This window comes from Lonchura striata, chromosome 3, assembly GCF_050655825.1.
Source record: "Lonchura striata isolate lonStrDom1 chromosome 3, ASM5065582v1, whole genome shotgun sequence".
Taxonomy (NCBI): Eukaryota; Metazoa; Chordata; class Aves; order Passeriformes; family Estrildidae; genus Lonchura; species Lonchura striata.
Window position 1 is genome coordinate 40,796,921 of NC_140705.1, and position 121,896 is coordinate 40,918,816.

The 121,896-nt window shown below is 36.4% G+C and overlaps 1 long non-coding RNA gene across 2 annotated transcripts; it reads left to right on the forward strand.

Annotated features, from left to right (window-relative positions):
• Positions 1–16,348: 16,348 nt before the first annotated feature.
• LOC146767872 (uncharacterized) lies at positions 16,349–112,309 on the forward strand. 2 transcript variants are annotated; one of them, XR_014953698.1, is made up of 4 exons: positions 16,349–22,219; positions 22,502–22,681; positions 97,343–97,423; positions 97,815–112,309. It is a non-coding gene; the product is annotated as an uncharacterized LOC146767872 (long non-coding RNA). The 2 variants fall into 2 exon arrangements; XR_014953697.1 differs by lacking the exons at positions 97,343–97,423; positions 97,815–112,309 and having other exon boundaries at positions 22,502–31,705.
• The last annotated feature ends 9,587 nt before the right edge of the window (positions 112,310–121,896 follow it).

A 121,896-nucleotide genomic window follows, 5' to 3' on the forward strand; every position in this document is an offset into this window, starting at 1 on the left:
AAATGGAGAAGGAGGGGTGCAGGTTTAGTGGAAGAGATTGTGCAGACTGCTTTGATGGTGGGCAGGCTCTCCAGCCAGCACAGACCTGAATCTCCCTTTCACAGGCCAGATGCAGACAGATTACTTTTCACCTATTTTCCTTGATGCTTTACTGTGTAAGCACCTCAGCTCACAGCGCCAGGATGTTTCACCCTTTGAAAAATGGCATTAATAAACCTTTGTCCTGGGTTCTGGGCTTATCTGAAGCTTAGTAGGTATGTGCCCACACTACCAGGAAATTGTGCAGGTGATCATTGTGCAGATATGTGGAGTGACTGGTGAGCTGGTGCTGCTGTTCAAGTTCAGTCACTGTGTCACCAGTAGAGGAGAATCGTGGTGGAGGAATGTGGGAAAGGGGACACCTAATCCTTGCCTTTTCTCTAGGGCTCTTGGACAAGGGAGGAGAGATGTACAGTTTGCCATAGTCCTAGCCCTAGTGAATTTTTCAGATTTTATCTTATGAATATTTAGGTGAATGGACTTTCCAATAAAAGCTGTAAACACCCAGTAAATAAGGCTCTATCATTTGTTTACACCAAATGCAGTGATCAGCTTCAAAAGATGGTGGCCAAAACAGTTGAGAATCTGAAACAGAACCAGAGCACAGGGATTGCTCCTAGCAGAATGCCACAGGTATTCAAGATATAGGGGACATTGGTTTTACTTCATTACCCACAGGTAGAGCTCCTGCAACTAAGGTCTACACTTCTGAAGTAAGTCTTCTAAGTGCAAAGCTATTGAGGAAGTCATCAGCTGCATCACCATCTTCTATTACTAAAATAATTAACCATGTTTTGAATTAAACTATAGATATTGTTTTAGAATATGTCTGTACCAGTGGCAACTACAGCCACTTTAGTCTTTCCTGTAGAATTCATATACTGCCAATAATGTAGCTGGATACCTATATTAAGTGGCCTGGATCATATTTCACAGATTTTGGACTTTCCTAAGTGCTTTGTCTAAGGAAATCCACCTTAGATTGCATCTTCTCTGATGAATGAAAGGTATAATCAAAACCTCCCTCATCTCTCAAATGAATGCATAAAAGGTAGTGAACTGTATCACTTCCTTTTACCCAAGGGTTTTGCATCTGAAATGGAGATTCATTCCCACTGAAGAATAAGTGCTGTGTGTGGTAAGTATTTTGAATAGACTGATTTTTCTACTGTTGGGTCAAAAGGAAAGAGACTGTAAAAAAGAATAAGATTTATAATGTGGTTATTTGACAGCTCAGTCCAAAGACTACTAAAGCTCTTGAGAGTTTTTCCATCAACATATTTGGAATTGGGCCACTAATTACTAGAAGGAAGAGAATTTGGAACTTCAGCTTGTTTAGTCAAATTTTATTTGAATCTAAGTAATGTTAGATGCAGATTAGTACTCACTAATATGTCTGGCTTCTGCAATAAGTCTTTGTGCCAGGGGAATTTTTTCCATCAAATGACCAGAGTTCTATAAGAATGGAGTAGACAGAATATAGCTACCAGTACCTGGTGGGTTACAGAGAGAGAGAGAGAGATGTAAAAAATGTGTCTGTGGAGAATATATGTTCAGAAAACATTGTGAAATGTGTTTTTAGCACTTGTATAATTTTGACCAAACTAAAAAAAAAAAAAAAAAAGAAATCTCATCTCCACATTTTATCTTCATTAGGAAAATGGTCTATGCTGTTTAAAAGAAGCTAAACAGACCTGTTTGCATGAGGGAGTGTATGTTAAGGGACTCTGTATGCACTCCTTTTTTGCTAATCATGAAGGGTTCTTAGAAAAACTGTCATGGTGACTATACTTAAGAAATCAATTTTGACTGAACCTTTTAAAAAACTACTTTCTAATTAATATGATTAAGTGTCTGTTGTTCTCCTGAAGAGTGTGACAATTTTTAACAATGACTTGGAATATATTGTATTACACATATAATTATTATAAAAATGTAAACCAATATCTTAATATTTAAGGTTTGAATTTTGTGTCCAACCAATGGACTCTGTGCACCAGATATTCCAATGGTATAAGTAAGGGATTTCTGAAAAAACAAAAATAAACATGATGATGTAATGCTCTTACATTATTTTCTTTTTCTATGCTTACTCTTTTTTCCTATCAAATTAAGATGTTGATTTGTTTGTTTTATTGTTTGCTTGCTTTTCTCATAAGCATAACTGACTAAATGAACAGTTTGTTATCTTAGATTTTAACAATATGGGGAATAATGCCTTGATAGACTCTATGGAAGAAGCATTAAATTGTGGAGACAAAATTTTCTGAGTGCAAAAGGTAGGAAAAAAAAAAGTCAGCATCAAAGGTGTGCTCTAAGGCACACGAAAATTTTTCTGTCTTCCCTGGGTTTTCAATTATCCTCCACAGAAAAAGAGAGTAGCAGCCTAGCCCAGGGACAAGCACATACTGTTGTTCCATCAGATATGTGCTCAAGATAAAGTATTTTTTGGCCTGAGGAAGAGGAAAGGTATGCAAACTGTCTGTGACAATCTGGCCACTGGAGTTCAGAGCATGACAGTATACCCAGATTTACTGCTACTACACATAATTCATCTTTATACCCATCAGCTGATGAACATCTTGCCTACATTTCTGTAAATTTGGATGGCTTACAGGAAACTCCAGGTGATTTTAAAAGGTAATGTTCTCTCTAGTCACCTGAAAAAAAATAGATTCCAGATTTTCTACTTAATAATTTTACTGCTTGGCAGTAAATGCTATTTTTGCGTGCAGGCTATTTCAGAAACACATAATTGATTCACCAACATCAGTGTGTTACATCATACTCAGCAATAAACAGCTTGATTCCAATCCAAACCAGCTTTTGTAGCCAATATACCAGAAAAACTTCTGTGAAACCATCTGTGACTGTCAAATCTAATGGGTTAGAGGCATGCACTGCTAAAGTGAGCAAGAATCAGAAACTAAGGCTATGAAACTGCACAGTTAAATGCCAGAATGGATAAATTCTTTCAATTCCATTAGCCCAGCAGGTGACTTTATTCAATGTCTTTCTCATTCTCTATACCTTTGCAGTGAACTTTGCATACAGGGACCACTATTAATTTAGACCAATATTGATTTGTTAATATTGAATGAAAATGATAGTAGATTTTCTCTGTTGTGTCCATTACTAATCTCTGTCATTAGAGTTTCAAAAACATGCACATGTAAACCAGAATTTGCAGCCCTGAAATTTGTGAATTATTGCTGATATTATCTGTGCTCAAATATATAGTCAAATTTTATGATGTCCTTCTGATAACACCAATATGGCTCCAGTTCGGGATAAGACTACTCCAATATAATGAAGTTGTTTGCCTAAATCAACTAATATTACACATTTATTTTAGGGTTTTTTGGTGACCAAGCCTGAAATTGCTTTGAAAATATTCCTTTAAAAGGAATTACTATTGCACAGTACCACATTAGACAACTTCAATACTTTTGCATAGTCACATTTTCAAAGGTGGGAGGAAGTGCCAGAACAGATTGTGCCCATACACCATGATGAATGTTGCATGTGTAATGAGGATTCCAATTATTGAATAAACATTATGAGCACTTATTTAGTGAAAAAATAATTATGAATATGTATGCTGTATTTTTTTCAGATCTGTGTTGTCAATAATAATTTCAGGAGTCACTGAATTTTTCTACTTGACTCTAGAAACAAAATTGAGAACAGAGAGCTCAGGAGATGTTCTCATAGGTGAGAAAATGAATGCAGTGAGATGATGTCATGAATAAAATTTCAGTTTCCTGTACGTGTAGTAATATTGAGTTGACCTGGGGTATATTCTGCCGCATGGGAAAGGGGAAAAGCAACTTTGTGCTATCTACTAATCTAGTGACTAATGCTTTAAACTAGGAGAAGAAAGTAGCAGCTTGAACATCAAAAACAAGAGGACATTTATCCTCTGTCCAATTTTCTAATGACTTTTCCCACTGTCTTATCATTATTAAATTTATCCATCAAATTTAAGTGACTTGACAGAAAGGCAAGAAGTGTGAAAAATAAGTGAGTTGCTCGAATGTTTCATGCACAACCAAAACTATGATTGAATTGGCATCACCCAAAGGTGGTGGTGTAACTCTGCTGACTGACAGTTTCCTAGAAAAAGTATAACTTGTTCAAAATGATGGGGAGATAGAAGAAAACATGAAGGGTTCAAACACTTAATCTGAGGTACACTGTATTAATAGACCTACAGTTGTTGAAGAGCAGAGTTGGAAGGAAGTGCTTGAGACTCCAAAAGAAGGAGAACTTTGGACAATAGTGATGATGTATATGGTAAGAATTTGTGATTCACAGAAGCCAGCGACAGTAAGAACTGCATTTCAAGAATAAAGAATTAAGCAAACTCATAAAATTAGTAAAACAAGATCTGCTGAAATTTCAGTCACTCATAGCTTGATGTGCCACAACACTAATCAGAAAAGCAGCAGTGCACCAACTGGAGCTTCTGTTCTGAGAGCAGGCATATGGACTAACACTTTTCCTTAAGGTTGTTCCTCACTTTTTTTTTTAGGTGCACTGTCTTTATGAACCCTACTACTAATGCATTTTGCAAGCTAGCCTCCTTTTTATACATCCCAGTGTGATCTTTGGATTCAATTTATTTATTTTTTTTTTTTTGCAGCATCAGCAGCAAAACACTGCAAACATATGTCAGCTTGTGAACCACTAAAATCTGCATATTTTTTCTTACGTAATGTCTTGGCAACCTCCTCCCTCTCCCCCATATATATTTAGGTTATTATTATTGCCCATATGTTATACATGATGGAGCACAGGACAAAAAATATATACTGAAAAAGGAGGAAAACTGCTTTCTTAGTAGAAAGTTCATGTAGAGATAGAACTTTTTTGCAAGCTTTTCTTCACGCTGTTACTGAAAAATGGAGGTGAACTCACCCAAGAACGTGTACTGGGTAAGCTGAGATGGGTTGGCTGGTGAGAATGGCAATCATCCTCATGGAGATGTATATGTACAAGCAGCCCATACATGGGATGAAGAAGCAGTTTCTGAATTTCTGAGGGAAAAATCTAGCCTTTTTTGAGTGAAAATGGGATGTCCTTCAGGAAAATACATGACAGCAGTTGAATTGAGCAGAACAGAATATGTGACGATCAGAAGCTGACAAATGCTTTTGAGGACTTGCTGTGCTTGTCTTCCAAGGACCATGGTCATCATGCAGCCACGGGCCTACCAAACCTGCCTAGACACAAGATAATGTGCCTGTTATTTAAAATGCTTAGTGTTGGCCAGTAATAAGGAATTAATTCCAGTGCATAACTTCTGGCATTTCTTTTGGCTGCTCTCAGACAACCAAGTGCTTTCTGACACTTCTTTTGGATGCTTTTGGTTATCCAAGGGTGTCCTTAGCTCTCCTTCCTACCTTAGGGATCAAATTTTAATGAATAGAAATGATAGTGATTAGTAGCAGTAAAACTGCATCAACAAAAAGTCTTGGCAAGATGAAGTGGACTGAGAAAATGTAGATGCATGGCCTCAAAAACTTCTTGTGGCCTGTCTTCAGCTTACTGATCCTCTGAAGATCCCTTGTGATCCATTCACTGCCTATAGAATCCCATTATAAATGGCTGCAATGGTTGTAGGTTAAAACAGATGAGATGGATTGAGACATGTATTTGAGATGAATGGTCACTTGAGGCAATGTGCTCTTTCATACCAGACTGTGCCTCCTTTGTGCAAAACCCAACATATTACGGCCAGTCAGAACTGAGGTCAGTCAGCACTGAGGTAATACCTACTTTCTTCCTGCATGGTTTTGCCCCAAATAAATGATGATGTTGTGGAGGGTTAAATTTCACAGTATGATTTATCTGTCTCTCTTTTCTTCTACCAGTAGAGGAAAATTGATCATGAATCTTTTCATATTTTACATGGAATTAGTTTTAATTTTCAATTCAGAGGAGTGCTTAATGGAAAAAATTTCTATTTGCAATGTGTAGTTTTTTGGCTAAAAGAGAAGTTTCAGCTGGGGTCACTGGACAGTCCTCAAATAATTAATCATGATTCTGGACTACAAGTAAGTAGGAATAGAGAATAAGTCTCCTTAGCTCACAGTAGAACATGCCTGGAAATGATTTTCAAAACAGTGAGCAAAATGGTCAAGTTATCTTTGTTGTAAGGACAATTACGCCCCTTCTAATTGAATTATATAATGTTTTCCTTTTATTTAATATCTATTTTAATTAAGATACACAGTCTTAATTAAGATAAACAATTTCTCTACTAGAGAAGGGACTGAAACTCAAATCTTCCTCCTTTCCAGTGGAACATTGTAATGATTTAACCCTAGCTGGCAGCTCAACCTCACAAAGCTAAGAAGAACCAAAATTATCCTGGCCACATCTCATTGAATGTCATCCTACAGGTACAGTATATATAAAATAATAGAAAAAGACAAAGTTAGAATAATTAAACTACTTCATATAATTGCCAAAAAGATTTATATCAACAATTTATAGGTAATTATATTTTGCTCACATTTACAGTTATTAGATAAATTGATATAAATTAACTAATTCCTCTATTTCACAGTAATGGGGGAAAAATGATATTTTATAATGATGGACATCCCAGCAATTATTTAAATCTCTAAAGAATATTCACAGAGTGCACTCTTAAAAATGTGAGCATTATTAAATGAATTCCCAGCTCCACCATTATGGAGATTAGCTAAGTGTTGTATCACTACTGACAATTCTATTGTATTTCACTCCAAAGATGTTATGAGCAAAGCTCCACTCTTGCCATGGTCTCATGCAGAGCAATTCCGCTGTAGCACCACAGCTGCAACTCTTATCTTCATCTGTTTAGATGTTTAAAAAAGTTTTGTTTATGTGAGAAATGCAGGAAATCAGATATATATCAGCTGCCTCAAAAAGAGTTCTATTTTATTTTCTATCATTCTACAGGGCTTGATTGATGATCAAAAATCTTGGAATTCCAGCTACCTGGGGAAAACCAGGACTCAGTAGAGGATATATAATAAAGAACAGCTAAAAAGTAAAGTGACAGCAATCACTGTAAACTCTGATAACTGGATCTCTAGTGTCCAACATAAATACTGGGTTTAGGTGCTTTTTATTCATTTTACAGCAAGAGCCAGATGCTCGATATCTTGTACGTGAGTTTATATAAATTAGTTCCTTACTTGGCCAACTTTATGACATCAGTTCATCTAGAATTTATACTTTGCTGTAAAAGGTCACAATTACAAAAAAACTCCTGCAAACAAAATATTGAGACCTACCCTTCCTGTCCCTGGCAGTTTTAAATGTATGTTCTGTAAATAGTTTGAACTACATACTTGCAGAGTCTATGAAATGCTGCAATCTTACTGCTGGATATTAATGCAAACCTAGAGAGCACCCCAATGTGACAACGAGTAGCTAAATATTTCCATCTGTGCATATAGGTTCATCCCAGTATGTTGTTTTTGTCTCTCCAAATAATTCCTTAGTAATGTGCATAAATATAGGGACCCGTTTACTTAATTCTGATGACAATGCATTCTTCAAGCACTTACAATTTGTGACAAAACAAAACTCAAATCACATACAACAGATAGGAGCTGAAGCAGCACTAGAAGGATCTAGGCTTGTGTTTTGCTAAAGGGGAAAAGATAGTGCCCTTTGGCCAAGGTCACCACAATGTGCATTTAATTAGGTGGTAAGAATGCAAAGAACAGCTAGGTATGCCATGGATTAGCTGTGCTCCCTTCGCTGCTGACAACCTCTGTCTTTTTCTGCCTTTCATTTATACCTCCTGAGTATGGGTGTGTGGGGGATACCAGTAAAAGAAAAAAAAAGAGTAAAATAACTAATGGGTAAGGGTTTTAAAGCCAGCAAAGGCAGTCTTTAATCCTAAAAATGGTATGTGGTTTGGGACTGCATGAAGGACGATGCCTTACAGCATTTAGAGTAATAAGAGCTACCACATTGACAAGGAAATGCATCAGTGAAATCCCTGCTGAAGTCAGTGGGATTTCTGTCACTGACTTTAGTGAGGCAGAGATGTCACTCCACAAATTTGATTCTTTCTGCCACTGAGTTCTAGGACACATCTACAAGGAGAGCAGTGCTTCAGTCATGTGAGAATTTACTGTTCTGCCCCTGCATTTAGGTCATAATGCCCTAAGAGTGGAGAGATCAGGATTTATTTCTCCTGGTAAAATATCAGTTTAGAATTGCTGAAACCAATAAGTACACTGGCTGAATAGACACCACACTTAAAATTAATGGCCTTCTGCAATATATTATATATGCTTTATTTTTGATGGTTGCTTGAAAAATAAAGTGTTACTGAAATCTGGCATTGCTATGAAACTTTGGGAGCTGGTAATTGCCAGAGGCTATAAATTAGCTTGATGTGCTGTACTGACCCTGTCATGCACTTAATGTAATGGTATCAGTTTAAATTACAAAAAAAGGCTGAACATTAAAATACTCACATTGCATTAGGAAAGGGGAGAGAAACAACTGGACTGTCATCGCTCATTAGTGTTCCATGAAGTTGAAGGAAAATACAGCCATTAATAACAACATAAAGTTTTGTACTTGCTGTATATTCATCTATCCAACTTTGCCCAATACTACAATTTTTAAAATAAGACATAGTTGGAACTATTTTACAGTTGCAAATATTTTTATACAGAATATTTAATTACTATTGACATGTTAATAAACACACTTTAGAATCCCATCACAGCACTTCACTGACAAATGTTCAGAGAGGGCTACAATATCTCTGTATCAATGAAATAAACTTTTGTTTCTATCAGCTAGAAAATTTAATGAGAAAGAATTTGAAGACTTCTGGACAACTATTGAGGTTTCTGGCTTTGTGGTGCTTGTAGTGGTGTCTGTAAGTCTGTAATTACCAAGCCCAAATGTGTTCCCTACATTGGTGAAGTTCATTAGCCAGTAACAGTGGTGCAGGATGGCAGATGCAGCACTTTCCAGCTGCACAACAGAGGAAACAGAAACTATTTAACCATGGATTCTTACAGACACTGGATGCTGTATGAAAGTCCATTTTTTCCCAAACTGCTTTGGCCTAGCTTATGCATGTCCCTTGCAAATCTAACACTAATTATTAATATAAATTTTTAATACCTCACTGGAAGAGCAAGGACTGATTGACCACCTTCCAGGTTTCTGGTGTAAATGACATTTTAGTGATTAATTATATCTTAGCAGCTTAGAAATCTGTTTTCCATATCTCCAAGAATCTTGAGTGTTATTTGAGTTTGCAGAAACAGCTGAATTCTCAGCCTACTCAAATCACTTCAGACTTTGTTTATCTAGGATAACCATTTATGAAAGTGTCTCAAAAACACCAGGTGCTGTTCTCATTTCTAAAGTATTATTTTCCCTTTAAATAGAGCATCAGTCCCAATCAGGCTAACGAAAAGCTGTGGAAATTTATTTCACCTGGGTCAGTATCAGATGGAATGCTGATGCAATTACATGTCTGACTGCAAGATACAGACATACACCTCAAGAATTTAACGATTGCAAATAAAATGGATGTGATGGATTACAGATTTCAGCACCCCATAGCTAAAGTAAATTACACTGAAAGCTTGTACAGGTAGACTGGCTATCACCTTGTCTTATTCTCAACAGGTGAAAATTAGATATATGTTTGAAGCTGGTTATCCACATGAAATTTCTCTGCAAGTATCTATTTTAGATACTGTTGCTATTTTTATATTACTTATCTTCAGAGATGCTCTTCTCATCTCTCTTTTTCTCTGATAATAGGAAAATTTATAATGGGTAATAGGATAATAGGACCTACTTAGACAAGATAACTGACTTTGCAGTGGTTTGAGTCCTGATATTGCCTTCTCTGCCATCTCCTTTTGACTGGCATAGTGGCACAATCTAGATAATGGCCAATTTAATAATGTCTGGCATGCTAAGGTCACAGCTCCTAACCACAGACTAGAGTCAGCAATCTCATACCTACCTTCCTTTGAGAAGAGGATGTTTGTTGCTTTTTATTTATGGAATTACCATAAAATAAGCAGCAGTTTTGCTAGCATTTACAAAGACAGATACCATGTGGTTCCTTCAACATCCAATATTTCCAGAAGTATAATTCAGCATCTAAAAATCATGACCTTGCATTAAAAAACCCTTTTTTTTCTTTTTTTCTTTTTTTGTTTTTTCTTGGTTTTGATCAGCTACTGTTTCAGTTGGTATAAACCAATAACAACACCAACAAAAAGCAAACTGGGAATTCTTTTGTATAACTCCATAAGCATAAATTTCATAAAATGACATGCATCCCACATATCTTTCATAAGAATTGGTGGAAACTTATATGTTACTGCAACACCACTCAGGAAAAATAATACTATGTATATGGATTAAATTTCACAGACTTATTGTTTAGTTTTGTAACCATTTCTTCTTTAAGCATAGCAAAATAATTTCTTTCACTCTCCTCAGTTTGGATAAGCAATTCCCTCATTTTTTCAGCTGACTTCTCGTGCTGTGTGAACTCCTCCTCATATTTCTACTTCATCCATCATGATGTATTTGGCATTTTTTGGACAGATGACAGCACTTCATTTCATTGCGGGGAGAAATACAAAAGACAGAAGAACAAGAAAAAGCTGAAAAACACTTTGTCTTAGTGTAAATGAATAGACTTTTAACAACTATTCTCACAAGCACACGCTCCAAATCTTTGGACTGACAATAAGCAATGGAAACTTCATCCATATGGTATTTTTCATCTGATAGCATTAAGCTTCTGAAAATGGGGTTTTACAACATAGCCTCTCAGTCATACCTCTTTCTTCTGAAAAGTTTTGAATCTGAGTTGAAATTGTTTGATGGCTTTGCATTATGTGTTGTCTGAATAAAACATACTTGATTCCTTTTGCACATTGGATGTCCAGGTAAGCTGCACATTGTCTATTTGGTCCCTTCAGAATTACTTTGCTTTTGCAGCTCAAAGTGAGTGACAGCAAGTGAGATAAGTGTTCCAGAAAAGCAGAGACTGCATTTATAAATTGCTGACTACTGCAACAGTAGGAAAAGCCTCCTACTGAAGCAACAATTACTCTGAAAGAGTATTCCAAATCTTTGATATTGAAGACAAAAAATAGGCAGTATGGAAAATGTTTCAATAGACTGAATGCCTCCACACACATTTTCACATTAATCCTTGTGTGCTTATGGATGTGTCTTATAAGTAGACCTTTTCCTAAATTTGTTTTATTGTATTGTTCAAAATTTTTTTTTCATGTTATTCTGCATCAGGGAATCCACTCAGAAAACAATTAGCAGACAAAAGTAGCACATCTAATTCTTGATAAAGTGGTTAAATGATACCACTTCCAAAAAACTGGTGTCTTTTCTTGCTTTTTGCTTGAAGGATGCTAATCACATTTTCTGTGCTTAAATTAAGAAACTATCTTTTTGTATCACAACTTTAGAAATAATGTTTTTATTCAGAAAGAAAAAATTGCTTTAAATGACTGATTTGAGTCTGACATTCCATTATCTAGAATTTTCCCTTAGCAGTTCAGATTCATGCTTTTAAGGTATTCTGTAATTGATCACAGTTCTGTATATTTAACTACAGGCAAGAGTTTTCTGAAAATTAATTTTTAATATAAAGACACCATTTAAGTAGTAAGCCAAATTAGATTCCATTCAAACAAAAATATTTCCATCAAAACCAAAAATTAAGATGCAAAACATTTCATTAGCAGATACTAAACTGAAACTAGCAAAATTCACATTTCCAGAGAGAAATTACTTTTTCTACATAACATCAAAGCAAATGGAAGAAAACTTTTAACTGCCTTTTTCTCCTAAAATACCAGTTAAAGTTAAGACCATCCAAACAGAAATAAAGAATGTGAAGTGCACTCACATTAGCTAATGGTCTCCTGGAAGAAGAGACTTGTTCTGTCAAGATGAAATACTACAACTCTAAAAGCAGACAGAATTTAGCTGGATTCAGGAATAGGCCCTAGAGTTTTCAAGATCATAATTAGGGCTAAGGAACTACTTTTTTCTTGGATCTTACTTTATTTTCCTAGAGGAGTTTTTGGAAATGGTCATAACATTTCAGTACCTTTACATGCATGTGAGAAATTAGCACATGGAATCAATGTATGCAACTTGAATTCTAAAGCAAATACATTTTCATCTATGGAATTGTAATTGTAATTGTAATTGTAATTGTAATTGTAATTATTATTCAGTCAGGCAGAGGCCTGACTGAATGGGAATTTATACATTTCAATCTCTTAAGGAGACAAACCATAATCAATAGGCATGTCCTTTCTTCTTCTCCTGTAAGCTCATGTATGACAAGAGATTTGTTGTCTTTTGTCATGACTTAAAAATTTCATGTGCTTATAGTTCCTTTTTATTCGTTGGCACACCTAAATTTTCTTAGTTATTTTATTTTTCCTTTTACATTACAGTAGTATTAGCAGACCAGAGTCAGATCACAGTTCTGACATAAGAAACACAATATGCAGATATAGTGAGAACTATATTCTAAAGTATAAAATCCAAGAAGCAGAGGAAGGAAGCACAGGTTTCACAGAGATGTGAATTAATGGCTCAAATTCAGACTGAAATAGTTCTAAAGTTTATAATAGATCCTTTGTCTCCCAGTTCACAATTCAGTGTCACTGGGACGTTCATATCTTGCCATGTTTTTTCATGTATTTCTGTCAATTCAATTAAATTCAATTCAGTTCAATTCAATTCAATTCAATTCAATTCAATTCAATTCAATTCAAGGTGTCTACAATATAACACGAAAATAGTGCTTTTAACCCATGGAGTTATCCCTGAAATCATGACATAACAAAAACCAAGTACATTAAGTTTTCTTAAATGACAAGTGAAATTTGTGTATTACAACTGTGGTAGGTTCTAAATAATCACAACTGCCTGTGGCACTGAATTACAAGCCATGTTCATTGATCATTTTTACTTTACTCCAGATTTTTAGACTAAAAGTTCTGCTTAATGAATTTTTGATGCCGGGCATTTCAGAGATGAGTTGTGTTGATCCAAGACATTCACTTTCTACTTTCTGCTCCTCCAGCATCATGCACCAATGCTTCAGCAATTGGAACGACTCCTGCTTCCAACATGCAAGCTTGGTAGATGTCCTGACATGAAAATTTGTCATTTTGCCCCCAAAAATAAGGCAATAATAAGGCTTGGTAACATTTTCTTTTTTGGCTTTTGAGTAATCTTTGCCATGTGTATGTTTTATTTTTTTCTTTTGGTTTACATACTTCTGGTATGTTGGAACACTGCTTTTCAGGAGATTTTGTGCAGCATGAGTGATTCAGAATTTGCAAGATAAAACCTTTGTTTTGAGCACTCTGTCTTCCTGCTTTAAGAAGAACATATTTCCTATATTCCTGTCTTGGAGCAAAGTAGATTTTAGCTAGACAGATAGGTACTTTGAAAGAGAATTGATTTTATTTTTATGTTGCATTGATTATTCCCACGTATACCACCGTCATACCCAGGAATTTCCTTGCTGGGAAATGGCAGGACAGCTTGGTTTAAAACTGGTCTGCAGCTGTTCTAAATTACACCAGGGTAAGGCTGTGAACCCTTCCAGTTTTAGATGTCTGAAACTAGCCTCAGCTCCCTGATGAAATTGTTACTCTTTTGTGGATGTAAGAATTAGTAACTTACAAGGAAAATTACCATAAAAAACAAATCCCTGAAAACAGCAAGAGGAAACAAAGCAGCATAAAAACATTTAGGCTGGCAGGAAACCTCAAAAAATGATATGAAATGGTATCAAAACAAAAGATCAACAGATGTCTTCAGCATGAAGACTAACAGTGTTTTCCAGCCTTTATTTGTTTCGGGGCTCACTACCCAGAGGTGCAACTATCCATCTGGTAATAGAATTCCACAAATAATTTAAGATGAAAGGCATAATTTGTATTTAATGATACCTTCACATTGCTGATCAAAGCATTTTTTGAACATTTTTTTGTTATGGTATTACTTTTCTTCCCTTACCCATTTTTTTTTCAGTTCTTCTACCCTTTCCCATCTAACATGTCACATAACTTCAATAACAATTTTTCTATACCATCACAAAGAAAGTATGTGGCTGCTGAAGACAGTGATTCTTCAATGATTCCGTCCTTCAGGTTGTTTTCATTTTCCTGTCCTCTCCTCCCCTTGTGCCCCACATATTTTAAAACTGGAAAGAAGATAGATATCCCCTATTTGGTGTATATGTTCAGTGTTTATTGTTCTTCTCCTAGTTCTCTTCAAATTAGTTATTATTTTATGGATGAACATGTACAGAGTGAGTATGGTCCTTACCTAAAATAAGTATGCCACTTCTCACCTTGACAGCATGGCACAGAGAAGAGCTGTGGCAAAATGTTATCTAGGAACATTTCTGCAGTCTGTGAGGGAACCACAGAGTGCAAAAAGATATATGCTAGACAAGAAAAAATTACAAAGTTTAGAGGACCTTGATAAGACCCTTTACTCTTCCATGTCTCCATTTTCCCTCTCAAAAACTTCTTTGTTTATCTAAAATTCCAAGCAGTTATCCCACAGGGCTTTAAGCTCTACTATCATGCTAATATACCAATTATTTAACAGCAGTACTAAGAAATTTAATAGAAAAGTTCACAGAATTTTGGAAAATGTTTCATCATTGTCTCGGTACAAAGCACCATGTTAATCTCTGCCTGGCAAATCATCAATTCTTATGATATTATGTCCACTGTAGAAAGTTATAAACCCACTGAATTTCCTAAGACTTTTGTCAGGTGTATTAATCTGAATTGGGGTAGTATGCGCCCACTGTAATACTTCCTGACTTCATAGTCCAGTGCTGTCTTGCCTGTAAACACAGCGGGAGTGGAAAATTGGTTTTGTGTTCTGCTATATGTGCACTCAGTTTCTGCTTTTTTCTCCTTTATCATCTTCCAATTCATAAGTGAATTTAGAATGGCTTAGCAATGCTATTGGCAAATGCTTCAGCTCCAGTAGCTTTTACATTCAGTGTTGAAAACGTCAATCTTTTGACATTCCTTGTACCAAAATGTGGTCTCTGGCACAAGCTAATATCCTGGGGTTGCACAACTCACTACTCTGATACTATGACTGTTTCTTCTATTTTTATCCATATTTGTGATTCAATGTGAAAGAGGTTAAATTCCATTCTTTTGCATGCTATTTGATGTTATGTCCTTTCCCTTGTGTACATGGGTTTTGTGTGAATTAGTATGGCTGCTAATTTCTCTGCACAGATAGCTGCAGCAGAAGAAACTAAATTAGTAGTCTGTAGGAGTAGTCCCTCTGCCATATACCTTGGAGACCCCACAGGGGTGACAAGATAATGGTCTCCTGTTGCTGGATAATGGTCTCCTGTTGCTTCGTAAATACAAAGTCAAAACAAAGGTGAATCATGACATTTTGAAAGCAAACATAGAACTGAGCCTACCTCTGGTAAATGTTTCACTTAAAAGCATTTCTGTTTCCTAAACCAAGGAAATGAACACTTTCTAAGGCAACATAATGTGGGTGAGAACAGAAATACCGCTTTAATATTGAACATGCCTAGTGAGATGTTAGTTGTTACCTTTTATAGAGCTTATATGACAAACAACTCATTTCACCCTTTGATTTCAAGACCAGCCACTCTCTAGTAATTAGTGCTCCTTACAGCTCAGCTATTACCTCTTTTTCAGTCTTGCTTTTGATGTCTTGTCATGTTCCTGTACAATTCTCCCTCATTGTGCAACAAACAACTTTCTAGTTAGTGTTGGTTGTTTAGTGTGTTATCCTTCTTACCTATTTTTGAACTACATTTTGTCTTTTTGAAAAATCCATTTATGCCCTTGAACTAGAGCCTATTTTTCATCTTGCTTACTCTGAGAATAGAAGGGTTGTAAGGAAAAAAAAAACAACAAAACAAAACACCAACAAAAAAAAGAGGCTTTCAGAAAACTGGTTGTGGCATCTTGATCTTGTCTATTTCCAGCTGAAGTAGGTGGCCTCACCAGAGCAACTGACTTCTCTAAGCTTCACTGTGCCCTTGCTGAATCTTGATTATCTTAGTGCAAAGCAGCTGGAGGAAATCTGTGCCTCATCTCAACCCTTCTCATGCCAATCTCAGCTGCCAAAAAGGTGCTTCAACTTCAGACTGTGTCTTGTTCCTTTGAACTGCATTTATTAAACTGATGCCTGATGTAGGCAGGGAGAGGGGAGGTTGTCAAGGGTTTGGAGAAAAAGTGCTCCAAACCCTGTGGATTTTAGAAAACATACAGAATAAGACTGATTTTAAATCAAGGGAGATGCAATTAAAAAAAAAATCTTTCTGCATAAAACAACATGCATCATTTAGTATGAAACAATGCTGTATGACCCCCAATTAGAAAGAAATCAAAGAAAGGACTTAGATAGACAGCTCTTTCTAAACATTAATCATATTTGCTCTTTTATTTTGCTTAGTACTACAATCTTTTGAAGATCAAGGCCAAAACAGAAAAGATTTTAGCATACCGAGCAAGTTAGGACTAACTAGATGACTACATTTTCAGTCTGAACAAGGTATCACAGCCCATTCTTTGCCAAGATTTCTCTCTTTGGTAGAAGAAAATGAATCCAGCATGTTTGCTACTTGCAGCTGGTTCAGGAATAAGACAAAAGCAGGCTAAACTCTTGAGTATGCAATTATTTAGAGCTTAAAAGGTCAAAATATTCAAGTGGCTACTGGTAGCCAATGGAGATCATATGGCAAAAGTGCAGTGAACTTCACAAAGGCACAATACTTTCTTAGAAGAGCAGCCAGGTTTGAGGCAGCCAGATTTTGCACTAGCTTCATTTTCCAGATGGACTTAAATCATGCAGAGATTGTGATTAATCTAATCTTGTGAAGGCAAAGTCTATGGCCAGAGGATGGGTACAATCACATGGATGCATGAATTTGTAAATTATGTGGGTGATATTAAAATGAATCAGTACTATTTTCAGCATACAGTTGCAACCTGGATATCAAAAAAACTCTCTCCATTTAAACCATAACAGGAAAAGGCAAACACACATCTGTTCCTTGAACTGAAAATTATTTACTTGCTTGATTCATTGACTAATTTCCCTTCCAGCCATTTTTGTATCCTTCCTTTGTGAACTAAGGCTCAGTCACAAGTTTCAATCTATGCACTGATCTCTCCCAGTCACTTGACTTTTATTTTGTGAATGCAGAAGAGGAACAAAATAAGAAGGAAAAGTAGGTTGGGTACCTGACATAAAGACATAATCAAGAATTCAGGCAAGCAGATGAACTATAGCACTCTGTTCTCAAATTCTACAGTCTCCATGTAAGGTCCAGCTCTGAAGATCAGTTTTACAGCATCTCCATTTCTCCTGTTTACTCTGTAGATTCACTAACAACACACATTACGAAAGACATATGTGGCACCTGGGGAGGGTTAAAGTAAAACACTGATAACCAGTGGTCAAAAGCAAGGTTAGGGTAAACAGAGATGTCTTATTTGTCTGAAACACTCCTGATTACTTTAAGTTTCTCCCTTTGAAGCAATATTCAAATATTTCCTTGGCTACCACTACTGTGAACAATTTCAGTAAATACTGGCCTCAAAACTTATTTGGTGAGCATGAGAATTGCTGGAACCCACAACTGTTGTGGGTAAATATAATTTCATGGAAAGGGTCAGTTGTCAAATTCAAGCACTCTCTTTCAAAATCTCACTGCTTTCCACCAGATATCAGGATATACTTTTAGAGTCATTTATAGCCTTTAAATTATTTTTTTCACTAAAGTTAAAGGAAAGATAACTTAAAATCCATATATAGCTATTTTGTACCAAAAAACATGCAGAAAGATAATAAAATTCTGTCAGCAGGATATACCTGGTTGAGTCACTACCTTGTATCTTCAGGATGGCACAAACTAAAAAGAATTTACTTAAAATGAAAAAGAGGTTATTTATACAGAAAGTTGTAACTTAACTGTGTTCACTCTCGAAATGCTTAGCATGGGTATCAAATAACAGAACCAAAACAGCTGCAAGCAAAACAAGTTTTACAAAGACCATTAACTCTTAATTCCCATCAGTCCTTTAAATAACAATATAACCAGAAAGACAATAAAATACAAAATCTTTTTCTGTTGTTCTTTGTAATGTTGACCTGTAGTATTTCCCAAACATTAATTGGAATATAATCTTATTAAAACACGAATTTATATTACATCAATCTGTACATTTGGCAATATACAATAAACTTTAATCTTTCTTGCTTGTTAATTGGAACTCCATTAAAGAGCTTCTTTTTATAGCAAATATGTCACAGAAAAAAACCCAAAGAAACGGTGTTAGAAAAATCCCTCTAGGGAATAACTCCTGATACTCATGTTCAGCCTCTTCTTGTAAGACTTCCAAAGTCAAAAGCAAAGACACGTACTCCAAATGTCCAGGGGGTCAGATATCATCCTTCCATTAGAGTGTTTCCAATATATAGCCTGAGTTTTCTTATTTTAATTTAAGCCAAATGTTTCTGCCTTCTCTATCCGTGTATGACATGGTTCAAGTTATTATTTTCTTTTCCTTGTATTCTTCCCCAAGACTACTTAGTATTTCCTCAATATTTATGTGACCAAGTCTACTGTGATTATCACTGCTGTATGGCAGACGGGCCCTCTTGGCTCACATCCTTTTGAGGATTACTGTCACAAAGTGGAAGTAATACTTCAGCTAAGTGGAGTGCAAAGATTACCTAACATTTCTCAGCATTATCTTTGCTTTTTGTCCTAGTACCTCCGCTTAATTTTTTTTTAAAATCAAGAGTCACTTTCAACTCAGAGTCCCCCACAATATCCCAATATTCCAATCATCTTATGGGTAACTGGTGTTTTTTTTCCTCAGAGAACATTTTTCCTACTGCTTTTTTTTTTTTTTTTTTTTTTTTTTTTTTTTTGTCTAGCCATGTTATTTTCTGCTTGTTTTTATTGAAACACATCCTAATTTTTCAGATCATTCCTCCAACTTGTCAGGATATTTTTAAAATGTCTTATCCTGACCTCTAATGTATTTGCCACAATTTGTGCATCATCTCCAAATTAGGCATTTTGGCACCACCTCCAGACCAGAATACCCATCAGGCTCAGGACAGGTCTTGGGTCCCTTGCAAACTTCATTCTGTTCACTCTTCCACTTTGATAATGAATAGGCATTACTTTCTGCAATATGTTAATTCATTCACATTTTAATTAATTCATTTTTCATTCATTCACTTAGAGTTTAAAAACCCCTCTATACTAAGTGTTGTAACTTATTAGCTTACCTCTTTTAGATATGCTGATTCTCAGGTCTCCTTTGAGGGAAATAAAAAAAATTGGGTAATATGAGAGTAGAGATGCTCAGTAATCACATAAAGGCCAGAGAAAACTGAAAGACAGAATGCTAAGCAGTGCTCCAGCAGGACTTGAGAAAGATCTTATGGTAGGAAATGGAGTAAAATTGGTAAATTTTAACATAAAGTTAAGAGAGTCCATAATTGTTATCAGTAAAGGGATTTAAATGCTAGGTCTCTGTGCATGCAACAAAATTTCCTTTTACCTACTAGATGGGAAGAAAAATAATTTACAACCACTTTAATTTTACATATTTATAATATGTATTTACATAAATTTGTAATATTATATAGTACATAAAAATATTTAAATATTTAGATGTAACAACTCTTCAATAGAAGTAGACATCATGCTTAGAAACAAAAGACCCAATGTCTTAAACAGCTCTTTACTTTTGTGCATACTTCAGTCAATTGAACAAATTGACTGTAGAGGGTTTCTTTTCCTCATCATGAAATGCCTAAGGAGCACAGAGCAGGATGACAAACAAAAGCCCCTTTGCTACAAAGGAAGTGGACTGATCTTCATTACTCTGTAGTACAGAAAAGAAGTTTAAAACTCTTTGGAAATATGTAAACTGTTGGACCAAATAGAACTCAATTGCTCTTTAGGTAAACACAATGGGATCCCAGAACACAAAATTATTTTTTGGTTTCAAACAACCACTATTAAAATGTAATATTTGTGATCATAATTCTATTTGAATGGCCTTGAGATAAATGGCTTGTCATAAATTCTGCAGGAAATTCTCCTGAAAAGGAGATCAATCTTGTAGGGTAATTAGTAGCTAACATTGCTGCTGCCAGATCCATGAGCTCGTAACACTGGAAACCAGAAACACACGTGTTGCTTAAAATACAGTGTTATGTCTTAGCATGCTCAACACAGGAGCCCAGTTTTGAACCTGGCAGAAATCTCCCTGAAATCAGTAGACACACACACAGGTTACTGTTGAACATATGTTGAGGTGTTTTGTCATAGTGGTCACAAACCACTAAATATCACAGAACAATAGGAAAAATAGATGGAAATGAGGTTTAAATCTGAAAAATTAACTGTGAATACTTAATTAAATGCCACCACTTATACTGCTTCTTTTATCACTACTGCTCCTGAGAGCCTGCTCTAAATTAGACTGAAGAAACATATTTTAGGAGAGCGTTACCAGTCAGCAACCTGTTCTTATCCAAGGTTTGTTTTGCACTGGTTTCATTTTTAGCAAGGATTTATACTTTTTTTTTTTTTCACATATATCTGCAGCCTTATTGGTATCATGCACTGCAGTGAGAGTGCACAAATAGATGCAGGCAAAAAATTTGGCAAAAATACAATCTGTCTAGAGTGGATAGAGCTGTGCACAATATTTGAGTGGGTTGTGGCAGCCATATAGCCATTAGTTAATTATGACAGGGCATCATGTTGATGTGGTGACTGTGCTGCTTCCAGTTTTGGACGTAGTTCAGAGGCCTCTACATCTGTGTCTGCATCTGCAAGATCATGTAGCTTGTTGCTGATATAGCTTTGATTTGCTGAAAAAAACAAAATAGGGAAACTTCTGGTCATTCATCTTCAAAATTAATTTTCAAGGCTCTTCATTTCGTCCTTGTGTTTGGAGTCCGTGAAGAAAGCAAGATGGCGTAAGATGAAGGAAAATATTGCTTGCATATTGTAATTCCTTTGAGAGGCAAGATGCATTCAAAATTTCTTCTTGGTTGTGTATCAACAAAATTTTACTCATCAAAAGATAGAAAAAATTAAGAAGATATAGGAGGGAGAACTAAAGCAAGCTATCCACATGGATTCACCACACGTTTTTCTGCTTTGAGAATATATTCAGCAGACAGGATATGCTCAAAGATTTTATGAATATCTCTCATTTATTTAGCAATAGAGATACAGTTAGAAATATATTTTTTTAAAATTTATTACAGGTGATACATAAGCTCAGTTTCTAGATTACTATAGACTTTGTAAAACCTCAGAGCAGTTCTCAAAAGCAGATACTAGGCTTCTCAAACCTCTGCTAATGAAAAGAGTTCCTAGCTAGAAATTAAATTCACTGAATATGCAGTTTCTTTTTCTTTCTGAAATTCTGATAAATTTTCTTCTTTGAAGGCTTTTAACCTTATAATCTTTTCAGTAAATACTGTGTTTAAAGGTTAATTTTAAAGGTTACAGTCTAGGAGAAGTAATACTAATTAACAGAACTGTTTCTATGTTTTGTTTAGCTACATATGAACCCCACAAACACTGGAAAAAATCTTCTAAAAATCAATGATGTCAGAAAAAACCTCTAAGAGGCAAGTAAATGAAATATTCAGAAGTCTCACATCATGGTAATCTGTAATCCTAATCATTAATTAAAAATTAAAATAACAACCTGCTGGTAACACTCCAGTTACTGGATGACTAAATCAATATTTTGCCAAAGCTCTAAATGCTGGCAATACCCTTCTTTCTTTTAAATATTTGTGGATTTTCCTCATGAGCCATAGAAGTTTTCAGGCTAGGCAGCTCTTTTCCAACATGCACAGAAACGCATTTCTTTCACTATAATCTTAAGGCCTCAAAACCATACGGGCAAACCTTCTCATATCCTGCCATTATCAGGAGGAAGCAGCACATTTCACATGCTGTCTCTGAACTGATATTCTTTTTTTTAAAGAGAGGGCAGCAAGATATGCCTTTTGCATTCACCATTTTCCTGTATTCCCTGACACCTAATGGGTACTGTAGTCTTTCCTAGGATGAAGGTTGTATGCATTTAATTTCTTCTAGGAAGAAAACTGGAAGCCTCCTCTACCTACCTAGCACAAGAAGGGCAGTTCTGAGTCAAGCAAACTTGCCAGCTATGCTGTTTATAAATGCTTTCTCCTTCTCCCAGATGTTCATATCTTTATGAGAAAGGTTATGGAACATAAAAGCAGTTGTCAGGGAAGTTTAAACTTTTCTGCAGCAGGAATTGTGTGATTCTTTTTTTTTTTTTCTTTCTCTCTCCCTCTTTATCAGCTTAGCTGTGAATTAAGCTGTAAAGGACTACTTTCTATGGAGTTGCACTGGAAACTTGTGAGATTTGCTGATGTATGGCCTCATTTGACCAGCCTGGCTCTGCCTCCAGAGAGTGGAAAGTATGAGAGGAAAACCCAAGGAGCTGTGGACTTCCCCTCTTACAGAAAGGACATTTTTCAGGTAAGATAAATTTTCCTATATTGCCCAATAAATAATAAGAAATGAAACTCAGTGGTTTTATTCCAGAAACTATTTGTAAATCAGTTATTTTAACTATTCAACCAGCTCTGCTGACTATTTAGTTTCCTGATACTACCATACCCTTAGGAAATTACAGGATACTGACCCAGTTTACACAGATGAAGTTAATTAATTCAAATACAACTCAAACAGGATAGTTGTACATGTCTGCCAAATAAATCTTAACCAACTACCTTTCCAGCCCCTCCCTCACTAACCCCTACTCTTCATCCCTCTTTACTTAAGCCTGGAAAATAAGTTTTCCTGTCCATTATTTATTTTCTGTGGCTCAGCAGGCCTACATTTGGTATCCCACCCCAAACAGAAATCCATTCAAACATTAACAATAGATCACACCAGTTCTCATTCTGCAGCAAGGGCAGGACTGAAAGTAGAGAAGCTGGGGATTACAATGTCCCCTAGAGTTTAAAAGAAAAGAAAAGAAAAAATAAGGAAAAAAATAGAAGAAAGTCATATTCCTCTTTGATTAAAACACACTGAAACTGCCTTGGACCAAGCTCCAAAAAATTTTGTCTTGTCTTTCCCAATTTGCTAGGGCCCCCATCATTCCCCCCAGTGCAAGCTAACTCACTGCAGTTCTCAGCTTCAACAGAGCCCCTCTTGCTAAGGCAGAGCAACTGGCCTCTTCTTGGTGTTCCTGTTTTCCAAGGCTTTGTCCTTCCCTGTATGATCAGGGACATCTTTTCTCACCCTCTTTGAACCCACCCGGGCAGATCACTGGCTCCATTCAAAAAAACACACCTGAAATACAGAATTTACCTGTGCGCTGTGAGTGTTTTTGTTTAAGACCAGATTCAGATGCATTCTCCAGTTTATTACAAATGAGTTTCTATTGCTTTTGGCTGGGGTAAAGTTATTTTCCTTCATAGTGATAACACACTCAAAGAATTAGGCTCTCTTGGCTGAAAACAATAGTGTTTTGGGGTTGCTTTATACTGAAAATTATTTATACTGACAGCTTCTTAAAGCTGTCCTGTTGTAAAGTTCTAGTACAAATGCTTAGGTTTCACAGCTACCCAGCTAATCCAGATGACCTAAGAAGGGGAATAAGGCTAGCTCTAAATAGTAGGATGAGAACAACCTGTGCACAATCCACAGTCAGGTTTCACATTAAAAGAAATAAGACCAACTAGCTATCTTGAAATAAAACCACACATTTATTTTTGTCACAAGTGATATCATAATTTTAGTATTGGTATGGGCAGAATTTGTCTTCCTCATTAAAGAGTAAGATTTGATAAATTCCACAGCAGCATATAGAGAAATCAAAAGAAAATGAATTTTTTTTTAAGCCAGGCTTTTATATGGTAAATATAACACTCTTTTACAAAGTAGAAGGCTGTTAGAATATTCACCTTAAGGTCTCTGTTCTAGGAATATGCTTGAACAAGGTGAGGCTAATCAAGCTAATTACAGTGACCTGTAATAATTTTCTCCTTGTTTTAGGGCAAGTGAAACAAAAAAAATAGCCTATGTGGATTTCACAGCAGAGATTTGTTATTAAAGAGGTTGTTTTGAAGTGATTAATTTGTATTTGTAAATAAATATTTTAATTCACAAATTATTTTATCAACAAATTTGATAAATAAAGTTGTTTAAAGGGCACCTGAATGTACAAAGACTGGACAAAGGACTTCTAAAAGTTTTTGGATTTACTTTTTTCTTATTTTTAATAGTTGGTATCACAAGCAAACTAAATATATCCTTTTTAAGAAAACAACTTGTTTTAAAAATAAAAACACTCTAAAAAATATAGACTGGTGAAAGTTTATGTATCCATTTATTCTCTGTGCCATAAACCCAGGTAACTTGATGATTATCCTGACAGAGAAAACTGCTTAGGTTTGACCATCAGTAATAAAATGGTAGTGGGAGCCAAAACGCATGCTTATGCAGGAACCAATATTAGGAATCCTAAATTTTGCAAGTGCAAGGTGCTGCACCTTGCAAAGAGTCAGTATCTACACAGATGGGAGGATGAAGAGGTTGAGAGCAGCCCCGCTGAAAAGTACTGGGATGCTCTAGTGGTGACAAGCTGGGTGGGAGCCAGGAATGGGCACTTGTAGCTCACAGTGCCAGTTGTGTCCTGGGCTTCACCACAGAGGGGTGGCCAGCAGATCAAAGTGATTCTGCTCCTCTACTCTGACCTCCAGAGAACCCACTTGGAGAGCTGCATCTAGCTCTGGGGTCCGCAGCACAGGAAAGACATGGACCCATTGGAGTGAGTCCAGGAGGGCTGGAGCACCTCTCCTGGGAAGGCTGAGAGAGCTGAGGCTGCTCAGCCTGGAGAAGAAAAGGCTCTGAGAAGACCTTACAGCAGCCTCCCAGCAGCTAAAAGGGGCTACAAGAAAGGTGGGGGTAAGCTTTTTAGTAGGGCCTGTAGCAATAGGACAAGGAGTAATAGTTTTAAACTAACAGAGGTAGATTCACACTAGGTTTAAGTAAGAATTTTTTTACAATGAGGAGGGTGAAACACAAGAATGGATTGCCCAGAGAGGCAGTAGATGCCGCATCCCTAAATACATTCAAGGACACATTGGACAGGGCCCTGAGAAATCTGGTCTGGTGGAAGGTGTCCCTGCTCATGGCAGAGGGGTTGGACTAAATAACCTTTAATGGTTCTTCCCAGCCCAAATTATTCCATGATTCTATGAAACTTTTTCTAGTGATGTATATGAACATTATATATATATTTTAATATATGCGCATTTTAATATATGTATTTCTGCTCCTAAATTATCTCTTACTTTTATTACAAGGGGATGTAAATTCCAGATGTTGATTTCCCTGTTTTTTAAGTACCATCCCAAAAGTGGCCATTGGGCTTACACAAGGTCAGCAACATTAGGCAGGGGGATGCTCTGAGTTCAGTTGTGTCTCATAGTGCCTCTGCCCTGCCATCTGTCTGGGTCCATCTGCTGCCTCTGAATTGCAAACTTGTTAGAATGGGAATGCGACCCTTATTCTGTGGTTGCAAATTCCTCTTCCTCAGCCTTGCTTGGACTGCAAGCACAAAAGTAATATTAATGAAAATAATAAAAAGTGAAATGTTGCTCTCTCTTCCTAAGGGGAGAGAGAGCACATATTTTAGCAAGTAAAGTTCTACTAAACTTCTGTTTTTACAGAACAGTTATTTTTCTTTTGATGCACCTGGAAACTAGACCATGGCTCCCACTGATGAGGGGAACCATTTAGCTAATTCCCCAGTGAAATGGGTTGCTGGAGAGCTTCATGCTTTATCAAAACCACAGATTTTAACTTCAGTGTCCCATCCATAACAAACACTGGCTGTCTGCTGGGAAAGGTGCTGGCCTTCCTGTTCCAGTGGGCAGTGACTAGTCAGGGAGCAGGAGATGGAGAGAGGAGGTGAACTCCAGTGTGAGTGGTGGACATGGCAGACACTCTAAAAATTATAGCTGCAAATTGATTTCACTCAAGGCAATAAAATGATGACAGTTGATATCCACAGGGATTTCTCTTTTTGGCTTCATTTTGGTCTCAAATAAAGGATAATGCAGAACAATGATGAAATTGCAATGTGTGTAACTAAGGAAGAATTTTCTTTCCCTGCAATATCTGTGCAGTGTCAGAGACTTTGCATCATTTTACAGTTATTCCCTTAATACCTCTAGACTTTAGTATAAATTTATTTGTATATATTTTATGCTATACATACATAAACATAATTGTCATAATTGTGTCTGTAAAAATGCAAAAATGAAGGTTTTGATACACATGCTTTGATAATTAGAAACCTTTTAGTCTAATTTTGCCTTTGCTTTTCATAATTGATCAATGTGCGTAGCAAAGACAGGTCACTAGAGAGGGGAAGATCACATTGCAAATCAACAAGCCTTTTCCTCCCTTCACTCTGTAGTTTTCCTCAGTAATAATACTTTCAATCCCATCAAGACATATACAATTCTTGGCAGGTTTGTGCCTGTTTCCTAAATACAGTTGGGAGGAGACTTTACCATGAGACATGAACACCACGTTAGGAAGAAATCAAGGCCTGAGTTTCTCTTTGATTTTCAAATGTATTTTACACCAGGAGAAACATCAGTTACTCTCCAATCTGAGAGAGGGAAGACTGCAATGCATTTCCTTACCTGAGAAACGATCATGCCAATCCATTTAGAGCAAACGATTATACAGTCTATATATCTTAAAATTAACTGCCATGATTTCAGTTTTTGACTGTGTATATTTTCAAGGTGTTTACAAGGTTATGGAGAAATTTGTTGATAAAAGCTGGTAAATAATTCCAAGTAATGCTGGGTGAAAGAAGCTGTCAGGTACCACCAGCAAAAAGAAAAGATTGAGATTAGTTAAATTAATTTCTAGTGCAGATGATATGTCAGGTACATTTCTCCAAGTGTAAAACTATTCTGTTTGTAACTCTGCCAAATATAGACAGATAAGTAAAAATCATATATACTGTTTATATATTATATATAAAACAGAGATATTCTGTTTTACAGAAAATTTCACAGAGCACGAAACACAGATTTAGTCTTGGCAGAAGAGAAACACCTCTATTCTTTCATAACTTGTATTTTTTTTAAAGAACAAGTAATTTTTTTTTATACTGATTTTACTGTTCTCAAATGTGCTGACATGCACAACTTGAAGCTAAACTGAAGGAGAATGACTATGTAACAAAAAATAGAAGCCCACCTATTAACTCATCCCTGCTGGGCTGCTAGATTGGGAATGAAATCTCCACAGCAAGAGCTGTCTCATTAAATCCAACTGGCCACAGGAGAGATTGCTGAATCCCTTTCCCTCCACATAAATCCATCTTTGCCTTAAATGCTGATGTTTAACTGAAATCCATGCATCCCCTGTTGCAAGTCCAGGTTTGTCTGGCTCCCTGGGGAAGTTCCTAGATTATTTCCAGCTCCTGAAGAAAAATGATTTACCTACTGCAGAACAGGAGCTTGAGAGCCCTGAAGCTGAGACCAGGAGAGGGATTTGAGGTGGTGTGTGCTGTGTGAGCCAGAGTGGAGGTGTAGAATGCCATCAGTAGCTGGTGTTGCCCAGGGCTGCAGCAGCTCTGTGGGTAATGAGTAGCACTGGGTCACCCCAGTGACTCGCGAGCTGGAGGTGTGGAAACCTTTTGTCAGAGGTTCTGCAAGCTGGACAGTGCAGGTACAAAGAGAAATAAGAAGAAAAACCGTCCATAGAAGAAAAAAAAAAAAAGAAAAAAGAGGGTGGTACTATTCCTAGAGTCTTCTGGTTATTGATCTGCTAAAAAAAATTTGTTTAAATAAACTCCTATATAATTTTAATTACGTTTTTTTGAATCTTTACCAGCAGAGAAAATTAAATTCCATAAGTGAATGCACCTTCAGGCTGAGAGGCTTCCCTTCATTTGCAGCCTAGTTCATAGAACCTTGGAAAAGAATGTTGACTTCCTCAATTAAACTTTTTCCCCCCCAATATTTTTGGCAATAAATATTTTATTTTTCTTAGGGATGGGAGAAATAATGATAAGTGACATTCCTCATCCTTAAGATATATATCTTTAGGGCTGGTATGCTCCATATCATTCTAGAAAAGCTACCAGGTACTCCTGGCTTCTAAATACACAAAATAGGCGTAGGAGGCAGAAAAGAAAGGGCTGCTACTAACAAGATCTTATAGATGTAAAGTAGTTTTTAAAAGCATATGCTAATTTTATTCCAACTGTAATTGGTTTCAGAGTTCTAGAGCAAATTCATTGTACTTATTTCAATGTTACCAAAAAATTTTCTTATGAACATTCATACATTCCAGAACAATAGCTACTGTAAAATGTCTCAAGGTTACATGTTAAGACTTTGCACCTCTACTCAGTATGTATTTAAATTCATATCTTATTTTACAATTTTATGAGGCACAAATCTATTTTCTACACTGGACGTGGTGTCAAACATGGAAGTAAAAATTTACAGCCACTGGATGTCATTGTTGTTCCTTTAAACTAGAAAAAAATTTAAAAATGTTGAAGTTAAAAGTTTAAAGATTTGGACTTGAGAATCAATATTTTCTGACCATTTCCATATTTCCATATTTTTATTTTAAATGGCATTAAAAATATATTCACCTAAAATGCATTTAATGAGGCCAAATGAACTACATGGACACTTCATCACAGCAGCTTAACTTCTGTTCTCTTCAGAAGTTCAATCAGTCACTGCAAATTTCAATGTAGCTAGTTAACAGAAAGTGATGATCTGGACTATATAATGAAAATGTAAAAGTACGTGTAGTCTTAATTCTTCAATATTTTCTACATGACTGATACTAAATCTCACTTGTGAAACTTTATGTATTGACTGCCAACAACCAAATGCGGATTTCAGATAGCTCTTTTCCTACCATTGTCTGAAAATGAAGTACTAATAAAAGTCGGCAACAGCTACCAGGAGCCAAATGTATCCCCTTGCTGCTTCTGAGAGTCGTTCTGCAAAGAAGCGTCAGAGCCTGACACAGAGGAAGAGATACACTTGTAGTGGGTAGTTCTGTGCATGAGAACAAAGGAGCAGTGGAATGAGCACTGGATGGAGATGGGCGTGGAAAGGCTGAGTCCTCTGCTGAGCAGAAGTCTCCCATCCCCATTTTCTCTTGTGGGCTCCCAGGTAAGGCACAGGTCTCAGCAAGACTTCTCTGCAGGGGCTCTGCAGCTTCACGGTGGTCTATGAGAAAAGATTTCATTTCAGTGCTTCCCTACAATCCCTTCACCCCCTCGCTGTACATCTGCCCAGCACCTGGCCCGGAACTTGGAAGGGTTCTTAATTTCATTCTATGCGCACACTTATTGCCCTCATAAGAAAGTAAGGCTGAACTAGACTCTGTGTACAGTGGGTGGGTTTGAACACAGCTGTGCAGCAGACCGCTTGTTCTCTTTTTGCTTTGTGAGAACGATGCTGTTTAAAATATCCATCATCTTTCAGCATCAAGGCATTTGGGAGCGAAATGATATCAAACAAAAAAGGAGGGCAAACACATTTCTCTTTACTTCTCCGGAAGTCTCCCCTTTTACCTGCAGCATCAGCATTGCTCTGAACCACGGCCCGAGGCCAGCGCCCTCTGCTGCAGCGATGCCTTGAGCGCGACTTGGTAGCAGAAATCCAGGACGTGAAACAGTGATGTCACCGGAAAAGAAGCAGCAGGGATCGAGTTTATCAACTGCACTCAGGCTTGCTATTAATGGATGGGCTGCCTTCCTCAGCTCGGCACTGGAAGGGCTGAAGTTGCAGGCTCCGATGCGGGGAGGACAGAGTAAAGACTGCTAATCTCTTTTAATACAGCTCCAGAGTAACATTTGGGTTTGAATATTGAGGTGCTGTAGCTGGAAGCTTCATTGTGCAGTTATAGCAGCTCTATTGCCAGAGGGTTTCCTTGTTGTGCTTATTCTGTTTTGGAACCTGCAGAGTTAGTGGAGGAATTGCATGTGCTCCTCTCTGCACTATGGATGCTTAGGTTGCAGTACAAGTTTGGAATTAGCCTTTAGTAGAAAGAAATACATTGGTGTCACTCTTTTGAAATATTAACAGGAGTTGCAGATATGCAGCATGGACAGACTTGGGCTAGCTGGTGTCATCCAGTACTGTAGTACAGCACAGATAACCCTTCTGAAGCTGCAAGAAGCTCTCAAATGGTTCTTCAGGACAGGATGGTTTCCCATCATCCCCTGAATATGACTGATTTCTGACAACACAAGCCCCAAAATCAGTCCACTGTACACCTATTCTCCAGACACTGAGGGAGAAATAGTCCATCTGGATTCTATTGCAGGTCCCATATGTCTGCAAGCTTGCAGTGGCAATACCCAAATTACACTTTTTTTGGGTCTGGTCTTTGTCTCTCTGTGGGAGTTAGGTGCAAATATGCTTTTAAGGATCTGTGGCCAAGATCCTACCTCTATGTATGGGCAGCCACTAGAACACCAACAGAAAATTTTGCATCCTCTGGTGTGGACAATGGGAATAAAATTATGTCTTTAAGAACTGAAAAAGGGCAGTTTTCCCCCAGAATTTAAAATCTCTCTGCTGAAAGGAGCAGTTTACCACTAAAATTTGGTGGGCAGAAAAAGATATCTGCAGCAAAATAATTGACACTCTAGTAACTGATTGTGCTGCCAACCCAATATGCAGTTGACATGACCTGAACATCCTGAGTCACGCATGAGGAGGTTCAGGGCACAAGCTGGGATCAGAACAGAAGCCTAACCTTGGTGCTCCTTCTCCTGGGAAGTGCCCTACCCCACCAGCCACTTGAATAAGGAGGCTGTGGGCTTCTCTTATCTTCAGTAGGTCTTCGGTTAATTCTGAGGCATAATGGGAGAAACGAGATCTCGAAAACTTTCGCGGGACAGGAAAACCACTTCCTACCCAGTTCTATTTCTGCTTCCAAAATTCTGTTTGGCAGTAGTTTCAGTGAACTCATTCTTCCTTTGAGTGCCATATGATCCACAGTTGTTTTCTAAATCACCAAAAGCCATTGACAGGCTGTGTGGTTTTGATTTAGGACAAAGATGTTATTTTTAAAAAATCATTAACTCAAAATATAGGGGGAAAAAATCCATGTTTACCTTAGTCTTTGCTTACAAAAATTTTATGAGAATGAAACCCAATTATATCTGCACTATTTATAGATGTAAAAGAAGACTAAATGGAATTGTATTTATCTCAAATTAGAAAGCCAGCATGGAAATGAAACGAGATGCATAATATACATATATATTAATGTAAAAATAATACGCACATCTGAATCACATAGAAATATTTCAGCAGTGTTCATACATAATCAGACCTGCAGGTATGTGTGGAAAAGAAATACAAATATATATATATATATAACTTTCTAATTAAAATAAATTCTTAGTTCAAATGTTCTTTGAAAAGAACATGCAACTCCACTATTGTGTTTTGCAATAATAAATAATAAACTTTCCAAGATTTGCCTCCTCTTTCATTATATAACCAATTATTTTTCCCCCAGATGTTAGATTACATTTTTTTCCTTAAGGACTCAAGATACTATAATGCTGAAATACCCACAAATTTACAGGGCAAAATAAGGAGGAAGATGAAATGCTACGAGCACTTACTAAAAGAATAGTATTTACCCCTGGATCAAATGACATTACCCAAACGCACGAGGCAAGCAAAAATACAGATCACATCTTCAAACTGATCTCTGCTTTCTTCTGGTAGGAAAAAAAAAAGGCAATTTTGCAGTTGTCTCAAGTGATGATTGGAATTTAGGCAACCTCTAGATGCTGTGTGTTCTCTGACTTGAAAGCTCATTCATAAATATCCCAGTGTGAATTCCTGGATATTGAAATGCCACTAGTAGCTAAAGGGAAATTCACCATTTGTCACTGTCTCTTTAGACAGTAACTTGGGGACAGATTGGAAAGATTGCTGTCTACTTCATCAAGAAAGCAAAGACAAAGAGAGAAACATGGCAGGAGATGGGCTAAATCTTTTAGCCTGCTGTGCTCTGATCACCTGCTGGCAATTGCTCCTGTGGCATTAGGGGCAGTTCCTGACCATGAACACTTGGGGGAATTTTTGGTTGCCATAGTAGTAACCACTGTACTCTATTATAGTTTGGACTCTCCTCGTCTAGAAAATTTAGACTGTTGCTGCATTTTCAAATAATGTAATAGGAAAATAGATTAGGGAAAGATACCATCTATCAAATGGAAAGACATTTATACATCCTGACAGACATTTGTTCAAATTGTTCTTTGAAACTCCAGTGGAGTAAGTGCCTCAGCTCCCTTGGGGCTTTCTTCAGTGGTCATGTGGTTGATACAGGCACAGGGAACAGCTGATCTTTGTCCTCTTTGTACCTAGATTTTATGTTTCTACGTATCCAGCTTAAGTATCCCAAGACTTTCAGTAAATTTATCTGAGTCTTTGTTTTCTAAACACTCTGACTTCACCAGGACCAGTTTCTCACAGGCTGTAGTTTTCATCTCTGACTTGTCCTGTCCCTCAACATTTTCATCAACTGTTCTACACATATAGAGAAGACCCTTCAGGTGGACGAGACATTAGGTACAGATGGGACCCTTACTGATATAGAAGCAGCCAAAGAGGACAAAGCAGTAGTACCAGAAATTGTGCTGCTTCTTGCGAATGACACTGTACTCATAAATATGATACTTATCTTTTTCTCAGCATCACAAGTTTGGTGACTTGGGTTTGCCTGGTTATCTGCTATAACCACAAGGTGCTTTTCAGCAGAGCTGTTGTACAGCCAGTCATTCTTCTGTTAGTTTATGGAGTTATTATTTCTACATAATATTTCTGCATATGTGAAAAAGTTTGCATTCAAGTTGAAACTGGTTTTTTCCAAATAATTTCCTCAGTTTGCTATAGTTGAGTTTAAATTCATTTTGTTTAACTCACCCTGCATAAAACTGTAATAAGCTTTTTTTATTTTATCATCCACAATGTTGGCCAATATACCTCTATAATATCCTTCTAGTCTGATAGTAAAATGCTGATAAATAAACTTCTAATATAATTTTCCAATTTATTCAATGAATTTGTAGTGCCTTCCATGTTTCCAGAGCATTCGCACATGAAATCAATGAGGTAGCTGAGTTGTCAGAAAAATGAAAATGTGTGAGGATGTTGGTGGTGAGTATATTAATGTATTCTGATTTTAACTTAATCAAAGTGGTTCAATTATGAGCTTGGGTTTTGAAACAGGAGATTTTATTAACATCTCTCATTTTGCTATAAATTTGGGACATGTTCCTACTAAGCCCTTTTTGGATCAATACACCAGATTTTATTGGAATCTTCCCTTCCTCCCCTCATATCCTCTGGCAGAAGAAAGTTATATGAGAACTGTCAGTCTCAAACTTGGCCAGTTTTCAGTAGAGGACTCTACTTTCTTGTGATAGACCTTTCAAACCACTTCAAATATTACATGACTATATAAATATAAACAAAAACCAACCAACCAAATATATATATATGATTACCTGAATGCTCAAAGCACTGAATTCAAAATTTTTGTCTTTACATTTAAGAATGAGAAATAAGAAACTATCTTGCAGTTGTTTATGTAGAGCTATTAAAATAATTTTTTCCAGTTTTGAGAGGTTTCAAACAGAGATCTTTGATTCTGCAAGTTTTGTGTGACTTCATGAGAGATTTTTAGTTACTCATTCAATCCAGGAATTCTTTCTGTCCTTCAGCTCTGTCAAATGACCACATTATATATAGGCAAAGAATCAGCTTCAAGCAAAGTCAGCTTAAAAATTATATATGGAATATATCTGTGCACACAAGACTCAACTAGTTTTCCCTGTAGATACACCAATACAAAATGCTGCAATATAATTCTACATTCCTCACCACATTATAGCCAGTTATTTTGAAGTGAGAAAGCGATACAAATATAAACAATTTGCCTCCATACATGTGGAAAAGAAACCAGACTGCCCAGGAAGACATTATTTCCTGGTAAAATACTCTGTGTGGTTTGGTAACATATTGGAAAAAAACTTCAAAAAGCCAGATGGTTGTCCCTGCTATTTTAATGTTGTTGTTTAATGAGTGGCCCAAGAAATGCATTTAAGTAAGTGAATAAAATCCAGTTGTTTCATCATTGTGTTATCTCAAGCAAAAACAAATAAATAAAAGCATGCCAGTAATGAAATGTTTTCCCTTAAGAACTTGGTAGAGTAGTAGTGCCAAATTCTGCTGTGATGTAAAATGGATGGATGCAAAGCAGATGTAACTTCATCTGCTGATTGCAATTGAAAGCTTTTAAAATTTGCTTGGAACATATTTATTCCTTGGGATGCATAGAGAAATGAAGTTCAACTGGAGTTTAAGAGGTATTATCATTTCCCTCCACAAAATCTTTTTCTGTGTCACTGATCTCCTCAGACAAAGGTAGGGGTTTAGTGCCAGGTTTCTTTAGAGCTCTATTCTCTTTTTCAGACACAAAGCCTGTATGCAGTATAACCAGGTAATTAATCCCTTTAACTATCAGTAAATCATTCAAAATCCCTCACAGAATTAATAATCTGAAAGGGAAGCATTTATCTACTCACTGCCTTATCAGCAACGTTCCATTTTTGATAAACATCCTGTAGATCTGTTGCTGTAGGTAATGATGAACTCCTTTTTGAGCCAAGTTAAAAATAAATTTAAACTCATTATTGTGTCTATTAATGAAATGTCTGTCTAGGGTGATGAACTTCATCATCCTTGAGAACAAGAAATATGAAATCATTATACATAGTTGATCTTATTAAGGGGTTTAGACATAAAAGTGGGACTAGGTGATAATTTGAACACTGATGTTGAAGTCTGATGTTCCAGTTCCACCAAATCTCTTCAGCTTCAGGGAGACTGTAGATGCTAACTTTCTATCTGAATTTTTCACATCTCTTAAAATTTTCTTCTGCAAGTGTTCCAATCTACTGCCCTTGAGGCCAGAGCAGCTCCCTGCCTACTGGTATCTGAGACAGCTATCTCCAGGCATAAACCTTCCCTTCACCTTCTTCTCTCTTCGCCTTTTCCTCAATCTGGCTTTATCAATTTTTCTTAAACTGTGCCAGGCCTAAGCATTGAAATGATGGCAAAACATGGCAACTATTCAATCTCACTTATTCACTGCAATAAGTGCTCTAACAAAAGAGCATTCTCTCTGAAGCATTCCCTCATTTCTCTATTCAATTTCAAATTTTTGTCTTTCAGTAATGCAATTAAACATAGGGAGGGAAGGGCCACTCTTCATCTTTGCTGTTGAAACAAACAGGTAAGATTTCTCATTTAATAATGCCAGAAAAAAAGAGGTGCAAGAGGAACCATTCTCTATCACACACTCAGGGAAAAGTCCCAGTAGTAAGGTGCAAGATGGCTGCGAAATAGGAAACACTGCATTGTTGTAAATCAAGATGAGGAGGGACTAAAGGTCTTACTTTCTGTTTCCTGAGTGACTGTGGTCGACACTGGGCAACATTATGAAGAGGTAGTGTCAGCAGCATCTCCTTTATCCAAAAAGACCAGATCTATCTTTTGTTCTATAAATGGCAGATGCAGATGCCAAACACAAAAAGTTCCAGGCTGTGAATTTAGGTCTCTCAGAGTAGACTCGGCTCTCAAGAAGGACAATATTCCTGATGCCTTCCTTTTTCTTTTCTTTTATTTTCTTTTTTTTTTTTTTAATAATTACATGTATTTATTTCTTTCATCAGTACTTCGTGTTATGGATTCCATCCCAAACTTTCTCTTTCCATAGGCATTTAATATCAAACTGATCTCTGCATAATATACATATATACTAATGTAAAAATAATATGCATATCTGAATCACGTAGAAATATTTCTGCAGTGTCCATACATAAACTGACCTGCAGGTATGAATTTTTACTCCTGGACAAAGCAAAAAATCAGATGTGGTGAAAATCAGCATTATAGTTACAAAGTTCTGGGAAAAAAACACCCTAAACCCTGCAGTTAGATCTACCTTGATAAATCTCACACAAGTGTGGATTTACATCAGTGACTAATGTTGTTTTCTGATGCAGGGCTATAGTCTGGGGGATCCCCTTGCAGAATATAGTTCCTATCTCAGCCAGGCACAAAAAAACCATCTTAGACTGAATATTCTAAACCACAGACATTTCATAATTAGAGTGAATTTACTTAATCCCAGGTTATATAAATGAGTTTAGTCTTGTAACCATGCCAAGTTTCCTTTGAACTCATAAGTCCATCTGTATTTCACATACAGATCGGTTGCTTCTATGTGCCAGTGGTACCTAGAATTGCCAAGAAAAGCATTCCCACCTTGATTGCTGGATAATGAGAAATTAAGTTAGTTTTAAATCTGTATATAAAAAAGCTCATCTCTAAATTTTCTAAGCTTAACTTTATAGATGTTCATCACAGAATTATTATATTTTCTGGGGAATTTTCTATTAAATAAATATTTTCAATATGCTATTGTTACTTAGTCTGTCTTATACATATACAAGTGAGAACACAAACTGTACCACTAGTGCAATTATTTTTCTCTTCTGCTGAGGGACACTCTTCAAGAAAATCCTCGAGGTGGCAGCACTGACTCAGTGTTTAAGTTCACACACCAGGCTCAAACTAGCGGAAGAAAAGCCCCCCCAAAACCCCAAGAAACTGAAAACAATGCATTGGTGAGGTGGACCTTATTTCAAAATACTTTTTACCCAGTGGTGTACACATGCCTTATTAATCAACCCACAGGTCTTTCCTTTTTGCCTAAAAAATGTCAGCTTTAAAGTGTAGGTGTATTCAGTCATTCTTAAAAACACCAAAAAATATGATGGTGTAACTAAAACAAAACTGGTGCTTGCTCTTCTACACAGACATGAGACAAATGGGATTTATGGAATTTTAGCTGGGAACATGCACCTAAGCTTGTCTTTCAAACCCTTGGAAATATGTTTTGCTTTACTTAATCCTGCACTTTTGCTGTTATTCTCAGTTGCTGCTACTTCTCATATCTCAGAAAAATGGTCTGGTTAGCAAAGTGCAGCAGAAAAACCATTGCACTAAACTGCACCACACTCCATGTTATTTTATAAACCCACTTTATGCAGTAGCTCTTCATTAATCTAAATTGTCTGCTACAGTTAATATTGTTTAAATATAATCCTAGCTAATTCAGTTTCAGCCATAATGAATACAGGGACTGAAAGTGTGCAGTATCCTGCACTCTTTTATATAGAACTAATCCTACAAATTGCTTTGAGTGTTTCAAGTGAGCACTTTTTCATGAATGGTTTTTATTATCACTAACATGACTTCATTTGTAAATAAGAAAAGCTTCCTACAGTACCTGCAGGCACCAACAATGATGAAAACAGCTGGAATCTTTGTTTTACTTTTAACAATGTATCCTTTTATATTCAAATAACCAAAATTCTAACTAAATGGTTCTAAAGTTCATCTGGCTAACTATAAATGTGGAAATGATATGTATGCTAAAAATAATAATATTATTTATATTCTTCTGGATGTTCTACTTTCACTAGAAACAACTAGGTTACACATTTGGTTACTTTTATGCTAGTAGTAAAAATGGTTATTAAATTTAATTATTTTAAACACTGAACAGGTATAACATTTAGTAGATACTAGTTTTTCATTACCACATGTGAATAATCCATCTGAAAATTTGTTTGGCCCAACAATTTTTGGGAAAGCATCATCCATATTTCTTATCTCCATATGCCTTTAAGAAAATGAAGATGGAAGCACTTTTCAATTAATCATTTTATCAGAGGATTTAATTTCAAAAAGGCTTGAAAGTAGCAGATAACACTAATACTAAAAGTTTCAGTTGGAAACCCATCACTGTGGTATGATAGTCATAAAATTTTTATATTTTCTAGTCTTGGCATTCATGAGGGTTGTCTTGGGCAAAGTAGCCACAAATGCAAATTCAGAGCCAGCCTCATTCACTATCTTAGAGTTTGTATTTTAACAGAGTTCATCTCTAGAAACTATCTTAAAGATGGGCAGCAGCTGGGAAGACACAGCTTGATAAAAGATGGGAAGCATAAAATCAGGCAAGGGATCTCATGTTTGAAGACATTACTAACATGGTAGATAAGGAGAAATCAGTAGATGTTAATATACAGTTTGGTTTCTGAGACACATTTGGCAGCCTCACACATGACTTTCTACTTGTTACTCTTAGAATAATGTGATAGTCTGTTGGGGAAGTTTGGGTATCAGAAAAATTTTACTATCCAAAACCCATTTGTTAGCCCATTTATTTTATGTAAACAAGTGAAAAGGTCCTGCAAACTCTGTTTTATGTACATCTACAATTGTTTATGCTAGACAAAATTGTTATTTGCTAGTTCATTGCAGACGTAATTTTGAAATTTCTCTTGTTTTTTTTTTCTCCCATCTCACTAATGGGTGCTCTGAAAATCACAATAAATGCCTTCTGTATTTTCTAATACCTGAGGTCATACTTTTGCTTTTAAGAACATTTTTTGTGCCACCCTGGCCCTGAGCACTCAGAGAGGCCCAACGCAGAATTGCCTCATCTTTTATTGACTATTTTAGCTGCCGAGGATCATGATGACATGAACATAACTCAGAAATATGTCTTTGCATGGAAATTCCCTTTATACAACACAGACTGTTTACCTTTCTTAGCATAGTCATGACTGATCAAAAAATGTTTGGGAAAGTATTTGTCTGTCTGGAAACACTAATTAATTCAAACTATAAAGCTAATGGACTTATTTCTGGGAAAAGGAATCGCCCTGTAAGACAGGCTCAAAAATAGGGTTCTCAAATCTCAGACAAATGACCTACCATTGAACCAGCTGATTTTTCTTTTACAGTTTCATCTTGGTAAAGAATAAAATCAAATTCCAACACCTAGAATTCATGGTATTTTGCATGTTCTTTTTAGATCCTTTTAGATTCTTTTTGCATGGTAAATGGCACCACTCTTTAGTTTCATGCCATTTGACTTAAAATTCCCAATTTCTACTGCATAGTACATTAGAAAAGTCTTGTTTTTTCCATACATTACAAGTCTTGATTTTTTCCACAAGTGCTGAGGCTGTTTCTCCCTTTGTCTACTCTGCTCTTCTTTCCTGATGAGTCTTCCCAGGCATGGTTTCCATGCTTGTCCCCAAATATGCCAACACACCAGAAGAGACAAAATAATCTATGCATGGCAGCTATAGGGGTTTTTCAGAATCATGCAAATAACATTTAGTGTATTAATGTACAGTCTTTTTAAAAATACATGATATTTAATAACAAATAAAGATAGCTTTTATTTGCAAAAATAAGGAACATATGCCCAGCTTCTTATGAAATGTCATCCTACTTATTCCCTCAGCAGGATTTTCCTGTAACACTTCTTAAAATAGAAATAATTATGGATTTCATCTACTTGTTCTGCAGTGACATTTTTATTTTTCATTTCTCAGCTTTGCCTCCTGTGCAACAGGTGCTTCACCTCCTTCTCTAGAGGATTGCTTAAAGGCTTTTTCATTTAACTGCTGCTACATGCCAGTGCACAAATTACCTGGCAGGGATGAAGGGATGATGTGGAGTGTTTAGGCCCACATCCTACAGCAAGAGATTTACTAGCTACCTGGGTTCTTAGAGCACAGAGAACCTAGTGGATGTGGATCCAGGTGTTTTTGTAGCATGATGTGCTGCTTCAAAGCAGTGGAATTAGCTCAAGATGTCAATTACAACAAATAAGTGATGGCAAAAACCAAATTGAATTGCACTGTCTTCTATTTGTGTTTCCATGTTCTGGACCTTCCAAAATAATTTATAAAAATAAACCACAATTCTGATGTTACACAGTTTTATCCAGAAAGTTTTCAAATATCACTGTGGAACTCCAAACACAGCACTGGGACAATTTGTATGAAATCAGAGAATGCAGCACCACAAAGCCTTCTTGCAATCTTGATGCTCAAAGATTTCTGTGGGTGCAAAAGCTGTGCTACCATGAACACACAGAAAATATTTCAGTTGTCTTTCCTGAAAAGATGTTCACTAAAAAAACCATCTTCACTGCTTAATACCTATGCTAAAGATCTTGGTTCTGCTCAGACATAGCCAGATGTTAATTGTGTGGTGCTGCACTTGACCCAGCTTTTGCTACAGCATACCTTCTAGTAAATGTCCAGGCTTCAGGGGTAGGAGAGATCTCCTGCCTTCTTACTTTGACCCATAATTAAGAAAGCAATTTTTGGAAGTACTGCCACTGTGTCTGAACTTGTGTGGTTTCAGACTCACCCACTGTATTTTTTTACACTATCTTCTCCTGAGCTAATAAAAGCTTAAGCATTTAAGGTGTTTTTCTCACCCATTTCCCAAAATAGTATTTTGCATTATCAAGTCACTCTGCAACCTTCCTTTTAGCATTAATAATGGTGTCTGATTTACAGCCAGTAAAATATATCCTAATCATTCTTCTATGTAAGTTTTCCAATAATCCTTAAAACCAGAATTCTATACCAGTTTTCAAAATATGCCAAACATGGTCCTGGTATGTGACCATTTTAATCAAATTAATTTCTAAGTTTGCTCTTGTAAGACATGGGCAGACAGGGAAGGGGCGTCTGTGCTGGTCAGACCTCCAGGTAGTCTTAAATACTCACTGGCAACATTCAGCTTCTTAGAAACCAGAGGAAGCCCGGGTTCTGGTGGACAGTGCTCAAACTTGCAATCCTACAACTACTTAATTTAAAATAAAATTAAAAATTAAAAACCATACAGCAACAACAGCAAAAGAAAAACACCCCAACAACAAAAAATAGCAAAAGCCCCAAAACAGAACAAAGCCAACCAACCAAATAAAAACATCAAAAACCAAAACAAATAAAACAAACCCCAAAAACTAACAGCAGCAGGGTATAAACTAGGGATCAGTTTATAGGACTTATCTGACAGGCCTCTAGTCAATGTGCCACAAAATAAAGGCATAAATAATCCACCCATGTCCAAATCTGGCCTTCGTTTTAGTGTGCCAATATGGAGGAGAACCCTTTCTCCTGCACTGAGGAGTTGTGGCAACGTCCTGTAACAGAGAGCTGTCTGAGCCCATCACCCTAGAGGAGATTTCCCAGACCAAGTCATCTCCTCAACAGGTTAGTGTCACTGTTGTATTTGTTAAAGACTCTGGAGGAATGAGGCCTTCTTCACTGTTTATCTTAAGACATTACGTTAGTTCATTTTGGAATGGATAGAATTGCCTAATAAATAACAAAGAAACAATTGTGGGAATTCAGGGGGCCCAGGCATTCCTCCTGCCTTCAGGTATTCTCCATCAGCCTGATAGAGGCAGTTGTCTGCATACCATGCCAACTTTCCAAACTTTTGTTTAACAATTCTTTCCAACTGGTAGATTGGGAACCTGTCTTTGAGACTGTTTTATCTTTGAGGCCCTTTGCAATGGAAAGGTGCCTTTTGCATATACTGAAATGATATTTCATGCCTTCTTGTATCTTATTCTTAGTTTCTATAAGGTATTTTTTTTTTTTTTTTTTTTTTTGCCTCCCTATAATGATTTCAAGATTACTGGGCCTTTGAGCAACCACAGACATCTAGTAAATGAATCTGTGATATCCATGTAATGAAATCCAGAGTAGAGTAACTTTAGATGTAGTTATCTGTCTTGTTACATTAGGAAAATACCAGCTCAAACTGACATCCCCCAGATAGATATTTCTAGATAGTGCAGACAGGTGTTTGAAGGAATAAATGGTTCTTTTCTCTGACTTGATTCTGTGTCCTCCACCAAGCCCCATCTTGAGTGATGTTAGTTAATATGTGAAGCCACAGGAACACATGAAATATGTGACAGCATTCTCACAATAAAAGGCAAGTTCAGCACCTTTTTTATGCATGCTTAACTTCCTGAGCAGATTATGACCAGGATTTTTAAGTATCCAGGTATGTGAATTGTCCAGTTAGGTTTCAGAAAATGGTGATTGCATCAAAATTCCTTTCATTTGTCAGACAATTTTTTCTTTATTTTTCAGGTTCTTGGAGTAATATCAGTCATTACAAAGCTTCTTCATTTTATGCTCTTTTCCAACTTGTGCTCAATTTGTTCACCACATGCTGAGTTAGACTTATGACTTTTTTAGCCTTTTTTTAAAGTTTAGTCTGATGCTCTCACGGCTGCTTCTGATAATATTCCAATGTGATTAACTATCATTGTGATTAGATACAATCCATGTTGTTTGCTTCACATACTATTACCCTGGGCTGTGGTTCTGTGGTCCTTAACTACCATCGCAATTGATGATCATGATTGGTTTTTCCTATCTTTGTACTCACGCAAATCATTAGTTTTCTCTATTTCTTTCTCATAACTCTTCCAAAATTCCCACAGTCATTTTTTAACCTTGCAGTTCTTAGTGATAGTAAGATTTTTAGCCTGTGGTATCAATGTGCATCAATGGTATCAATGTCCTCTGTAGTGGATGACAGCATAACCTCCTGCAGTCCTGTAATTGCTGTCCATATTCACATTCCAGTAGATAATGTTATGTGTTTACCCTGATTTACACTGTTGACTTTGTGGCTCACTTTTCTTACTATCCTGATAATGAAACCAAAGAAAACAATTTTTAGAAGAAGTCAATATCTTAAAATATTTCATTTTATCTCATGGTTGTCTACAAATTAAAGTCAAATTTATTGAATAATTTCATAAGAATTAAGACTATAAATTAAGTCAAAATACAAGTACCAGAAAAGAAGGAAGGGAGAGAGGTCCTTCATGGAACTTTGCTCCAGTTGTAAGCACTCTAAACATTTCATTTTCCTTTGACCTGAAGAGGTTAGAATTCACATCATGATGCTAAGCATCATCATGCTGTTTAACATTTTGTATTAAAGCTCCAACAAGACAGCGACCTCAGAATATCATGCAGCCTGTAGTGGTTAGAGCCCTCAGTTGGGTGAAGAAAACAGAACTCCAGATCTCCTTCAGAGGCATTTGAATGACAGTGTCTGACCTCCCACTCATGTGCTCTAACTGCAGAGAATTGCAAGGTACATTCCTGCCTTGTATGTTTGTGTGAGTTGTTTATTTCTTATTATAAAGCATTTTTCAACTCCTGTTGGAGTTCTGAACTGCTTCCGTTATCTACTTCCAGGTCTTTTTTATTAGTGCTTCTCCCTTGTGCATATATTTTTTTGCTTGAAGTTTTCTCTTCCAAAGATAGGAACAATAACTTTTTCTTTAGGTTCAAAAAAACACAGAGGGAACATGCACTTTACAGCATGGAATATATATTATTATACATATTATTTTCCTCTTTTCAGACTTGTGCTGGCTGTGCATTCATAATGGGTAGACAGTAAACTTGCAAAGTGCTGTTTTACGTTTCCTTGTCATCTGCAGCGAAGTTGTTTGAAGTTTTTCTCTTTCCTAATTTGCAATTATAAGAATCTTGTTCCCTACAAGCATCTAAAATATTTTTACAGGACTTGGGATCTGTTTCTCAAGGTCTTTAGGCTGCTTTCTGAATACTGAGCCACTGATTGTCACCACGAGCTTAATCAGGGGGATGTGGAGCTCCTACTGCAAGAATACAAGCTTCCACTGCTCAGTGCCCATTTTTTAGCAATGCAGAAAGAGAACAGTGTTAGAGAAGGATGTCAGTAGCTTACTCGCATAATAAGCCCCCTTACAAGACGCTGATTTACATGTTTTAATTTCTTCATATTTCTTTCTACAGAACTTGGTTGGCTTTATTCCAGCAGATGAAAGTGCAGGAGAAGAAAGATTGCTTTACCCTGGCAAACACATACTACTGACAGGTACACAGCAGCTGTTCAATCTTAGCATCAAGATTACAGACACACACACACAAGGCTCAAGCAGGCACATTAATTTCAATGCTGGTCACAATGCTCTGACAACAATATGTTATAAATCCTTTCACAGTCAGCCCAGATAAGGTGAAGGCACTTTTGCTGTTGGTTTCAATTTTTGCCCTGAAAAAAGAGGTGGGAAACCAAGATTTCTAGGTTATTAAACTCCTCAGTTTAAGTGTCTATAAACCAACACCCCTCCCCCATCATCATCAAATTTTTCCTGTCATTAGAATATTCAAAAACTTATGACTATTATAAAAATGTATGTAACCTTCACATATAACTTCCACATTCCAATGTATTAGGTAAACACTAAGTAATTTAACAATATCTCTGTTTGACAAATAGCATCATGACCACCAGAGTTAGTGACTGCTTTCCTGTGCCTTTCTGCCTTGTCACTGACTTCAGTATCAAAGCCATGCAAACACCAAGTTAAACATTTCCCTGGCTGGGGTAATTGGAAGAATTTTCTCTCATGTGAGCTATCCTGGCCTTAAATATCACTGAATATGGAATTCTGTAACTGGAGTTCACCCACCAGAACATTCCTCCAGTCTCACTCCCATTCCAGTCCCCTAATCTAAGAGCCAAGTTTCCATCAGAAAATTTTGATATTATTTAATAATATTTTGATTATATTTAACCTTGAATATGTATAAAACCCAAAACTACATTTACCTTCTTGTGGTTAATATCATGAGAGATAAGTTTTTTGGATCAAGTCAAAATCAAAAACAAAGTGGTCATGGCAGTTGGGAGTTACAGCCAAAGATGTCATTAGCTCCTCTCAAGGCACCATTTTTGAAAAGACTTCTGGTCTATTTGTATAGCAAGTTCTGTGGACTCTTAACTCATCAATGCCCAGACAGTCAGTATGCAGCAGTGAGAGCTAAGGGAATTGATGGAAACTACTGAATGAGCAGGGGATGAAATGGCAGATTAAATTCAGTGTCAGCTCAATGTAAAATAATGCAGTAATGGTAAACTAACAGTAAGCAATCAGCCAGAGACAAGACAATGGACTATAAATCAGATGCTTTCACTTGTGAAAGGGACCTCATGGTCACTATAGTTTTCTGATTTTATAACCTCAGTATTCCTCAGTGGCCAAAAAGAAGGCAGGGTACTAAGACTTAATGTTACAAAGAAAGAATAGTCAACTAAGCAAAAAAAGTATTTAATGCTTCTTGGAGTTGTGGCAGCGCCATATCAAACAGGATGCTGTAAAAACAGTACAGAGAAGGATGAAAGGGATGACAAGAAGATAAAAAAGAAATTAAATAGAGCAGAACAGATCAGTCTGGAAATGACTCAACTGAACAGGCAATAGATACAAAAGAAGAATATAACATCCTGAATTCCAGAGAAAAAATGAACGGAAAATAATTATTCAATGTTTCACACAGCTCAGGATATGGGAGACACCAAATGAAATTATAAGATAGCATGTATAAAAAAACCAAAGGAAGATACTAAGTAAAAATCACAGGCAAAAGTATAAGTGAGATCAAAAAGATAGACAATATCAAAGAATAAAACTCTGTTGAGAGCTGTTAAATGACATGAGCCTGATACATTTATGGTTCCAGGTATCTTCCAGGTTGGGAACCAGGAAAGACTATCAGGGAAAGGTTGTTTTGCACTTCTGCAATTCTCTAGTGTGTCCCTTGCTGGTCACAAAGCTGCATGGATTTCTGCTCTTACCCATCAAGTTTATTCTCATGTTCTTCCATAGTGTAATAAATGCTTGACTTGAAACAACAGAGTTTCCCAAGTAGAACAATAGTGAAATATTTACAAGTCCAATACCTGACTTGGTCTCCTGTGATACAGGAAACTGTCTTCAGACCAGGGTCTATGTCAGGTAGAGAAGGAATTCAGGCAGGGGCATCTCCTAGCTGAGGCATGCATATTTTGGGTATCACAGTGCCTTCTACAGATTGCTTTAAGAAAAAGCAGGTTATAGTTGTGTCACCCATGTAATAAAGGAAAATTTTAGCAAGTTCTGTTACAGAGTTTGCTGGAAACAAAGACTATAATGCTGACTTAAAATGTAATATTTTGCATTTCAAATTGAGTTGGAAAAATTGCAATATTTTTATGCTATTTTATTAGTCTTTTAAAGCAAATAAAAATGGTTAAAATAGAAAAAACAGCTGATATTTTTATGTATTCATAATTGAAAGATCAGTAACTTTTCTGTTATTTTTCTCTCAGTCCCCAATATAATCAAAGTTTTCAAGTTAAAATCTGAGAGAAATCACAGAAATAAGAATCTTGTTCACCTGACCATGTTCATTGAAAATGAGGATGTGCTTACAAACTCAGAAAAAAAAAAATATTGGTAGTATGTTTCTGTTCTGAATTAATTGGACTACTGTAATTTCTTTCCAGCTGAGCCAATGGTGTGTGGTTCTTTTCTCTCTCTTCATTGCTGGGCTAGAATTGCTCAACCTAAAACTCATTAAAAAATAGATTGGCATATGTGTTACTTTAAAACTCCCTCAATAAACAGATATTAAGAGAACAATGCAGTTAAAATTATACATAGGAAACAATTTTATACATCTGAAATGATCAGTCATATAAGACTTGAAAGGACTTTAGCACTATGGAAAACAAATTTGAAAAAAAATCCAAAATTATCAACTGAAATTATTTTAGCAAATACTAGAGGAAGATTGTTTCCAGAGAGCATTGATGGTATGGAAATTATTTGCTAGCCAAATGTTGCTAAGAAAATAATTCAACCAGCTTTGTTTCACCAGTTAATGACACCCTTTGAAAGTTTTGACAAGCAAAGAGTGTTCACAAAGTGTATATTGAATTAAAAGTCCACAAGATATTTTTCCACAAAAATAAATGTTAGCAATAAATTGATCATGCATCAAATTATTTTCATTTTAGCCTAGACATATTACCCATATATTTCTAACAATTTCCCTTTTCATAGCTGTGAAAGCAATCCATGCAAACTGAAACACCATCAAAGAATGTGTCATGTTTCTTAATGTGGGTGAAAACTTCTTCCAAAAACGTGTGGGTTTTGTTGTTAATTTTGCTAGTGCCAATACTACTTTCCAGTGATGGACAAAAGCTTATAAAAAAGAATATAACTTAATTTTACTTAAATAACCAGGGCGCCTCTGAAAGGTAAACAAATACTTTTCTGTGGCATTGCTTTTACCACAGTATTTCCCAAATTTAGAATCAATGTGTGCCACAGGACTGTATTAATATCAAGTAATGGTAAATTTTTGCTTTTTAATCTAGTATGTTCACTATGTTCTTATAAAAAAGAACTGAAACGTAGAATTAAATATGGATAGATATGTGGGGAGAAACTGAATATGAATATGAAAGGAAAATCAAGCTATACATAGACAGCAAAAATACAATGTGAATTTAGCTGCAAAAATAGCACAAGTGCCACACAAATGTCACAAATTACTCCAGATGTAAGGTAGCATAGTGACTTCCTCTGTGAAGCAAGGTTGGTCCTTGCAGAAATGATTCAGATTATAAGTGGGCTTAAGTGAGGTAGAAGGTGCCAAGAAGAGAAACCAGAGCAACTTTATCCTAGTTTGAGTATATATATTTAGCACATGTCAAAATGTCTTCACTGAGTTTTGCAGTCTTGAATATTAGAAGAAAGCAGTCACGTGGTGGAAAATGCATCACAAAGTCAGTCAGCTGTATCATAAAGACTAATTTAAACTTTAGGGACTGGAAAAAATAATAGTTTTTCTTTCTCAAAGCTATCTTTCTATCTTTCAGAATGCAACAAGCATCTCAACAGCTTGGAATTCTTCTGGTCATGCCTTGGAACCAGCTTTTGCAGGGCCTGATCAAAAATCAGACATCATATTCAGTAGAAAATTTCAGGCAAAAAGTAACACTCATCCCTCTAAATTAGAATATAGAAACTCCCTGGTAATTTTCCATAGAGACAAAAATCCAAGCATGCCTAACATTTACATAATCAAAATGCTTTGTTCTGAAAATGTAGTCTCAGTTATATTTTTCAGCCCTCCTAGGACAAAGAGGGTGTGAACCAGGATGCTTGGGTACCTAAACTCTCAGCTTTTTAACAGAGAGACACAAATCCCATATGTCTCAACTAACACATCAGGTAAGCTGGCTGGACTTTAGGCTCAGCTGGTATTATTTCCATACAACAGCAAGAACAGGAAAAATTTAGTTATATTCACTTCAGAGGTTTTTAGAGTTACTAAAACTAAGATTTGAATGCAGGACAGAAGCTGTTACCCTGCAGAAGCTTGTGCTAAACATTCCTCTGATCCTGAGAAAGTGAGGACATGATGTAGGATGCTGTAGTCTTATCCCCTTTCTTCCATAAGAAATAATTATGAAAGATGCTGAACCGGGTATAAGACAATAACCTGTGTAGTTTTAAATGTTAAGTCAGGGCCTGAAAAGCCCATCAGGGTCTTTACTTCATTACCTCAATGGTATTACATAAGAACAAAGTGCTCAGGTGGCAAAAAGTGATGGCGTTGCACTGGAATCCTGGGAGGTGCTCTCTGCCACATGGCCAGACCACCTTGCTATTCCTTTCTCCTTCGCAGGAGGAAGATGTCCAAAGGATGCTTCCCAAGAGCCACAGCTGGGAGTGGAAAGCTGTATTTTGGGCACATGGCTGTGGCTAGCTAGGACAACAGCTGAGTAAGCCAGAGCATGTGTTAGGTTTATGTGGCCCCATTGCCACTGCCTTGAATGACAGCCGACCACTGCCTCAGCTGGCCCAGGCAGCAGGTGCCACAGTGCTGCTTTTGTTGCCTGCTGTGGCAGTAGTTATTTCTGCTGGCTGTGAGACTAGCATCTGCTCAGCTTGCTGGAGCAGAGGCAGGGGGAAAGCTCTGTAGCTTGTCTAGTGTAGCTGACACAGCACACAAATCACTGTTAGCAATGGACTACTGCCTCTTTCCTTCATACCGCCATATGAGGTAAAAGGACTCAGAGGCAAAAGTCAAGATGGATCTTTTGCCTATTATTGATCACACCAAATAGAAAATAAGCAGAATGCTTAAATGTCCCACAATATCATTTTTGTTCATTTGTTCTTCTATTTACATGTACTAATGACCTAATGTTCTGTCTTAGTTAGCAAATGGTGTAAATGATTTAATATTTGATTGTGATTTATTTTCTCAATCTGGAGTCTTTCTTTTATACACAGATTTTCCCAAGAGGCCATTTACAACCATGGTTCTATGGGCTATAATCACAGCTCTAGGAATGCTAACATGAACTCTTCTCTGCTTAATACTGAATATTCACCAGCATCTGCTACAAGATTAAAATAAAAAGATTTTGCCACACATGGCAGACAATTAACAAACAATATGTTGATATAGTTTAGGGCTATCCCTTCATCTTCCCTGCAGGATCTGTTGTGGAGATATCTCCAGGGGTTTAAATTGCAGTCTTCAGCTTCTGAATTTACATATGGCCCTTCATTGACTCTTTCTGCCTTAATAGTATGCTTTTTATTTGTATACAAATATTATATGGAGGTTAACCAGGATTTCCTCTTGTGCTGTTTGACTGTCTAAGTCTACAAGGATGATGAATTGTATTTTCCAACTGGGTGTCTTTAAATTGAAATTGTTCTGTTCAGTAAGGTAGCACACAGAGGAATGAGAATTGGTTATTTTTGGTTTTGAGTTGATTTTTTTCTTTTCCATTTATTGTTGAAATAATTTTATTTTGTGTTTCAAAGCTGAGTAATGCTTCTGCATATTTAGATTTCATTTCATTCAAATGAAATGCCATTATTCTCCACTTCTGAGTTAGTTTGCCTGAAATGTATTTTTTACTATGCCGGTTTTAAGGTTTATTTTCAAATTCCTTATTCTTTACTACATATAAAAGTAGATTGCTACACAGATGTATTTTTAAACATGGAGGTCAGTATAATTTTTATTTGCCTCCCACTACAACATTGACTGCGTCATTTATTACAGTTTTCAAGACTTTTTACTTCCCATTGGCTTGCCCCCACTTTCCCTCAGACGCAAGTGGCCTTTTGACATGTGTAAAACTACAAACATGCAACATATTTTTGCACATCCAAGATTTAATTTCTCTTATTGCCTCTATCAGGAGTTGAAAATGCCAAGGTTTAGGAGTATCAGATTATTCTTTTTTTTAAAAAAAGAGTTAGCTATAGTTGATTTAAATGTAAGATTTCAATGTAATCTGTAGTCATTGTAATAACGAAACATTTTTGATTCCTTTTCAACACCTGCAAGATTGGCAATTGTTTATTTGTTCTTCAGCTACTTAAAATTTAGGTACTGAATATATTCTATATCTTTAATTAACAACAAAATTAAATTCTGATTAAGGTTTTCCATCATAAATGAGTAGTTGAATTTAAAAATTAATCTGGGTTCAATTTACACAATTTAAAATTTGATATCTGGAAAGAGCTCAGTTTTGAAATGCTATCGAGAGCAAAAAGTTGGGAGGCTTTGCTGGAAAGAATTTGAAAAAGTTTATTACCTGAATGCTCAGCTGACATGTGCTCTTTTTCCATTGCAAAGGGTAGGCAAGGGTAAAGGGAGAGGAAGAAAACATGACACAAATGAAAGGAGATTAAAACCAAAAGCTAGCATAAGTAAAAAAAGTAAGAGGTCCCCAAAGGGAAAGACTCAGAATGCATGTGATCTGGATCCAGTTATCAACCTCCAACGAAAATAATGAGGTGTTATTATTTTTATTATACTGGAATGATTAAAATGAACATCTTTAACACTGTTTATTTATCTCAAAGCTGGGTCTGAGGGGAAATTCTCTATGAAAACAGAGGACCAGGGTCATCTAAAAGCAAAACGTAAAGGCACTCATTGTTGCATGTGACTTTGTTTATGTTTATATGGACATGGGCTTGGTTATATCAGTTGCTAAACTAAGCAGAATTCAGGAAGACACATGAAATGGAAATCTAGACATTAATTATGAACATTTGAAGAGTTCAGGGAACTTCCATTTTGAAATCAAACAAAAGTAAAAGTAAAGCTCTGTTGCCCTGGGACAGTTTTATTCCCTTCCTAGATACCCAGTTTTCCTCGCTAACCTTTTCCCTTGCAATTTTGAAAATGAGGAACTACTGAAAAAATGGTTCCAACACAGCTTGAGCATTTACTCAGGAGTCACCTGAAGCCTTTGCACTCACATTTTTAGAGAGTATGGTGAATTTTGAACAGTGGTTCTCAAACCCATCTCTGACTCAGGTCCACTCATTCTGGAAGGCCAACACACAGCAATTCAGCATTTCCACTGAGCTGGGCCCAATGTCAAGTAAAATTTGTTCCATTTGTTCCAAGGTGCTCAATTTCTTGCTAAATGCAAAAGATTATGCAAACCCATAGTTTTCCTGTGCTGTAAAACAACACCAAAAATACTCAGCTGTAACTTCTAATGGAACGTGACAGCAGATGATGAGTGAAGTTATATTTAAAGTCTCAGAGGAGAAGTTGGTTAGAAAAAGGAAAAAAAAAGCCCTTATATAATTTGTTCAAGACTCTTGAAAAAAAACTACACCTAGAATTATCAACATAATAATAAGAATAAGGAGAACAGTCTAAGAACAGTCTAGCCCAGACAGAAGAGCTGAGTGAAAACCAAGGTCCCATTTTGTTATTAATTTCTTCAGGTTTAAGAACTGAGAGGTGTCAGGGAAGTTTATATGTATCTGTTGGCTATTGTTTTCATTCTGCTCAGTAAAATTTAACTGTGATGGGATTTCCATTTGACCATGTAGGGAATCTAAACTGCAACTTAATATTTACTGTTATAATTTAACATGTCACATCAATGATGTCAATGAATGCTGACTTGTACCAGTAGCATTTGTTACTATTACTACAGTAATGAAGACAGGTGGCATATTTGATGATGTCTGTGGGGATGGAGAGCTTTTACCAAAGCTGAGGCAACTATTAGACTTTTTAAAAATAATTTACATTATTTTTAAATTTTTAAAAATTAATTAAAATTTAATTTACATTAGAGTTATGGGCCAAAGACTGTGAATGTTAATAACACATCTTGACTTTTACTAGGTGCAAGGATGTTACACTATGTTACCTGAGCTGTAAAAATTTAAAGCTTAAAAAAATTTAAAATGCTATTTTTTTCTACTTTTGCCAATATAACTCTGCATTTGGCCCTAATTCTTCTGTAATGTTACCATATTTTGCTCAGTGGAAATATTTGAGTCTAGACTCATTTCAGCAGACATCTCATCACCTGCTTCTCACTCAGTTTTGAATAATCCTAATATTTAATTTATTTTTCTGGTTTTCCTTGTTCAAAGGATCAATATAACCACAGAGAATTTTTTAAAAAGTGTAAATCTAACATGTAATAATTTAATATATCAAATCATAGACTGAATATAATTTTCTAATTTAAATTTTGATCACTAATTGTTTTAAATGCTGTCCTATCCCAAATCTTGTAAGTATTTGAAAAATGTTTTCCAAGTAAGGAAACTATTAATTTATTTAATATCTACAGATTATAAAATATTACTTTGTGAAACTGTACACTTTGGCATAGACAAAGAGAAATCAGACCTTTTATATCATATCCTACTACACTATGACTAACATAATTTCAAGACTGAAAAATTCTATCCTGTTGTAAAAAGGAAAGCTGATGTACTTTTTTTTTCAATTCTGTTTTTTCACTTTATTTTACTTATCCTTTATTCATTTGATGCCTCCATGATACCTTGTCAGAGAGCACAGGCCCCAGAGGATTTCAAAGATTTCCTGAAACTTCAGAATACAGGAAGAGCCTTTGGGGGTTTTAGTAATAGCAAAAAAATGGAAAATAACAAAAATTATGGGATCACTAATACAAAATTAAGAGTGTGGTTGTATAGTCCTAGACTTTTAGAACTACTGAAAAAGTAAACATCTATTTGGAGCTAAACACTACAGCAAGCTGATTATTTGAACCTAGCAGAGACATTTTTACGTCTATTTTGCCTCAGCACTCATCTCTTCTATAGCAGCTGCTTTGCTCTTTCCTTCACATCTTACTGTGCCAGTTTGATGCTGAAAGAATTGAGGCTTCTAAATAACTGATGAATTTTTTTCTCAGCCACGGAATAAATATTAAAGATGACTTGTGTTTTGTACTATAAATTGTAGGTTTGTGTAGGGTGCATAGGGAAATTCACACTGGTGGGTTCTTCAATGCTGATAAATATGCATGCACGTGTTCAAAACTTAGTTAGTTAGAATAGTACAGATTTTTTCCCAATGTTTGGATGAGCCCCCTAGAGTTTCCAGCACAAACTACTTCTGCATGTGAATTTAAAGGGTTGTTTCTGTCTGGAATTATGTGTATCTTTCTGAAATTGGTTTTCCATTTGTGACATTCAAATTCAATTTTTCCAATGTTTGCAGTAAATCAGCACACACACAAAGCATATTCATTGTTGTATAAAATAAATTTAAAAACAAATATTAATGAAAAAGTTTTTTCTCATTTGTCAAGCTCTCCTTATTTTTATTGTTGTAGAAATGCCTTTTGGTTTTATTCAGGCTTCTTTCTGCTGGAAATTAAAAATTTGACTATGTAGCTGATAACCAGCATTTTTCAAACATAACTTTACCTTTCCCTTTTCACCCTATGAGATAAAGCATACCTGTGTATGAAGGCTGAACTAACTTCAAATTAAATATTTTCTACAAGAAAAAGTATGGTTAAAAAACAAAGGAGAAAAAGTTAAAATCTTACCACAGGCTTATTAATTAAATTGCTGCAGATTTTCATGAATTTTTTTAACTCTAAAATGAAAACTGTGAACCAAGAAGTGATAGGCAATTTTGGATGATTACAGCTCCATAAATTGAGTATTGACTGCAATACCCAAACCCCCTTACAACTTTTTTTTTAATTTATTTTTTGATGGGAATATTGATGCAAATATATAGATGACAAAGGTGTATCGATATTAAAGATGGGGAAAAGTATCTTCAAATATAACAAACACAACTTTATTAAGACTTTAGATTAAGACAGTTCTTGTTCTAATAGCAGTTTCTTCTGCATGGTGAGCTTCAATCAATTATTTGATCTCAGATTTAACACTGTACATTCATATCAGCAGCCCAGTCAAACTCTGGATATTCTTTGGGTGCTACAGATGTCCTAGCCATGAGTGCTGCCTACAGTCAAGGGATGAATGATGCATAAGACCACTCTGACAAGATCCCAGCATTCCATATGCTGTATTGATTCTAGCAGAGTTGCTTGGATCAAACTGAGGTGGGAGCTTGTGGCTTTAAAACATGAGTTCTCATATTAGTTGGGAGCAGCTGTAATTTGCTCCACCCTAAACAGTCTATATGTGGTCGTCCGGTTTGCAGCAAAAACCCAGAATATTCCCCAGCTGGAAAAAATATGTGGATACCTCTACCCAATTTTGGAAGTGTTGCCTCCTAGGTAAAGCTGTAGGGACAATAAATTGCGACAGGAAAAGCAAAGCATGCTGCTATAGGAAACCTCACTTACTCCCTAAAGCTGCACACAGATATGGTTGCATACTTCGGTGCAATTTTATCTGGATGAAATGAGTTGTGTTAGAGCAGCACAGTAGGCTGCCAGTGCGTAAACAGTCTCTTAACATTTTGCAGCCCATTATATTTTGCTGCCCAAGGCAACCTCCTGCTCTGTGTGGTTATACAGCCCTGTTTTTATTTTCTGTTGTTGTCAGATATGAGCCTATATATCACTCTCTTCCTAGAGGCTGGGCTCAGCCTCTCCGTACGGAACTCAACATCGGCGGCTCTGATGGCAGGCAGCTACTCAAAGATCCTGCTTCACAATGAAAAGTTACTTTGTGAGAAACAAAAGGAAAATAGCACTAATAACAAATAGCACTAATAGCACTAATAACAAAACAAGTGAATAGTATGCTATACTAGTGATTTTTATTTCTATAAATAAGACGTGTGGGTAATAAAAGTCCATTTCCTATGCCTTGTGGCTGAAGTGCCATTTGCAAAGGACCAGCCCAGAGTTGGCAGCGATTCCAAATACGTTGTTTTCATGTCAGCAAGTCCATCTTGGGGATTAAAATGACCTTCCCAGATGGAGAAGCATTTGGTACTTCCCAAACCTGCAGTCAAAAGGATTCTGAATGTAAACATGAAATTCAAAGAATGGGCAAGCATTGGTTTGGACAGTAAAATAAGCAGATTAGTCAAAGGACACAGTCCTTGTGCTGAGAAGTCTTTAAACCAAAGCTGCTACTAAAATGAATCATCTGTTAATTGTTAACACATGCTGCGACGCCACTGCTATCTACTGTTCTAAATGTGACAAAAACATGGTGTCTTAAGATATATGGGCTAATATTTCATCCCTTTTCAGCTTGAACCATGCACCAGAAGTATCAAAGCATCCTATCAGTAGTGTATTGACATATAAGGAAAAGCAATAGAACAATTAAGAAATAAATATTTTAAGGGAGAAATGTTTAATTGCACATTGGGGAAGACATCTAATATATGTAAATAAGAAGCTGAATGTGACATTTTAACATCAAAAGATGTGAATATTAATTAGTTTAAGTAGCTTCAGCTAAGCATTTAGCCAATATTCAGGACTCTGTGGGCTGTATATTGGGAGGACAAGCATCAGCAGTGTCCCAGAAGTCTTCCTGTTTCCTTCCAAAGGAACCCAGACCTATTTCCTCAAGACAGCAAGAATCAAGCAACAGAAAGGAGTTTTCGCATTTGCAATTGCAGGCTCCTTTCAAGGCAATACTTAGCATTCAGTACTCTGTGTTTGTAACTCTGTCTCCACTGCTCTTAGTTCTTCCACATTATTTCTGCTGCTTCCCTCTGATATGCACAAGCACATCTGCTTCAGTGCAATCAGTTCCCAGCCTGTGGATCAAACGACAGAGGCCTGGAGGAGATGCTGTGTGTTATTAGTCCCTGTTTTTACACTGTGTATTCAATAACAGAATTCAATGTCTTCTTTCTCCTAATTAAAGGTGTTAAGAGCTACAGTTACAGACAATTCTGTTAACTTTGACTCAAAATCCTCTTTAACCAATGTTTTTCTGATGAACTTATGATTTTTGACTGTGTCTGTTTTCATGTGCCCAAACGGTTATACTTCGAGGTCTACTGCATGGTTGGTGCATATTGCTCAATAAAAATCATGGCCACCTTAGACATTAAAAAGTGTCATGTTGGCTACACAGGAATTTCAGCACAAATCCTTGATTTTAAAAGTTATTTGTTGTTGTTTTCAAAACTGCTGTATTTACACCAAGGGCAAAGAGAAATATTTATTCTAAAGCTGGAAATGTTTTTGGGTTTTCAGTATCTACAGAACCATTTAATTTGAATATTTTAACTTTTGTCTCATATTTTTAGATTAATAACTACATGTTAGTCACCTCAAGTCTTCCAGATAGTAAAGCACCCTAAATTATTTTTTATTTGAGTAAAGGATTTCTAAGTAATTTTTTAATAATTAAATTCCTATAGATATTTCCAAATCAACTTCTTATTTCCTTAGAATCAAAATGCATTTTTTGCCACTGAGGAAGGAAGGAAGGAAGGAAGGAAGGAAGGAAGGAAGGAAGGAAGGAAGGAAGGAAGGAAGGAAGGAAGACTGCTTTTATGTGAATGCTTCTAGTTCCTCAGTGAAACCATACATACAAACAACTGTTGATAGAATATATATGTTATTTTTTTGCTAATTCTCCCCTCTAGCACCTTCAAGTTCAACAGTAAGATGCCACAGAACAGTTGGAAGCACTTCAATTAAAATCTCAAAAGTATTCAGGCACCTAACTCCTTTGAAATATATTATTTTAAATCCCTGAAAACTCTTAAGGTGTCTTCAACACCACACCAGGTAAGTTCATGTCAGTGGTGTGCAATTCAGGACAGAAATATACATCCTCTGAGTTTTCTGACTTGTATCCTTAAAAAAGTTTACCTTGAATAAAATCTTCATACCTCAAATAGAATGTGTGCATGTGCATCTGAGTGTGGATGTCTGTTTTATTCTATTTTGCTACTCTTGGTATGAAGATTCAAGGCAGCTTGTGTAGATTTACAGTCTTCATTGCTATAACTGCTCTTCTGATTGGAACACTGGTTTTGGCTTTAATTACTATAACAACAGGAGCATACATATTCAGAGTTAGTGGGGCTGGTTTCAGTAAGGATGCGATTAAGACATTTGTAAGTGTTCTGTCCCTTCTTTTTAAATCTCCGTGATAATTTTCTTGCTATCCCCATACATTTTCTGCATTCCCTGAAACTAAACAATAGGCAGGAGGCGTGGGTCAACACATGGCTGAGACCTAAGGCTGATGTATCTGTTGTCTGTGCTGGAGAGATGCTGGAACACTTTCCATATGCCCATGTTTACACATACGTGATTGAGTCCTTCAAAAGGGACATAATGGAAACTAGTTGCTCCACATTCATACTTTTCACTGTAAGTAAATTTCAAGCTATGACGCAGAGAAGACATATGTAGAGCATGTAAAAAAAAGTCCTTATTTATTATTAATAGCAAATTGAACACTTGTCACTCCACGTGTTTTTTTTTAATGCTGAAGCTGAAGTTAAAGCATAATGCTACATTAACAGATGCATGAGGTTAAACTTTATTACAAAGTGAAGAACTCAAGGCACAATCATCTGATCAAAACCCTTTGTAGATGCTAACGATAATATCCATAAGTTCTGAAAAATACAGTTTCTAGACATCCCAAATTAATCTCTTCCTAAACTGCTCACAGTATTTTGTGAAAATACAGACATCTGTGAAATGAACAGAGAAGAAAAAATTGTTCCTCAGAATGGCCCTAAAGTTTTCCCTCCTTGCATACGTTGCCCTTCTGCAGAGCTGCCTATACCTTAAATTAGCTAGGGACCAGTGTTACATTTGTACCTTGCTACTGGAGGTGAATACACTCAGACAAATTTAAGACTTAGGAAGAAAGTGCTTTTTTTATTCTCCAGTCAGTTCCCTCTTTAGAGATGTGTCTAGCATGAATTTTATCATCCTCGTAATCTCTTCTTTTTTATTATGCTGAGAAACAGCCAGGCCACAGAGCAAGAGAATGGTTCTCTGATGTGCTTTTCTATCACTTCCTCACTGCCCTTTGTTCATATAACATTATTTTCCTATGACAGTGCTCTGTCATATCTCTGTCATTTCCACACTCATAATTCCACATCTCCTCTATACTACACTTTTCAATTCTCATGTGCCTTTTATAAATGTTATGCTAGAGGTTATATTTCTTATTAACACTATAGGCTATTATAAATTTCTGTGTTTATAGGATTGAACATAAGTCTTCAACAAGGTACTTAGGAAACCAAATGAGAAATGTTAGAAAGGGCAGCATGGCTACAAAAAACCTAATTAATCAATACACAGAATACTTGCACAGAGATAAGAGGAAAAATATTGGTTATGCAGTACTATCTTCAATATCAAACTCCTTCTGTTTAGGGAAAAACATTCACCATTAAAATATGCTGAATTTCTTCTCTCTCTTCTTGTCTTTCTTACTATACTGAATGACTGCCTCTTGAGCCTACTCACTGCTGTATCCAGCTTGAATAGACAGTGTGCAATAACTTTAGTAATAATCTCTGAGATGTTTAGAACTGCATTTCATCCTTCCCTATGAAGGAAAAACAGCCAAAGTTTTTCTTTCATCTCTCTGAATAAGGAGCAAGGCATCCTACAGCTGACCATAGCACCTGAATCCAGTTTGAAGGAGATGAACAGATTGATACTCTATGGGTGTCTTTTCCATTTATTTCATTTCCTTCTTGGGAATAAATGGTAAAAAAGGCTTCTATTTTTAGGGCTATTTCTACTAGTAAGAGGGAAAGGTGTCTTCAAAAGCAATTCAGCTTCCCTGAGATCTGATCTATACTTGATGGTACCCTTAGATCAGACTCCTAATCAGGCAAATGTCCAGAGAGGCATGGCATGAAGATGATTTCCAGCTTTGGAAGAGTCCAAAAGAGAAAACAAAAGGTGATATCACTAATGTTTCCATTTTTATTAATATTTTAATTTTTTTAAATATTACTTTATTGTAGGGACTCTCAATATTCTAGGTGTAACTTTTTCTTTCACTTTATTTTTCTTGTCTCATAGATTTTCTAGGTAAGGACATTTTTGGTTTAAAGCCTATGCAACTCCTAGTTTTCAGTATTTCTTTTCAACAATATGAAAAATTATATTTTGTTCCTTTTACTGACCACTATTTGACAAGCCATCTTACCCCCAGGGAAGGCATGTCATGCAGGTACCTGAAGCTCCCTGATGTATGTGTAGATATTATTGGCAGCTCATTATTGTATCACACATTTTCACTGCCACAAAAGGCACTTCAGCTTATTGTCTAAATAAATGGATTAGAAGAAAGGAGAGGAATGTCTTTGAAGCAGTAACAATTGTTGGAGTCTTATCTCTTCAACTAAGTATATAGTCTTGAGGACAGCTCTTTTGTGAGGGTATTTCACATCTTTTCTTTATTCAAGTGCCAGTGATAGAGGTGGGTAAGTGGTTCATAATATATAATGCAAAAATATTTTCAAGTATTTACATTACTATTCTGGTAGAGTCTTAGAATTCTTAGAGAGCCTACACCTAGCATGAGAATTTACTTAAATCATATCAGCTGATTGTAGTTAACATTCAGATATGTTCTATAGTACAGCTCAGGCCATGTGGAGCAGAATCTTCCTCCATTGACTCCTTGAGATTTATGAACTAAAGGGCATTCCAATGTTTCTCATTAATTTCTGATGTTTTCTGTGAATATAGCAACAAATTTAGTGAAATGCAGTGAATATCCTCCAGAAAATAGTTTCGTTGTTTTTTTGTAAACTCTCTGTTGTGCTGCTGTAACACCGAGAATCTCCTACTGGCACTGGAGCTCTACTGTGGAGTGGAAGATGTGAACCCTTGAAACAAACAGCAAAATATTTCAAACATAGCAGGAAGTAAAATCTAAAGTTATGTTAACAAGCATACAGAACTCAATCCTGATAGGTTTGCTCATTACTTAAGATTTCCATCACAAAAAAAAAAAAACCAAAAACCTTTTTGGATTTTGGGTGTATTCATTCTGTTTATTCAGCAGGTTATGGATTATGCCCAGAACTAATGAATGATCTTGCCAAATAATTGGTGGAAGTAGGGGGCCAGAAAACGATGTTTATTTAAATAAATGTTAATTCACTAATTAATTCACTGTCACTTGATCTCTCAATTTTCTGTTGAAATGAAATATTCTCTGCTATTTCTCTCATTTTTCTATTTAAGCTTTGCAGCCTTCAGAAAGGGGAGCTACTATTAGGTGTCATTTAACATCACAGATGCAGATAGTTGGGGTGTAGGTGTGTATTTAGCACTGTCACTGTCTGAGCCATTAGGACATTGCTGCTCTGCACAGTTTTGAGGAAATCAGAGCAAGAGCATTGGCACAGTCACAGGAGCAAGCATCAAACACACAGGGTCTTTTGGCTGATATAGACTTGCACAGCAGAGCAGTTGTCATGCTGTCTGACTATGGATGAAGGAGATCAAGGAAGTGTGTATTTTCTTCCTGAATATTCTCCAGGGTTATGCACACTACACGCCATGCACACTACAGCTCCTTACATATTAAGCATGTTCCTGTATGTTTCGTGTCAGTGGATTAGTGGAAAAATTAGTTTAGTGGTAGAAGGCATTTTTCCACACGAGTCCACTTCTCTGCCTAACTTCCATGCTGAGCAATCACTTCTAAAATAAGCTGTGTTTTACCACCTTTACTACCTTTACTGCCAGTTCATATTATTGTTTAGCATGGATTGTCATAAATGTTGTTAAATCTATGGCAGGCATAGATCCACTAGAAATATCCAGGAGATCACAAGTATTTTATTATATATAAAGAAATTATTATAACTGAGAGATCTTGTGCCACTGATTAAATGAATAGTCTAGGTTCTGGTGCAAATTTTCCAAATATCCATGATAGCAATCAAGAGTTTTAGTAAAATAAAACTAGGCAGATATTAAGGCATCATATTAAAAAATACAAACATACTGGCTTATGAAATCAAATAAAATGCAAACAACATTTTCAGAATTCATTATCAACATTCAAAAATGTATTTAAAGTTACTCTGTTGCATGCATCTCTATTTGTTATATTCCAGTGGAGAAACATCAAGAATTATCCATATTCAGTGTAAATGCATTCTTACCTAGGGATCTAGAAGTAGAGCTGAAGTAGTTCACATCAGGAAACAAGCTCCAATCATACAGGTCAATCATTTCCTGTTTTAAAGTAAAAGTTTTAAATCTCCAGAAAGCAACATGATCACTGGAGAAACGCAGGCACATGGTCCCCATGGGTCTAACTCAATGCAAACCTTGAAGAAAATAAATAAATCTTTATGGCAACAGTGAAATTCAACAAGTTATCATTGTTCTGAAAGAGCTTTTATTTTATTTAAAAAATACATTGGATATCAGGGAAAAATATATCAATAATCATATTATGGTGACAACAGTTTAAAGGTAAGTGTAGATCATCTTTTTTATACTAAAAAAATGTTAAGCTAGGGAAGACTGTTTCAATAAAAACCCATTCTCAAAAAAAATTCACTGTAGTAACTATACTGGAGAAACTTTTAAGCAAAGTACTACTAATCAGGAAAAAAGAAATCAAGTGGTGGGCTTTATGCACTAATAAACAGTCAGCACAATAGCTCACACTCTCTAAAATTGCATGAAAGCATAGTTTAATGACAAACCATGAGCTACTTCAGAAATAATAATGTATGGTTTTTCATAATCCTCCCAACTTTCTAATGCACTGTGAAGCTGAAGAATATAGGTCTTTCTCTGAACTGTATCCAGCCATTACTCATTAATAAACAAATTGTCCTCTATCACTTGTGCTTAGTGACAGAAATATATAAATCTATATAGTGAGATAAAAAATAATCAAAGTACACCTGGTTATTATTTGTAAAGACTTAACTATAAGTTTTTAATGATTAATTTATCTGGCATCTAATACCTTAATAGATCATGAGAAACATCAAGGGAGGAATGTGGTACTGCATTTTTAAAGTCTCTTTCACTCTCACTGAATGATAATAGGCATGGAAGCTATCATTAGTCTTGTTAGATGATGGTTCCTTTAGGAATCTCTTATATGTTACCTTTTAGAGGGAAGGTCAGAGAAAATCCCCCTGGGAGTCCCCTTGCAGGATACAGCTAACACAAGCGTAAACTGTATGGAAATGGCTAAATTATCTTTAGAGAGACCTTGGTCTTTCACATCAATCAGACCTTTCTGAACTAGTAAAACAGATAAGCATCCTGCTTGTAAGACTGTTTTTATCCGTATGTTTGTCATGACTGTCACAACAAATTTGGAATAAAAAGACCATTGTCTTACTTTTCTAGTCTGTTGGTAAATAGTAAAGGTAAGGTGTAATTTATTTTAGTAAGAGCTACTTGAACTATTAGTACCAAACTGTGATATTTTTGTTTGTAGTTAAAATCCAGAGAGTCAGGAAACATAAAAGTTAATGCTACGAGAGCAACCTTGATGCTACCTCTGCGCATATCTTGTATATTTTATGGTCTAGGTTTTACAGCAAAATCAATAATCTATTAGGCTCCACATTTAACAAGGAAAAAGGATTAGGAATGGAGTTTTTATGTTTGGTAATTTTTAAAAACTTAGTGGACTTCTTGACTTTTCTTGACTTTGGTTATATAACCTTGATGTTCTGCAATTAAGTTCCTTTCAGTTTTGAAGAATTTTTGGAAAATAGGCTACTTGTAGTGTTTGTTTTTTTGTTTGCTTTGTTTGTTTTTAAAATTCTTTCTTTGTTTTTTTTGTCTTTTCTCTTGTCAAATAAAATATTCAGCTTCCTGTGCCATCAGGGAAAAAGACACATGAAAGAGGCAAAGAAAACTTTATGGTCATCCACTCTTTTTGCTCTATTAGAATAACTTAACTGGTGTACAAAATAAAAGTAGTAATAGGTCATTTGCATTTTGCCTACAGCAACTGTAAAGCTGCTTTGGTAAGGAATTTCAAATGATGATTTAAAATTTTCACAAAATCCAGATGAAACTTTGGGGAGACTGTACCAAATGCTTGCAAATGCAATGATAGCTTGTGTTGTCAAAGCAACACACCAAAACGGATAGAAAAAAGAATACTTTTCCTGTAAATATCACCATTTTGGCAAAGTGTAAATTTTTCTGTAGGGAAATTCTGATTTTGTATTCATTTTTTTTAATTTTAAATTTAGGCATTATAGTGATTTTCAAAGAACAATTTCAAATTTCATTTGTCTTTATACTCGTCACATGAGATACTACCAATCCTCATAATTTAGGCATTCAAGCATTACAGAAGAAATAATAATTAATTTCTTAACGAGATACCTTAGGGCCATACTTGAATCCTATTATGGCTTCCAAAGGGAACCTAGCCATGTACAACTGAGGTGATGAATAATTTGAACAAATAAATAACCAGGGATCCCTGTTCCTTCTGGGAAATAATGAGGAATTTTTGGCAGGCTTGTATGAGGAACTCTGCATAAGAGGCATAAAGGGCTGCTCTTATGAAATCTTGGCTATTAACGCATCTCTAACTTGTAAGAGTAATTTTCATTTACAGAATACTTTAATTTCAAAGGGAAGCTATCCCTTCTTAAGTGAATTGTGAATTTTTATGGTGTACCCTACTTCTCTCTGATGACTTCAGCCCTGAGAACTTAATGAGTACCCTCATATTTATTGGGTATTAAGGTTATGTTGGCAATATTGCCTAAATAAGTGTATGGCTGGTTCTACTCCAAAAGTATTATGTAAGTTAATTGCTAATATTATACACAAAATATGTTGGGATACATCAGAGAGCTCTTAGTCTGAGAATCCTACCAACATGTAAACATGAAATGTCCCTGACATGTCTTGCTGTAATAGTTCAGGAGGTCTTTGTTTGCCTCCAGACACCCTTTCCTGTTACATTTTTATAATTTTTGCATTAAATGAGGTATTTGTAAAAAATATCGGTGTTTCTCAGGAAAGATGAAGTTTGAGGGATTAGATTTATTTCTCAGCTAAAGTAGAAGAAAAAAATCTAAAAACACATTTTCTGAGATTCTGTTTAAAGTAGTATGATCTGTGCATGAGTGGCAGTAATAAGTTTTAGCAAATCCACTGAACTCAATCCATCTTCCATAATTCTCCATGTCTGTGATTCATTTTAGATTCCTTAATTTAATTCTCACCATGTCCAGATATATTCTCTTTCCCCTTTTGTCATTTAACATTTTAAAGTTATCTTTTCTCTACCACTCCATGAGGTAATGGCTGTTATAAGGCTTTTTTCAATGGACTAGCAAGGCTCACAAAAATATTAAAAAAAAAAATCTCTCATTGCATCCTGTGAGAGATGTTATAAGCAAGCTAAAAAACTACAGAAGTCTAAAAGCAGACTTAAGTGCAGCTCAGTGTTTTACTCAATATTTAAATAAAATGAAGTTCTTGATAACTATCCTTCACAACAGTTCTCTGGAGTGGAAAATATCCAGGTGTTGATATGGAAATGAGGATGATAATCTTTTTTTCAGCTTCTTTTTCCATTGAGGCTTCCATCTTCTAACTGTATGTGATCTGAGAGAGAATTATAATTTATTTTCAGGGTTTTGTCCATTGGCTATTTTACCTCTTTCTCCAGCCAAGTAATATGCTGTACCTTAAAAATCAGGAACCAAAGAGACAACAAAAAGAAACATTTTTCTCCATTTCCAGGACACGATTATGACCACCTTAGCCAAATGTGAATTGGGCTCCTTTGAATGAGGAGATCATCTCTAGGTCACGAGAGTGAACTTCTCATCAGTGACTAGGTCTTGCACTAACCTAGCACAAACATGGATGAACTCCTGCAGCCAACAGCAGCCACCAAATCTCTGGCTCTGGGATAAATTCTGCTTCTTGTTCTTCTTTTTTGAGGGGGGGCTTTTGGTTTGGGTTTTGTTGTTGTTGTTTTTTGTGGTTTTTTTTTGTCTTTAGATGAACCTGCACTTTCCCGTCTTTCTACCATTTTCCTTTTTAGGCAATTACATGACACATTCGACATGCTATGTCCACAAAGGACAGTTCTCCACTTCTAGGAAGAAGAACACTTATTTTTTGCTTTCAGTGAGATATCAAAAGGAGTGCTCTGTCAGAAAATGTTGCTGATGATATGGCAAAGAAAACTACAAAAAAGGGGGAAAGAAAAAGGAACAAACAAACAAACAAAAAAAAAGAAAATGGAATAGAGGCTAGAGAAGGGAAAATGAAAGGAGAAAAGAAGGCAAAAAGGGGGTGGAAGAAAAGAGAGAGAGTGAAAAGAAAAGTGAAAAGTCACTTGCTATTAAGATCCTAAAAAAAATCTTTCTGAAAAGAACTCAAATACAAAAATCTTTATTTCCTTGTAACTCTGCTTACTAGTCAGTGAACTCAGTGAAAACATTTCTCCATGTCCTTCACTTCAACTTAAGAGAACAGAAACCTGAGACTGAAATAGAATCTCAGGCAGTAATTGAGTATCCTTGGATTCCAATATTGCTATTCAGGGATATTCCTCAAATTCGATTTCTGTCTCAAGGTACAATAAGTGCCATTTATTTGTTGGGCTCAGAGTTCAGTCTGCTCCTGACAATGGCATCTTTTTCCCTGAAGCTTTTTCAGGGGGCTCCATATAGAAACTGAAATAAAAATAATTGTCCTCCAGCAAGACTGGGTGAGAATATTTTGGTTCCAGCACAGATGCCCAGATGTTGCCTCAAGTCAAAATAGGCTACCATCAAGACTGCATTTGTTCAAATAAGGCTCAAGATCTAAAGCAAATATTACTCCATGAGAAGAAAAGAGGAAGTATTTCAAATTTCCTTGTAATTTCATACTGTTGTGTAACTGCAACTGTTTTATATATAGTAGCAAATATTATTTTTCTGAATTAACAATTTTAAAATATATTTAGAATGCCATTATCATCTGCTTTGACAGCTTAGATTGGGACTGTGTTTAATGTAAGAAAAAAATATTATATTTTAATTATGGCAGCTTTTACATTACGACTAAATTGTTTTCACTAAATTAAAATTCTCATTTTTTCAATGACAAAATTTAATATCAAACAATAGCCTTCTCACCCATCATGTAAAAGGCCAAGGATGTTTTACTTCTAGATTATTACACAAATAATTGAATTGGAATTGTATCCACATATAACTTAATGAGGAATAATGTTAAATAATCAAATAACCGTATCTCCATAAAAGCCCCATTTTTAGTAAACAAAATTATATAGTGAAAATCCTTTTGTATATTTGCAAATAACACATAAAAGCTCTTCTTTCTCTAATAATTATAGTATCTTTATATGTCCTGCTACTGTTTATATATACTATAATGCTATACTAAAACTATATTTAAACAAATGTGTAAAATGCAACCAGAATCTGCAATTTAGCCTCAAGTAAATCAGAATATTCAGTGTAAAGATTTAAGGTGCACCTGTTTCTGCCATTCATTTGGGTAATCACTATACATAAATTTATACACCATGAAAAACTTTATTCTTGTTCATATGGTGTGAAAATTGAAAGGAAAACCCTAAATTAATTACCTTTATAAGCAAAGCAATTTAGATTTATCACATCCAGCAAGGGAATTTGTTCACATATTATAAAGCTGCTGTGAAATAGTGAAACTAAATACGAGTTAGGAAAAAAGGTTTACGCTCTGTAGAGACTTCAGGATGTGAAAAGCAAATTAGCTGCCACTGACTTCAATCAGCGTGCTCTTATGAGTTTGGGCAAAGCCTACCTTCCGCAGCAGCCTGGTGCCCTGTGGAGGCTCTGGAGAAACATGGAACAGCACAAGTATTTGTCTAGAACCGCCTGAGACTTCTCCATCCCCAGCAGCAGCTTTGAGAATATGGACTTCAGCTTCTGAGGTAGCACATTATTTTCCCTTCACACCTTACTAATAAATGTCAGTCTAAAGCCATTAGATAGCAATAAGTCTGCCTGAATACAATAAAAAGAACTTACTCTCTTCTGCCAGGAAGTGTCATTTTCTTCCACATGAAATAGGTCAGTGGGCACGTAGAAAGAATTCTTTGATTTCCATAAATCTTCCATTATTTCTCATTATGACCCTCAAGTTCATCACTGCATATGCTTCATTATATCCCATTATACTACCAGTAATTTATTCAGGTAGTGTTAGTCAACATGCATCCACCTTTAATTTACATTTGGAAAAGGAAGCATTAGTTGTTGAACTAATTTGCAGCCTGAAATTAATATCCAAGAATATAAAATACACTCAATGTCTTTTGCCATAAGAAAACTATGCCATAAACAGTCACCAAAATATGGAGAGTGAAAAAATTATTTTTCCATTTCTTTCAAACACAGCCATTTTTTGCTTCATAGAGAATATAACATTTTCAGAGGATATCATTCAGGAAAGGAAAATATTTTAAGACTTAATTCTTCAGCACTGTTGTTCCAGCATGCTAACAAAATCAATGCTAACAAAAATAATCTCCTTTTAATCTGTTATTCTTTTGTTCCATTGAAGTAACTCAAGATCAATATGTATTGATTTTCTCCCTAATTATATTAATTTTACTTTAGAAATTAGGGTGGCCATAATGAGAATGTGAAGTTACTTGAAGGCAGTACATTATAGGTAGTCTAATTTAGCAGGAGTCTGTGCATGAGATTAATTCATTAAAAGGAGCCAATTACCATACAAACAGGGGAGATAAATAAGATTTCCTCCTTTAATTTGCATTTTATATATTCCTTTGTAATTTTTAAAAACTTAAATGAATTTACAACCTAACTATACTCCTAATGTATATCCATTTTATTCCTGAGGAATATAATTGCATTTAATTTTAACCTTTAGCTTTGTCTTTTAGACACAGCATTTTAGAAAACGAGATCGTGGCATCTAGGTATAAGACATTTTATATGACATTTATATTAAGAAAAATAATGAAATGTTAATGCTTTTAACAGTCTAACTTTTCTTTCCACTAAACTTTTCTGCATTGACAGATGGTAAGATGTTTGGTTGATAGATAACACTACAGAAGATGAAGGTAATTTGGCCTGTCTTGGCTGAGGATTTGGCTCATTAATGTGTCTCGGTCATAAATGACTATCTATAAACGTTATAGAAATCATTATGTCAGTGGGATTGCCACATATTTTATCAATGCAAATTATTGCTCGATGATATGATTTCTTTGAAGAACTTTATTTGTTCTATGATGAGGTTAAAATAGAATTGCTTGTTTTTAGAATGACTCTCTACTTGCAGATTTTGTATTATACACCAGCCCAGAGAATTGACATACTTGATTCTTTGTCACTTTACAGCTGAAGGACTGGGAGTATCTCCAGTGAAATATCATAAAAGTAATCACACTTGTGTAATTTAGTGTCTGTAAAGACAGAATCAGACCCAAGGGATCTTTAAAAGGAACTTACTCTGACATTAGGGCATTTGTAATTCTCTTAAAAACTTAAGAAAAAGTCCTTTAGCTAACTGAAGACTGCTTTTTTGCAGAGAAGATAAATAGTGCCATTCATTTTTTGGGGAGTTAGAAAGCTGACAAACATAAAAAGAGAGGATAGGAGAGGAGAGGAGAGGAGAGGAGAGGAGAGGAGAGGAGAGGAGAGGAGAGGAGAGGAGAGGAGAGGAGAGGAGAGGAGAGGAGAGGAGAGGAGAGGAGAGGAGAGGAGAGGAGAGGAGAGGAGAGGAGAGGAGAGGAGAGGAGAGGAGAGGAGAGGAGAGGAGAGGAGAGGAGAGGAGAGGAGAGGAGAGGAGAGGAGAGGAGAGGAGAGGAGAGGAGAGGAGAGGAGAGGAGAGGAGAGGAGGAGGAGAGGAGAGGAGAGGAGGAGGAGAGGAGAGGAGAGGAGGAGGAGAGGAGAGGAGAAAATAAGGTGTCATTAAACAAGAAAAAATAACTGAAAATGTGTACATCTTGATATCCATAAATTATTGTTTGTGTAATACTGTGTGTTGATACTGGTTGTGCCCATAGACAGTACACTCATGCAAAGGTTTAGTCCAGTTGATTTTCTTCCTTGTCTCCCTTTCCAACTCCTTTATGTTAAACCTGTAACAAAAATATGTTTGAAGGCCTCTCTATTCAGGAGCATTTGAGGAATTAGTTGCCTTTACATGATGTGGACCTTTGGATAAATCCATGGAAAATACAAGCCTTGGACAAGTGGCAGCAGTCTCTTAAATAGGAAACTGAAGCTCATATATGGTTTCAAATGTGTATTCTTGAAAAGATGACACTGAAATGGACACTCAGTGAAATCTCTGACCCTATGCTGCTAAAACTCAAAGCAAAATATTTTTCTGAAAGAAAAGGCATTTGTTTTTTAAATTTTCCAGCTCCTTGCCTCTAGCTGAGGTATCCTTTTGTATTGGTCCTATTCAAGGTTGTTCTTAATAGTATAAATAATGGCTGCCATGAATATTTTTAATTGATACCAGTGGACTACAGGGAAGACCTGGAGGAAATTTACTGTCTTTCTTAGGTGTCCACAACACAGACATTGGTGCTAAAACATAACAGAAACATCTGAAGATATTAGGCTACCAAATTGCTGCAATTTCTCTGTATGCTGCAAGCTCCAGGAAGCAACAAAGAGGAATTTAAAAGCAGTTTTACCAACATCTGGTGCCTTCTTAAATCCAAGCTGCCTTTCTCTGCCAGCAATAATTAGATGCTTCATGGAAAAACATGACCAATATGAAGAATTGTCATTCATATTGCAAGCAGATTGCCAGATAGATAACACATCATGATAATAATTGTGATAATAATGACATATAAATGTTATGCATACTGCATTACTATTACATTCCTGCACTGAAAGCTGCATGCAAAGCATAAAGGAGCCTCCTTATAGAAGTGTTCAGCTAAAAACAAGGCTGAGATTTTCAAAAGTAATCAACCTCTATTTGTCACAGGCTTTTCTACTGTTGCCCATGAGTGTAACCACTGAACATATGCTCCAGCAGTGGAATGATTCCACTGTATCTGGGTGCAATTTGAGAACAATGAAAAATGTCATCCTATTAAGCTGTTCTTCCTTTTTTGTTCCTGACAGTCTCAACAAGAGACTGAGGATATGTTTTTGCTTGACAGGCCTCAGTTGTAATGTCTGAATTATTATTAAATAAGATACAGGGTAAAATAACTTGTGCAAACCCTTGGATTAGGACCTCAGCAGCATGTGGGTTAGCTAATGTAGAGTTTCAGCATTATTCCTTGTTCCATGTCAGAACTCATCCTTATCATAGCCATTTTGTACAAAATTTTCTGTTCCTATGTGCTTACTCCAGGGTAGTCTCAATGCAGGTGACAGCAGCAGTGCAATTCATCCTACTTTAGCCTATTCACCCAAATTTACAGTCAGATCATAGATTTTCAAAGGCTGGCTGACCTCTGGTCCCTTCTTCGTAGTGCTGCTCCTATAAACAAAAAAAAAGACTTGATAAGACATCCATCCATCCATTCAGAAGGAAGGAGTTAGACCCTGCTCAGGGCTTTCAGATTAACTTTCAGGAGCAGCTTCTCCTAAAAGTGAATACAGTTCCAGAATGGAGATGTGACTTGCTCACAGTCAAAGATAATTTGAAATTTACAGTAACTTTGCAGTTTCTTACAAAGTACTGAGGAAAGCTGGTATAGAAAGCCTATTATTTTAATTTTATATCTTCTGTGTTTACTTATTACCTTCTGAACCATAAACTAATTCAGGTTACAAGGGGTCCACAAGATGTCATTGATTTCAAACTTCTACAGAAGCTCATCTTGCTAAGTTTTCTGTAATTTTCATGTCAAACAATGGAAAAAATGTGTGTCAGTGTGGATAGAAGCTCTAAGCAGCCATACTTTGCATCTGTTTTTCTTCCAGCCATCTACATAATTTGAAACCTTTATTGAAAAAGAAAAGGAAAGAAACTCAATACAATGCCCTGCATATCTTTTTTTTTATCCCAGACAAAATCAAATTAATTTCAAATAACTCAAAATGTATAAGGATTTTTTTCATCATATCTGATTTAAGGTGTTTAATTATTCAGTTGGTTAATCAAAATTCGCTGCCATTATTCACTAGTCATATGACAGAAGCTATGTGTGTAGTAGTTTTTCAAAGGATATTTGACTTATATGTAGATATAATGTAACTGTACATGGGTTAGACACTGGCTTATCATTAACTATGGAAATTTAGAATAGCTAGAGTTTTACCGCACAATTCATAAAATTTTGCCTGGGAAGAAACCAGCAATAGAAAGTTCAATCCACAAATGTTGTCAAGGCATTTATTTACAAGACAGTATGAAAGTTAAGTATGACATGTTGGCCAATATTGGTTTTCCTCAAAAACCATACTGAAACAGGAATGTTTGGAAGAGCCACCTACAACTGAGCATGAACAAACCAAGTAAACCATGTCACAATATAAACACAACTGAAGACAATTCATTATTTTATGGCAATATGAGCGCTCAGGTGAGTGGCCTTACCTTCTTTCCTTTTCCAGCAGAACTAATTCTGGCTCAAACACATTAAAAAAAAAACCAAAAACCAAAATCCAACCTTTTTCCTTGAGATAAGAATTTAACAACTCTGCATCTTCCCCAGCAGTCAAAGTTGTTTTAAAGCAGAACACTGCACCTCTGGAACTCCAGTAGGCACAGATGGCTTGCTCTCCGAATGAGACACATTTTCAGCATTTAATGCAGCTGGTTTCATTTGCTGATTTCATCACTGAAGCCCAACATATGTTAATGAAACAGAGAGGTCTTTTTGCAGTATGAAGCACAAAGCTGTCTGGGGTTTGAATTTCTAACTGTCAGTGTAACATATATGCACTGGATTGTGCAGTTCAGCTCTCAGACTGTTTTAAAACTGCCATTGTGGGGTACCTCTTAGTGAGGTGGAAACCTAGCTATCTAGGGAACCAAGTTTTTAAGCTATCAACTAAATTGGTGTATGAAACTGAACAGCTACCTCTCGAAAATAGTTTTGTCTGGCCACTTGTCTACTTGGGTGGCAGACTGGAAACCTCTTGGACTCTTAAACAAGGGCCCGATTCTCTGCAGTCTGCCAGTTTGTTTATCTCCACCCAAAAGCAGCAAAAGCAATTTCAGCAAACAAAGGAAAAATAAATCAGGCTTTCACAGGCTGACAAGAGTTAGAAAGGCTGCTTTTAAGCTTTAACATGTAGATACTAGGCACAGTTCTTGGACGAAGATCTATTGCTGGAAATCCTGCTCTTTTACCTCCAGACTTATAGCCCATTCTCTTTATTCAGAACCATAAGGGCACATTTGGGTCTTGGTATAGAAGAAGCATTTCTGGTTTTGTGAGTTCATAACTTGCAAAATTGTAGCTCTGAATTCCTGTTCCTCCATGTACTGCCCTGAGTGAGATAAGTCTGATGTATTTTGAATGATCTTTCTCTGCCTTTGCGTTCAGACTACTGTAAGTAGAAGATCCCTAATTGTGGAACTTGTACAGCTGAAAACTAAAACAAAATGCAATTTAACTCCCACTTGTTCAGCTCCTGGGGCAACAACATATAAAAGCACATAAGATAAAATACACAAACGCTTCAGGAAAAAAGAACATAAACACAGTCTGATACTTCTAGCTCTAACAAATAGGCTACAGACACATGGGGCTCATTTGTTTCCTCCTCTTCTGGCCTTAAGATCCTTGCACTCTTGGCTGTGCTGATGATCATCTTGAAGTGTAGTAGCAAACCATCTGCCTGTGCAGACTACCCTTTTACCTTGGTTGGTGAAGCAGTCTCATATGAGAGGTGGCTTTAAAACCATTTGGACTGGGGCTGGAGTGGTTAACTCAAGTGGATATGTCTCTCCAGCTGCATGGATCCTTCTGTAAGGAAGCTGCCATGAAAACTACATTTTCCACTGTTTTCCCCATAAAACAGCAATCAAGTTATACATAGGTCTGTAATACTTCTGTCCAGGGTGTACCCTGAGCTGCTGCCAAACCTTCATGGTTTTGTGTGTAGAGTCTCCATCCCCAGCGCAGTCACAGGGGGCTTTCTCAATCTGTGCCTCATGTGCATGGAATGTGCTTGTATGATTACAGGGTCTGGGTAAGAGCAAGTAAATGAAAGTGGAGAGTCTTTTAAGGATATATGGCTTCCTCCATCACTGGTCTTTGTGAGTGATCATTTGTTTGGACAATCCCATCACGAAGAATGAAACCAGAGTAGTCTAAATCACTGCTGGGGGTTGTTTGAAATAACGAGAATAACCTGCTTGACTTTGCTGTGACACATGCTGGAAGAGTTCCTCAGGCTGCTACAGCTGACAGGCAATTAGGAAATTGTTCCTTGCCATTTCACAAGCTGTCAGTTAATGACTCCCAGCTGAAGCACAGACACTGCTGAGGAGAATGCTAACCCCATTTTACGAAGGACCATTAAAGGAGCAGAGCTGGAGACAAGGACTCTCTTAGAGGCTTGTAGGACAGCAGTAATGTCACTGTTAAAAACAGTGGCTCCTGGCCCTGACACCTAAGATGGATTGGGCTTGTGTCCATCACCAGCAGCAGCTTGCAGGGGGACAGGCTGGGGGAGAAGCATGGATGCAGTTAGTTCAGCTGGAAGCCATTAGTGTACAGCTGAGAGGCAACAAGGAGCAGCTTCCTAAACTGCTTCCCAGCAATACCTCTAGGAGCATTTCCTTTTCAAGGCAGAGTCAAGATGACAACATAAGACTAAAACTGAAGTTGAACTTGCCTTGTGCCAGAATCAAACAAGCAGGTTGGAAGTGCTCATATGTTTGAAAATAAGTGAGGAGGGTTTTGGACCTGTTTTCTATCATCTTTCAGCTGTTTGATCCTGGCTTGCAGCTAAGACCTCATAACCAACTGTGAGGATGCATGCGTTCCCTTTGAAAGCAAAAATCAAACAGGTGAAGACTAAATTGAATGACTTTCAGTGATTTAAACTTGCATCTTTAACTTTACTCTGAAACAGAGCAGAATAGGTTTTTCAGAAACTAATAATGTAAACCTAAAAAGTAATAAAGACCAACCTGTTATATGTTACTCTCAAAAATAGCACAAAAGTTCCCTCCTATGCACTGTACAGTAAAAATACTGAAGTCCAGTTTCAGAGCTTCAGCGCTTATATTTTTTTCTTCAGATTCTCCTCTGTGCTCCATCCATGAAGAAGTTTTTTTTGTGTGGAAAAGATGGTGAACTAATATAATAAGCTTGGTGATTTACTGATGTGGTCGCTTAGAATAGATTTCCAGATTCCTTTTCTTCAAGACTACTTCACTACTTCTAGGGATTCTTGGTGTAGGTGTCTTTGTTTCTGAGCACTTTCCCTGTTGTAGTACTCATCCTTCAGATACACCTTTTCTAATTTGCTTCATAATAGAAGGCACTTAACTACAGCCTTGTGTAGCCCACCCCGAATACAAAAGCTGTTATAGTGGCAACTGATTGGCTTTTGAAAGCTGGGAAGAAATCACTCAGCTGGCTTTTCAGAATATTTAATTTTTCTGAATGATATCTGACATGCTTGGTACTGTCTTTAGAGCTGTTTAACTTTTTCTTTTAAGTACACTGTAAATGAGACATTGTGAGTTTTAGTTTTGCAAAATATTTGTGAATTTGTGTAAGAATTGTTAGGCTCCATATTGATTGGTCTTGACAGATACATATTTATGACTATTTTAATATATCATGCTCTCTTCTATTTTCCACCATATTAGAAAACTATTTCTCCTATGAGAATGCATGTGTATAGTACTTTGTTCAAACATTCGCAAAACATAAGTCCAAAAAGTTCATATTTATTTTACTAACAGTTTTAGGACAATTAATCTGTCATAGAGTATTTAAATTATAGCTCAGGTATACTTTCAAGCAAACTGTAACATAACAAATATTATTTCTTTCTTTTATGGTAGAAGGTGCATGCATAGAACACTGCAGACATATATCAAGAGTGCATATTAATGTTTAATTAATTGTCTAAACCAGCCAGCAAAAGGATTTTCAGTCCTGTTTCTGTAATGACAGAACAACATTATGAATACAGGATTTTATTTACTCACTAGCAAATTTAAGGCTTGTTGTGTGAATCTTAACACTGAATTAACACAAATTCTAACACACTGAACTTTCTTCAAACATAATTATTTTCTCCAAGGATTTCTTTTTTCTGAAGTTCTATGTGAATTACTAAAAAGAGTTATACAGTAAAACTTATTCCAAACAGGCTTTGATCTGAAATGTCAGCTTCAAATAAGCAAGTAAATTTTCCCTCTTCTTGTTATGAAAAAAGACAACTCAGCTATAGTTTTTTGCTCTACTATGATTTCTTAGGAGCTAGGTGCACTATTCTATTTAGTTACACTTCCCATATGAACCTAAATTATATTTTGTTTCAAAATGCATTATACCAAGCTTAATAGCTTTTCAGTTTACTTAGCATTTTACACTCTCTTAATGTTTCTGTCAGTACTCCTTGAGGCAGATGTTCTGTTAGAGCAAACTACTCATCTTCCTCGTATATTGAAAGGTCTCCTACTGGTTGGTTCTACAGAATTCCTCCTTCAACCAGACTCATATATGGTATTAAATAGTTTGTTTAAAATTATGAAGGTAGTTATGCTTAGAGGCTTCTATAAGCAGTATAAACATTAATTAAAAGCACCATTCATTCTTGGTGTCTTGATTATACTCTTACATAAAATCATACATTTTATACATAAAATTATGTTACAGTCCTATAAGTATTAATTTAATTTTGCCAAATACTACATCTGTGGAAATACACTGAATTTCAGTATGAATTAATTTATATTTGTTGGGCATTTTTCCACACTCAAATGAAAACCTACTCTTAATAAATCCAAACTTGGGAATTTAAGACATGGCTTAAAATAAGTTTTAATCAAGAGGAACATTTTAAAATGTCAAATAATTTTTAACTGTTTTGGAATGAAATCTTCTTGGCTTTGAGTCTCAAAATTGTCAATATAAATAATGGTAAAGGAAGAAGCAGTTTCCCTACACATGCAGATGAGATGGCTCCTGAATAGGGGCTCATGAAAAAGATTGAAGATCAGTCCCTCCTCTCCTTTTTAAGATTGTGAATCTCAGCTCAGGACATTCAGGCTGCAAAGCTTTATCATGATAAATTCATAGTATTTGAATTCTTATTATTTATTCTTTGAATATTTAAATAAAATTTTAAAACTAAAAAATCTTGTTTCAAAATTCTCTTTACAAACATTTATGCAAATCTGTCAGTCTTTAAATATGAGCAATAAAAAATGAGTTCAGAGGTTTTTTTCCTCATTCACATGCAATGACAAATTTACAGGAAGGAATAAACTTCTTTGTCTGTATCTGGAGTGTTTCTAGGTCATAAGAAATCAGCTCATAACCTCTGGCTTCCATTTTGTGAAAACAAATAACAGGATTGGAAATAACCTCAGAGCGATATGAATCTTCCAAGGTAGAATATCAATGGCACTACTCAATCGATATTTCAATTATCACCAGAATTTTCTCAGTATTTCTAAGCCATTTTTCAATCAACTATTGTGAAAATAAATAAAGTAGCTCAGGGATTATGGAATATTGTGAGAGATAGGTGGAAATGAATACTCCAGTCCTGCAACTTTGCTCTGTGAAATCACACACACATCCATCATCAGTTAAACCAGTGCCCAAAACAAAGCACAGCTTGACCAGTGCAATCCCCAGCTCTGGGTTGTGGCCCAGTGATGCCAAACAAGGTACCAGCCAGCACCTCTGGATGGCCTGGGCTTTCTTTGGTGAGCCAGAACAACTCTGAGCCATACAGAAGCCAGGTTGGAAAGTGGAGGCTAAAAGCTGAAAGAAAGGGTTGGGTTTTTAATTTCCCCACCACCTTCATTGACTAGAGGGGAAAGGGGAGCACTGGACCAAGTAAGGAGTTCTCAGCCAGATGCCCTCAGGACAGAAGAGAGAAAGCTGGAATAAAGAATGCTTAGCTGTTTTCAGCAGTTAATTTCTCTCCTCTTTGGGGCTTCATGAGATGACTACTTGAACATAACTGCAGAAGGCCACCAGAAACGCAGGCTCTGGGTCACCTCAATTAACCAGGAAGATATCCATCAGTTGCTGGCACATGCAGGGACCATATTTATTGCAGGTAAAGCTTTAGTAATTCTGAAGAGGGCCATAAGAAACCTGTGTGAAATCAGGACTAGTTCATAGTGTCAATTTTACTTGCTGTATCAAGAGCAGAAATTTTACATTGATGCAACAGCAGGACAACATGATTCTGTCTGAGGAAATGGCAAAAAAAGATCACCAATTAAACACTTTCCAAATTTACCCAAATGTTAATTAAAACAAGGAGATGAAGGTCTTATATTCAAAACTATACACAACCAAGACATAAAGTGAAAAGTATGAAAAACCACAACCCTTTCTGATATAGCATTGTTAAACTCCACAGAAGGGAAGGTCTTGTTCTTTTGAGTATTGTCTAGGTACTAGGCAGCAATGGAGTCATGGAAGATGTATTTTATTTAGTAGTACTGATAAATGAAACCAAATGCAGCTTCTTACCACAGTCACTGGGATGAGTCATTATGAAACACAATATCTTAACAACTTCAAGTCAAACCTTAAGCAATCCAACAGTGCTGTAAAACAATGGCCTGTTTATATCCCCATTCACTCATTCTGTTCTGACTTCCTCATGGGTAGCATGGTACATGAAATTTGCATGAGTCCTATGAAAACATTATATTTTTACTAAAATACTAAAATAACAGGAAATAGAAGAATGTATAGATTTGTAAGGTCATCTCAGAATACTGTGATTCTCTCAAGTGGTTCTATGCTAGCACCTATTAGCTGTGAAGACTAAAATGCTGTTACTGCAGTCAAGTGCTTGTGTTTGAATATGTTGAAGAGAGAATATAATTGTGCGCTAAAGTCATGCACAATAGCCAGCATGTTACATAATCCCCCTATTCTCTACTTTTATTCTTTAAAAAAATAATTAAAAAATATAATAGGACAATGTGGAAATGTTTTTCCCTTAATAAATTTGGCATAACATGATTCTCTCAAATCAAAACAAGATGATTTCACAAAAAAGTAGAGAGGCCATTTGTTGCTCACAGATTTTTCCAAATTAATCTCTTCCGCATTCTCTATAGTTTTGAATTTTTCCATTGTCTGAACACTACTTATTACATCAGATGGATTATTCCTTCAAGAGTAAGGCTGAAATTTTTCCAAAATTTTGCCAAAATTTTGTACATATTCTTATGAAGGTAACAAGAATTGTTTTTTGTTTATTCATACAAAGTCTGTTCATCAAGTTCCAATCCATTCGTGCTACTGGTTCTTCAAGGAATAACAACTTTTCCTGAGATTATATACCTTCCTTTCTGGAAGGATTATATATCTTCTGACTTCTTATAGTCCATAACAAGTTGGTAGGCAAACAAAAACACAACACCAAAATGATCTGTTCCATTATATAACAAATTTATATCTTCATAATATAACCACCGTGTAGCTCTTTAAAAGCACAAACCAATACATCTTTGTCAGTCTTTCACTTGGCAATTTTAAAAGCAATGAAGAGAATGATAAATCTACAGTTTCCAAGGATTTTGTTGATTTTAGCTGACAAATATATTTTCCTGGAGTGCAACTACTCTTTATTAATAAAGCAGACAAATGATATGGTTTAGGAAATAGCAGTAGCCTTTGGTGTCCGAATCTCAATAACAAAAGGAAGAATGTTGGGTTTCCTCTATGCATTATTCAATTACAAGCACAAGTTACAGTGAAACAGCACATATTCTTCCTGGTTTGGTTGATTATTAAAGATTATTTAAAATATGGAACCTCTAGATGGGAAAAATTATTTGCAAAAGTTATTTTCATTACCAGGCAGCAAGGGATTGCAGCTGCTGGTGTTGTATCTGACCTTCCCTATGGACATGCCTGGATGTTTACTTGTACTTATTGTGAAGTATCAGTGGCTTATCTTTTGCTCTTAGTCTAAGAAAATACATTTGTAACAGGTAAAGACAATAGATTTAAGCAGCGATTATACAATATAATGAAATTATTTTAGTTTAGAGAAGAATTTTTAACAAATATACCCCAGCTGAAAAAGAGAACATAATATGCTGCATTTCACTTTAGTTAAAGAAAGATCTCCGAAATCTCCCTCTGTTCTTACTCTACCACTTACTTAATCTATTTCAATTATTTCCTTTTATGGCATAGCAAAGAGCATATTATTTTTATCCAAACAAAAAATTAATTTCTGCATGTGCTGTGTTACATGACTTTACTGTAGTCCATTATCAAATTCACACCCCACAGCACTAAACTATATTTGGTGATTGATTCACTCTATTTGGTGATTGATAAACTATCAATCACCAAGTATCACCAACTCTTCAAGTAGTAGAATCTCAGATACATGTGAGGGATATCTTTCCGTCAAGGCACTCGTCTCAATAATGAAAATACATGACACGACAGGGAAGCAGTGGGAACGAAAAGACAGATGCTGATGGGGAGCTTTTGCCACACACTCTGTCATATTATAATTCTAACTATTCAATAAAAAACAGACAACGGGATGATTGCTATTGTTTTACTGATTAGCCATTCTCTCCCCTTTTTCCCAGAGGGCATCCTGCCCAGCTCTGCTTAGTAAATATTGACACCTGTAAACCAAGCTGGCTGATGCCTTTGGCTCTTCAGCTCTCTTCCCATCTGTTGCCTGGGAATTTTAAGTGAAGTATTTTGGGACACTTGCTCTCTTTTCATTGAAAACTGTAAAAAAAAAAAAAAAAAAAAAAAAGAAAAAAAAAATCACACCCCGAAAGCTAATCCTAGAGCCACATGGCTCTAGAGCAGCCTGTAGTAACTGAAGGGAAAACATAGCATATGTAAAATGCATGTCCCACTGGCCTCTTCTGACTACTCTTCTTTAGTTAACAGCATGCCAAGGTAATCTGCTTAGTTACCAAGTGGAGCTTTCTTCCCTTTTCCCCATGAGATCACCCTGACCACGATCAAAGTCCAAACACATTCTCAGCTAACTCTATTGTTCCCAAGAGTGGGATTAATGACTAATTATGTCAGGTCAGTCATCCAGATGGCCTCTCAGATGTTCCTTTGTCATTGCCTGACCTTCCATATGCCCCTTTGACCTTGAGGTTTATTTCCATGGCAACATGAAGCCTCAGTTTCCTTGCTGAGATTGCCAAGAAGTGGCCAAAAGGGGGAATATGGGATAATCTATCCACACTTTGTATTCTGCTTCCATCTCATGCCTTGTTAAATCCAATGAATAGATAAAAAATGCTATCTGATCCCAGCTGAGTGATGACCATGGTCATGATTCTATGTTACATGCTATGTTTTTTAAATTAGCAGACAGCTTTGTACATGGAAACGTGCATTTAATTTGAAGAACATCAATCGCCATAATGTGATCTTTTTATCTCATTAATGTTAAGCAAGGGTAATAGAATGGAATTACAAAATATCACTGTGAAAGGAATACAATTCAGAGAATTATAGATATCCCCCATTAAAGCCCTGGAGATGTTTAGATAAGTCTACTTGTTCAGTTTCATAAATTAAAGATTCTTTTACCTTTCCTGAGATTTAAATTTAGCCTTGGGTGTTGATCTTATTCTAAAGAAGGATTTTAATGTGGTTAATGCAGTGAAGAAATTTTCTAAAACAACCAAATAAGTAAGTAAAAATATAAAAGGCTAGTGGCACTGATGGACTCAAATAAAAAGGCTGAATGATAGCTCCATGAGTAGAACTATATTTTCTTCTAGCATTTAAAAATTAATATTCAACAAGATATGAATTTACTACTCTGTGCTGTAAAATGTAGTAAAACTGGTTAACCCTCTTACTAGTTGGCCACAAAATGAAATTATAATCTGCTCCTTTATTTTAATCTACTTAAATATTATTCATTAATTGGTTAAAAATAATAGCACGTGGAAGAGTGAATATCTGGTTTAATGCTCACTGTCATAAAACAGCATCTCAGTGGAACACTGTTTCTACTTATGCCACATCCCTAATTGTCGTCACTGATTATGTTTTGGTTTTGCTGTTTTTTTCTTAAAGAGTCACTTATGTGAAATAAATGGGACATGGAATATAGCAGTCAATCTGGAGGGTCATAAGAGCCTTATTTCTTCCTAGTTTTGAAGAGTATTAATGCATACTGTTTCAGAAATTTCTTTGCAAATGCATTCCAAAGATATTGATTGATCTTAGTACAAATTATTTTAAGACTCAGAAATATCTACAAAACTAAACATAATACAGTGCCCTCAAACTGCTTATTTGCTGTTCATTTCTAGTCTTCTGCAATGGGCACTGAAATTCCATCAGGGAAAGTTATCTCTATGTATGCATATCTGCATATGATTCTATAAAAACGAGACTGAGATAATAGTATGTCTTTTAAAGAAGAATACAGACAGGTTCAGGAACAAAGGTGACATTTTAATGCTTCCAGCTCTGCCCTCTATATATATGTGTGTTATCAGACAGCTTTCACCCAGGTTATAATTTCAGTTTTATAGTGATATTACTCCATTGTAGGGTCATGGTGTTTAACTGAAAAAGACAGATTATTTACATGAAACAGTGCACATGATTCCCCTCTCATGTCCTCACATGCTGTAAAGAGAAGAAGAACGAAACAGTAATGTATCACTAAATTTTTTATTCTTCCATTCAAGAAATCTCTCATCTTTTGTCCCCTGCATAAGACCAGCCACTGATGAAGGAAAATAAAGGATCCCTGAGCTACAACACACATTCATAATTTCTCCTGAATCGGTGAGCTGGACAAAACCAAGAACCTGAACAGAAGCTGATACATCATCATAGCTCCAAAGACTTTGCCATAATATTTCTGTACAGAGGATAAAGTTAACATTGTATTCAATACCTGCAGTTTGGTCTTTTCAAGTTTTAAACTCTCTGCTTTCCAACTTTTGCACTCTGTTTTTACCTGGGATTATAAATGTTTCTAAGGAGAAACATGGAAAAAATTCCATGAAGGAAATTCCATTATATGCTACAATTCCCTAAATATCAGTAGCATTTCCTGTTCAAGGAAAAAAACAACCTTAGTGAAGCACAGACCTATAGTTCATTCAGTAGGCAAGAAGCCCATTTTCAAAATTCCTAATACTGTGAATAATCTTGTATCCTGGAGTAATATACCACAAACATAGATTAGAAATTAAAAACTACTTCATTGTTGTATTCACAAGTACACAGACCCTCTACAATCACTGCAGCTCGTTCACTGACATCTTATGCATAAATAAGGGAGGTAGCACAATGGCAGTACATTGTACAATACAAAGAACAAGTTAAAGTTTTCAGAAAATAAAATAACATTTTAAAATACTACAAACAGTACCAAATCGACACACATATTTACATACATTTAAATGCATTGTATAAACAAATACAGATACATTGTAAAAATAATAACATGGAATAATGGGAATATTTTGGAAGTACTTCATAGTCCTTACTACATGTTCTCAGAAGCCGAGTTTGAACTGAGAAGGAAAAAAACCCCTATGTTTTCAAAAATGGCCTCTAATCATGGGTATGAAAGCTCTTTTGACACCCAAATGAATTTGGATGTGTGCACAATCTATTGATTTTTCACGAAAGTGACAGGGTGCTGAAAGACCCATAAAAATGATTAGTGTGTAAAACTTTTGTTCATACAAATGCAAGCTCCATCAAGGACCACTGGAAAGTTTACAGGATGACTAACAGGCTCAGAACAAATTACTTAATCAATTCATCTACTGGGAATAATGAGAATAGTTTGATGATTTACCGTAAGCATTAAGCCAATACATAATGGCATCCAATCTTTTAAAACAAAGAACTTAACATGAACTAAATGTCTGAAATATAGCAACTAGTTGTTTAGTATTCAGAATATCAAATTCTTTAGAAGTAACTCTCATGTAATTATTTTCTTAGCAAAGAAATTCAGGAATGATGCATAGAGAAATCCATAGAGTGGATGGGAGAGACAATTCCATCTTTATAACATAATTAGTTACTTACAAAGTAATGATAGTGGGCAATCATTAATACTTTGAAAGTGTCTATTTCATCAAAGTTTAATGGTGAGTGTTTTATCATGCTCCAAGAAGTAATTAAGTAAAATTCAGTATGTCTTTTTCAGGTCTGGCAGGATTATCATGTGTTTTAGGATAAATGTAGATGTTCATTGCTTTTCCATTTAGCTGAGGTAACTCTGAACAAATTGCCCAGCTGTTCAATATCTTTTTTTTCTGCATAAGAAATAGAGCCAATAATGATAATTGCTGATGTTATATAGATATGCAGTAAGATTACATTAAATAGTGATTGTAAAGTACAGTAAACAATAAAGTTTTATTGCAATTGTAGAATTGTAATTTTCCTATGACATTATAATCTTCCCATGAAGTAAGGATAGTTTGGGGTGTGCAAGGACTGTAGGACTTTGCTTTCCATTATTAAATAACTACATCCTTTACAACCTAACTAGTTTTTGAAGGATATCCCGTGCCATGTAGAAAGAAAGAAAGGAAGAAGTAGAGCTGTGAGTGAAAGGTTTGCATATGCAGTTGCACATCTAGGTTCATCAAGAAAACCTTGCTGTAATGCTGATGAAGATGGAGGGTACTCATATCACCCAGCAAAATAATTTCTGAATGTTAAGTCAGGAAACACTTTCTACAAACTTGCAAAGCAGCCAAATTTTTGCCTTAGCAAAATGCAATGCCAACAGGAAAATCAGAGGAAAGTTGTTTCATCTTAAAAATCTGTATGTGATTTTGAGCATTAACTGTGCATCAGAATGACCAAAGCATGCTTATTCCAGACTGTCAATGCATTAAGGCATATTTTCCAGGTATTTGATCAAAGGGATGCAGGAGTTTAAGTGAACTGTTTTGAACTGTATAGAGTTGGTAAATCTCTGCAATGTTTTTTTCTGCAGTTAACAACATTGGAAAGCTGTTTGGTATGTTGATATATGCACAAGGATATTCTGCACACTTTGATGTTTACTAATTCCGTTAAATTTATTTTTAATGAAGTACTAATAACACTAAGAAATATCACTGACTCTCAGAAATACCCATGCTACAGCACTTACACTTTTGCAGTTGTACACCCTTTAAATTATGTATAGAGAATTATAGAATCAGTTAGATCAGAAAAGACTTAACATCAGCAAGTCTGTTAATCCATAACTGCTATGTTCACCACTAAAATGAGTCTCTAAGTGCCACATACACATCTTTTGAGCATTTCCAGGAATGGTGTTCCTGCACTTCCCTCGGCAGTCTGTTCCAATGCCTGAACACATCTTCAGGGAAGAAATATTTCCTGATTTTTAATCTAAACCTTCCCTGGTACAACTCAAGGCCATTTCCTCTCATCCTATTGCTTGCTACTTGGAAAAAGAGACCAAGCACCACTGCACTACCACCTCTTTTCATGTATTTGTGGAGTGGTAAGGTTCCCTGGAGTTTCCTTTTCTGGGATAAACAACCCTAAAATGCTCCTCATACAACTTGTGTTCCCTCATAATGCTTTTCACTAGTGCTGTTGCCCTTCTCTGGGCAAGCTCCAGTGCCTCAACTAAAGTGAGGGGCCTAAAACTGAAGAGAAGATTTGAGGACTTGGCCTTATCAGTGCCAAGTATGGAGGGACAATCGCTTCCTTGATCTTGTTGAACATGCTATTTCTTTTACAAGTAGGATGCCTTTGGCCTTCTTGGCCACCTGGGCACACAAGTGGCTCATGTTCAGCTGGCTGCCAATTAACACACCAGGTATATTTATTCCAAGCATATTTCCAGCCACTCTGCCCCAACCCTGTACTGCTCCATGAGATTGTTGATACCCAGGGTCAGGACCTGGCATTTTGACTAGCTGAGCCTCAAAAAATTGACATTGACCCATTGGTCCAGCTTGTCCAGATCCCTTTGCAATGCCTTTCTTCCCTCCAGCTGATCAAGACTCCCACCCAACTTGGTCTCATCTGTACACTGACTGAGGGAGCAATTGATCTATTTGTCACAATCATTCAAAAAGATATTGAATGTAAGCAGCCCCAGTAACAAGCCCACTTGTGACCAGCTGCCAACTGGATGTAACCCCATTCCTTTGGGATCAACCATCCAACCAGTTTTTTACCCAGTGAGCAGTGCACTCATCCAAACAGCCAGTTTGTCTGTAAGATTGCTGTATGAAACAACGTTGAAGGTTTTACAAAAGTCCAGATAGACAATATCCAAAGCATTTCCTCATCCATTAAGCAGGTCATATTGCAATGGAAGGAGATCAGGTCGGTTAAGCAGGACCTGCCTTTCACAAACCCATGCTGGCTGGGCACAGGTACATTCGCTGAACTGTTTTGTGATGAGCAAAGGAGAAAAGAAAGACAAAAATGCCAACTCACTGCTGCCACACATAGAATGCTTGTTTCTGTAACTTTTAGTGTGTGTGTAGTCAGTTTTCCAAGTATTTTTGAAGTTGCACACATAATCTTATGGACAATAAAAAATAAAACACATTCTCTACTAAAAGCTATTTATTCTTCCCCTTTTCCTACCCACAACACATGCAAAATATTTTTATAGAAGTATTTTTACACTGTTTAACTAATTATGTGGACATATAACAACACAACATTATCTCGATCACTTTGCAACTCAAGGTTCTGATCCAAAAAGTTGCTGTAGTGTATAGGAAAATATTGGACATCAATTCACTTGGAGACACTAAAAAACATCAGGAGGACCTATGCTGTAAGCTGGGACTGAGAAGAACAATATTCCACATCCTGCAGTGGTGAAATAATTATTTTATTCAGAATGAAAGAAAACAGAATGTTTTCACAAATAACAACAATAGCACCCAGAGTACTCATCTGGGATGTGGGAGACTTCATTCCTGTGAGCTGGATCACTGGCAAGCTAGAAATTCCTGAGCAAAGACTCCAACCAGAGCTACAGAAAAGGCAGTACAATAAAATATTGTCTTAGTAACTCAAAGGATTTACAAGATAGTCAATCACATAAGAAAGGTATTTGGGTTTGTTCCCAAAACCCATTTGTATTTGTTGCTAAAACAAACAAACAAACAAACAAAGCACATGGAGAAGTCAAATGCCAGTTGCCTACACAAATCCTTTAGCCAGAAGCCAGGTTAGATGGTAACCTTCTTCTTTAAAGGAATTTCCTTTTCTCTGAGAATCCTCTGTGGGGAAGGAGCCAAGAAACAGAAGTGCCTCTCCTCCTTATGTAATTGGTCAGGGAAAATTGGATACCGGTGTTGAAGATGTTCCTCTAAACCTGCTTGTTTGAACTATGCTGTTTAGTAACAAAGGGTCTCAAAGCAGCAGAATTACCATACTGCCAGATCATCAATCTGTCTTGTCTGTAAAGAAGCCTGTGCTGCTTTCATGTGGGAAGAAAAGGGTGTTGGAAAAGCTGACTCTCTCCTGTCCCCGTTACGGGAAGCAAATCTATCAACCACACAAGTAAGGTACCAACATGTGTAAATGTACTACACATTCTTGTTCGGTCTCAGCATTACTGATTCTCAGCACTAACAGTTAACTTTTCTAAATATAAATCAACCCTTAATGTGAATGAAACATTTGAAATGGTTTCATCAAAACACCAGGATAAAACGGTCATAAAACTAGGCTTAGGGATAGGCCTGATTAAAGCATAGGTACTTTATGCCTAGCCTAGAGACTAAATTCCTGTCTTCATATGGTTATATCTCAATCTCAGTTTTCATTTCAAAAGAAATTTCATCTTTTCACTCCCTGCAGTTTTTTAAGGAAGAGTTGAAATTTGAGCCATCTATAACCAACTCAGCGATGACTGTCTGGGTTTTGAAGCAATCCTAGAAAGAAATTCTATGAGAAGCAAGCTATGTTCTGCAGCTTAGTAGGATTTTACTCTCAAGACTTCTTTCTTCTGTAGCCCAAAAAGTAATACCCTTGCAGTGAGGAATGACATGGTGTCAGGTGGGGAAAAGAAGGCTCTGAAGAAGGCTCATCTAAGGTGCTGAGCTGAACATCAATCTTTTCTTTCCCATCAGAAGAGGACAGAGCTACTTCTACAGTTTCCCAGGGCACAATGGCTGTTTCTGCTCTTACAAGGAAGAATATATGCCAATCTTGAGACACACATTTATTATCACTCTAGATACACACCAGAGCCATGATGCCAGAGTGGAATTATGGGTTTGAAAAGTGTATGCTTGTAACTACTCTTTTATCTATGATTGTCTGAAGCATAATACTTTGTGCTTCAAAGGCTGTCACTGTGTAATTAAATGTATAAAGCAGTCAGAAGGTTTCAATGCAATTTCTCTTTTATCTTAGTGGCATTGCTGAAATGGTCTTGCAGTATATTGCTAATCTTTCCAGCCTCTCATACATTATTCTCAGCCTGGCCTATCATCAAGAAATTGTCAAGCGATTTATTTGCTCTCTGCCTCTCTTTGTCCCATTACAGTTACTCACTCTTCTCTCTCCCAGCTCAGACTCACCAACCATCAGCCACTGCAAGGCATGAAATAGGGAGCAGTACTTTTAACTGAAGATTTCACCAGATGACCCTCACCAGAAAAGTCAGGGTTCTTCCAGGAAGAATTATCTCTAGCAGTTTTTCCTAGCAGTATTAACTTACAGCTTCACAAGAGGAGATAATAGCTTTATGGAACTTTGATAAGATGTAGGGTTTTCTATAATGGCTCATTTTAAGTATTTGATAAACCTGTGGATGAGTTACGGAAGCTTAAGAATTAAATGGGATTTGACTGTTTAGTAAAGAAGCATTTTTCTCTGTTGAAGACATATTATTAACTCCACTTTATGGCTTTGTTTTATATTGCAGTTTGTGACATAACTGTTTGCGTCTACAGTTGGCAATGTTGTTGTTAAAATATGTTGTTAAAATGCTTTTGATTGGCTCTTGACAAAGCTTATCTCGGGAGCTAAAATCTTCATTTCCACTGTTATTATTGGAAGAGAACCTGTTCGTGAAGACTGGGAGAGAGAATTTTCTAGAGGGGAAAAAAGGTTAATATTTCTTTTAAGGTGCTACAGTATATTTCAAGCTGCAGAAAGCAAACAAATATCAGAAATCTTTGTCTGTAATAACCTGTGGAAAACCCAGAATATGAAAAGTAAATGATTTTTTCAAGTGTAGCAATTAGAATGACTGTGAGAAAACACATGTGCACATACACAGAAACACAAGTAATTCAAAGGGTATATATTCCTCCCTCTGCAAAAAAGAGAAATGTGTGTGTGTGTGTGTGTGTGTATATATATATATATATATATATATATATATATATCAAAGGAGTTTAAACCCCTAAGTGTGGTGAGAGGATAGAGAGGGATTAGGTAAACTACCAACTAGATGTAAGCACTTTCCTTTCGTAATACTGCAGGTGATAGGAATGTGTCCATCTTTTATGACCTAAGGAGTAGTAAAGAGTTAATGCTAAAATGACAGCTTGTTCACTCTCTCAACAGTGTTTGGAAATTATGGCCATACTTTAACTTCTTTGCTATCCTCAGTTTCAAACTGAGGCCCAAAATTGTAAAGTGAGGTTTCGGATGTACTTGGTTAGGAAGGTGGGTGACAAAATATCCCTCTGAATAATTTCTTCATGGAAACATAAAATAAATGATGACTCAAAGGCCCATTAGCTGAGCTTCTCTGTCATAGACAATTTTACTGAATTCTCTTGGACCTATATATTTTTGAGGTAAATAAGTTAGAGGTGTAGCTGAAAATAGAAGATATATAATTTTTAATTCTTCCACCCAAGCTTTAAAATAATGACTGCAGATATTTTTTCAAGTCCTAACATATGTCTTTGAAGGAGAAAGAGATTACTTTGAAGTTGTTTGTAAAGTTGTTGGTTGCTGTGAAAACATTCACTTTCAGATGTTAACTTTGGAATTCTAAAGCGGGAGAGAAAAGAAATAATTGAAATGGATTGCATGTGGTTCAAAACTCTTGTTTTGAACAGGTCAGAGAGACCTGTTTCATCACCTGGCATCTGTGGGGAACTCTGTCTGTAAATTATTATTATTATTATTAATAAATAATAATAATAATAATAATAATAATAACAATAATAATAATAATAATAATAATACTGAGTAAAAGAAAATAGACAGACCCTCTCCTTTTATCTGCATGCACACGCAGAGAACCAGCCCAGGCTGATGCTGCAGGTAACTGGCCTGGCCCTTCCATGAGCCCAGAAGCCAGAAAGAACTGCCAAGCATCCATCAAACCCCGGCGCTGCTCCATCGGTGATCAAGTTTCCCCTGTACAGTGTGTGTGCATTGATTGACAGTGCTTCCTCTCCCCAAAGCAGGGCCCCAGGGGCACAGCCTGGCAGCTTGTTTTGTCAGCTGTGGCTGGCCGCTCTCAGCCCGGGCAGGGACCCTGCGCCCCGCGGGGAGCCTGGCCAGGGCTCGCCCCTCGTGGGCGGCCACGGCTGGGGTGCCCCTCAGCCCCTGAACCCTGTCAGAGCCCCCGACACCCCACAATAACCTCAGAAGACACGAAAGGCAGAGGAGAGAGGGAGGGCAACAGCAAAGCCTTGGTAATCTCAATTTGCAGATAAAACGCCTGTCCAGACAAAGATGAAGTCTAGAACTCTATCCCTGGCTATTTCTTTGCATACTTGTTCAATGCTTGTGCTTACCTGGCTTGCACCTGCTGCATATCAGGGATAATGCCTTATAAAGAACAGATATTAAACCCCTTGGCATTTTGCACTAGAAAAATGGAAAGAAGGGAATGAACTTGAAACTCAATAGAAACATTTGTGGGAGTTATAATTGTTTTTCCTAATTTTCCATTTAACTGTGAGTACCAAATTCAGAAAATAAGCTGGTCTCCTTGTTTCAAGACCTACAGTGATCTTGCTTTTAAATATGCTTATCTACTCTTCACAGAAATCTAAAAGGTACATCTGGTGTGCTAAAACCCTAGGTAATGGAACTTTAGGAAACAGATGCTTTATTCCGGTCTCATGGCAGATAAATTAAATCAACATAGACTCTTCAAAAGGTGTAAGAGCTCTGTTTTTGCAATACCTTCTGTATTATTTCTAAATTTAATGCACAATTTTCAGTGTAAGAATTTGCACAGTGCTATCTGCAGCTCAGATGTCTTGTAGCAATTCCTTCAGCAGCAGGGTGCAGCTTGGTAGCACTCCCCTGTCCCCCAAGGAGCTACATCCTTCCCCACTCTCCTCTTTTGTTATTTCCTGGCTCTCATGAAAATGTTGCCACTTTAAATTGCCCATGAAATACTGTCACTTATTCTCCTGCTTCCATCTCAGAGGTAGGGATAAAACTGGTCTAAAATTTTGGAAGAATGCAAAATACCTGCGCCTCTTTTTAAGCATGATTGGGTGCTAGATAATGGAGGGAAAGGTTTGCTTTCTGAAATAATGCAGCATCACTCAAGCTACTTTTAAGCCTTTTACTGTATAAATAACCTTTTGCACTTCAAGGGTCATTAGATCATGATAGTTTGTAATGCAATTATAGTCAGCACTCTGCTCTTATGGGCTGCCTGGTAATTTGCTTGTTAATATATTAGCACAAAGCATTGATCAAGTAGCTAATCCAATCACATGCTTTTTATTGATCTCTTATTGACCATCCTGCCAGTGATCACTTTTCACTCAGGCCCGGTCAATAGCAAATGCCAAATAGGCTCTCCCACACCTAATGAGCTTACGAAATAAACCAAACATTTTCCTTTGCCCTCAAGGCTAGGATCAATTGAGAGCTTTTAGAGCAGAATTCAGATGATTTTTTCATCAGCTTTTCCCCTTTCTTTCTGTGAGCATTCAGGTTTGCATTAAGACCTCTATCTGAGACTTTCATTCTAATTTGAGGACATCTGAAAAGCAGCTGCCATGTCTGAAGTACTCGAACAGCTGTAAACAATAAATCACGCGGGTGAGGAATTCTGTGCTGCACGTTGGCATGCGGTCTGTCAAGCCAAAAAAATAGAGACATACAAAAGATCAAGAGGTTAGGGGTACCTGAAGTCTACAAAAAATGTACTTTTCCCATATTTCATCCTGGAGAGTTGTACTTTGGTGGAAGGCCTACCCAGCATTCTTTAACAGAAGCATCATGCCTTCATACATCAGGGTGGGGGGAGGCTTGGGGGTGCTGCAATGAATTAGATGTGAGCCTTTTCATGCTGCTGCTATTGCATTAGGCAATTCCAGTATCAACTAATGGAATTTCACACTACAAACACAGATTCTTGCTGATGAAAAGCACACCCAAATTATGCACGAAGAAACAGCATTTCAGTTACATGCATAAGTGCCAAATACTAGTTCTTTAACTTATAACAGTTCCCAATTTCTTACCATGCAGTACACAAATGTGACTGTAATGGATTTACAGTTACTCAGGAAAGAAAAGAGTGAGAGAGAAGGGAGGAGAGAGATTTTTTGGAAGAGGTAACTTTGACTTATCGCAAGAATTCTGTAACTTTTATCAGATGTCTTTTCAGCTAAAACAGCTTATTAAGTCTCTGAGGAAAGTTCTTTGGAGAGAACATTTTCCATTTACTCAGAGTCCTTATAGCAAAACAATAGTCCTGTAATAGTAGATTCTATTAGATCATAAAAAAAGAATGCAAGATCTTTAGATCTTAAATATCCTTGCTTCAACTATTACTATTAGCACTATTTTATATAGCTAGGTTGCATTTTCACTTTAATCACTTTTATTTCATGATCTTGTTTTCATTATTTGGCTTAATATTTTCCTCATTACTGTACCAGATTTAAATTACAGAGAGGCACAATCTGAATATAAACCAGGTACAGATTTAAAATATTTAAAAGCATTTGTAACATGTAAGCATGCAATATGCAATTTCAAACCATTACCAAAATCTGATTACTTGCCTGGAGGAAAAAACAGGTCAGCTAGAAACATTGGCGATGATATCTTTTCAGAATTTTTCCTTGAAATTACTCATAATCAGGCATTCCAAAAATATTTGTTCAGCAGACCTTTTTTGATGTCAAATGAAAAGGAGTGCATCTTATGACTCTGTATTTTGCAAGTTCCCATTATTTTTTTTCCTGTGCAATCCTCTTAATAACCAGCTGTACAAACCTCTACTGATGAGGCTGGATTAACTAAGAGGATTTTCCTTTACGTGGTGAGACCTTGCTTTTGCTGTTAGTAAGACTTACCTGGTCACTTTCCACTGACAAATACTTTACCTCTGTGGTTTACTTCTATTTTTCACCCTCTTCTTGTGTCACTGTCTAAACTTATTCTCTGGCTTTCTTTTGGAGTGACCCAGATAATCCCCCCAGTAATTCCACCAAGCTGCACATGGTTCCTGGGATGATTCAACCCTGACATCAGTCCTAAAAAGATTAAGAAAACAAATGAGTATAGGCAGCATCCACCTTCAGCCTGGACAGGGTTTACCTACTCAGACACGTACCGCAACTTTATGCTGCAAAAATCCCCAGAGGTCTGGTCTTCTTTAAGATATTTTTGTTGAAAGAAACACACATCTCCAGAATAACCATGGGAGGACTACAGAAGGCCTAGGGGACAGAGCAGGCCATGTGCTCAGTATGATATCCACTCTGCTCAAGAAAAGAGTAGCTGAGCACAGTTAGGAGTGACTTTACACCTCTTGGTTTGGGGGCAAGGCACTCCTCCCTCGAAGTGATGTCCTTGACTGCACAGGCACTGCCATCCAAATGATTTGCACATTTCTTATGCAACCTTAAACCGTGTAAGCCAATTGATTTAGAGCAATGTAAATGCTTTTTGAACTCAGCCCAAGTGTGTAAGAACTATTTGGATTAATTGAGTCAAGTCAGTAGCCTGAAAAATTCAGGACTTAAAAATATTTATGACAAAGTTCCTGAAAGTACCACATTTGAACAGTATGAACAGTAATCTACTGTTGCAACTCTTCTTTCAGCTAAATCTCTTCAGGATCAGCTGTCTGCATTAGGGATTGTGTTCATATAAATACTGTGATTTTGCAAGCAGCTAAAGTTAGCTGTCAAAGTTAGACAGGTATGACACAAAATGTGAGCACACAATTTATTAACATGCTCAAATGAATCCAGAGGAGGGCTTCAAAGCTGGTGACAGAGCTAGAAGATGTGTGTGAAAAGCAGCTGAGGACTTTAGGCTTGTCTGGTTTGGAGAAAATGAGGCTGAGGCACCACCCCTTTGCAGTCTACAGCTTCCTGAAGAGAGGAAGTAGGGAAGGAGCTGCTGAGCTCTTCTCCCTTGAATTCAGTGATAAAATATCTAGGAATAGTTTAAAGTTTTGCCAGGGAAGTTTTAGACTGGACCTTAGGAAGCATTTCTTTACTAGGAGTGTGGTCAACCACTGGAACAGGTCCCTAGATAGGTGATCAATGTCCCAAGCCTGTCAGTGTTTAAGAAGCATTTGGACAACGACCTTTAAAAACACACTTTAACTTGTTCAGTCCTAAACTGCTCAGGCATTTGGACCGGATGATTGCTGTAAGTCCCTTCCAACTGAAGCAGTCTATTCTATTCTATTCTATTCTATTCAAAATTTAATTGGAAAAAATGGTGTCTGATGTACTACTCAGCTTGGTTTGTTGTTTAAATGTTATTTCAGGGGTCTTTTTTTGGAAATGCAAACTTTCACTTTTTTTTTGTTTTTTTTTTTAAATCTGATAGACATATCTCAAAGAAACAAGGCAGTGCCCAAATACTGTATGATATCATGTCCTTGCATTTTTGTACTCTCAAGTCTGTAAATATTTAGATTTTCAGAGCTACATATTTATGCTTTAGATAACTCTGCTTGTGTAATCAGGACTTTTGGCCTGCAAAAAAATATTACATTTCCCTTGAACTTATATTATTTATTACTTAAAATGCAGAACATTGTCTACGTGGTAGGTGCTGGCATGGTTTAGGAACAGTATTCTGCAAGGCAGTACTCCAATTAAAACCATGTCACTGCTCACTTCCTCCTGCTCCCAGCTGGAGGCACAAAAGGTAAAGATTGCAGGCTGAGATAAGAACAATTTAGTGGAAACAGCAATGAGATAAGAAATCAACAACTAACAGCAGCGGTATTAATAACAAAAAGTGTAAGACAAAGAAAATATTTATACGGGAAAGCCCGCAACAGTAAAAGATACCCTCTCCCTGGCCACATTTTCTTGACCTGGAGGATCCCCTCCTCTTCCTTGGAAGAAAGAGATGACCTTTTCCATACTGCCAGGAATGGAGTGAGATGGTATAGAATGGCACTGGAGATTTAGCCATGCCCTCTCTGTAAAAAGGAACCCTGAACAGGGTAGAGGAAAATGGGAGGAATTTCAGTCTGGAGAGAGAGAGAGAGAGTTTCTAAGTCCTAATTCCATGTCTTTATCAAAGTCTATAAAGAAAGACTTCCTTTTTTTTCCCCCAGAACTTTCGTCATTGGCCACTAGAATATCTTGATCAACAGCTAACCAAATTCTTACACTTTTTTTAAAGCACATTTTCCCACTTTACTTGAAACAATGCTCTCTGAAACAATGATTAAAAATTGGAAAGTGACCATTAATATTTTTCACTTTGAGCTGAAGCTCTTGTAGGCATCTGGCCAAAATACTGTGAATTAATTATAAGTGTATTTATGACAGCTGTAACACTCTGTCTTTTTCTCTTTACAGATAGGTTCTAAGTGGACAATCATGTTCTAAAGTGGAATGGGAACTAGTCATATGAAATCATTACTAAGGCACTAGGAAAGAGAGGTTTCATTATTCTTTCTTTTTTTTTATTTTTCAAATTATGTTTTGTAACTCCATATTTGTGATTCTGGCTTTGTTTGGACTGCATTTTATGCTCTCTTAAGCACCTCTGTACCTCTTGGGGAAATAATTTTTTAGATACATACTTTTCATACTGCATCTCTTTATGGAAATTATAAAGGTATTTATTACAAATAATAGTAATTTTTCTGTAACTAGGGAAAGACATAAGTTTGTTTGATTTTGTCTTCTTTTGATCTGTAGTGAACCACTGTTTTTTTTTCTCTAGCAAGGTCTGTACTTTCGGGTGCACCTCACTAGGCTATATACAATATATAATTATGTATTTTATGTTAGAGATTAAATACAAGTATTAGACATGCATTCTACTATAACAATTTTCAAGAAAGAGGCTGAATTGATAAAAATAAAAATCCAACTAAAGATGGTGCTTTTCATATGTATTCACCTATTCTTTAACATCTTTAATGTCTGTCTGGGAGGCATCAGCTTCCATAAAGTAGTGAAAGCTTTCTGGTGAAAATGAGAGCCATTCTAAGGCAGCTGAAATAAGACCTTAGTATTATATATATGCAGCTATATATTTTAACATTATTTGAATTGGCATTGGTCTCAGTTATTTCTTCAGCATCGATGCAGGCTATTTTGAAGTTCTGTAGTGGCAGCAAAGTAGCTTGTCTCCAGGAACACAAAGGCTTATTGGTTGCACATTGCAAGGCAAAGTGTTGAAAGTAGTGAAAAAAACGCAGAAAATCAGTATGTTGGCATTTTCGGGGTGGAATGACACTGGCAATGAAACTGGAATGACAAATTTAATTACATAATATAAATATTATGTTAGAAGCATAAGCATAAGTGGAAATATTTACTTTTCTCATTCACCTATGAAAAATGACAACAATGTTAAGCTTGGTCAATACAGAAAGGTGTGCATATGTAGCAGGATGCTATGAAAATACCCTTTTCCCACGAATCACTTAGATGAGTATTTTTCTAAAGCAGTGGATAAGAAAGAAATTCTTGGGTTTGGTTTGAGTAACTACCAACATTTGTTATAGAACACTGCATGTGATTATCTATTTCTTTATAGTGTTTCAAGCACAAAAAAAGAATATTACAAAGGTATACTCGGCTCGGTTCCCTTGTGAAACAAAGACATTAGACAATCAGAATTGTACTCCAGGGAAGGCTGATGTCTGTAGAATATCAAGGAGTTTCAGAGAAACAATGATGTCAAACACAAAGCCTTCCCTTCATGTGATCTGACAGTGGCAAAAACTAAAGATGCAAATATGTTTTACACATGCTGCTTTTGAATTGCATATTTGAAAATATTTTGTGTAAGAAAGAACTGCCTAAAAATATTCTGTGTGCTAACAGCTGAAAATAGCCATTTCAATAACTGTGAAAACCCCTATCCTTTCACTAGTATTAAGAAAAAAATGAGGAAAACATGTAGAATTAGTCTCTACTGTGCTTATTAGCCAGTATATTTTAAAAGCATTCGTGTCTTCTAAAATATCTTTTGAATTTCTCTTGTAATTGAATTCTCTTGTAATATACAGAGTAGAACACTCTTTTAAAACTCTCAGTCAAACACACTAAAGCAGATACCGGAACTCTAATTAATGGGGTTAGATTGCAAAGAATGAATGGGATACCTTCAGAAAACAGTCTAACAAAATGTCACTAATTAATCCAAAATTTCCACACTGCACACTGAATTTATATTTTAGGACATTGGAAAAGACAGGCTTCAGACTTGCTAGGCTGAATTGGCTGTTACTGTGGTGTCTATTCTAGAGGAAAACAGCTCAAGAAAGCCTGTAGGTATTGCATGAAGCAATTTTACAACCAGCTTAATAGTTGTGACAGATAAGACATCTTAAAGGACCTTTGATGTGACTTCCTTCACCTTTGCTTCTGGATCTATGCAGAATTACTCTGCTTTCAAAATTCAGACTTTTATTTGTTTCATAGAACTGAGTTGAACTTAAGTGTAATGTATATTTTATTTAATTACTCCCCACAGAAACAGTACTCAGAGCACAAGTCAGGACTATGATGTCTTCTGGCTATTCTGGATATCCCAGCTATCACATCACCAACAGCTGTAAGTCTTGTTACCTCCTTGTTTGCTCTTCTGCCTCTATGACTTATGCATTCCATGGTGGCCAGTGTCAGTCAGATGAGAAGGAATCCCTTGAACTGCTGTCTGGATTGAATGCCGCATACTTGTCAAGTGGAGAAAACTTTTTATATTCTCAGGCTGTGAAAGGAACTGTCACTCATTTTTTGCCTTCCTAGGCAGTTACTAAAATCACCAGGTCATTGTATAAAAACAAAGTTACATTTTAATCCTCTTCTTTTCCTTTTTAGCTGTGTTCTCTTTGCTGTTAAACTTTTGTAACTAATGGGGCTTGCTCTCTCTCTGCTAGGCTCAGTGTTAATAGTGCAGAGTTTGGCATTTCTCAGAGCTAATGTCATGATTTTCTGTTTTCCAGGTGGATGAAATTGAGGAGAATCTGGTCACCCAATTACTCAAGTCAAAGCATTTATGCACATGTATAAGATAAGATAGCTAGCAAAATTTCAAGACTACCAGCAAGGTATCTAGAAAGCAGTAGGTGCCTGTGCAGGTATATAATGCTGGGTATAATCTCTCTAAGTCACTTCAATGGGTTAGGTCCTGCATTTCCTATGTCATATCTTTGTTGTCATATACAGGGCAATTCCATGAGTTTTCTTCTTTTAATGGGTCCACAAATGTTCTGCCTTGGAATCATATTCAATATATCAAATAAATCACAGTTACAGTGAAAAATAGACCTTTCTCCCCACAACATAGCAAGAAAATAATTCCTGCCATTAAAAAAAAAAAATCCAGGGGGAATCCCCAGTCAGTCTTTTGGTCATTAGCCCTATTTACAAATAACTAATCAGAAACCCTAAAGACTTTTGACCATGTCCATTTTATGCACTGAACAGACATTCCAGAGTGAAAAACCTTCGAGTAGAACTGCCTTGCATTATAATTCCCTGCCAAGGTCTACCAACACATCACCTGAAGAAAAATCTGTCAGGACATGGAAATACAGAGAGCAAAATGCATATTTTCCAAAGTAAATTAATGAATGATAAAGGCTACAAATCACTGTTCTAAAATGCTCACTGAAAGAAGTTATGCTTAATGAATTCTCACCACAGCCTGCAGCACCTGAATGTCTAGTCATTCATGGAGCAGAAACTCCAGAATGGCACATTAGAGTGGACTTGTCTCACGGAGTTCTATGTAGGAAGATTAATATCTAATATTTTCAAACATGTCTTAGCAATAACACATGTGCATTAAGATTCCAACAACGTTTTCTGAATGTGGTTCCAGATGGCAGAAAAACATAACTTCTTCTGCACACTGATTAGTTAGCAGCTCCACAGATAACATTCACCTTTGACACAGTCACAGTGAATCTTTTATTTAAGAAGGAGATATCCTTTAGTGGATCCCTGAAATATGCAATAACAAATACTGCATGTACTTGGTTTCCTGCTGGAGTGGTAATGGGCAGCAACTCAGAGTGTTATTGTTACCATATGTATCAACAGTCATATTGATTTAATTGGTTGTCATAAAAAATATGACAAGAGGGAAGCCAGTTCATAGCTGGGCATGGGCCAGAAAGTTACTAGTGAATGGACTACTGAGATCTCTCAAGAGTCTCTTTGTCTTTTCCCAATGTCATTAAACTGGTTGTCTTGTTCATAATCTAGAAATAATCCATTTTATGTATGGAAATGTAGGCCATTTACTTTTGGATCCAATTTATCTTACAGAATGGCAGAAAACCTTATACCATGAGGAAACAACCTGTATAAAAATATATAAACTCCCAGAAACAAAAAGTGTTTTCACTGAGGGCAGCAGATGGGCTGCCTCACCATTTGTCTCTGTATCATCCATCCTTAATTCTGTGCTGTATTTAAACTGGCTCAATCTTTGCTTAACATCAAAAGACAACCACAAGCAAGAATATCTATATTACATAACAGAATATTTAGCAGTTGCATGAGAACTGTCATACAGGAATCTTAATGCACTCTTGCATATCTGTGGTTTACTGCAGGATAGCATTGCTACCCACATTTTATGGAAAGGGAAGAAAAGCAGAGACGCTTGGGAAATTATGTGACTTGACTGCAGTGTGAGGTAAAACCAGGAGTGGAGCACAGAGCTTCAGTTTCAGGTTATGGGCTTTACTAAGAAAACAGCCTGTCAACATTTTTCCTGCCACCCTTGGTCTGAAGTGATTTAAAAACATTTCCCCTGTTTAGAAGAAGAAAACAAAACTGCAGTTACCTCCCTCCTTGTTTAAACAGAAAGTACTTTTTATTGGTGTGTAGCTTGTTGTTTGTATCTTTTAGGTTCATCCATGAGGAATTTGTGCCCAGCCTGTATGAACCTCCTGGGCTGCCTCTGTACTCAGTGTCTTCTGGCAGCTCTTTTCCCTGTAAGATAAATATATCTACAAAGAAACAATATCTTTGTGTGTTGAGAACAACATATAAGAATCATGTAAGAATAGAGTTTGAACAAGTTTGAAGTAGTCAGCTGTATCAATGTAATATTCTACATCTTTATTAATGTTTTCTGCACCACAACTGCTGTTGGTTGAATGCAGTCTTGTTTCAGTGAAAGTGCAACTTTAAAGTTTCAATGGGTAATATAATATTCAATAGATTCCATTAACCTGTGAAAAAGAGTGATGTACTTAAAAAAAATGCCCCTTCATTTTTATTATGAAAGCTTCGTAATGATTATTACTTACTTTGAAACTGAACATAAAGGTGATGTAAAAATGCTTCACTAAAGAGTATGCTGTGGTGTTGGTGTTTTCCTGTAGTAAAAGATTCACCAGATGGATATTCACCCACAATATCCATCAAAACTCACTATCCAAAACATTAACTGAATTTTTGTGGGAGGGCTCAGAGGTCTATGAATGTAGACAATTTGTAAATCTAGGTATTTTTCTCAATAAAATTATACTATGCAATAATCAGATTTGGCAAACTCGTCAGCAAAAATCAAGTGAAATTCTTGATTTTCATGCCCTAGTAAATAGTCATCTAGTTATGAATGAATTTAAATATAAAAATGGGCCTCAACCTGCTCTGATTACAGAAAACAGCATACCACCATGGCAAGTATTGTACAGCAGTGGAAACTTTCCATGCAGCAATTAAGTAGATACACATTAGCTAAGGACAATGTATCCAAGCCATGAAATTGGCTTGAAACATATTGTGCCCAGTGGCTCACTCCTATTTCGATATACTCATGTGAACAATCATGTGATTAAATACATTATTAATTTGAAGAGACTAGCTGATTTGGGCTACTGTGGCATCAACCTTGAGAAGAACCTGTGCCTCCTAAGAGTTTTAGTCAGTTTCCACCATGAAACTGGAGATTGAGTGACTTGCCTTAAGGAGAATATTTGATGCAGTAAGAAAAGAAACTTGGTATCTTTGGTAAATTACACCTTTGCAATCCTACTTACTGCTATTGGCATGTTTCAGATGGTACAAAGCTGTGTGTTGAATATTTGTATGTTAAATGCCTAATGGGTTTTAAATTCCTAAGATCTAACCACACTCTAGCACAAATATCAATTGCATTAAAGCAATATTAAGCAGCTCATAAAAGAACCTGATTTGTCCTTGTGAAAGGCTTATCTGAAATTGTTTCAGGAGAAACAATTATGAAAATTATTTTCCATGAATGCAGATAAAAACTTCAGAACCCAGCTACTTTATCCCATATGCAAGATGACACATACAACTTTTTTGGCATCTGTAGAAACAGAAATATATTTCTATTTGTTAAAGCTAAAAAAGAAGTTGATGATATTCAAGCAGGAAGAATTGAAAATGTCTCACCTTGCAGATAATGTACAAAATGCTAGGTTTGAACGCACACAAGTGAGTACAGAGCATCTCCAAAGAAGCAGTTATTTACTTTCAGCCAAGTGCATAACAACAGATTTTTGTGTTTTCCTCTTCTCTGTAGGAGTTATATAATCTCTATGCATTCAAGCATACTTTTCTGTTTTATCTGCTATTAGATTAAACACAAGAAGTGGAGGACCTACACGAAACTTTAGAGATTCAAGTCTATTTCTAAAAAACAGTGACATGACAAAACCCAGGAAAGAACCACTTCCTATAACACCACATACTTAAAGTACTTGCATTCTCCATTTTCAAATTTAGCTGGTCAGAATTTTTGTTTTGAAATCCAGTAAGCAATTACTATCCTCCAGGCACTTTGGGTCTCATCTAAGCCCACGTGTATCACAAGAGGTCAATTCAAGGCTGACTGTATCCAGTGCTTAGTACTAGAGGACAGTAAAAGAACAAGATCCCACATTTCATGGGAACTAGGAAATCTTGTTAGGAAACCATTGGCTACAATATGTCCAAGGCACTGTGTGCCAGTGATTGCTAATCCTATGAATAAAGATTAATGTCAGCTATTTTCAGACTCATGAATGACCTCAGTTCCTGCTGAGCTCCTCTATGCTCTGGGATACCCCATGCAAGGCAGGAGCTGCCCCCCACAGAGAATTTTCTGTGTTTTCCCTGTATGTCTGGTTTCCCCGTTTCCCCAGTTGTGTCCATTGCTGAGCTGAAGTTCAAAGCTAGCCAGTTGCAGTTAAAACTTTTCCATTTTGAAAAAAAGCCAAGCCAGTTAATGTGTTTCATGAACCCAGCTGGAAGATGAACCAAAGTTAATTAGTTAACCAGCTATGACCAAATAAAATATTATCTTTTCCATATCACCACACTTTTGCTGCTTTATTTTATCCTTTCCATAAACAAAGGACCAGGGGAAAAAAAAACAAAACAAAATCACCCACATTATCATTCAGGGTATTATCAATTACCTTTCTGCAGAACTTAACCTCTTCCCATGGAGTAACCTTTCAATTGCATCCACTCTATTTCTCCTTCTCAACAGCACTGCTTTGTGCTGATCAGGCTGACAGTACTGCTCATCTGCACTGACTTTTGCATTCCTATTCTGAAAAATAACATCAGAAGCTCAGTGCTCTTTCAAGGAATTTTATGCATATTTAAATTATTCATGTATTTTGACTCTCTTGGGTTTTACTCCAGTCCCTTTATTTTCCTTTACTTTGCTACTTTTAAAAAGGTTAAATCATGATAGCAATCAAATAAAATGCTCAAAAGCCACATTTTGCAATGTTGAGGCAAATATAAAAGCACACAATAAAGAATTTTTGTAGTGTCTGGATTGGTTTCAAACCAATCTTTATAAAAGGGCAAAGTCCCTGAAAACTGTCAAGGGCCTTTACAATTTATCAGGACTCAAGATTTGATTTTGATTGCTACTCCTCAATTTTTCCAGCATTTTATCAACAACAAATGTTATAAAATTAGGTAAGTGCTACTTACCTAAGTCTAGCTCAAAAATACATATAGAAAATAAAAGTTCACAGCAAGGAAGCATTTGACTCTAAGAGAAAAAGCTAAGCAGGGCATCATTACACTGTATCAGAAACAATCATCACTCCTCATGGTCTCTTACCAATGCACTCATGCTGCCAGCTGCCACCTAGATTGGAGAGCTAAGGAAAAAGTTTGGAACTTAGTCCAGAGGCAAAAGACCACAGCTGCTTTCCAAAGATTTCACTGTTTTTCTGCCTGTAGGGAGCTGGGCTGTGAGGGAGCAGAACAAAGCAAATGCCTCCACAGGTTTTTTTACCCACGTAACCAGAGTATGTGGTCTCCGTCTTCCGTTCTACAGGTAGCATGAAGTCTGGAAGCTCCACCTCAACAGAGCAACTGATACATCTGCTAAAAGATGAACATGATGAGAATGAAAATCGAGCCTTATTTCCTATGGTATAACCCTTTTGAGAATTTTATTTGGAAAAAAATACAATTAATACCAACATGAATTATTATTTCTGATGTGCATGAAGTGGTAGAGGCTCTATAATTAGCATCAGTGGTCAGTTCTTTATTTCAGCTGGAACATGTCACCTCCAACAGTAAATTGCTCACTAATTTCATGATAAAGCATTGATTCAATGAGATTTAAAAAAAAGATAAAAAATAGAAATAAAAAAAACTTAAGTGCAACCTATGGAATGACCAGAACCACTTCCTACATCCTTCCTTTGGGTCTAACATCCAGGCATGGATCCTGTTTCAAATTCAAATTCAGGAGCCAAAAACCACATTGGTCCAGAAGTTAAAAAAATCTTAGAATTAAGTTAAAGAAACTGAAATGAGTTTGATTTGATTTGTTATTTGTTGTTTTTTTTCCAACATATATGTAGTCCTTTCTTCTCAATATCACAAATACAGTTTTTAAAATCCTTCTACAGCTATGAAATTATATTTCTGATACAAAAATTGTTTCTGTTTTAACTCTTTGTTCCAAAGAGAATCTGCAGATATACTGAAATTTAGATCTCTTGTCTACAATTATCAAATTTTGAAGTAATTAGCAAACAGCTCAAGTATTTTGACAAATAAGTATGTCATGTAAGTAAAAGGCAAGGCTGGACAAAGAAAAATAGGAGTTGTATTGTCAGCATGAGGGATTTCACTGCAGGAGAGTTGCTGTGGCTTTCATTATTTCAATGGTCAATGGAGGTTGCTATAGTAACTACATAGTTAGCAAGCCATGCAAGCAAAAGAAATATGATAAAACCAAAACTAAAATAGTGGAAGGATTAAAACCCCAAGGATATGTCCAACAGCTTAATATAATTTGTTGGTTTTATCTTTCAATCTTATCACTGATTGACAAGATTCCTAGTAACAATATAATATACTCACATATCACTTTTATGTAAGTCCCATCAGGTGTCATAACATTTAATAATAAAAATCAGAATCAAATAAAAACCCTTTATATATCAATTAAAACTAAAATAACATTAAGATATTTCAATATGTAAAAACAGTATTTGGCTTCACAATATGTTAACCTTCCATAATACTAATAAGTAATAAAAAAAAAATCTCTTGTATGACATATTTTCTTTTCTTAGAGGAGAAATAACATTTTAATATTTAAATCAGCTTTTTTGTGTGCCAGAAAGTATTTTTAAATAGTTACCTGCCTGAAATATCTGTGCACTGATGATCACCTGCATAACAGGTTGATTTCATTCAGTTCATGTCACAGTTTACATTGATTTGAATATTTGCACTTAATGAAACAAGTACAAGACTCTTCCATTTTGGACAACCAAGTAAATAAACAAACCAAGATTTTGGTATGAAGTGGTATTGAAGACACTTAGAAATCTAATAATTCTAAAGGGAAGGATGCATATGACAGGTGATCATATATAATTCTGTGTGTACAGAATCCCTGGGCACTATTCTGGGAACATTTTTTTTTTTTATTTCTCCACAGCCCCTCTGTACTCTAAATTAATTTCTGTTGTGCACCCTTCCAGTAGTAATACAACATGATTTTTTCCTTTTAGAAATGACTGTAACAAATATATCCAGAAAAACTGGTACACACCAGCGAATCCTCTCTTTTAATTTTCTGGTCCACTGATCAGGGCTGAGTGGCAGAACCCTGAGCTTTTCATTCCAGCTACAGCCTGTCTGGTTGTTTGGTTTTGGGTTTTCTTTTATGTAGGACTCCACAACACTAACCACCAAAAGAGATGCATTAAGTAAGCAGAAGCCAAGAGAATGAAAAAATCTGATAAATCAAGATTAGAACTGTGCCAAATAACCAAAACCAACAAAAATATTAGTGCCTTGAGGAACATAGCAAAACCACAGAACATTTACCATCTATTCAACTGCAGCTTGTTCTAGCCATCACAAATCTTTTCCCATCACATTGCTTTTCAGGTCTAGGGAGAAAAATAAGGCTAACATAAAGAAATGACAGCTTGCATGTCCATTGAAAGCTTTTGCACTTTTAACTCCAAAATCTCTTGAGAAATGTTGATAGACTCTTGCCATTAGGTCACATTAGGAAAAAGAATACTAAGTGTTTCATAAATGTTTGTACAGGCACTATTGGAAAACATGCAAGGTTGATTAAACGGAGAGCATTTAATTTCTTTCTTTTTTTTTTAAAAAAAAGCAAAAGCCAAAGAAATAACAATTTAAATAGGACACTTCTGGTTTGCACTGTTCCATGATTTGGTCAGTTTTTTGTCATTTTTGCTGGGCTATTAAAACAATTCTCAGAAAAGGCAATGAGACTTCAAGTGCCTCATTCCCTTATCATCCCAGAGGGCTGAGACTAATGTCTGCTATGGGACTGTGCCAGGAACACGGTCTTTTCTTGTTAGTGCTGCTCCTGGAAAAAAAGAGAACTATTGTACACCTCTTAACACACTTTCCTCTTGCCGTGTCTCTCAAACCTGTCACACAATTTGAAAGAATATTAGAACAGACAGAGAGTGCAGAGTTGAAATCAAACATAAGTCCTTATTTCATGAAACCTTTGCATATCACAGGTTCTGTGTTATGAAATGGTCAACTGTTTGCCCCTGAGTCCTCATCCATTACATCCGCATAAAAAAGACCATCTTGCAGTCAGAGCTGGGCAAACTGTTGGATGCTGCCTCAATCTGGCAGGAGGGAAGAAGTTCGCTGCCCAAGCCCACTAGCTCAATATACGCCAGGGGACTCAAGCTGAGCCAAGGCAGATGAAGGACAAATATAAAATTATTTCTTCCTTTGCAGAAGAAAACATCTGAGGCTGTTATTGGTTGTGCTTAAACTTTGGATTAGTAGTTTCTCAGGCAGAGAGATCCTAGAAGTGTACCTGTAAGTGGGGCAGAGGATACTAACATGGCTGATGATGAAGATCACTTGCCAAGACAGAAATTCCTTAGAAATAGAGTGGCTATGACGTATTCCTGGAAAAAGAAATTGTTTTTTAAGAACCTTTGTTTGGTGTAAAAACTTCTTTACAGATAAACAGCCCAAGGAACAGATGTCTGGATCTGTCTTACACAGTTCTTCTTCTTCAGTGAGGAGCCTCACCCCAGACTGCAGTGTAGCCCTTAGAGGAAAAGGATCATCCTGGAGAGAGTAGGACACTTCATATCTAGGTCAGGTGGGGAGATTCTGTCCCTGGAAAATAGCATGACTTGGTTGCCCAAAGCCACCCACCAGGTTAATGTCAAACCTAAGAGCAGAACACTGTTCTTAACCCTTTTCCTGGTGGTGCCAGTCAGACAAGAGGATTCAAAATATAGGTCATTCAATAGTGGAAAGGGGGGGAAAAAAGGAGCTAAATTTATGTGACTATAATGTCTATCTCTGCCCTAGTAGACTTAGGGTCAGAATATTTCATGTTTAATTTTGACTGTTCACATTGGCAAAGTTTTGCTCAGGCCCCATAGGTGCAAGCAGTCCACTGGCACATTCAGGAAGTGGCACAGGCTGTGATCTGCACCCAAGAGGCTTCACAAGGATTGGTGGGCAGGGGGGTTGGCTTTAGATGTAGATGAGGTTGGCTTTAAGGATGTAACTGACCTGTGCAGCTTGCTGTTTGGGCCAGGAATTAGTCCTGGCCATGTCTGAACTCCAAGTGAACTCCAATTGTATGTCACTATTTCAAACCAACATTTCAAATAATTTGAATGTATTTTCAGCTTTGCTGTGTTTGGGGGAATTGGAGATATTGAAAAAAGATTGTGTTAGATTGAATATCAATCCAAGCTCAGAAAGTTTTCCTCCAGAATCTTAATATGTTTTATTTATCCAAGGAAAGGTTAACAAATGGCTGCACCAATAATTCTGGTGACTGTTCTAAAATTTCAGTAGTTTTTAAGTCTGCTGTTTGTACAGTGCATTATACAAGTTACACTAAAGCTGCCGATTGTGCTCTCTTCTAACCCTCAGCTGATATTTCTCATTCATTCTTGTGCTGATTTCTTACTGTGGTTCTGGGTTCTTTTTCATGTCACCTAAGTCCAGACCAGTGTGTCTCTTCTGGTATGCAAGACCTGCTTTGGGGTCCTATATTAGCAAAATTAATTGGAGAAAAAATGATGGGCTCATGTTCCTTCTGAATATGCACTTCTATAATAATAAGGATTTTCCTGTAATTACATTCTGGAAGAGCGATGTTAGAGGCCATAATGAAAATTGCATCTTGAGAGAAAGATAATTGTTTTTTGGGTTTTTGGGGGGTTAAAAACTAACATGTGTTAAAATTAGATATTAAATTAAAGTAAATATAATTAAATAAATATATTTTTAAGATTTCTTTGGGTTTTTTTAATTGCAGAATGTATAAGTTCACAATATACATTCTACAAACAGATTCTGAGATCTTAGTTTATTCCACATTCCATGCAAAAGAGGTTCATTGTTAGGCAATTTGTTCCTCATAGTTTTATTGTTACTCAATCTTTTTATCATCATTTCCTAAGCCATAATCTTGTATGTTAGATTTTCTACTAGATTGTGATAGAAAGTGGACATATGTCAATCATGAATACAGCCTGTCAAGACCTAAATAGAATTTTTGCCCCATCTGGATGCAGACTAGTTTGATTTCTTTCATATGAACTCCATGAGTTTAAATTAAATTATTTTTAACTATAACATGATGTGGTACTGAGCCCCTACATTGTATATGATAATACATTTAACTGCATTAGCTGATATTGTTTATGTAAATGTACTTAAATTTGTTATTTGACTATGTATGATATGAGCTTTTCCATGGCTTTGATCAGAAGATTAGTCAGCTTGAATACTCAAAGTAGCCTATCTCTTTTCATATCTGGACTTACAAATATTTTCTTTTCATATCAGGACTTGTATGTTTCTTACAAATCAAAAATTGTGACTGAGAAATTAACGAGTTAACTTTGATTTATGGTAGATGTGGGCTTTATCAATTTTGTGCTGATTCAAATTGCCTTTTTATACTAGATTTTGGTTAACATTTTTGTGAAATGATAGTAGTTTTTGCATTGTATTTGATAGTTGTTCTACCCTTGTCTCTTTCTGAACTATATGAACAGTAGGATTTTCTCTTTTTATCTGTTATTTTATAAGCATTAATTCTTAAATATCTGATAGTTTTCCTTGCCTGTTATCAGTCACTGCTGACATTTATTGTGGATAAAACATTCATATATTCTTATATGCATAAACACGTTTCTATGTCTTGCCTACATATACTTGATGCACGACGTTCCCATATCTTTTCTGAAATGGGATGACTTTCTAGTTACAGAAAGTATTTGGGTTTGTTTTGGAACTGCAATTAATTTCTCCAGAAAGCACTGGTCAAAAGTTCTCAGTTAAGTTTAAACCAGTCCTGACATAATGGATATGTAAAGCAAAACAATGAAAATGTGAGAGCAGAGAGTCAGGATTTTGCAGACCATCAGTTTTCTGTGTCTAACACAATATCAGGGGCTTGATTTTCAGTGGTACTTCTTGCTGGCAAATTTATAGTGATTCCAAGAGCTAGTAAGATATTCACAAGGGCAGCCTAATATATTGCATATTTATCAATATTAAATGTTAATTGTTGGGATTATAAGGAATGGAACCACAGAAGTATGTCCAGATTGTGTCTACCTCTAGCAAGGTGGGCTAACAATAGTGTGGAATTATGTCCAGGTTACTAGTGGGTAAGTAACACTGGACCATGGTGCCTAGATGAAAAAATGCATCCTAACAGAATGAACACATCTTAAAGAGTAAAAAACTCTTCAGACATCACGCACTTAAACAGTTGCCACAAAGGCAGGCTGTATTAAGCACAGACAAGTGTCTGCCAGAGCCATTGTGTGAAAATATCAGGCTGTCCATCTTTTTCCAAGGCTCGGTGACTGAAGCCTACATGCCAGTCAGTCCAAATGACTCCTGTGAAACAGATATTTTCATGGACTTCTGACTCCATCAATACATTACACACTCAAATCTTATTATTTTAACAAGGCTTGCTGTGCCTATTCCAAATGGGCATGAAGGCTCAACACCAGAATAAACAGCTGGGGCAATGAACTCCATCACTGCAAACACCTGATGACTACTTCCACCAGCCCTTCTTTTCTCTTTCTCTGGCAGATTGCCCATTATTTTTGTCCTCCTGGCAACAATTAGCTATCAGCAGGCTCTCTCTCTCAGCCACCCTTTCTGCTGGAGACTAATCCCCCTCAACACAGTCCATTCTTCTAGCTGTTGCCATTCTTTGTTGGTTACACTGTGTGCACAAATTAATTAAGGCTCCGTTTAAGGGCTGACTCAGCCAGTTCACAGCACAAATGAATGCAGCTGGTTTTCTGCCTGAAATTTTCAGCTTCTTCTGGGGGGCTTTTTTTTCCCCCTTGGTTTAAAAATGTATTGTATGTGTGTGTAAGTGTGTATGTGCATACATATTAAACGTGATTTTTGGCAGATGCAATTGTCTAGGGAAGTTGACAACATGGATCTGTTTAGCCCATCTGCCCCTGAGGATCCAACTGAATTTCTTGCAGAGCTATAAAGGTTAGGACTATTGAGTTTCCAGTGTCACAGGGTGGATTCTCTACCTCAGACATGCTGGCATTCTGATCCTGGGAGGTCCCCTGCCCCACCCCTTCCCCCGCAAAAAAAAAAAAAAAAAAAAAAAAAAAAAAAAAAAAAAAAAAAGAACATCTGGAACCACAGGGGCAGCTTGTCTGCTGAGCTCAGCAATAAGGATCGCTGTAGCTACAGCTCCACCCCACTGTTAGGGGACTCAGAAGGCACTTAACAATTACTGTCTTTACTATAGTATTACAAGTGCATTTGATATCATATGTATAGTATGGACCTTTACATTTTACACATAAATATTTTTGGGGTCTAGTTCAGAATGAAACATATCCACAGAGAGATAACTATCATGGTGTTTTAATTTAATTTAGTGACTAGTCCTGAAATTAAAGGATATTTTACTTAAGTAACCATGCTATGTTTATATCCTCTTACATTTGCTTGAATTTTAGAATTTTGAGTGATGATTCAACACCAGAGTAATAATGCACCTCAAGTGATTGAGGAAAGTACATTCTGAACATGTAGATATTATTCTTCACTGTTCATTTCGACTGAAAGAATTTAGTCTTTGATCATGAAACTGGAGTATTTGATTCTGCTCTCACTGAAGTCAAATAAGAGCATCACTGCTGGATAGATGTCTGTAAAACGTTATATGTGTTGATGAGACTGTAGCTGAAATTGTTTAATACTTTGGGTTTTGTTTCACTGTTACTGGGCTTTAAAAGCAATATATAAGTGCTGCTATAGACACTTGGTGTTGGAATAAAAACCACTCTTACTGACTTCTTGGAGTTTGACATTCCCTGTAGTCAAATGAGGTCTTATTTTCTGAGTTACATAATTATTTTAGAATCCAATTGAGTCAATATTGCTGCAAAACAATCAAATACAGGTGTGAGCCTTAGACCATCTGGAATTTTCCACAAGCTAGAACAATTAATTTATATTTTATATTTATGTATGTATGTGTGTATATACACATGTAGACGTACATACCTGTTTCTTTTACTCTCAGATTTGTATACTGTTGGGGGTAAGCACCAAACTGTACTTACCATTCAACAGGGACTTAAGGGTGGACTCTGCTCCTCCATACTACCATAATCCAAATAGCAATAAAGGCAACTTGGTATTTGAAACAAGAGGACTTGCATACTTAGAATTAAACAGCTTCTGAAGATCTTTATTAGAGCAGGTTAATCAGCTCCTCACCAGAACACATCACCATTTCAATAATGAAGTTCTGTGCTTACATTCAGTGAACCAGAACTCTTCACTTTCTTCCAATTTTTAACAGAAAGGAAATAAATATATGTTATTTAGTCTGTTCTTTCTTCTTTATTTTTTTTTGTAAAAAATTAGATACTCAGTTGCTATCAATTCAGATGTAAACTACTACCTTTGATGTTGAATACAAATATTACATAAATTATATTTTTGTGCCACTTGTGGAATAGATATGAAATTATTAGACATGCAGAATGTAAACAGTAGGGCAAAAGTCTCTGAATTGACCTTTGAAAGAAAGTTATTTAAATAAGTAGAGTGAAAACAAGAGGTAAAAAGGGTGCAATTCAGAAGAAAAATGTGATTCATAATTTCCTAGAACAAACATGTACATTTAAATTCAGCTGTGCTAAAAAAGAGGCAAATATTTACGTGATCAGAATCTCACCCAGCTCAGTCCCCACACTTGTACACATGAATAACTTTGCACACTTTAGCAGCAAGAGTTTCTTGAATGGCATTGCTCAGGTAAGAAATGTATTGTATCTGCCCATCACCATGTAATTGTTACCCACTGTGAGAAAAGCTTTCCAGTCTAAAGAAAATAATATCACAATCTGAAATAAACATTTTTAGATATAAAAATAAAATTTTAAAAAAATTACCTTTATCTGTAGATTGTGCTATTAATAGCCACTGATTTTTAGGTCATACCTCATTAAGAGCTTCTGTGCCAACGAAACCTCTTTCTAGATTGACAGGAGGCTGCTTTAACAAAAAAAAAAAAATTCTTATTTTGAAGGCTTTTTATCAAGAAAAAACCTCTCAAGCAGCCTAGTGCATTGTGATTTCCCTGGTTCTTTTCCTTCTGAGCTGTTCAATTAGTTGGAAATCTCTCTCTGATGGACTGAAGCAGCTTGAGTGAACGCCTGAGCGCACAACCAATTAGGCTCATTTGAAGTTGCAGAATTGCCTTCTTTGGTGTTAAAACCCCATGTCAAACACTGGGTCTAAGATCATTTGTAGTACAAAATGAGATTGACAGAGCAGCTGTACCAGGGGGCATGCCTGCTGGACGACTTAATTGTGGGGACTGAAGGGCCATCATGAACTGGCGTGTGGAGATTGTATCACCACTGCTGCATTACAAATGCTCTTTATTAACAGTGATCTGTAATCAATGAGCTCAGGCTTTTTGCCAGAGCTCCAAAATCAGATAGGCAGCTCTCCTCACGAGGAATAGGAGGAGTCAGCGGAGCGGGGCGCTGCGCGGAGAGCGGGAGCAGGGACGCGCTTCCCGGCGCCTCGGAGGCGCGGCGGGGCGGGATGCGCACCCGATGGCGCTGAGCCCTCCGCGGCACCGCCCGCATCAGCCGGGCTGGGCAGGTACCACCGAACGGGCAATCGCCCTCAGCCTGGCTCGAGTGAAACAAGGTGACTACGGAAGAATGATATTTCAGGAGTCAAAGAGACTGCACCAACTCACGCTGGTGGGACTGAATAGTCTCGATGGTGGAATAATGTCTATAATGTTAATCCCATGGTACAAATGACGCAAAGGAAATACAGGAGACTTCGTTTCAGCAAATTAATGAATAAAACCCCATTATACTTTATTCTCTTAATAGAAAACCTTTCGTGTTTTTAATAAGACATACTGCTTTTGAAAAGAGTAATTGCTTTCTGCTGATGCTTCCAAGTCAACAGTTTTGTTTATTTCTCCATTACTACAACCAACATCCTCTTAGTGTAACAAAGTCGGTTGTTTTTCTGGGAAGAAATCGATGTAGCTGCAGAAATGTTCAAAAACTGCTTTATTATGAGACAGATGTAAACCCAAGGTCTAAGTCAACCTTAAAGCCAAAATCAGCACTAGCTGATAGTAATTACCTGCTCAATGCCTTTGCTATGATAACTTTGCTTGTTTTTTTCCCCAAGGCATTTTACTCTTCTCTCTGTCACTTTCTGAAAGAATCCCAGAAAGGGAATTAAAATATTTGAGTGAACAATAGAGGAACAGTTCAACTAGTGTGGCAAATCACATGCAGACATGCTCTAGTATAATAAAATAGTTTGTGCCCCTTCAGTATATAGGCTGTTAATTTTTAGGTGCATAATCTAAGCTTCTGGCTTTTCATATGAGTCAGAGTGACAAGTTTCGTGTTTCATTACAAGATTTTTTTTCCTTTGGTTTATTTATTTTTACTACACTGTATGATTATCTGTTCAGGTGCTTATTACAAAATATTTCTTTTTTACTGAAGGGTTTATTTTGCTATTACCAGTAATTAATTCCCACACATTTCTAAACTCTGTTCAAATAAGACATTTGCTTGTGTCATTCTACATCTGCTGCAGCATAATCAGCAAGAAGCTGAAATCAAATAATTTTAAGAAGTGTTTCTGAAGTAAATAGCTGTGTTTGCAATTGTATTTTAAAATATCCTTAGGAACTCTCTTTTACCATAATACATACAGGAAACTTGACATTGTTTAGATTGCAGATTGTATCACTTCTGCCTCATGGTTCTCATACGGTTCCATCCATCTGCTCACTCTTTTCTTGCAACTAGAGAGTGACTTCTGAGGTGGGAATTGTATTTCCATTGTCTGTACATTGTCTAGCTCAACACCAACATTGGCTATGACTAGTGCTTCAGGAAACTACAGTGAAATCAGCTACTGCTACTGTTACCAGAAATTATAAGAAAAATGCAAGCATCTCACTAGTTTAATGTTGGAAACAAAATGTCATTTTATTTTATTATTTATGCAGTGTTTATTTACCTGTTGCCAGATCTTGTGAAATGTTCCTTCTGTGTCAGCAACTTCTGATAGAAGCGTGGTGAAAGGTACAGAACATGGATATATAGCTAAGAAAAGTTATAGTATATCAAAATAATAAAAAAAATATAAAAAGCACAAAACTTTTTAAGTAACAAAGTGCTTATTCAGTGTATCCATCAGTACACTTAACCATCACATTTCATATTTGCTAGTATTTTTGCCTTGCTGCTTACCAAGTTCACTCCAACAAAAACAAGTGCCTAAACTGATATTCTACTGTAGCGTAAGGAAATAAGTAATCATGTGTCTGAAATTAACTGGCTATGTGTTTGTTCATACTAATGTTGTTGCAACTAAGCTAATGCCTCACCCAGTCATTAAGCATATGAAATATGAGTTTCTTTTTTCCTCTCACAGATATTCACCTATCATCTTTACCACCTATCTCAAAGTATGGCCTCACATAAACTGATTGCTGAGCCACTGAAATTTGGTTCTATTGTCTTTCTGTTACTTTTCCACTTCCACCATCTTTTTTTTTTTAGTCTTGTTCACTATATCTTATCAAAATTTAGTGTCAACAATGATCAGTATATAGCATATATTGGCTGTGGAAGGACTGGATGATTATGCCCAGACACAATTATTCTGCAAATTTGCAAGCTATCAGCAGCCTGTGGAAGTTTTTTCCAGCTATGCTGGTGAATAGGTATGTAGCATGTTGTCAGCATCCAGCAGAACTCTGGTTCCAAATACCAGAATGGAGATTGCACAACTCTGGGAGAAGACTACAGCCTCCTTTGAACAGGTGGTTGTCCTGCCTCTTGAAGGATGATCTAATAATAAAAAAAAGTTGTGGTTTTTTTCTATATCCCAGGTATTCTGGGGAAAAAGAGAGACAGTGAGTAGTGTGGAAAGCTGTATGAAATTCTTTGCAACATTTTGAAAGTAAGAACTAGAGTTTCACTAAAAGTATATATGGAAATTTTTTGTCAGGCTTTGTTTAAGTCAAAGTATTTTCCTCTTATCCTACTCACTGCTGTGAAAGATGAGATCATGGATTTATTAAAAACATACCTTGCTTCTTTAAATCTGTTCAAATTCTTCCATGCTTCATGTCATTAAATCATTTCACAGATATAAAAGGAATAAGTGTTGATGCTTTTATATTTTTGTGTTCATTTGTATACTAAATGTTTTTGTATAGAGAAATCAAATTGTTGTGGAAATGCCACATATTACACCCATCTGTGTTTCTATTTAAGAAAGTCAAGGATTTTTCTGCAAGTCACATTTTCTTAAGAAATAGAAAGAAAATTAAAGCAGAATATACAAATGCATAGGTATTGCTAATCAATAACCTGTGACTTTTCATCTGGCTATCAAAAGGAAGTTTCCTGCAACTGCAAGTAAAGGAGAGAATAGTGTCACTGGTATTCTCAAGATGAATCTTTTAAAGAGTAGTCAAGCATTACAAGATAACACCATTACAAGAACAGATAACACCACTGTACCAGCAATTGTGTCTGGAATATGCAAATATATTTTTGAGACTAAAAACCCACATCATTAGGTAGATTCAAGACTTCCTAGAAGAAGAGTTGCTTAACTAGAAGGCATTGGTATTTTGTACCTTTCTTTCTGGTGGCACTATTAAGCAATATTTGACTAAACACACTGTGTTTAATTTTATCATAAGTTTTTTGCATTTCTAACCTCTGCTACCTTTTGCTAATCACCAGAATATAAGGGCTATCTTGAATAAAAATATTCTTCTACTGAAATTACATACAAAAATTCTAAGCCTGCAATATAAAAATAATACTATTATTTGCAAGGCTTTATTTTTTTCCAAATGAAACCGACAGACTCAAATACCAATTGATTTGTAGCAATACATCCAGATTGGAATTCATCTTATGTAATTTAAGGTTCCTCATTTTAGTAGTCCACGTCACTGTGCTCTCCTTTAAGATCAATGGAAGAAAGCATGTAACTTCAGAAAACAACTCATGTAGCCTTTCTCAATATAACCACTTTAAGGTTAAACTAATTGTTTGTTTCTCTCTTTGACTAGATATGGCCCCTAGAGAGTCTAACCTGAATTTAAGCAACTTTTAACATCTAAATTAGGGAAAATGAATCTTCACCCAATCTGTAAACCTGCCTAATTTACAACAAAGACAGAAAATCTGCTGCTATATCTGCATGAGACAACATCAAGGCTGCTATGGTGACTCTGAAAGCTTTTACCTTTTCAGTTTTGCTCCAGTAACTATAAGGCATTAATACATCCCTGATTCTGCACTATCAATTTATTTTTTCATTGATTACTTTTTTCCATATGTAAGCATATGCTAACATGCTTCTCTGAATAACATTTAACATTAGCAACAGCTATTGTGACCAAGAAGAATTTAAAACATAAGGAAGTCTTTGCTCATTTATGGTTTAGCAATTCTTTTTTCAGGGGCCAACTTGCTAATCATATAAAAAATATAAAATGAAGAATGACATCCAGGAGAAACTAATATCCTAAAAGCAGTAGAATATCCAGAAAGAAAATATGCAGAATGTGAACAGGCTATGGATAACTTCAAAGTACCATATTTTGAGCCTATTTTGTTTATTTTATTATTCTATTATCAATCCTATTTATAGATATTTACAATGATAAAAGACCCAAAAATAGGAAGTCAAACAAACGTAATGAAAAACCATGAAAGATCAGTAATAGTATATTTCATGAGTAGTCCAAATTATCTTCATCTTTGATGTGGGTATTTGCAAATTATTGTCCATTTGGATTAGATATGAGGCATTTTAAAACATTTGTTTAGTATTGTTTCTTGAGTGAAAACTGTTGTTGCTTACATTTATATAGAAGTAGACCTTTTCCTACAATAGGAAAAATACCTAAGGAAGAAATGATTTGGTTTATTGCTCCTATCAGGTGTTTTACTTGCTGTAACCATTTAAGCTGTTAACAAAACTATTTTACTTATTTATCCAAGTGGAAGCCTGATCTGTGCATATTGTGTATCACTCACCTATGTGTCACATTAGTATTAAAATTTCTATGATATTTTTATTGCACGTACTCCTGCTTCTTGCCACTTCTAGTCATGCATAACTGCTGTTTCAAATTTCAAATGCTTCAAGCAGATTTTTCAATGCTGTTGCACAAATTATCATAAGAAATAATGGTAGCATATAAGTTGCTGCTGTAGTTTGGAAGCATCCAAACAATTATTCTGTAGTGCAAATGAGGTCTACCTTCTGGTGTCGCTGAATGTTTCCACTGCTCTTCACCATGCTCTTAAGTAGTAATACACTTAATGACTCACATTAAAGGCACTTCTTCATAGACCTTTTCCTGAGAAATGGAATGGAAACATCAGGTATCAGGGAATGCAGCTGGGTCTTTTCAGAGCCTGAAACTGTAGACATCTGCACTTAATATGCAGACATAGGAGCTAGGTTTTTTTCCTCTTGTTTTTCATATGGCTAATTATTACATTTTTTCATATGGTCTTCACCTTTTGATAACCTCTTGTACTTCTTCATCCTGGTTTGTGTTCATTTGTTTTTGCTTGATTTCTGATCACCTTTTTTCATACTTCATTTTTTCCCCTTTCTCTACTTTTTCTTCATCTTGTCAATATCTCTCTTCCTTTCAAGTTCTACTGATGATACTGAGTAATTTTTTTCACATAGAAATGTTAGGTATTTTGTCTAAAGCTGTTATCTCAACTTTCTTTATGGTCAACAGAGAATAAGTTGACCTATAATGTCCACTTTATACATCAGCTTCTGATAGGGTCATGTAAGGCCTCATAGCAACCTCCACAACCTAAAGACAAAAAACAGGGACTAAGAATCTCAGTCTTATTACTGTTGGTTTCCTTTATAATTTTTTTGACTTTAACTTTCTCCATGCATGGTTTCAGGGTGGAAGATTAGACTGTGAATGTTGAAAATATGTAGGACCGTAAGTTTTTGTCCTGTAGGTCAGCAGGTTGCATTTTAGACACTCTCTCTTTTTACTAGTACTTTCCAAGGTGTTGATGGGATGGAGTGTGGACTACAGACATGGGCTTTCACCTGAAACAGAAGACAGACAACTTTTCCTGGGATGGCTGAGCAGCAATTCTAGGGTTGTTTACCAAGGCAGGCATTCCTTCTGATGAAGAAAACACAGAACAGCCTTCTAAAAAAATGCCATGGACATTTCTTCTCCCTGAGATTCTCTCAGAGTTTTTTCTTCCCAACAAAGAAAGTAATCAATTTCATCAAACATGCTGCATTTAACTGGAAGAAGGAAAAAAAAAGAAATTAAAAAATCTCTGTGACACTTTCATCTTTCACTTGTATTAATACATTTCCTATACAGATGACTGGTAAGTTAAATTCAATTTAGTCCACAAAATGATCAGTGATTTAGCAAAATGTTTTTTTAGCAGCAACATTTAGCAAAATTTCTGACAAGTCATACAGCTTTTCTAGGCAATTAAAATTGACATGCACCCTTGGTTATCCTTTACATCACTTAATATATATCCTAACTCCTTCCAAGAAAATTGTAACTACTTTTTCTGAGACAAACTAGAAAACAAACACTTCATGCATATTAAACACTCTCATTTTATTATTTTGCAGTAACTTCAAAACATTGAGGTTCCAAAAGCCTGGTTAAGTAAGTGGAACACTTCACTTATAGTAAATATCTCAGAAATTACCATTAAGCATCACATAGTCACACATGAAACAATCATTTTTCAACTAAGTCTTCTTTCCTTGCCTAAATCAGAGCAAGAATCTAAAAAACTGGATTGAGACATTCAAGAACCATTTCATATGCAGAAGCAGATGAAAAGAAAAGCAGAACATGCAAGCTAGGAGATGTGAGGGAAGACAGCAGGTAAGCAGAAAAAAACCCTCCTCACTTGAAATAGTTGGGACCTCCCAACTTAAAGAGTTGCAGCTGTAAAAAGTCTCTTCGAGCTTTACTGATCTTGAGAGCTCAGTCTCAGTTTTGAAGAAGAAATATATTTCTACTGTTTTCTGTTCTGAATTATACTGTCACAGCTGCACAAACAGTGTTGCAGTGTTATTTTTTTTTTAATATTCATAAAAGAGATCTTGTTTTTTATGTTTGAAGCACTTTCTCTGAATGTTCCTCCAGCCGGGCAAAAGTTATTTCAGAATTTTACATCACTGTGCAATGTGAGTACTGAAGTGTATGAAAGCACCCCTCCTGACTTCTCTAAACTGTCCCACTTCCTCAAAAAAATCAAACCAGATGACAGTTTGAGTTCTTTGTTATTAAGAGGAGTGGGAAGAGTCTAATGTTGTATACATCCTCCGACCATTATTTCTCTGCCAGCTTGAGTTTCTAATTTAATTCAATTCCAGTTGAGCAGAGCACAGCAATACATTTCATAAAAGAGTAAACTATGCAAACATGACATCGAAGTTATAATGCAGTATTCATATGCATGCTGAGTTGTCATTTTTATAACACAGCATTTTCACCAGAGGGACACTTAATTAAAAACAGATTCTTTGTATCTGGTATCGAACTAGTACCAACAATTAATTCATTCTAATGCTATTTTTCTATCAGGAGCTAGTCTTTAATTGTGTTGAAAAAAGCAGCATGCGCTTTTGATTTAAATTAAAGAAACCATACTAAGGCTCAGCTGGATGCAAAAAGTGGATAACCATTTTGTAACAGTGAAAAAAAATCCCAGCCATATACAAACACCAGGAGACCATTGCTGAAGAGAAATGAAGCTGTCAACGTTATACAATATAAAGGATGGACAGGTGTAAAAGTAATCCCTTAGCATTATTGCCTGTAAGTTATTTAATACTAACAGTATCCTTACATAAGACAATACCCAAATAAAGGCGTTCCCTGCCTCTAATCTCTGACTCAGATACACAGGGGATTGGAGCCAGTGGAAAATGGTAAGGCTAGAAATGTTGGGTTTGAGGATTTTCTTTTCTCACTCTTAAATTCACTTCTGTGCATTTAAAGAGAAGCAGTGCTTTAGCAGGCTTTTGAATGAGGACAGGGTGATGGGTTCTTAAATAAAGGGGTTAAAAATGATCCCTGTATTGTAAGAAACATGAGATACTACAGAGAAAAATATATATGGCTGCTTCTGGTGAAAACACTGGAATGAGTTAAGTAGGGATTGGATGTTTTTAGGCAAGAAGTTACATTCAGAAAAATTTTCACAGAAAATCTCAGTAAGATTTGGGCAAACACTTTTTTTGCAGGAGATTTCTGTGAACATCTGCTGCCAGGTATGTCAGGATTCCATAAGCAGATGACTGCCCAGACATGAGCCAGAGCTTTTTACCTGAGAAATACCCTTTCTTTGTGGCAGTGCCTCCTGCCTCAGGGCCTTACATTACATCTCTGGATGACACAGAGTGCAAAAAATGTTGGCCCCAGTTTTGGGGAACTGATCTTCCACCTGTATTATGTTTTGTTATGAAGGCTCTTAAGATGTTTGCTTGTGCCTCCGTTGTGCATAACTCTCACTGAAGTCAAAAGACGACTAACAACCAAGTTGGCTTCATTAGCTTTTCCCTCAATCATATTATGGTAATTTCTCACCTGCCTGTGGCACCGCATGCACTTTGTTTCTATACAGCTCTCTTCTGTGAACTTCTACTTTCTTCCACAATTTCTTTCTTAGGATTTACTTGCTTTATGACATGTTATTCTTTCTGCTTCTCAAATATGTAGTCTTTGTGTTCCTACTTTAAACTATTTGAAAACTACTTCATCTTTTTCTGCTAAAAAGCAGAATAGATTAATGGGTCTAGTGATTTTGGAAAACTACTTCATCTTTTTCTGGCAAAAAGCAGAATGGATTCATGGGTCCAGTGATTTTGCTATATCTAAACTCTCAAATCATGCTTTCATCTTCACATTTGAGCTTTCAGTTGTGCTTTTGACCAAAACCATAGAGAATATCAAGCTAAAATCTGATAGAAAAGTCTATAGCATAGACTACAGACTACTACTACTACACATCACTGTTTGTATTAGTCAGCCCTTGTTCAGTAAGTGACATCTTCATCTCAAGCGTTGGCAGGAGTGCAATCAAGATAAAAACCATAATGTTCATTTATTGGGAGGAAAAAGTGTGGTGGATTGATGCTGTCTGTATGCCAGGCACCCACCAAGCCACTCTGTCACTTCCCTCTACAGCTGGACAGAGGAAAGAAAATATAAAAAGAGACTCATGAGTTGAAACAAAGACAGGAAGAGATCACTCTCCAACTACCATCATGGGCAAAATAGACTTGGGTAAATTGATTTAACTTATGTTCTAGGGTGATGTTATGATGCTTATATCCCCAGTTGTCTGTCCTGTTTATGTTAGATATTGTGTTCTGTGCCTTCAAGACTGTCTCTGAAAAGCAAAGTTTTGTTTTATTATCAGCCTGCTCACTCCCCCACAGTCTGTTGGACACAGACAGCAGTACATACATAGTGCTGCTTTTGCTTTTTGCTTTTTCTTTCGCCTTTGCTCTTGCTCCTGCTTCGGGTGGCTTTTGCTTTTTACTTGTTTGTTAGTTTAGCTGGGCGGTCTGAATTTTTCCCTGGACTGTCTTTCTTTCCCTTTTTTGGAACCATTCGAACCAGCTCAAGACTGGGACCTGGAAAACACTGAGAGTTTGCACTTTGTGGCCTGCAGCAGCCTTTGCCAGTGCTGGAGGGACCGATAACAGAGCAACCACTCCCAGGAGAGACTTTCTGAATTTGTCATCTCTTCAGAGCAGTGAAAGAGTTTTGTCATCTGGTGTTGGTTTTTTTGTGCTGGGGACTGCTTTGCCTGTTAAATAAAGAAATTTTTTCCACTTATCTTCAAGGAAATTATTCCTGAACTAGGTGGGGGGAGGGGCTGTGGGGGTTTTCTTTCTGGGTTTTTGCCTTCCAGAAGTTTTCTCCCCAATTTTCCCTAAACCAGGACA